Source organism: Malus domestica, chromosome 15, assembly GCF_042453785.1.
Source record: "Malus domestica chromosome 15, GDT2T_hap1".
NCBI lineage: Eukaryota > Viridiplantae > Streptophyta > Magnoliopsida > Rosales > Rosaceae > Malus > Malus domestica.
This window is the reverse complement of record NC_091675.1, coordinates 65,237-188,032: the sequence shown is the minus strand read 5'-3', so window position 1 is coordinate 188,032 and position 122,796 is coordinate 65,237. Positions and strand designations below refer to the sequence as shown.

Genomic DNA, 122,796 nt, shown 5'->3' with positions numbered 1-122,796 from the left:
TGCAGTAGCAAGATTTAATTCAGGGATCAACTGAGCTTTGGACAGTTTTAAAACTCTTTCTTTGGATATGTGACCTAACCTCTTGTGCCAAAGGAGGAAAGAATCATCACTGCAGTGCATCCTCTTAGTGCTTGTGTTTAAAACATGTTGATTTAGGGACTCCAAAGTACAATTCAGACACCACAGATTGTCACTCAAATATGCAGTTCCCAAAACACAATCTAGGTGGTTCTTCTAAAAAATTTTTAAACTTTCATCATCACCTAGAAAGGCAAAACCGTCTTTGACAATTCTTGAAGCAGAGATCAGATTTCTCCTCATTTTAGGCACATAAAGTACATCCTTTAGTTTTAGTATAAAACCAGAAGACAATTTTAAACACACCATACCTATAGCTTCTACCGTAACTTTAGTACCTTCTCCCACAAAGACATTATAATTTTTAAAACCAGTTTGTTTTGATTTCACAAAACCCTCCAAAGAATTTGAAATGTGAACTGAGCAACCGGTATCAAACCACCAAGAATTCACAGGGATTTCAATCAAATTAGACTCAACACAGACATTGACATTTTCTACACCCTTACTTTTAAGATAGTCCTGAAAAACTTGACAATCTTTTCTTAAGTGTCCTTTAGTTTTGCAGAAAAAACATCTGAGTTTGGCAATATTTTTAGTTTTGACCATAAGATTGCTAGATCCCTTAATAGAGTCCTTTACTTTGGCAGATGCAGTAGACTTAAAAGAGGTTACCTTGGTATTATTGTTCTTACCAGAGTTTCCAGAGAATGACTTGAATGATTTCTTCCCCTTGTCTGGTTGCACAAAATTCACCGTTTCAGTTTCTTTCCCTCTTTCTTGCTTTTGTCTAGCCTCTTCTTGAACGCACTGTGCTATTAGCTCATCAACATCCCAGTTCTTGTCTTGAGTGTTGTAAGACACCTTTAACTGACTATATTTGTTTGGAAGAGCTTGAAGGATCATGAAAACTAACTGTTTTTCACCAATATTAACATCTAAAGAATTTAATTTCTCAGCTGCATCAGTCATTTTCAAGATATGGTCTCTGATTGACCCTATGCCATCAATCTTGTATGTGGTCAGCATTGCCATATAGTGACTGATTTCTGCCTTCTGAGATTCTTTGAACTTTCTTTCAATTGCTTGTAAATACTCAATAGCTAGTTCATGCTTCTTGATTCCATCGCAAACAGTATCAGTCATGGCACTTTCAAGTATAGAAAGTGCCACTTTGTTCGCTCTGACCCATCTCTCTGCATCAGCTTTCTCAGCCCTTGTACTTTGATCAGTCAGAATCGGCTTGGGAGTTTCAAGGGCTATGTCAATGTCATTGAGTGTCAATAAGAGCCCAATCTCACGTCTCCACTTCTTGTAGTTGCTTCCCCCTGTGAGAACAGGAATGTTTGCCAAGTTCATAGTCCGGAACGATATTGCAGATGTTGAACCTGCAATGAAATCACAATTTGAACTTATTAGTTCCTGATTTCATCTCAACATCACTTTGCACATCATGACTATAATCACAAACCCATATATATAGTCTTAATCAACAATCTGTTGATAAGCATACATAGAGTGGAATGATTAAGCAAGAACTTGAAAAACGATCCGCTGATTTCTGCCATATATCCTTAGACACCAAATGGTTTAATGGTGTCTCATACATGTAAAAAGCATTTTGAAAGTGATCAAAGAATGCACCGAATGGTTAATTAAGGTCTGCATTTGTATTTTAAAAGATCAAAATACATCTGCATACGACTCATTATTGCAGTCGATGAACCGGGAAAGTAAACACATTCATCTATACATTTGCCCAAAGGATTCAAAGCAATTAACAACATACCTTTTAATCATTATAACTCAAATTCACGAATCGGGCAGCGGAAGCGATTTAGAATTTGAAAATAATAGAAGATTTGAGGGTTGGAAAGGAAAAACCCAGATCGATGTTTATAGAAGAAAGCATTGCTTTCTAAAATCTGGAAAACCTTCACTCGATAATAACCTAAGGGTTCCTTTGACGGTTTACATTACCGCTTCTTTTATTTCCTCCAGAACCAGACTTCGATTCTTCATAAGAGTATAAAAGAAAATTTTTTTATTTTTTTTTATTTTTTTTTTATTTTTTTTTATTTTTTTATTTTTTTATTTTTTTATAGTAACATACAAAATTTCTTCTTTACAAATTGAACTCATGTTGATATGTCTTGTGGCTCTGATACCACATGTAAGACCCTTAATCATAATCACCAAGACCAAAACATGAACTACAACTTAGAGAGAAATATTCAATTTATGTATATGAAAAAACACAGCAAGAAGAACATACCTGCACTTGTAGCAGAACCCGAAGCCATAGCAGCAAGCTTTCAGTGTACCTTCTCTTCTCTCGCAGGTTATCAAGAGCTCGACTTATAAATAGGATTAAGTCCAAAATAATGAGCATGTCCCTGTGAGAAGAGAGGCCACTATATATATACATATAATCTTTACCATAACTGATTAGGATTCCCTATCAAAATCCATATAGGAAACAAATTCTTGTTTCCTTGTTCTGATCTTCATGCTGTACAGAATCCCTCTACAAAAGGGATTAGCATTCCTTTTATTAACAAGACTTTTCTATCTTATTGAACACCTATAGCCGGTCCTAAAACTCCTCTATCTCATACTCACATTCTTACATATATATATATATATATATATAATATGTCAATCCAATTTCTGTTTATATTAATTGAGAAACCGTTATACTAATTTGTTGTCTAAAATGAAAACCCTAGCTAGCTAGATATCGCTACCAAAGAATCCATTGATCAAGTATTTTATATATATGCCTTCCATGCCCTTTATTCATGTTAATAATGTTGATGTTTTTCTATAATTTTACGTCCTCTTTATATATTCAATTCATTGTTGATTGAATGAATTGAATAAATATCAACTGACGGTAACAATGTGGGTGTGAGAAGTTAATTGATGTGTAGATAGCACTACCCAAAATATATTGGTCACAACTAGTTGATGAAAAGTTATACACTCCAGATAGTAATTTGGAGAGAGAAGCTAAAGTGAAGGGTATTGATTAAGAAATTTGTATGATAAATTAACTTTGTAACAACTGGTTCGCAAAGAATGCTCTGCAATTTTCTTTTCTTAAATAAGTTTGATCTCGCATTTAGCCAAGACAATACCATTTGTCCTCTCCTCCGTGGTTGGCGTAGCTCGTTTTGGTTCGGGCGTACCCAAAGCTTGGCACAGGCTCACGGAGCAACGTTTTTAAGTTGATTAAGACCTAGTTTGGGAGTGAGGTGCTTAAAAAAAAAGCACCTATGAAAAAAAGCTATGAGGGTTTTAGGTGTTTGGTAAACTGAAAAAAAAAAGGCTTATTTTGGAAGCTGCTGTGAGAATAAGCTGAAATCAAAGGAAAAAGCTGAATCTGCTATTTGCAGCTTTGGAAAACTGGTTTTTTTTCAAAGCACATGGAGCTATAGTGCTCTTTTAATGAAAAAACCCACTATCAGACTGCTTTTTTTTCCAAAAGCACTTTTACAAAAAAGTTTACCAAACGCTCTGCTGCTTTATTTCACAGCTGCTTATTCTCACAGCACAGCCGCTTATTCTCACAGCAGCTTTTTTTCAAAGCACAACAATACCAAACCAGCCCTAAATTGTAGCAATGATCCTTCAACCTTAATTAAATTGGAGCAATGGTCTCTTAACTAAATATCTATTATCGGTTCCTCAACTAAAAATTCATTGGTAGATATACTTTAAGATTGCTGCATTATTTCTTTCCTCAATCCTGTTTTTTAGTTATACGTTGTGCTAGACCTAAGATTTGGAAAACAGGATTGAGGACCTAATGCTTGTTGGTATATGGTCCAGCCCATGATCAATGTTCTAGATTATTCTAGTAAGCAAGAGATGAGGCTGGAGCTTGCTAGACAATTCTAGCATGTTATTAAGTTGATGGAAGAAGCTAGAGAGTACTAGCTTCCTTGGTTGCAAATGGAAAGATCTAGAAGCTACAAGTATGTGGCTAGTCTAGATTTTTCTATACTAGAGGTTTGAAGAAGGAACTAGAAACTAGTAGAATGCCAAGCCCTCACCTATAAATATGGGTGTGATGTAACCAATTGAGAACCAAGAGTGAGTAGCAAAGGATCAAGTCCAAAGCTAGAGTTCCACTCCAAGAGTGAGAGTGAGAGTGTTCCACTACACATTGTGTGAGTGAAGTTTAGAGTGATAGAAAGTGTGTGTTATACTTTCTTGTATCCATCAAGCCTTGTCTTTGGCTTGGTAAGACTACTCTTGTTGTATTCATCTTTTTCATATAGTGAAGATTGATCCTTGTTTGGTGGACGTAGGCATAAATTGCCGAACCACATAAATTCTTGGCGTCCATTTTCTACTTTACCTTGTGCATTCTCTATCTTGTAGTACCGACATTCCTAACAAGTGGTATCAGAGCCCGGTTGGCTCGTACTACGAGATGGAAGGAAGTGGCACTATGATCAAACTCACCAACTCCAATTGGGTAACATGGAAGCCAAGGATGGAGGACATTCTCTATTGCAAGGATTTGCATGAGCCAATTGAAGGAGATGCCGCTAAGCCCGAGAGCATGTCCGATGCCGAGTGGAAGAAGATGAATCGCAAGGCTATTGGCACAATTAGACAATGGGTGGATGATAGTGTTTTTCACCATGTGTCTAATGAAACCAATGCTCGCGAGTTTTGGACGAAGCTTGAGTCCTTGTTCGAGAAGAAGACCCCAGCCAAGAAAGCCTTCTTGATCAAAGAGCTCATCAATGTGAAGTACAAGGATGGTTTAAGTGTAGCAGAACACTTGAACAATTTCCAGAATATCATCAACCAGTTGGCTACTATGAAAATGATGATCGAGGACGAGCTACAAGCGCTCTTGTTACTTGGATCCTTGCCAGACAGTTGGGAGACCTTTGTGGTGAGTATAAGTAACTCTGCTTCTAATGGTGTTCTTACTCTTGATAATGTTAAAAATAGCATGCTCAATGAAGAAACAAGGAGAAAGACTTCTGGCACAGATAGCAGCCAAGTATTTGTCACAGAGAACCGCGGAAAAAGCAAGAGTAGAGGGCCTAGAGGTCATGGCAGGAGTCCTAGCCGATCCAAGTCAAAGTTCAGGGGTGCATGCCACCACTGTGGCAAAGAAGGCCATATGAAGAAAAATTGTCGAGTTTGGAAGAGAGAGCAAAGGGAAGGAAACAATCAGAAGAAAGATGATACTGGCAATACCACCGCTGTCATCTGTGGTGATGTACCAGAAATATTGTCTGTTGGTGAATGTCTGCATATGGGCAACTCTGACAGAGACATTGAATGGATCTTTGATAATGGAGCTTCCTTCCATGCTACGTCCAAACGGGAGTTCTTCAGTACATACAAAGAAGGTGACTTTGGCATAGTGAAGATGGGGAATGAAAGCTATTCCAAAATTCTTGGAATTGGTGATATCTGCTTAAGAACTAATCTCGGCTGCCAATTGATGTTGAAAGATGTGAGACATATTCCTGATATACGTCTCAATCTGATATCCATCGGTACCCTTGATCGACAAGGATATTATCACCATATTGGCGAAGGAAAATTGAAGCTTACTAAAGGCTTAATGGTGGTAGCAAAAGCACGACTTTGTTGTACGTTGTACCGGTCAAATGCACAGGTTTTGAAAGGTGAGTTGAATGCTGTGGAGGACTCATCTCTAGACTTATGGCATAAGAGGCTGGGCCACATAAGCGAGAAAGGCCTACAAGTTTTGGCAAAGAAGTCTCACATTCCCTTTACCGAAGGTACGTCGTTAAACTCTTGTGAGCATTGTTTATTCGGAAAACAAAGAAGAGTTAGTTTTTCTGTTCCATCTACAAAGAAAGGAAACTTGTTAGATCTTGTTTATTCAGATGTGTGTGGTCCCATGGAAGTCGAGTCACTTGGAAGAAATAAATATTTTGTTACTTATATTGATGATGCTTCACGAAGGGTGTGGGTGTATTTGTTGAAATCCAAAGACCAGGTGTTTCGGACATTCCAGGAGTTCCATGCCATGGTGGAGAGGGAAACTGGGAAACCTCTCAAGTGCCTTCGTAGCGACAACGGCGGCGAGTACACATCTCACCAGTTTAGAGAGTATTGTGTAAAACATGGCATACGTCATGAGAAGACAGTTCCTAGAACTCCACAACATAACGGTGTTGCTGAAAGAATGAACCGAACCATCATGGAGAAAGTCAGGTGTATGTTGAGGACTGCAAAGTTATCTAAGCAGTTCTGGGGTGAAGCTGTAAGGACAGCCTGCTATTTGATCAACCGATCTCCATCAGTACCATTAGGTCTTGATGTTCCAGAGAGAGTATGGACTGGTAATGATGTGTCTTACTCTCATCTGAAGGTGTTTGGTTGCAAAGCTTTTGTGCATGTGCCCAAAGAGCAGAGATCGAAGTTAGACTACAAAGCTACACCGTGCATCTTTCTTGGTTATGGCGGTGAAGATTTTGGTTACAGATTATGGGACCCATACCAGAAGAAGTTTATCCGAAGTAGAGACGTGGTCTTTTATGAAGAACAAACAATTGGGGATTCGGATAAAGAGGCACAACCAGATGGCGCAGTCAGAGGAGTTGATCCATTAGCTTCAGATGAAGAAAGTCACAATGACATCCCTGAAGCAACTGCCAATGAAGTGCCTGCAGAATCAGATAATGCTAATCAAGAGGAGCCTGATCAAGATGTGCCAAACCATGAGATTGCTGATCAGGGGGAGCCTAGTCAAGAAGAGCATATTCAAGGAGAACCCAATCAGGGGGAGCCTCCAGCCCTACAAGAGAATGAAGATCAGGTCAGAAGATCCATCAGAAGTCGAAGACCGTCTACCAAGTATTCTTCATCAGAGTATATCATGTTGACTAATTATGGAGAGCCCGAAACATATGAGGAGGCCAGAGCTCATAACGACAGTGACAAATGGATGAAGGCAATGGAGTCGGAGATGGATTCCTTATCAAAGAATGATACCTATGAGCTGGTGGAGCTTCCAAAGGGCAGGAAAGCATTGAAAAACAAGTGGGTGTTCAAATTGAAAAGAGACGACAACATGACAAGGTACAAGGCTCGTTTGGTTGTCAAAGGTTTTGGTCAAAAGAAAGGAGTTGACTTTGATGAGATTTTCTCACCGGTGGTGAAGATGACTTCCATTCGAGTTATCCTTGGTATGGCAGCAAGCATGGATCTTGAGCTCGAGCAGTTAGATGTTAAAACTGCATTTCTCCACGGCAATTTAGAAGAGGAGATATACATGGAGCAACCCAAAGGCTTTGAAGTCAAAGGTAAAGAAAATTTGGTGTGCAAGCTCAAGAAAAGTTTATATGGTCTTAAGCAGGCTCCGAGACAGTGGAATAAGAAGTTCAACTCATTCATGGTGAGTAATGGGTACAAGAGAACTCATGCTGACTCTTGTGTCTATATCAAACAATTTTCTGGAGGTACATTCATCATCTTATTGCTTTATGTTGATGACATGTTGATTGTCGGACAAGATGCTTCTATGATTAAAAAGCTCAAAGAAGAGTTATCTAAGTCCTTTGACATGAAGGACTTAGGGCCAGCCAAGCAGATTTTGGGCATGGAGATAATTCGTGACAGAAAATCCAAGAAGTTGTGGCTGTCACAAGAAAAGTATGTTGAACGGGTGCTTGAAAGGTTCAACATGAAAGCAGCCAAACCGGTAAGCTCACCTTTAGCCAATCATATCAAGTTAAGCAAAGAGTCGTGTCCAAAAACATATGAAGAAAAGGAGAAAATGGCAGTTGTTCCCTACTCTTCAGCAGTAGGAAGTATCATGTATGCAATGGTGTGCACACGACCAGATATTGCTCATGCAGTAGGTGTGGTGAGCAGGTTTCTCTCTAATCCAGGGAAGGACCACTGGGAAGTCGTTAAGTGGATTCTCAGATATTTGAAGGGGACTTCTAAGATGTGCTTGTGCTTTGGCGGTTCCAAACCAATCTTGGAAGGATTTACAGATGCTGACATGGGAGGTGACCTGGATGGTAGAAAATCTACATCTGGGTACTTGTTCACTTTTGCCGGGGGAGCCGTGTCTTGGCAATCCAAGTTGCAAAAGTGTGTTGCTTTGTCCACAACCGAGGCTGAATACATAGCCGCTACAGAAGCATGCAAGGAGTTGTTGTGGCTGAAGCAGTTTCTCCAAGAGTTGGGTTTGAAGCAAAGTGATTATGGCATTTATTGTGATAGTCAGAGTGCTCTGGACTTGAGCAAGAACACTACATATCATTCACGCACTAAGCACATTGATATTCGTTATCACTGGATTAGAGACGCTATCGAGAACAAGTTGCTACAGCTGAAGAAGATTCATACCGATAATAATTCTTCAGACATGTTGACAAAGGTAGTCACAAAATCAAAGTTGGAATTTTGCATTAAGGCTGCTGGGATGAACTCCAGGTAACTTGGAGTCATGATCGGAATTCCTCCCTCATGGACTGGAGGGGGAGATTGTTGGTATATGGTCCAGCCCATGATCAATGTTCTAGATTATTCTAGTAAGCAAGAGATGAGGCTGGAGCTTGCTAGACAATTCTAGCATGTTATTAAGTTGATGGAAGAAGCTAGAGAGTACTAGCTTCCTTGGTTGCAAATGGAAAGATCTAGAAGCTACAAGTATGTGGCTAGTCTAGATTTTTCTATACTAGAGGTTTGAAGAAGGAACTAGAAACTAGTAGAATGCCAAGCCCTCACCTATAAATATGGGTGTGATGTAACCAATTGAGAACCAAGAGTGAGTAGCAAAGGATCAAGTCCAAAGCTAGAGTTCCACTCCAAGAGTGAGAGTGAGAGTGTTCCACTACACATTGTGTGAGTGAAGTTTAGAGTGATAGAAAGTGTGTGTTATACTTTCTTGTATCCATCAAGCCTTGTCTTTGGCTTGGTAAGACTACTCTTGTTGTATTCATCTTTTTCATATAGTGAAGATTGATCCTTGTTTGGTGGACGTAGGCATAAATTGCCGAACCACATAAATTCTTGGCGTCCATTTTCTACTTTACCTTGTGCATTCTCTATCTTGTAGTACCGACATTCCTAACAATGCTCTCAGTTTTGGACCGGATAAAAAGCAATTTTTCAATCTTTAATTGTAACAGGTCTACCTTCTTTATGGCATCCCAGGCCTCTTAGACAAGGCTATATGGAGAGTCATGGAAGGCCACGGTGCATGTCCTCGTGAAGTCCGGACACGGCATTCATACAAAATTGTGAAGACTGTCATCCATACGTTGTTGTTATAGGCCGAAGTTATAGTATAGTTAGAGCTGTAAAGCCTGTGGGTTGTGTTGATTAATTTCCTTTTATAAAAAGACATTCTATATGATTAAATCAAGAGAATGTACGAATCCAAAATCACTCTCTTCCACACTATATTTCTTTCCCATATCGTTGTCGCTCTATATTTGTTTTTGTTCAGTGGCTACAAATCTGTTCTGCCGGGGGTGCGTCCCAGTTGGCAGTTCGCTTCTTCATTTGGTTGAAATCATGAATGCATTGCTCTGTCGTCATGCCTGCAACTCGCTTTCTCTCGGCAGCCAGTTTCTTCCCAGCAACTCGGTCAAATTTGATCTCCCAATCCTTTTCCCAAGCGTCATGGGCATCGCAGAGCTCAAGGGTGCCGTTTGCCCAGTGGGTCCAGCTCCACCCTTTGTAGAGAGACTGCATCACGTCGGCCACGCACGGGCCTTGGCATACGGGCGTGCAAGGCCTGCACTTGGCCCCGCTCAATGGCCCTGGGCTTGACAAGGACGCCACCGGCACTCCAAAGCGGTGTGGCGGGAACTCGTACTTGCGGTCTGTTACAATACAAAAGGGGAGTCGTTTAGTGACGTAAGGTACCCCTTGGATGGTGAGTTGGGCCTTGAAGGCGGTTTCGGAGTTTAGTTGGTGGAATCCGGCTGCGTCGAGCTGGGGAAGGAGGGAGAGGCGCGAGAGGGCGACAGTGGAGGTGTTGAGGTCGCCAACTCCAAAGCGGTCGTTGAGTCCGCCGTAGCTGGAGCCTGGTGGGACCAGGTACTGACCGGGCACGAAGTACTTGGGGTGGAGGGGGGCGTTCCAGTAACCGTCAACGCGGGTTCGGACAATCCAATCGTAGGTGAAGTTGTTCTGTTTTTGGTAAGCTCGGATCATAGTTAGGCAGCCTTCCACCAGGTTGAAATATTGCAAGAGACCCTGCATATTACATTTAATTCATTTTAAATTTTATGAAATTAACACCGAGTTCCACATTTTATTTATCCAACAAAATACAATACCAGAACAACATGACAAGTTTTTATTTATCCACCAAAATTTAAGTTCTTAGTACTACGGTGTAGTGATATTCATATTCACGTGTAAGTGAGAGGTCTAAGGTTGAATTATTGTCAAATGTGAGTTTGAACTATATTATTACTAGTCCATTATAAGACTAAGACTATCCCTCCCCATTAATGTATATAATAATGTTTGTTAAAAAGATTAAAAAGTTAATTCAAGAATATTACTCTACAAATGATTTATTATTTATTATTTATTATTATTATTATTATTATTATTATTATTATTATTCATATACTGGTGGATCAGCTCAGCTGGCTGAAAGAGCTCAAATAAAATCATCTCTAACCAAATGAGGGTCAAATGACTTCTGTTTGTACCATATTTGACCAATCCCGAAACTACTGAGCACCGGTCAACGTTATACCGTCAAGGATCCATAAAAGTTTCCCTCCAACCAGGAGGCCAATCACAGCGCGACACGTGTCAACATCAGAAGCCAATTATAGCGCGACACGTGTCAACATCAAAAGCCAATCACAACACGACACGTGTCAATGTCAGAACAAAGCTAGAAATTCTCTTATATAAAAAAAGATCATTCTCCCACAATATTTCCTAATGTCATTTGTACTAAATCATTCATTAGTACTCACTAAAGGAGAGCTTGAACCTATGTACTTGTGTAAGCCCTTCATAATTAATGAGAACTTCTCTATTCCGTGAACGTAGCCAATATAGGTGAACCACGTATATATTATGTTTGCTTCCCTGTCTCTATCCATTTACATATTTATCCACACTAGTGACCGGAGCAATCTAGCGAATGTCACAAACTTGACACTTTTTGTTGTACCAAACTCCTCATTGATTTTGTGCATCAACATTTGGCGCTGTTTGTGGGAACGACACTTATTCCCACTCTTTTCAGCTTTGTCAAGCTGGTTTCCACCATTCGTACACTCTCTTTTGATCAGGCATCCCTCTCCAATATGGGGAGCGAATGAAGCCACGACACACAGAATGACACCCATCTTGCACCTAGGATGAAGCAACGAAAGAAGGAAGGAAAGAAGCTGCTATTCAAGCTAAAGTCGAGGAGCTGGAGGCTCAGAACAATAAGATAGCAATAAAGAATGAGATCCTCCAAGAACAATATGAGAAGCTTTTCAAGACGTTCCACGAAACTAAGCGTACTTAAACACGCGAAGGTAACCTAACATGGAGGGTCACCTTCCTTCGACATGGGTATCCTTGATGAGGAGTGAGCTAATCATCAAAACATTGATCAACATGAGACTTCTCTCAACCCAGTTGCTTCGACCCAAAGCAGGAGAAGTGGAGGAAGACACCTCTTTGCAGAAGGGTTGGAAGGATTGAAAGCCGTTTATCGTGACTACCGAGACTTCCTAAAACAACGTCGAGAGAATCCTTTCTATATAAGCTCGAAGATCAATGACCCAAGGGTTTCTGAAAGACTTGGTCCCCTTCCACGACCTAGGCCAGCTGCCCATTTAAGGAAAGAACGACAGGTCCCAGAGGAACATGAAGGTACAGAGGACTCGGAGGTATTCCGACAGACTCACCCTAGAAGTCAGTACGGCGAGTCCAAGGAAAAATCACACGCTCCTACTCAAACTTTCTTACTTCTGAGAAACGATGGAGACTTACGGAAGAAAATTCCAGTGGTACATGACTCCACTCAGGACCCCATTGTCCTACAGCTCATTGAGGAAGTAAACAAGTTGAAGGTCGAACGTCAGGGCGAGATACTTGACTGGAACCAACTCAGGCATGGCCCTCTCACAAGGAGGATCATCGACACCCCATTCAGGTGAAGACAACAAAAACTTGGTTTACAACTCTATACTGGAAGAGATGACCTGATTGAACACCTTAACCTCTTTGAGTCCACCATGGCATATCAGATGCACACCGACGAAGAGCGATGTCTTCTCTTCTCTTCCACCCTCTCTGACGGAGCTCTAAACTGGTATTGTCGTCTTCCACCCGAGACAGTATACTCATTTGAAGAACTAAGGAAACTGTTTGTCACTCAACACATCTTCCAAACCTATCGAAAGCATGGATCCCTTCAAGCATAGCAAAACATTCATAAACATCACTCATGTCAGTCAACATAAACATCATACATTCCAACACATTCATACATAAACATCATACATCCCAACACATCCATACATAAACCAATTGTGCTTCGAAAGGGTTCAACATACTTTGTGTCATTCAACACTTGCTACAATGTGCCTCGGCACCTTGCCCTTATTCTTACCAACTAGGTGACAAAGGAACTCTGTGCCACCAACCAGGTGATGAAATGTACAACCCGTACTCTAATATTATTTGGCAACTTGCCGCTCTTATCACCAACCAGGTGAAGAAGGAAATTACTTTCGTGCCACCAACCAGGTGATGAATTGTACAACCAGTACTCTAATATTATTTGGCAACTTGCCAATCTTATCACCAACCAGGTGAAGAAGAAACTCATCTTTATGCCACCAACCAGGTGATAAAATGTACAACCCGTAATTTCCTTCATGCCACCAACCAGGTGATGAAATGTGTTACCCGTACTCTCTTTCGTACCACCAGCCAAGTGATGAAATCATCTCACCATTCGTTCCACCAACTAGAAGACGAATGGTACAACTTGTATATGTGAACTCCTAGAAATTAATATTTTAATAAACAGTGCTAGACCATATTTCTTATCATCTCAAACTGAGGGACCAAAAGATTTTAAGTCAAACATAACCTATGACAAAAAGTCATTTTCAACCGAGGAAGCCAAAGGACTATGACACGTGTCTGAGTTATTTGTACTGCCTCTTAGTCCTCCTACCTTGTATTTTACGAATGCATTTTGATTTTCTCTCTCCTAAAACAATTTAATTACTAATTAGTAGGTGTACGCACGTAGCTCATACCAAATTAATTGAAAATGACAAACACATAACAAAAATGGCAGCAGGAAGAACTAATTGTTGTAAACACGTTATTCTTCCCAAGGATTTTCCATTGACAGAAGGAGCAAGACGATACGATACAACGATTAGCCACGCTCCCTTTATCTTCTTCATTTATGGTTAACGAACCAAATTAATTCAATCCGACCATTCCATAATATCGTAAAACTGAAATATAATTAATATAATGTTTATTTAAAAAAATTAAAATAACAAAAAAATGAAAACAGAATCAGGAATTGAGAAAGAAAGAGGAACCTGGATGCCATTGGGCGAGTTGTTGGCGGTTAGCACTCGGTCTCGGGTATCCTTTTGGGGTGGAAGATTTTGACAGCGGCGATCCTTGGAGCCGACTTGAGGAGCGAGAACTTGAAGGCGTTGGGGTTAACAGGACTGTGCAAGAAAAGATCGGAATTGAGATATTTGTTGAGAATCTTGTCGAGGATGGACGGCCCCGTGAGCTCGAACTTTCGGGCCCCACCAACCAAGCAGATGGCGATTCTGGAGTGACCCAATTCATCATCCTCCTTCTTGTTCAATGACTGGGTCCGATTTTTATTTTAGGTCCCCGTTGCCGTTGGTGAAGAAGTAGGCGAAGCAATTGGAGTTGAATTGAAGTTGTTGGGTGGCACCAGGAACTGGAAGGCGCGACCGTCGCGAAAGAAGGATCGGATGAGAGCAAAAGGGATGTTGGTGGGAGAGAAAAAAGAAAGAAAGATGAGAATGACAGGAAGAGTATTAGAGAGATGGTAAGGATGAGTAAGAGAAGCATGCGCCAATTGAGATCGGAAAACCATCTGGCAAAATAAACGGTCATCCTGTTTTCGAGGAGGAGGATTCTCCACTTCACCATCTCATTTGATTAGATATCTGTTGCTGATGATGTTGGAGCTTGGATCCAAATCCAAATAGTGCCCTCAGCCTCAGGAAATTGAAATTGGGACGGGATGAGATGGGGTGGGTGGTGACTTTGCGTTTACTTCTTTTTTTCTTTCTCTCTCGTTTGATTTTGATAAATGGTTTCCTTTTCTTTTTCCGTTTCCTTTTCTAACTTTGTTTTTAGGTATGGTCCGCGGAGGAAGGAAGATGGCAAAGACTTTTAATGTGTGTGAGGACGTATTTAGGTTTAAAGGGCGAGTATTATTAATTAGATTAGGATTTAGGAGGAGGATTATTAAGCAAAACGGTTTGACAATTTGTATAGATTAGGATTTAGGAGGAGGATTATTAAGCAAAACGGTTTGACAATTTGTATTCAGTGTAGATGGTAGATGGAAGAAGCAAGCTTTTCCACTTGGGTTTTCTTTCAATATCTGCTCTGGTACCTGCAGGCTCTTGTTGACTTAGAGCAACACCAGCCCACTCTTTTAGGTTGGCCCAAAGTCTAAAAAAATAGGTTGGCACCTAAAAGGATCCCGCTTCTCTGCCCTCCCACTTCGCATGCATTCTCATCCCCTTCTATTTTGTGCGGTCACGATTAAGCCACATCAACATTTTATATTGATTTTTTTTATAGGGATAATAAGACAAAAAACAATAGTAATTTAAAATGTTGACGTGACTTAACCGTGACCGCACAAATAGGAATAGATGAGAGTGTATGGGAAGTGGGAGGGCAGAGAAGCCAGGTTTCACCTAAAAACCCACTCCACCCCCCCCCCCCAAATAGACCGGCCTAAAGTCCACTCTAGTCTCTAGGCCAACCCATAATGGACTAAGTGAGGATCCGGCCTATTTGATGTCAGCTACGGCTGAGTCTTTTTTTGCGGCTGGCGCATGGGCGCGCGTTCAAGCCTTTAATAAAAAAATGTCAGACTCTCACCGTGGGCCACGTGTCCACTTTTGGGATGTTGGATTTCAACATTTTTGAAATTCAACCGTCCAGATTAATTAATTTAGTAAAAAATTATAAAAATTGTTTAAAAACACAAAAAAAATAACAATTATATATATATATATACCTAACCATCTTCAAGAAAAAATGTACTTTCGAAAAATGACACGTGACGTGACAATATTGGTTAAAAATTCTATCCAAAATTAAAAAAAAAAATTATTTTTTATTATTTTATAATATAAAAAAATATTTTAATTCGATATACTAGACTCTGGGCCAGCTTATTTTTTAGGGGTGGAGATGCACTTGGTAAAATACTATTCATTGCAGTCAAGTACTATTCATTTGGATAGATTAATAGACATTGGGAGAGCTTATTTTTTAGGGGTGAAATTGCTCTTATTACTTGGTCGAGCCGTCTTGTGTAGGTTTGGTTCATGTTTTTCTTGTCTTGATCTTTGTTTGGTTGGTTAGTTGATCCTATTCGTCCCTTGTTTGGTTATGGGCTTTTGCCTCTGCTTTTTTCAGACCATCTCCAATTCATGAAATATAAGTTTTAGGGATATAGTCATTTTAAAAGATTTTAAAATCTCGGATGTAGTCAATTAGGATTTTAAAAGACTTTGAAATCATTGTGTAATCAAATTAGGATTTAAGAAGATTCTAAATAATACATCTAACTCCATGAGTAGTCGATTATAATTTTAAAAAAGTCCACACAAGTCTATCAATTAAATCACATTGCACCCCTTTATTAATACCAACACCATTGCGTAATGAGTCCCCTTTGCTCCAACAACTTCCGCACCATTGTTCTCAAAGCAAGTATTTGACACATTGCTCCCACTAAACAGCATGGCTTCGGATGATGATGAAATTCAAGTGACCTCTGAGATTATGCCACTCGGTAACAAGAAGGTCATTCACTCACCTATGACTAAGGAGTAAGGAACACCTCAATATTAAGAGGAGGAACACTAGAGTCACTAGCCCACGAATCACCTTTCTTTAGCACCAAACAGCCAGATACATAAGTCAAATGATTGATTATCATGTTTATACTGGTTTGGTAATGTTAACAAATCCTATCAAATTCATAGAAATCTATAATAAAAATTCATACAAATATGCAAAAATTTATATAGAATTGTAAAATCTATTAAAATACTCTGAAATCTGTTACTTCAAAAAGGTCTTTTAAAATCATCTGAAATCCAAATTGACCACACCCCTTTAAACCCCTCCAAACCATCTCCAACTGGTGGACTAAAATAAGCATGGGAAACAAAATATATTTTTAGGCTAGATTTCCCCCTCCCCCCTCCAGAAATTAAGCTTGACTTAAATTATTCTCGACCCACCAAAATGTCATATTTCAAATGTGATCCTATGAGATTAAATCTAACGGTAAAAAAAAAAAAGATTTGACGGCTCAAAATTAAATCATGCCTAAAATAATTTAAAAAAAATAATTTAAATCAAATTTCACTTAAAACTTTGTAAATGCCTATGTATTTGTATGATTTTTAATTATTTATCAAAATTTAATTAGGCTAAAATCATTATTTAATAATTTTTGGCTAAAATTAAGCCACAACCATTAGAGGAGAAAAACAATTTTTGGATTATGGCTTAAAATTTTATGGCTTAAATTTTTAAGTTTTATTCCCAGAGGTTGGAGATGATCTTAGTGCTAGACTTTTCCGGTTTTGAAAACTTTTACTTATAAGGGCATGTTTAGTTAACATAAATGAGAAAAATAAAAGTATCGGAATGGGATTAGCTTATAAAATTCCCATAGCTTAAAATATACAAGTAAGAAAATAGAATAAGATCAATTTATCATTATATTGGAGTTTATTCTTAATTTTTGGATATTTGATTATGGATCTCAATAAAAAATTTATATTGTAAATATACGTAGGAAAAAGTTGAGTGAGATACTTCTAATCAATGCAAGATTCTATTTCTTGTAAGCACATATGCCCTAATTTTAGAATATTTATACAGTATTCTAAGATAATCATATATTTTTATGTGTGAGAATTTATACATACGTGATTTGCTTGGGATGTTTTTATAACATCTTAGCATTTTAAGTTGTGTAAGTGTCTCTTGTGCCATGTAGTTCTCATTGTTCACTCTTGTGAGTGAAAATGATCCTCTTCAAGCTCTGGTAGTGAAAAATGTTGAGACTTGATTATAAATGCGAACGAGACTTTTGCATTAAATTTTTGTCTCGGTGCATTCTTCTCATTTTGTATTTATCATTTAAAAAATAAGAAATAAACAAAAGTGTGAAATTTGATTAGAGAAAAAACAATTATCATGTTAATAATTTTTTAGGAAAACTAATGAAAATAACTTGAAAACTTTGAGTTTTAATTGAAATGATAAAAATGTGTTGTAAGTGAATAGTATCAGAATCGACTTTTTAAAAGAAAATTTTTATTTTCGTTAAAAATAAACAGTACCAAAAATGTTTCGTTAAAATTTTATAATTTTTTTGATTGAAAGTTGGAACTACTCATGTTAATAATCTTTTTGTTTGGGATTTAATATTCTCAACATTTTTAAGTGGGCCTGTACGGCGCGTTTTACGACATTAACCCAGAAACGAAAATGGAATGAGAAAAAGAATCGAAGGTCGAGCGAGGTGAGGACGGGGGTTGTATGCAACAAGTGGTTGCAGTCCGCAAAGCAAAGATCGTAGTTTCAGTTTCAGGCAGTGGAGCAGTAAATCGCAATGCAAGGAGGATCGTCGGGCATCGGATATGGTCTGAAATACCAGGTGATTCGCATTTCCCTACTTTTACTCTATTTTCCCCCAAATTCACAAACCCTAATGATTCCGATTCCGATTCCCATTCGAACAATCGGCCAGGCTAGATGTATATCAGATGTTAAAGCTGACACAGATCATACTAGCTTCATCACTGGCACTCTCAGTCTCAAAGAAGAAAACGAGGTTTGCCTGCCTTCCTCCCCCTCGTCAAATTCTTTCAAATAAAACCAGTGGATCTGAATAATCGAATTGAAATGTTGAATTGAGTAGGTGCATTTGATTCGGCTCTCTTCCGATGGAACCGAACTCGTGTGCGAGGGTTTGTTTTCTCACCCCAACGAGATCTGGGATCTTGCTTCCTGTCCCTTCGACCAACGCATCTTCTCTACTGTTTACTCCACTGGTAATTGCTTTTCTATTTTCTTTTTCTGATTATTTCAAAATCCCCTGATATGATACCGTTGAACAATGCTTTGATCACATATTCTCACTGTTCATTGGATGCTTTTACTTTTTTATCTTTCCTAATTCTCTTTAAGTTTTAAGCTAATAATGGTAATTATACATTTCTTTTATTTTATCTTGCTTCTATATTTGTTTTTTTGCTTTCAATTCTCTGCAAGTCCAGTATGTCGCAGACATTCGTAGTGTTTTTATAAAGTTCAATGTGCTTGAAGGTGAGTCATACGGAGCAGCAATATGGCAGATCCCTGAGCTATACGGTGAATTGAATTCCCCTCAGTTGGAAAGAATTACCTCCCTTGACTCACAAGTTGGCAAGATCAAATGGTCAGTATGTTTACCCTGCTCTTTCTCTCGGCATCATTTAGTTGCCTAATTATGTTTTATAAATTTCGATTTATCTTTCGTCTTTCCAATCATTTTTTTCCTTTCTGCTGTTTTCTCTTTTGTTTGAATAAAATAGGAAGATTTATATCATAACAGGAAAAGAATTTAGAACTATAAATTATTACCTATAGTAATTAAATTTAAGGAATCATTATCTTATGCTTAGAAGGAAGTTGCTCGTCTAATGTTCCTGGCTCATGTAAGTTTGTGGAGGACTATTTGGTGTACTCTTGTGGTTATATTCTTGTAACAGGTGTTAATTTGCTATAAATTTCTTGTGGAATGTAACTCGAGTTTAATTTCGTGTTATTTGTTTTGATATGTGGTTTGGTATGAACTTTGTATTATATGTTGGACTCATTGTTTCTTCCCATGTTGTTCTTTGACTCTCCTATGTAATGTGAATACAATTGAACAGCATTCTTTGGTGGCCATCGGGAAGGCATGATAAGGTGATCAGCATTGATGAAGAAAATCTGTCCTTGTGGAGCTTAGATTTATCCAAAAAAGCTGCTCGGGTATTTTTTTTTTTGATGAAATTCCTTTAGAGATTTCTTGTCAATCATCCGCATATGTAGTACATGTTTATGGAAGTAACCAGAGTTCTATCTCTTTACAAGATTTAAATTATTATGGTTTCCTACTTCATCAAAATGTACTCATGCATGAACCAAAGAAAAAGAAAAGGTTATTGTCGGGGAGGAAGGAAAAGACAACGAAATTGTCTTCTCTCTCTTGCGTATTTTTTGTATTCAATCTTGTTACCATAATAAAACTATTGGCCTTTCAAGATCTTAAAAGGTTTAGAAGTCAATGGATTATCACTTTGAATTTCAGACTGTTCTTATTTAGGTCGTTTCGCCGAGTCCAGGTACAATCACAGGAGTCAGCTGGTGTGATGCACTACTTGTCTGGTGGTGCATGGGATCCGCATGATATGAATGCTGTTGCAGCGACTTGTGAATCATCCATCCAATTTTGGGATTTACGAACAATGAAGTATGTATTAACACTGGCATTGTTTTTATTTGTTAAACAGGGCCAACATAGATTTTCAAACTTAATTATTCAAATTCTCGTGTGAAGCATAGATTCAGGTTTGATAGTTCACATGAAGGGTTGCCTAGGGATGGCTACCAGGGTATTGCTGTACTACTATATGGACTGGCTTGTCATTTTGCAGATTATATTTATTATCAACCAAGAATGAACAGAACTATTTTAGGGACTGTTACTTGTTTGAGGTTTTTGTGGTCAGTATCCCTTCTTGATCAATAATAGTTTCCGTTTATCTGCAGGAAGACAAATTCTATCGAGCATGCTCATGTTCGCAATGTTGATTATAATCCCAAGAAGAAACATGTCCTTGTAAGAGTGTAGCTTTTTCCCCTCTGAGTGTGCTTGTTTCATTCATGTCTATATTTAATTCATTCTCTTCAATTATTATCTCAACCAATTCTAAATTTGAGAACTTGAAAGATGTTCACATAACTTGCATGTTTCAACACATGCACTGACACACAGACAAGGATTAGCCTATTGTTTTGCATAGAAATTGAGTAACACTATTCTCAACTCACAAGAAATCTGTCTACTTTCAAAATACATTAGAGCATTTCACTGGAAAAAAAGAAAAAGAAAACTAATGAAAAGGGCTTGAAAACTTTTGAGTTTTAATCAAAAGGACAAAATAGTGTTGTAAGTGAATAGTACGAGGAGTGACTTTTTAGAGTAAAAATGTCCTTGTGAACACTTTTACAGATAACTGCAGAAGATGAATCTGGTATACGCATATGGGATCTTAGGAAGCCAAAGGTGCCTATCCAGGAGCTTCCAGGACACACACACTGGTAAATTTTTTGTGTACCGTTACATTTCGGTCCCTTCAGCCATGTTTTGCCTGATGATCCTTTGTGTATTGGTGTATGTTTCAGCATTTTTGGGATGTTCATACTTGTGTCGAAGAAGTGTCAATAATTGCAGACTTTAATTGTCTGATTGTTACCTCTTGAAATATTTTCAGGACATGGGCTGTCCTGTATAACCCTGAGTACGATGGGCTGATTTTGGTTTGCGCTCTCTCTCTCTCTCTCTCTCTCTCCCTCTCCCACACACACACTACAAGGTTTTACATGTTTTAGTCAATTGAACACTTTCTGATAAAAGTATTCTATTGCAGAGTTCTGGCACAGACTCAGCTGTCAACCTGTGGTTTGCTTCTCCACCTAGCGATGATGAGTCTGGGCGGTAGTTTACTTGCCCTGACACTCCATAGATTATTTTTGGGGTGTGATATCCACACACCCCATTTTACTTCTCACACACCTTTTTAATTTTCGGCCGTCGGATCGGATGAATTGAAGAAGATCAACGGATAGAAATTATCAAGGGGTGTGTGAGAAGTAAAATGGGGTGTGTGGATAGCACACCCCTTATTTTTATGTTGACTAATTACATTCTTTGATTTTACTGATGGTTCTTATCATGTTTTGTCAGCCTGGTTGACTCATCTACAAGGCGGATTGATCCATTGCTCAATTCTTACAGTGATTATGAAGACAGTATTTATGGTAACTATGGCAACTCCTGAGGCATATAATTGATTTATTGTAATCTTAAACTAAATTATTATTACTTCAAACTATAGGCCTTGCTTGGAGCTCTCGTGAACCTTGGATCTTCGCATCATTATCCTATGATGGAAGGGTAAGAGCCACTAGGAACGATTAAATATATTTGTTCCAAATCATTCATTTATTTTTCAGTAAGAGCATGAATTTTATGATATGTTCTGTTAAATGATGCCAGTTTCATATGCCTTTGTAACTTGCTTCGGCTGCAATTTGCATATGCATCAAATGCCTCATCCTTTCGCAGGCATGTATTGTCTGTGTTTTGGAAGAAGTGTGCACACTAACCAATTCAACTCTGTCTAATAAATGCGAAATTCTTTCTTTTCCATGACAAACAGGTAGTTGTAGAATCAGTGAAGCCATTTCTCTCCAAGAAATAAGGTTTGACACACTGGTCCCTGTTATTATGATTGGTCTACTTGGTGTGTGATTTTGGATATCAGTGTTTGCGTGTGTTCTGAAAGATCACAAAAGAAGACCACAAAATACTCTTCTGAGAGATCAGGTCCTAGTTCAATTTTTTTGGGTGTACTATGATCTGTGAATACACAACTCAAGTGGCAAAATAGATTTAATTCCGATTCCAACATTAGCAGAAACTTGGGTGTTGCGAAAGCAGAAGCGCAGAACAGGCAAGGGTACTGTTGTGATATCGATGGACATTCATTCATGTGTTGAGTACAATTCATCTTTCTTTGGTTTCGTATTTGTTAAATAAGCTCATTGTATTTCCCCCCTTTCAAGTATGTGAATGTTAACTTGAATAATTGGCTGTTTAACATGTGCGACTGTTACTAATTTTGATTGATCATCTCTCGTTTGAAGGATGTGAAGGATGTGGACCTTTTTTTCCTTAAACAATGGAAATTCAAATTTTACATTTGTGCTGCTCTACTTGTATATTTATCCACTGCTTCCTTGCTTTCACACGGTTTTTCTTCTTTATCCGCTTCCTTTTGCCACACCACTGCATATACTCTATTATCAACCAGCGTCTTTTTTGTAAAAGATTGATCCACTAGTTCCTTTCCAAGTCGGATGGGGGGTTGGTGATCAATTTGCCCCACGTATTTTCTTAGATATGTACAATGGGGATGGCGGGGAGTATTTGCATCTCTCATTGCGTGACGTCTCATGCAATATGAGAGACACGAACACAAGGAAATGTCTTCTGTTACCCAATAAAATCCAAGACCCCTAAAGGTGGATTTTTGTTTTGGTTTTTTTTTTTGGGGGGGGGGGGGTGGTAGCGTTCAAAACTTCAAATGTCAAAAGTAGTTTTGGCATGATAATTGACAAAGATGGATTTGTAGGCGCCTCAATTTCCTGATCGAGTGACGACATTAAAGGTTGATTTGGTATTGCTGTGCTTTGAAAAAAAGTTGCTGTAAGAATAAGAGGCTGTGCTGTGAGAATAAGTGGCTATGAAATAAATCAGCAGAGTGTTTGGTAAACTTTTTTGTAAAAGTGATTTTAGGAAAAAAAAGTCTGATAGTGAGTCTTTTCATTAAATGAGCACTGTAGCTACCTGTGCTTTGAAAAAAAACCAGTTTTTCAAAGCTGCAAATAGCAGTTTCAGCTTTTTCCTTTGATTTCAGCTTATTTTTACAGCAGCTTTCAAAATAAACCTTTTTTTTTCAGTTTATCAAACACCTAAAATCCTCACAGCTTTTTTTCATGAGTGTTTTTTTTTTAAGCACCTCCCTCTTAAACCATCCCAGCTTATCCAATCCAGACACCAAAAAGAAATGTGTTTGGTTTCCTCGTCGTCCAACAGCAGCGAAGAGACCAAATTTTCCCACTTGTTGTAACAGCGAGACACGTGGGGATCGTTACACCGTGGCTCTCCTGCCACGTCCTGCTTTACACGTAAGATACGTTATCCTTCTTTTCGTCAAATGCATGATCGTTTATCCGCAAGCTTAAGCTAGCACTTCAATTGAGAAGCTCATGGTCAACAAGTGCCTCGGCCATGTCATCATGCCGCAAAGTACTGACACGTGGCGGAACCAGGAGAGACGCTGCCATTTGCCTTGTGGTTGTGTCAAGCAACCAGATGACGGACATGAAATTGGGAATAGCAGATCATGCCCTCTGCCTAGGCAAGTGGAGAGAGACTAGGAGTAGCCGAGCAGGTACTACTCCCACCCTAGTGCTTTTTCTTTTCGGGTTTGAAACTGTATCATATAGTACCGGGCAATCTCCTCTAATTGGCCTGACGTCAAAACTCATCCGGAAAAACGATTAAGCATAATTAAAAAAAAAAAAAAGATTCTAAGTGTGCATATTGATTAAGAAAAACTAATAAAAAGTGTTTGAAAATTTTGAGTTTTAATGATAATGACAAAATAAAAGGTAAAGTGAATAGTATCAGGTTTGACTAGAGTAAAAATGTGGTTTTTCATTAAAATGAACAGTACCGTGTGCTTTTCGTTAAAACTCCATTTTTGATTATTGACTGAAAATATGAAAATGAAAGTAACTAGATTTTTTTTTATTTTTTTTAAACCAATTCCTTAACAAAATCTATAAATAATTGACCTGAAATAATGCACTTATTTATTAGTATCGATTTCAACACTTTTACCTTAATCTTGATCGTTGATTTTAGAGTAATCAGTCAGTCTAACGACTACAAAATTAGAGGGGTTTGTATGAGGTTAGAAATAATGTGTTAAATTAATTTTCTTTTTGAAACAGTTATTGTGGGAGAAGATTGATCATGTTTTTGAACCACATTCTTTTGAATAAACTAACTTATAATTGCATATATCTTTTATTTGATTACTTGCAACAAACAAAATGTCAACTCTTTTGTGAACTTTAGTTGTAAAATAGTAACAAACTTGCCCCCAAAAGGATGAGTTTCGAATTCACCAAGCATGTGACAAATGTGTTGGACATTCAAAGTCCTGTAAATGGTGTCCATTCGGAACAAGCTTTGACCGTTGTGTTGTTAGAAATTTTATTTTAACAATGAGGAAGGAACATAGGGTTTTGGATCAGCTTTCTCAATTGAAGCAGTGGATTGGAAGTAGCATAGCTGGTTAATTTCGAAGGACCGAAGACATGTGGAAGAGAACGAAGCGACGGCTCAGTCTGCAACACGTGGCAGCGGTAGAGAGAGCCATGGTGGAGAGAAACACAAAACAGAGGAAAAGAATGGAAGTGGGGTCCAGTCCAGTCCAGTTACGTGCAACGGTGGTATGATAAAATCTGGGGATTGGATACGGAAGGCATGCCCGATTGCGTCGCACTTGCATCCAACCAACCACCGACGCACCGATCTCACTCACTTCCACCCGAATAATCTCAACTTGCCAAATTTCTCCAATTTTCAGAGTTTATCCTCAATTTCTCGTGTTACAAACTCACACCCACCACATCATTACTCCACCGTCTTTCTATCTCTCTCACGTCAACAAGGGAGAGGGAGAAGGAGAAGGCGGGGGAAGGTTGATTCACAGAAAAGAGAAGAGAATAGAAAGTGGCGAGGCCTTCCGATTCCCTCCTCCTTCCTTGTTTGTTCTTCTGCCTCATTCAATCAGTCAACTTTCAAATGTCGCTAAACAAAGATTCGCCCGAAATTCTCTCTGTTGCTCTCATGGGCCCCCCTCTCTCCCCCTCCCTTCTTCCCTTCCCTTCCCTTCCCTTATTTCTTTCTTTACATATTAACCAGTAAAGTAACCCATCACTACTCCCACCCTCATTAATTAATTAATTTAATTAAACCAAAACCCAAACCCATAGAGAGAGAGAAAGACTAGTCTCTCAGTCTCCGTCTCCGTCTCCTCCGCTTGGGATTCATTCGGATGGCATTTTTGTAAGCGCAATGGCGGCCACTTCCAGAGGCTTCGCTTCTCCGCCTGATTTCAAGCTCACCCGCCTCCGCCTCGCTTTCGATCCCCACCCCCTCCCTTCTACTGCTACTAATGCCGCCCGCCTGCGGGATATCAGAAAGCGGAGGAGAAGACTTAGCCTTCCCATGGCTGACCCACCCGCAGTCACTCGAATCACTTGCTGCTGCTCCGACTCCGTCGTTCCGATCCGCTCTGGAAAGAGCCTCGACAAGGCGGAAGAGTGGCGCTTCGATTCCAAGAAAAGGGCTCAGAGAGCTGCTGGAGTCCCAGTCTCCGCCGCATTGCCCTTCTTTGCTTCGTCTTCCTCTTCTTCTCCTGCTCAGTACGTTGCATTAGAATTTGCAATTTACCAAGGAATATTTCAATTCCATTCTCTTGTTTGTCTGGTATTGTTTTAGGGTTTAAACTAGTTGGCTTTTGGTGTTTATAATTATTTGGCTCTTTTGTATTTTACTGCAGATCTCGCTTCCTGTCCAAACAAGAGAAATACTACCCTCGCTGTACCCCAAGAAACTCTGGTCCACAATCTCGCGACAGTCCTCCGAAAAGAGGTTATTCTATCAATCATTCTACTTACTTTAAGATGGTAATATACCATCATTGGCTTCATGGATGGTATTGGTAGGTAATTAGTAACATATTTGATTTATCATTGAGAATTATTGTGGTGTTTGGTATTTTTGATAGATACTGGCATTGCCAATGAGAAGGAGTGGGGCATCAGCTTGTTAAACGAAAATGTAAATGAGTCTGGCACCAATGAAGATGGCACTACTTGGTACCGCGAAAGTGGCGAGGACCTTGGCAACAATGGCTACAGATGTAGGTGGACAAGGATGGGTGGTACCTCCCACGACGCTTCTTCACAATGGAAAGAAACGGTATATATCAGAATTTATCATAATTATTTTGCATTTTTAACTCTGCCATGTATGACTTGACTATCCTTCTTCACTGTCATTTTGTTTACTTTAGTGATAATTATCACTGAATTCTAGGATTGTACTACCAAGGCGCCTTATATTTCATACTCAAAAGCCTTAAACAAGTAGAGGGGGACTTGGACATCCTTCTACCCGTAAATTAGCCTCATATTCTAAGTCCCTTGCTGCATTGACTTGTCTTTATAACCCCGTTGAGTATCATCCCAGGTGGATGCATTTAATTGGATTTGTTGATCTCATTGACAGTGGTGGGAGAAAAGTGACTGGACTGGATACAAAGAGCTAGGTATACTTCTTCCTTCTCTTCATCTTCAACTGCTGGATATCACTAACCATGCCCGTCACTATGTAATTTCAATGAATTAGATATCTTAGATTCTTCATTTTCCTGAATAAAACCACAATCCTCAGAGTAACTCGACGTAAACAAAGCAACACATTCATTTTTATAGATGGAAAATAAGGTTTTTGCTGTGATATAAAACCTTTAAGGTCTTCTAATAAGTAAACTTGTCGGCACAAGTCTTTGTAGGTTCAGTATTCATCCTTGTTCCTAGAAATTTTTTAACTCAACACTTCCCACTGCTGTGGCAAACTTGCACAAATATCAAAGGGCATTGAGCGGCAATCATTCACTACATACTGGATTAATTAATCAATATCTGTTTTTAAAGACAGTGTTCTGTCCTGTATACTTTTACAGTCACTAGTCTTTCAACTAATTTCACTACTGTATCATGGGTATGGGTACGGATAGGGATGCATAATTCGCATCTATTATCTTTTCATAGGTGTGGAGAAATCTGGTAGAAATGCTGAAGGGGATTCGTGGTGGGAAACATGGCAAGAAGTTATTCATCAAGATGAATGGAGGTCTTTATTTTATCTCTATTTGATTAAGTTTTAGAGAATTACTTTTAACCCTTACTAAGTATGCGGTAGTTATAGAACTTTTTAAAATTTGTAGTTCTTGACCTTCTCCTTGCTTCATTGTTTTCCCAATATAAATTAATGCTGCAACTTTGTAAGCACAGTAATTTAGCAAGGATTGAGAGAAGTGCACAGAAACAAGCAAAATCAGGCTCGGAAAATGCTGGATGGTATGAGAAATGGTAAGCTAAAGTACGGTTTGTTGTTAATTCAATTTTTATTCACATTATAATGCACGAAATAACTGATGAAATAGATAAAATGCATTGACAGTTTTTACCTATAATTTGGATGCAGGTGGGAGAAATATGATGCTAAAGGCTGGACCGAGAAAGGAGCACACAAATATGGTAGACTTAATGAGCAGTCTTGGTGGGAGAAGTGGGGAGAGCATTATGATGGAAGGGGATCTGTTCTCAAATGGTTTTTTCTAACTGACTTGATTTACTTCTTCATCTGTTCATATTAAAACAAAAAAAAAAGTCTTCATTGTTTCACCTTCCTCTTAAATTCAGAAATTCGTTTGTCATCTGGTATCATCATTTTGGCCATTTACAGTTAAAAGCATGAGGAACAATACAGCAGCTAAAAAGTATCTAGTTGTTGATATACGCTGGACGTATAATTTTCAGGACTGATAAATGGGCTGAGACTGAACTTGGAACCAAATGGGGAGACAAGTGGGAAGAGAAGTTCTTTGCTGGAATAGGTTCGCGACAAGGGGAGACATGGCATGTATCTCCAAGTGGTGAACGTATGTGCAAGCACCTTGAACTATGATTAACACAAAATTTGTTTGCCTTTAGTTGTTTCCTTGGGTAACTAGTATACCATGCGGCAAACATATACAATGTCTTGAATATGTTCCAATTATTCAGATCTCCATGTTCATTCAACTTTTCAATAGTTTAATCTGATGTAACTCTGTTTTTGTTCTCTCATGTCTAGGTTGGTCAAGGACATGGGGAGAAGAGCACTTTGGAAATGGGTACGGAAGGAAATAAATTTGCCGAACTGCATTGTCATCTATTGTTCTGGTTTTTCTTTGACAAGTTAACTTGCCCTCTCTTTGCAGTAAGGTGCACAAATATGGGAAAAGCACGACAGGGGAAAGCTGGGATATTGTTGTGGATGAGGAGACCTATTACGAGTAAGAGTCTGGACTTGGTTCTGGTTCTGTCTGCATATAGTATGTTGAAGCAGTCAAAAAGGATTTCAGGGGAACCAAATTTAAATAATTTAGATTACATCTTCTGGTATTGCTCGTACTGTAAAAGTAATTTTGATCTTTCACTTTTTGATGAAGGGCTGAGCCGCATTACGGGTGGGCAGATGTCGTTGGTGACTCTAGCCAATTGCTGTCAATTAAACCTCGAGAAAGGCCACCTGGCGTCTACCCTGCCCTTGATTTTGGATCATCGTCACCTTCAGTTGATGAACCACCAGAAGAATTTTCTCCACAATGAAAGGTGACCAAAATTAGGTGGTCTAGTTTAGAATATTGATCGAAGTCCAATTATATTGGCTGAAACCGGTCGTTTGTAACGGACATTTTAGTCTTCATTTGATTCATTCTTTCAGTTGCCACTAGTTTGAGTTTTGAGATTTGAGTTTAGGTGACTGCTGCTACTTTTTTCGCACTATTGATTTGGGGAGCTGCATCGTACTTCATCCATACCAGTCCCGACGTAGATTTCTAGTATTTAAAGTGTTCTTGCCTCAAGTGATTCGATAGTCTTTGAAAAGTCCCAACTATAAATTTTACAAGTTGAGGGAGTACAAAAATGATATGAAATTGAATAATAGATAGAAATTTTGCAAGTTGACCTTCACAAGTATTTTTTATGAATTTTCTAAGTCCCAAAATTGAATAATAGATAGAAATTGAATTCTTAATGGAGATTTTGAATATAAAATCGTGACATTTGCATGCGAATTAAGGGCAATATGAATTTCTAGGTTGCAAAATGGAATCACATATATAGAAAATGCTAGCAAGTCCCGGAAGTTAATTCGGAATTTTTGATTGGTCAAGTCTAAATTTTATTTACAGCTGCCGTCCGTCTCTCAATTTGGTAAAAACATCCGTATAAGAATGAACCCACCCCATCCCCGCACCTCTGTGACATCTCAGGTGACTTGAAGGGAGGAGAAGCTAAACATTTAACCTCTTGTGAGTCGCTCAAAAATCCCTAGTATGAATAAGTCTCAAGGCTCAAGCCATCCATGGTTACGACACCCATTCTCTGCTTCAGCCCACATAACCCGTTTCCGACTCGTTGCTTTCTGAAAATCCATCATCCACTCAGGTCACTTATGGATGCCAGCCATCGCATTGCCCAGAGTGTTTCACAAGTCGAAAATCAGTTTGCTGCCCTCCAATGAACCTTGTGCCGGTGTTCATACATGTGGGATGCACATTATCTATCCTCTTAGTTTTATATACAGTAGATATCGGAGGAATTGTATCCAAAACTTTCGTCTAGAGCTTGAAAAATTTGAGGGGGGAAATATGAAGAAATTGCGTATAAGAATCAGTTAAATGCAGTTGACAGCTATTAGCAAGGGTCAAGATAGAACCGTCTAGTCTGAAAGCATCTCCTCCAATTCAGGTTCCTCGGAGTTGACAGCATCATAATCCACGCCTCTTCTGTTAAACAAATCATTGTCCAAGGGGGCACTTTGATACTCATCCTCATCAGTATCAGGCCCTTCTGGATCATCTTCCACGTTTTGGGCATCAAAATCTACTTCGTCTTTTCCTGTTATGTTACTACTCCTACCATATTTTCTAGGTCCTACATCCCTCTTGGCCTTGGCCTGAGAATCTTCACATATGCAGGTATATGGGTTCTCATGAAAACCACCCCTGCCTGGCCTCACTTCATTCGGCTCACCCATAAAGCCTCTCTGATAAGTACGAACATTAGAAGCAAAAGCTCCCCAGGTCATGTTCTCTTTGCTTAGGAACAACCGGTAGAGTTTTTTAGCATTTGGACGAATAGTGGGCTTATGTCCAAAATATCTCCTGCAACAAATAAAAGATGTGAAAACTAAGCAGGCAGGGGGGGAAGAATAAGATGAGAAGAGAAATGAAGATAGGAAAGAAAGACAGCACACCTTCGTCCGGCTAATATTTTGGCCATATTGCCATTGTTGTTGGTGACAAAGACATCACTCTCATCACAAACTATGAAGTCAAGTGCTGCCATGCGAGAAGAAAATGAATAAAATGGTTCCAATTCCTCCTTGGTTGCTATTGTCTCTTTCGAATAAAAGTTGGGGAATAGTGCCTTAAGGGGTGCCAATGTTTCTTCTCCTCCATAGACTTCCCCTGATGCCACATAGATGTGAACATCGCTGCCATAACCCAGTGCTCTCAACATAAGACCAACTTCTTCTGGAGTAAGTGGACACCTCCCATGCCTCCTTGGCTTATCAGGATTGCTAATCTGCAACTCCATCCAAAATACATCTTATAGATACAGAGCAATGGGATATAAATAGACTCGATACACACCTCATACTTGATAAGAGACTAAAGTCTCAATACACACCTTATACTTGATATACACCTCCTTGGCTTTACTAAATAAACATAAGTGCACACACAACTTGCGCTTGCACATTTATTAAAATAAAAAAACAAAGGTCGGGTTTTAATCAATGTACTCTCAGTAGTTGATTCAGGGGACATAAGATGACATAAAGCCAAAAGAACATCACTTAATCCTTACATGTAAAGTCTTCCACCTCTTTTGTATGGCACCCAATTCTTTCCTTTCCTTGTCTCCTCCACCATAATAACATCCTGAGAATGCAAGCATATCAGGTTCATACCTGTAACAGTAAACATTTAATTGCATCAAGAAACAACTTGACAAGTAAGCCTTCGAATTTGCAGAATCTTGTTTCTAATATGGGCGCAACCTATTAGTTGCCCGTGCGAAGGAATCTGGGGGGTTGTGTTAGTCTACTCATGAACACGCACTTGTATGCGTGTTTCTGTAAATGTATCAACTAGATATGGAAAGCAGGTATACTAATGTACACAGATATATGATGATTACGATCATTGGAACAAGGTTCTACCTGCAATTTTATGGCTCAGTCTAAATACGCAAGAAAGACAGGGCAATAACGCTAGTTAAATGGTTGTTCTAAACATAAAAAGTAAAAAAAGATGGATAAAATTACCTCAGGTGCAATGCAATATAATGCTTGCTTCTCATCCTCATTTGATGAACCAACTTTTTGGCCATTTTCTGTATTGGGTCAGTAAACTTTAAAGCATGGTAGTTGACTCTACATCTTAATTTTTGCAGATCTGTATTCAACCTGTTTGAAAGTCTGTAATCAAACTTGTTGAGCTGAATAGCCTGTCACAGAATGAAAACTAATAAGTGCCTTTTCCATAAATTATGTATACTTGTAGAAAGATAATTCAAGAAGACGTATCTAGGGATGCAAACAAGCAGTGCCATCCATTAAGGGATCAAATCATTCACTAGAGCCATGATCAAAGCTAAACTTATACATATTTAGTAAACGAGTCCAAACCTGGGGCTTGGCTCATGTGCTTGCGAGCCTGAATATATTGTTTTTATTTCAAATGCAATAAAATTCTTAGCGAAACAAAATGTCTGACCACGAGATTTTCAGACAAGAACCATTTGGTCCACAAGATTGGGCACTGGATAAAATGTAAGTGCATGAAATATGGAAATATCATGTATTTCAAAATTAACAGTTGGCAAACAAACTGCAGGATACAAAAGTAAGCAAAGGAGAAGGCAGTACTGATGCAACTTACAAAGGAAAAGAAGTTTCTACATTCTACAAGAATTAGAAGCTTAAGAGAACTGAAAACTTACATGCCTTTTCAAAAGAACAGGTAATACACGATTTTGATAACATCTTTCACTACACTTCCTTGGAACACGCATAGTGGATGGCGTCCACATGTTAACTCCCTTCCTTGGAAGCTGTTTTATGATTTTAACATCTTTTGACAGAAATGATATAAACCAATCAACATCAAAAATCTCTGAAAAGTTACTGCAAAAGAAAACAATTGATTGAGACATGTCCATGCGATTACAAAATCTGGATTGCATGTAAATATGGCAGCATAGATATGATTCAAGGACTGACCTTGCATCCTTCCAGAAAGATTTCTGGTCCAACTTTGGAACAACAAGACTAGCATTCAGTATACGAGCTGCTACAACAGCATCTGTTATCTACCAAAGTTATAGGTAGAGTAAGTTCCCCACTAAAAGCGAAAAATACTATACAAATACTATATAATCAAGAAGCACAAATGCGACCAAGAGGCCGCCCCTAACGATTTCTTAGATTGGGCCTTCGAGCAGTTCCTCGACGAGTTCTCCACCTCGGCTGCCACTCCTCTGCAATCAATCGCCGGGCAATTTCCCGTCTCATCCGGCGGAAAGCACACAGAGGAACAAGGAAGAGAGTGAGAGAGAGATGAGTGGAGAACGGCGGCCAAACGGCACGTTCCACAGGGTTGTACAGAGAAGAGGGGCAGAGGAAGCTGAGGAATCTGCCATCTCAAAAGCCGAGTACAACCCTGTATTCCTGTCCGCCTTCGAAGGAAGTCACGCAGGGACAACATCGTGGTTGTTGGGCATTGTCGATCCAGCGTATTTGGCTGATATCTGGAGGCACCACTTGGCTCTTCCCCTCCTTCTCCAAATCGGATTCCGTCAATGCCCTTCCCCAGCCCAATGCCCAAAATCACAGTCAGCCCCAATTTTCTCTCCGATGAGTATTCTTGGTTTGTTGAAATAAAAAACGAAGTCCTCTGTGTGCATTTCCTCTCCAAAAAAATTGAGGAATAATAGAAAACAAAGTCCTCTGAATTTTCTTGGTTTGTGGCTTTTTTTTTTTTTCTCCCCTTTTTCATTTCAACAACGATTATATGGTGAAATTTTTTTAGAAAATTATTATAGTTCAACAAATTATCCGACGCACAGATTAATCCGACACAGTACCAAGTGCCCGACTAATCCGAACTGTACAGTCCGAGCTGCCAAATGAGGCTTTAGTCTATATTTTAACCCCTTTATGTTTTTACCCTGGTTATGCATCAGTTGAACTGTCAGAGTTAGGGTGGAATCAAGTATCCTCTCAGACATCCTCAAGGAAACATCAATGCAGTAACTATGACTATAATGCTGCAGAAGATAAACAAAAGTAAAATCGTAAGTTACCCCAGTTCTTTGTTGATTCAAGCCTCCACTGGTTGCAATCGCCAAGTACCTATTAGGACGCGTAATTTCATCAACATCTGCAAATATGAACAATACAGCTATTCAGGATGAAATTCTAAACACCAATGTCATTGTGAACACAAACGGAAGTGTCATTTTACGAAAACCATATGAAACAAACATATAACAGAAACCACAAGTAGGCAGCAACAATGCATAATTTTGGTCAATCAATTACGAAATCTTATAGAGTGGGGTATACTAAATGAAATGCAAACTGGAAAAGGAAACAGACTTGGAAATTTCTTGGTGCCATTGCTGCATCCATAGTAGAATTTGGAATTCCTGGAGCTCCAAATATCACGATCCAATCTCCCTCCACCGCTCTGATTTTGAACAAGTAAAGTGAAGCCGTAAAGATCCAAACAAAACCTAACATTACATTAAGGTTGACATCCGAAATTGAGAAGGAAAGAGAAAAGCCCCTAACTGGAACACGAAAGACAGTAAGCCGTGCAGAAACGGCATCGTCGTCCACGGCAACATCGAACTAGAAGGAAAAGAGGAAATTAGGATACGAATCCAATCATACGAATTGTTAATTGTGAATAAGAAGAAAATGCGGGAGGGAGAGTGTACCGTAGAAGAATGACGCGGTTGATGGAGGTTATTGACATCGAGAGGGGAAGGAGCAAGAACCAAGAGAAGAGCGAAGAGGACGAGAAGGGCTCCGGATATGGCCGAAATGAGGGGAAGAAGAAAGCGAAAGCGGTGGTAGTAGTGGAGGCGGCGGCGCTGGAAATGAAAAGCCATTGGTACAGTACAAGTGGCACGGCGGGTCTCTTTGACTCAAACACTCTCCTCTCTGTTTTATTTGATTTTGCTTTGTGTGGGTTTTGGGGTTGGAATCTGGAAGAATGAATTACGAAACAGGTCGACCACCGCGCACCACCGCCCTCCCACCGCCCTCCCACCGCCAGCAGAGGCTGAGACTTGAGGTCGTGCAATGGCTTGGGGTGTGGGGGTTGGCAGTCTGGCACCTGGCACTACGATAGAGTAGACTACTGTCTCTCCAACGGCGGAGCCTGAAATTATGGTCTCCCTTCCGTCAACATTTTATACTTTTATTATTTTTTATCTTATTATTTTTATTAAAAATTTAATAAAAAAATTTAAAATAGCTTAACCGTGATTCAAGGGAATAAGAATGGCACCATAACAGGGGTAGACAATCTGCCTCCGAAATTATTGGGTAGGTGGGTTACCACGAAAGCAATGCTCAATTTTTTTATTTTTGGTGCTTGCACAAAATTATATAATAGTATGCTTAATTTAATTTTGACTAAATTATAACAATAGTTCCTCAATTTTAATCAAATTGAAGTAATGATCCATCAACTTTAATCCAATTGGAGCAATAGTTCTTCAACTAAAAATTAATTACCATTGGTCCCTCAACTCATAAAAAATGTGTAGCTATGGTCGTTTTCGTCAACTTTGTCAGAATTTTGTCAAAATGAGTTATGTTGGAAGAATCATTACTACAATTTGAGTCCCTCAACTCATCAATTAAACTATTCATTTTTTTAGCGTTGGTTAAAGTGATTAATTTTTAGCATTTAAAATTAGAGGTGGAAGTCTTAGATTCGATTATTTTTAAAAGCGAGCCCATTGTGAGGCTAGGTTCGCTCCCCTCTCTCTTAGTGTAGATAATATCGTTGTTCGAAAAGAAAAATAAGAATTTAGGGGTGAAATATATTGCCAAATTTCCATGTCAATCGTTCCATACTGATTTTATGCCAATTGGTAATGATATGGTATTGTACCGAATCAAACATTTTTGATACATCATTAGTATTCGATACTATTACCGATGGTATTACCGTGCCGTACCAACAAATAAAAAAAAAATATATATATATATATATAATTATACAATATTTAGAAAAAAAAAAAAACCCTTCATTGCCTCTCTCATTCCACACTTTCCCTCTTTGACACTCTCTCCCACTCTCTAAAGGAATTGGTGTTGGTGTGCTTGCCTGTGCTTGTTGCCTGTGGTTTCTCACTGCAAGGATTCTATTTTGGTTTCCACTTTAGGCCACCGTATACAGTGGCGGATCCAGGAAATAATGTTTGTGGGGTCATAGCGCGCGCAGCGCGAAATTTTTTTTTAGCCTCGTTTGGTACTTCGGACTGTACTGACTATTTCAGTCGGATAGAATAAATAGTCGTCGGATAGTACTAACTACATTAGTCGGGCGTTTGGTGCAGTGTCGAATTAATCTGTGCATGGAACAATACTAAATTTTTTTAATAATTTTTAACAAAATAATTGGTGTTAAAATGAAAAAACTCACAATATAAACAAATCATCAATATAATCAAAATAAATATGAATTGAATTTCAATTAAATTAAATATATTATACATATACAAAATATTCAAAATAAATACTCACAATATAAACAAACCATCAACATAATCAAAATAAATATGAATTGGATTTCAATTAAATTAAATATCTCATCTTGCATTCTACATATAAAAAATAATGAAAATAAAAACTCACAATATAAACAAATCATCAATATAATCAAAATAAATATGAATTGAATTTCAATTAAATTAAATATATTCTACATATACAAAATATTCAAAATAAATACTCACAATATAAACAAACCACCAACATAATTAAAATAAATATGAATTAGGGTTGGAGGAGGAGGAGAAAACAAAAGAAATTTGGGGGTTTTAGAAAGAAGGGATTCGGATCTGTGCAAAATAGGGCTGATAGGACACATTGGGTATTTTTTTTTTGTTCAGACCTGCCCAGGACACGCTGGGCATTTGTTTTTTGTTCAGACCTGGGCCAAAACGACGCCGTTTTGCCCGTATGTTTTGAAAAAAAAGAAGCGCGCAGCTTCTTCTTCCTCTTCCTGCAGTGCCGAGCTTCGTTCAGGATTTTTGTCGAACACTTGGCGTGCGACTCCGACCCCGACGACCCCGACGACCCCAGCTCCAAGAGGTCGCGTATGGGAGCTTCAAGGTTGTTTCCATGGTTTCCAAGGGGTCGTGCGACCCCGACGACCCCACTGTGGATCCGCCCCTGACCGTATATGTAAAGCCATAAAAAAAGAAAAAGCAAATGTTCAAGCCTTGAATTCGGTTGAAAAAGTCAAATTTTAGCCCAAAATAAGTAGTCCAAATCAAAGTGATAATTACCATTACCATACTATATCATCCGAATTTTTTAACATATCAAAATTTTGGTATGGTAATGATAATAAATTTGTCATTCCAAAAGTTTGGTATGAGAGTTTTGGTACAGTAACCCTACCAAAACACTCCTATTTAAAATACTTTTACCGTTTTATATTCTTTAAAAGCAAACTTAGGACGTAAACTTAAAGAAATGTTAAGGTGACTCTTTCAAAGTGGATTCTTTATGAACTCTATGTCATCTCATATTTTTAGCAAATGTTTTATAATGTTAGCATAATAATTGATATTAAACTGTGAGGTGACAGATAGTCTATGAAAAATTACACTTTTAAGAAAGTTTTCTTAGCTTTTCTTTTCAAGTTTTTCATTAGTTAAATGGATTAGGATAATAAAAAGGTGATACAGTAGCCCAACTAATTAGTATTTTTAATGTTAAAAAACTCAAACACTTCTTATGCTATAGCCCACCATTCGAGACGAGACGAAACAGTTTTGTTGCTGACACTCTGCTTCGTGCCACATCTGAAATAAATATTTAAGACGCGTTCGTTTGATCTTGTTAGGTTTTTGAAGCTAGTCAAGTGTGGTCTCGTTTGTCTGATGCACCAAATGCACACTTAGAATTGTGGTAATAATCAGTTTACATGATTTTTCTCGCAAAATATTTTCTCATTATGCTGAATTGATGATGATGCTCACCAATGTAGATACGTTTAAATTTTAAAATCTATAGAATAAATAAACAACAACAACAACAACAACAAAGCCTTTTCCCACTAAGTGGGGTCGGCTATATGAATCCTAGAACGCCATTGCGCTCGGTTTTGTGTCATGTCCTCCGTTAGATCCAAGTACTCTAAGCCTTTTCTTAGAGTCTCTTCCAAAGTTTTCCTAGGTCTTCCTCTACCCCTTCGGCCCTGAACCTCTGTCCCGTAGTCACATCTTCGAACCGGAGCGTCAGTCGGCCTTCTTTGCACATGTCCAAATCACCGGAACCGATTTTCTCTCATCTTTCCTTCAATTTCGGCTACTCCTACTTTACCTCGGATATCCTCATTCTCAATCTTATCCTTTCTCGTGTGCCCACACATCCCACGAAGCATCCTCATCTCTGCTACACCCATTTTGTGTACATGTTGATGTTTCACCGCCCAACATTCTGTGCCATACAACATCGCTGGCCTTATTGCCGTCTTATAAAATTTTCCCTTGAGCTTCAGTGGCCTACGACGGTCACACAACAATGCTGGATGCACTCTTACACTTCATCCATCCAGCTCGTATTCTATGGTTGAGATCTCCATCTAATTCTCCGTTCTCTTGTAAGATAGATCCTAGGTAGCGAAAACGGTCGCTTTTTGTGATCTTCGCTAAATTGCTCCGGTCATTAGTGTGGATAAGTATATAAATGGATAGAGATAGGAAAGCAAACACAAGATGTACGTGGTTCACCCAGATTGGCTACGTCCACGGAATAGAAGAGTTCTCATTAATTGTGAAGGGTTTACACAAGTACATAGGTTCAAGCTCTCCTTTAGTGAGTACAAGTGAATGATTTAGTACAAATGACATTAGAGTACAAATGACATTAGGAAATATTGTGGGAGAATGATCTCGTAATCACGAAACTTCTAAGTATCGGAGTGTGGTATCATCTTGACTTGCCTTATCTGTCTCATAGGTAGATGTGGCAGCTTCTCTGGAAGTACTCTTCCTCCATCCAGGGGTGGTATCTTTAACTGGTGGAGATGCACAAGGTAATGTATCAATTTCACTTGAAGCTTACTTGTAGTTTCAGGCTTGGTCAAGCGCGATACAAACCATGTAGTAGAAGTCCCCCAAGTCGCCGAGCTAGGGGATTTGCTGAAAGAGGTGACAGACAAGGTAAGCAATCAGAGCTCCGGTTGATTGTTCACCTTCTCCCCATCTTGCAGCAGCATGAAGGATAAAGAGAAGAAAAATGAGAAAAGATGATATGGGATACTTTTGCTTTTGAAGAAGTAACTTTCCACAGGCTTATTCTTGAACTGAGCTGGAGGGTTTTCTGGTTTCCTCCAGAGTATAAGGCCGACTGAAGAATTTGAGGGTCAAAACAAGTCCATCAAATCTAGAGTACGTTCGACCCTGCTGATATGGGATACTTTTGCTTTTGACAGAGTAATGGATGGATCGGCACGTGTGCTGTTACGCTTGTCTCCACATGCTTCCTTGTATCCTTCGCACTTGCCCTATCTGTTCCTCAAGCAGATGCGGTATCTTCCCTGGCAACATAAGATGTTGAAGATGAGTACTCGAGAGCAATGCCAGGTAAGTAATCAGGTAAGGGGTTCCAGGCTGTCAGTTCCTGGCTGAGAGCTTGATTTCAAGTGCTGACTGATTGCTCTCTTTCTCCTTGTCTTGCAGGTAAAAACAAGGCCAAAGGAAAAGACAGGGAAAAAGCATGATATGGGATACTCTTGCTTTTAACCCTGATGATATGAGATATTCTTGCTCTAGTATAGCTTGTTTGCAAAGGTATTATCGGGGGGAAAGAAAGCTGAATATTTCGAAAGGCGTCGTTGGGAGTGCCCTCTCAGATATGAGGAAGGGTTGAGCATTTTTGCAGGTCTGCCTGTCCGTTGGGGATGGAGGTCGACATATATAGGAGTCTCCCTAACAACAAGTAGTAATGCTATTCCTTTACCCTGCTTGGTCATAGCACGGTAGTGGGAGCTGCCAGCTTCACATGTTTTAACTCTGTCAGAGCACTTTGAAAAAATGGTATGTGGTATCTGGCTCTCGAGATTCGGAGAGCGATGCTTCTTCGATTTTTGAGAAATCAATCATGGTGGGGGTCTGGCTCTCGAGATTCGGGGAGCAGTGTCTCTTCGATTTTTGAGAAAGTAATCATGTTGGGAGTCTGGCTCTCGAGATTCGAAAGGCGGTGCCTCTTCGATTTTGGAGTAAGCAATCTTGTTGGGAGTGTTTTCTCGGATGTGAGTAAAGGTTGGGCATGTTTGCTAGTCTACCTTGCCACGAAGCACGGAGGTTGACACACATGGACTTTCCAATTATCCAGCAGTGGTACTGTTCCTTTACCCTTGTGGGTAATAATATGGTAGCTAGACCTTCAAAATTTATGTGTCTAAACTTTGTTAGTGCTGTTTCTTTGCTATTCTTTTACCTTTCTTGGTCAGAGCGATGTAGTGGGAGCTGCAAGCTTCACGTGCTCAACTTTGACAGAGACTTTGACAAAGTTATCTGTGGTACCCATGAGCTATTGTTGCGTGTGGGAAGTGGGTGATTGAACAGTAAGATTCATGTGCTTTCTACTTCACCAGAAGTATTCGACAAAATGCCCATAATTTCCGCAAAGCTAAGTGTGCGTGTGACAGGTGCTGACAAGGCTAGAAAAGAAGGTGCCTCTTCGATTTCTGAGATCGGCCCTCGTGGTCTCTGAGCAGCCCAGCTTTTGAGAAAGCGAGCGCCTCTTCGATTGATTCGGAGAACGATGCCTCTTCGATTTTTGAGAAAGCAATCATGCTGGGGGTCTGGCTCTCGAGATTCGGGGAGCAGTGTCTCTTCGATTTTTTAGAAAGTAATCATGTTGGGAGTCTGGCTCTCAAGATTCGGAGGGCGGTGCCTCTTCGATTTTGGAGCAAGCAATCTTGTTAGGAGTGTTTTCTCGAATGTGAGTAAAGGTTGGGCATGTTTGCTAATCTACCTTGCCACGAAGCACAGAGGTTGACACACAGGGACTTTCCAATTATCCAGCAATGGTACTGTTCCTTTACCCTCTCTTCGATTTTTGAGAAAGTAGTCATGTTGGGAGTCTGGCTCTCGAGATTCGGAGGACGGTGCCTCTTCGATTTTGGAGCAAGCAATCTTATTGGGAGTGTTTTCTCGAATGTGAGTAAAGGTTGGGCATGTTTGCTAGTCTACCTTGCCACGAGGCACAGAGGTTGACACACAGGGAATTTCCAATTATCCAACAGTGGTACTGTTCCTTTACCCTTGTGGGTAATAATATGGTAGCTAGACCTTCAAAATTTATGGGTCTAAACTTTGTTAGTGCTGTTTCTTTGCTATTCTTTTACCCTTCTTGGTTAGAGCAATGTAGTGGGAGCTGCAAGCTTCACATGCTCAACTTTGGCAGAGAACTTTGGCAAAGTTATCTGTGGTACCCATGAGCTATTGCTGCGTGTGGGAAGTGGGTGATTGGACAGTAAGATTCATGTGTTTTCTACTTCCCCAGAAGTCTTCGACAGAATACCCATAATTTCCGCAAAGCTGAGTATGCGTGTGACAGGTGCTGACAAGGCTGGAAAAGTAGGTGCCTCTTCGATTTCTGAGATTGGCCCTCGTGGTCTCTGAGGAGCCCAGCTTTTGAGGAAGCGAGCGCCTCTTCGATTTCTGAGATCGGCTTTCGTGGTCTTTGAGCAGCCTAACTTTTGAGAAAGCAAACACCTCTTCGATTTATGAGATCAACCCTCGTGGTCTCTAAGCAGCCCAGCTTTTGAGAAAGCAAACGCCTCTTCGATTTCTGAGCAGGCGCCTCTTCGATGTCTGAAGCTCCGTCGAGTGCAGCTTTTTATAGGGGCTGGCATTAAGTTCCAAAGCACACTTGAATCTCCACCAGTAGAAGCTCCATTCTTGCACTTCTAAGATCTTGATTTGTCCGACCTCTTCTCTCTTCAATACCTTTGAAAATGTCTGGCCCCTCCGACCGTCGTTTTGACTTGAACCTTGTTGAAGAGGCAGCCTCGCCTTCTCCAGACAACATATGGCGCCCATCCTTCGTCTCCCCTACTGGTCCTCTTACCGTTGGGGATTCCGTGATGAAGAATGATATGACCGCTGCGGTGGTGGCCAGGAACCTTCTCACTCCCAAAGATAACAGACTACTTTCCAAACGGTCTGATGAGTTAGCTGTTAAGGATTCACTGGCTCTCAGTGTTCAGTGTGCAGGTTCTGTGTCTAATATGGCCCAACGCCTATTTGCTCGAACCCGCCAAGTTGAATCATTGGAGGCCGAAGTGATGAGTCTCAAACAGGAGATTAGAGGGCTCAAGCATGAGAATAAACAGTTGCACCGGCTCGCACATGACTATGCTACAAACATGAAGAGGAAGCTTGACCAGATGAAGGAAACTGATGGTCAGGTTTTACTTGATCATCAGAGATTTGTGGGTTTGTTCCAAAGGCATTTATTGCCTTCGTCTTCTGGGGCTGTACCGCGTAATGAAGCTCCAAATGATCAACCTCTGATGCCTCCTCCTTCTAGGGTTCTGTCCAGTACTGAGGCTCCGAATGATCCCCCTCCGATGCCTTCTCTTTCTGGGGCTCTACCGACTGCTGAAACTTCTCCTAAGCAACCTTTGTGAAGGCTCCATCTTGTTTGTTTATTTTGACTCATGTATATGTACATATTTGTAGCTTATCGGGGATATCAATAAATAAGTTTTCCTTCATTTCAACGTATTGTGTTAAATACACCAAAGCCTTCTTCGCTAAGTTCTTTGAATTTTCTTTTGTTGAAGCTTGTATGTTGAAGCTTTCTGAGTGGAGCATGTAGGTTGGGGTAGTGTTCCCTTAATTTTTCGAGTGAGGAAAACTTCTCGGTTGGAGACTTGGGAAATCCAAGTCACTGAGTGGGATCGGCTATATGAATCTTAGAACGCCATTGTGCTCGGTCCTGTGTCATGTCCTTCGTTAGATCCAAGTACTCTAAGTCTTTTCTTAGAGTCTCTTCCAAAGTTTTCCTAGGTCTTCCTCTACCCCTTCGGCCCTGAACCTCTGTCCCATAGTCGCATCTTCTAATCGGAGCGTCAGTAGGCCTTCTTTGCACATGTCCAAACCACCGTAACCGATTTTCTCTCATCTTTCCTTCAATTTCGACTACTCCTACTTTATCCCGGATATCCTCATTCCTAATCTTATCCTTTCTCGTGTGCCCACACATCCAACGAAGCATCCTCATCTCCGCTACACCCATTTTGTGTACGTGTTGATGCTTCACCGCCCAACATTCTGTGCCATACAGCATCGCCGGCCTTATTGCCGTCCTATAAAATTTTCCCTTGAGCTTTAGTGGCATACGACGATCACACAACACGCCAGATGCACTCTTCCACTTCATCCATCCAGCTTGTATTCTATGGTTGAGATCTCCATCTAATTCTCCGTTCTTTTGCAAGATAGATCCTAGGTAACGAAAACGGAATATCAAAATTTAAATTCATTAAATAATAATAAATATGGTAGTAACATTACCAACGGTGGATGATGATGGTGAGCAAACATGCGTTATTTTTTGTGTTTTTTGTTCGGGTTAATACGAAGTTAACTAAATATTAAGGAAAATTAATAAAAATAGCTTGAAAATTTTGAATTTTAACCAAAATGACAAAAAAATATTGTAAATAGATAGTATCAAAAGTGATTTTATAGAGTAAAAAAAGTGAAGGAGTAACCAATAGTGTAGCCGCCGCATGGTACTTTCAATGGAGTATATTATACGCACGTTTAAAGCACACGTGCAAAGGCCTCGGCTCCTCATCCCAGCGGGGCACTGTGAAGTCTCAAGTCTCACCCACTGGTCGTGTCTGCTGGTGTCGATGGTAAGAACAGTGCTAGAGTAGAGGTACAGGTGCACCAGCAGCAGGGATATTAGGGGATTTCGACTTAATTGAATTCTAACTTTTTGGAGTTTTAGGAGGAAAAGGGCAGGCTAACCAAATCATGTTTTCGTTGACGGTCAAGCCCTCTTTCATCTTACCCAAATTTTCTCTGCCGTCGTCGTCGTCGTCGTCTTCTTCTTCCTCCTCTTCTGCCGCACAGTGTCGGGCTGGGCCGTGTTCTTCCTCCTCGGTCAGCTTCCCACGAAAAACAGAGGCCTCAAAGAGCGACACTCCCAAGGCCTCTGCCGATTCCAACCCTCGCAACGCCACCACTCTGGTACCATCTCAATTTTACTCTCCTTTGTTAATGTTATGCTAGTCTAGTTGTCGTTTACTAGCCAGTTATAAATCGTAATTATAGTGTATTTGAGTGTTGTATGTTACTGGAACAAATGATATGGATTATGGATGATGATATTGCTCAGATGGTAACAATACCCGCAAACTAGAGCTTTGAATCAACGCGTCGTGCTTCATTTCGCCAAATATTTAGTTGAAACACATATATGATTGTTTTACTAGCTAGCTCATATCATTGACTGAACTACTTGCTGGATACTTTCTTCAACTCGACAGCCAAAGAGCAGGAGAGAAATTCTGTTGGAGTATGTAAAAAATGTGCAGCCAGAATTCATGGAGCTGTTTGTAAAAAGGGCACCCCAGCAGGTATTTTATATGTTGCCATTAGTGCATACCATCTTAATGTCAATGAGGGTTTATTACTACTACTTATGCAATTTCCATGCCTTCTCACTGAATTGACAACACTTTTCACGCTTACTCAAGTAGGTTGTTGGTGCAATGCGCCAAGCAGTGACAAATATGATTGGAACATTACCCCCACAATTTTTTGCAGTGACACTCACCACCGTAAGTCTATAACTATTATTCTTTCTTTTCGTCACCATAGCAGCTTGAGTATAGTAACATCTTATCTGATGGGTTCCTTATGTTGGAATTTGGGTGGCTGACTGATTTAAACTGATGCAAATTTCATGTGCATGTTTTCTTAGTTGTTGCATTTAAGGAATTTATGTACTTAGTGGGATTGGTTGACTTCCATCTCAGGTCGCAGAAAATCTTGCACAACTCTTGTACAGTATCATGATGACTGGATTTATGTTTCAGAATGCACAGTACAGGTTGGAACTTCAGCAAGGTTTAGAGCATTCAGCTGCTCTTCCTGAAGTGCAAGACAAGAAGGTAATATTTTTCTCATTTTTTTTTCAAGTTCTATCTATGAACCATACTCATCCTTTTGGCCATTGAGGAAACCGTTTACTACATTACCATTTACCGAAGAAAAACCATAACTTGTTTTTGAAGGCTTTGGCTTACCATTTATTTGTTATTGTGTTTTTCTGATGGCACTGAGATTAGGCCCTGATGGCAAGTTCAATCATCTGACCCCTGCGTTATTAACATGCAAACTCCTGCTTCTCCTTAGTAATATGCAGAGTTTGTGACATTCACTATTCAGATGTTTCTGATACATTTTTCATAGTCGTTTAAAGGACTTTTTTCAATCTTTCTATTTTAGTTTTTGAGAGGTTCCGCTGTACAAACTTTAAATGGGCCCAGTGACTGTTACAGGATGCACCAGATTATGCACCTGGTACACAGAAGAACGTGGCAGGTGAAGTTATTAGGTGGAATAATGTTTCTGGCCCTGAGAGAATAGATGCTAAGAAGTACATTGAGTTACTTGAAGCAGAGATTGAGGAACTAAATAACCAAGTTGGTAGGAAATCCTCGGGCGGACAAAATGAATTGTTGGAATATCTCAAGTCTCTTGAACCCCAAAATTTAAAGGTCAACAACATCCCCTCTGCTTATCCCAACTACTTTCGGTTGGCTAAATGTTTAGGTTCGTGGCTGGCAGCTGAGCATGGTAGGCTTGTGACTAAATTCTAAGTGCTTTTTGTTAGAACATCTCAAGACCCACACTACTATTATTAATTTATAACTGTTATTGTCTGAGGTAAATTTTTAGGTTGAAAAGATCTTACTAGTTGGCTGCGCCATCATCCACAACATATTGTAGCTATCTAATGTGAATTGTACTACTGTGATTTTTTCAAACGAGAAAAACAATCATAGTTAGTCATTATTGCTTCTGAAATTAGTAGATTTATTTATAAAGGTCCATAAATCTCTCTGTGACTCTTGGTTAAATGTCTTCAAATTTGAAGGAACTGACCAGCAGTGCTGGAGACGATGTTGTGGTTGCGATGAATACATTCATCAAGCGGCTTTTGGCTGTTTCTGATCCTCGCCAAATGAAGGTTTGCCTCTGGAATGAGCTGTCTTTAACTTGCGGTTTAAGTTTCGGGCAATCCTTCCTGTAATGGAAGTATTTTCCAAAAAAATAAAAATAAAAATAAAAATAAAAATAAATGGATCTATAAGTTGAAGTGGAGCCATCTCATATCAATATCACTCTTAAATTTAGGGATAGCAATCTCACATGTTCTTATCAAGTTCACAAACTGGAAGTAACCGTGTTAAACAACTGGTATGTGTTGGTACAGACAAGTGTAACAGAGACAACTGCACCGGAATTTGCGAAGCTGCTGTATGGCTGATGGTTGTTGGATACAGCATTTGCAATATCGAAGTTCGTTTTGATATGGAACGAGTACTTGGGACTCCTCCGAAGCTCGCTGAATTGCCTCCAGGAGAAAATGTTTAATTACTCCGGAAAGAATTACAAAATAGGCGTGAAAGTTAATGAGAGGGGATCTAGAATGCTGGTGGTCCTAGTTGAGCTAATGGTATGTGTTCCTTAGAATGTGGACGAAACTGAGGGTTCCAATGAGATGCGAGCAGGAATGGAAGGAGAGAAAAAAAAAATTAGATAGATGAATTAGGAGGCGGCCCGGGATCTTTTACTTTTAGCATGAAACTCCAAATAACGATTCTTTTTTAGAAAAACTAACGAAAAATGTTTGAAAACTTTGAGTTTTAATGAAAATGACAAAAAGATGTTGTAAGTGAATAGTATTATAAGTGATTTTTTAGATTAAAAATATGATTTTTCTTTAAAATAAACAGTACCATGAGTGTTTCGTTAAAACTCTCTTCTTTTTTTTCTAGCAACAAAGAGTCTCAACTGCGAACCGAGTGATCCAATCCAAATGGCCCGATAAAGAAGCCCAAGCCTGCGCTCTCTCTTTTTTTTCTTTTCTTTGACGTACTATTTCTTTTATCATTTTTTTAGAGAGTTTTAACGAAAAATTTCTGGTACTGTTTACTTTAATGATAAAATCATATTTTTATACTAAAAAGTCGATCTTGGTATTATTCATTTTACCATTTATTTTGTCATTATCGTTAAAACTCAAAATTTTCAAGTTCTTTTCATTAGTTTTTCTTTTCCCAAATTCTTTCGGTCTCTATTCTTTTGATCGTCATTTGTTAGTCAATAATTTTTATCTTATGTCTCCGAAGGGACCGTGAAATCCTTTTCCTTTTTTGGAATGGGTATCATTTCCGGTTCCTCTTTGTGAGGATTCTGAGAATCTTCAAATCATGTACGTTTATCGTACATCGTACGGTTAGAAATTATTTTAAATATTTTGATTTAAAATTAAATATAACTAAAACTAACCGTATGATGTACGATAAACGGACATGATTTAAGGATCTCCAAGATTCTCACAAAGAGGATCCTCATTCCTTTTTTTGTTACAGTAGTCATGTAATCTTTTTTTTTTTTTTTAGCAAAGTGATTTGTTACTTTTGTTGGTTAAGGACATGAAAATCTTAATAATTAATTAATAGACTTAGCACATCTTAGTAGAGGAAATTGGAAATCCTAGCACAGAATCCGGATTAATCATAAAATCGTTAGCAATCAATAGAATATTAAAGTCGAGCACAACACATCCTAGTCCTAGTAGAGAAAATCCTAAAAGAGGATCCAAACGGATGATGAAATCTGATGTTGAAATCCTTAACCATTAATAGAAGAAATCACTAGCTCAGCTGGCTAGCTAGTGTTACGTATATAATATCATCAGTCATCAGGAACTGAATCATCTATCACCTACCTAGCTAATTGAGTTAATCAAGATGTCGACGTCCAAGATGCAAGTCAAGATAATTTCCGATGAGTGCATCAAACCCTCTTCCCCAACACCCCAACACCTGAGAACCCACAAGCTCTCCCTTTTAGACCAGTTCATTCCCTCCATCTATGTACCCATGATCCTCTTCTTTAACCCCTCGTCCTCCATTCACCCCATTAATATTAATATTACTACTCCAATGAGGTCCCAACTGCTAAAGCAATCCCTCTCAGAAACCTTGACTCACTTTCACCCACTTGCCGGTAGAATTAGAGATAGTCTTTCTATTGATTGCAATGACGAGCGGGCTCGTTACATAGAGGCCGAAGTTGACTCCAATCTCTCCCAGTTTCTCAACCATCCTGATCTCTCATTCATCAGTCAGTTCCTTCCCGGTGAGGCTAGTTGGCACGAAGCAGCTCCCGGAGCTCATGTAGCTATGATGCAAATCACCAACTTTGCATGCGGCGGTTTCGTTCTGGGTGCCTTTGTCTCACATATGGTTGTTGATGGAACCGCTTTGAGCGCCTTCTTCAAAGCTTGGGCCGCTGCAACATTTCGCTACATAGCGACTCCTAACACTCCTCATTATATTTATACCAAGGGTAAGTTTGATGCACCATCTTTGTTTCCCCAAAATGATGCATACCCAAGAGAAGCGACTATGATGGCTTTGTACTACCGCTTCCTGAAAGTGGGAAACTGTGTTACAAGGAGAATTGTATTTGATGCTCCTGCTCTGGCCACACTCAAGAGAAAAGCAGCCAGCTCAACGGTGCCAAATCCAACGCGTGTGGAGGTTGTCACGGCACTCATCTGGAAGCACATTATGGCTGCCTTTAACTTGAAGACCGAACGTAATATTGTTCAGAACCGAAGCACAACTCTGATAACACACGCTGTGAATTTGCGTCGAAGAGCTGTGCCACCATTTTCCGAATACACTATGGGAAATTTTCTGTCCATGGCAGCCGCACTGTCACAATGCAGTACTGAAGATAATTATCAAAAGGAGGACAACTTAGCTCATGTTGATGATGATCGTGATCATGAGTTGGGTAGGTTGGCGAAGCATGTGAGGGAAGCAATAAGCAAACTTGATGGTGATTTTGTACAAAGCCTACAAGGAGATGGGACTAGAGGGCTCACCAAATTCTGTGAGCCTTTCAAGGAGATAAGAGAGACTTTGTCTCGCACAAGTGCAGATGCAGCTGATGGACAGAGCCTGGATTGTATAGGGTTTAGCAGCTGGTGCAATTTTGGTCTTTATGAAGTTGATTTTGGGTGGGGAAAGCCGTCGTGGGTGTCATGTGTTGGAGGAAAGAGGGGTGCAGATGAGCCTGTGTACATGAATATGGTGGTTTTAATGGATACAAGGTCGGGGGATGGGGTTGAAGCCTGGATTTATCTAGATGAGCAAGACATTGCTATATTAGAGCATGATCCTCACTTCCTTGCTTTTGTTTCTTTAAACCCTAGTCCTCTTTCTGTTGCCATCAAAACACCATAGACAGGTGCTGTAGGCAGAAGGCAACTCTGTTCCTCATCCGGGTCCCTGACATTGATTAGTGAAACAAAGATCCGTCAAATCTATGCCATTAATGTATGTGCTAAACCAAAATCAATATTAAAGAAATTAGAGTTTCATTGACTTACTAGAGTTTCATTTCAAAGAAATTAGAAATGTTAATCCTGTTAGACAGACTAGAGACAACAGTAAACTTGTTAGTTGTGAAGATCAATTACCATCTCCATCGTTGCTGCGTTGAATTCAAGCTGCTGGAGCTCCCTTGGGCCTCGGCAATGGAGTCATTGCGCTCCCATTGGCAGTCCTATTCCTACGTTTATCTCAAAAACCAAAGAAATATATATACATAGGCTAATCGGATGATAGCTCCCATAATGAAAAATTTTGGATTTAAAATCTCGTGGTAAACTGTGTTAGGATTCAGGTCTAAATTGAAACACCCCAACCCTATTTTTATTTAAAAATGGTTTTATTCCTTAATTGGTGAGCCCATGGGACCCACCTTGGTTTATTTTTGTGTTTTCCGGTCTCCCACTTTCCTCTCTCAGTTCTCTCTTCTACCTCACCTCTACCGTAACTCTCTCTTCCTCTCACCCGAGCTCTCTCCCCCTCGTCTCTCTCCTTCTCGTCCTCCCATGAGCACACACCCACACTAACGCACTCACATACCCACCACCATAACCACCTAGCTATGACACCACCATCACCTCTGGAACTTTCTTCTCTCTCTCCCCCGTCTCGGCGAAGCTCCGGAACACCCATAGAACACCCAAGTCTCCCCCGACGACTCCGGCGACTTTCGAGACAATTTCCGGCCAAACCACGGCGAGTTGGCCGACGTGCAAGGTATTAATCTCTTTGTCTCACTGAGAACTACAACTTTCTTTTTTTGTTTCACTCAATTTCGTTGAATATTGAAGAAGTTATACTCATTTGAATCTTACCCAGTTTCCGACGACCTCAGTGGCTTTCGAGGCGTTTTCCGGCCAAACCACAGCGAGTTAGATGTCGTGTGAGGTACCATTCTCTTCGTCGCTTCGAGGGCTATAATTTCCGTTTGTGAATCACTTGATTTTGTTAAATATTGACAAAGTTATGAGCGTTTAAAGTTAGGGAAGTTTCGGCCGAATTCCGGCCTTCTTCTCCGGCAAGACCAAGAAACCAAGGCCTTCGGGCCTAAACCCATTCGAACCAGGCCCTTTGGGCCGTGCTTAAACCCAACCCAACCCCTTTTATTTTATTTTGTTTCTATTTATTTATTTTAAACCCAAAATTATTGGGCTGGGCTTTCAAGCCCAATACCTTTCAAACCCTTTTTGTTTAATTTATTTTGTTTTTATTTTAAAACCCTTAGGCTTAAGGCCTTTTTAGTTAAATCCCCTAATTTCATCTTGGGTCTCCTTGTAAAGGATTGCACGTAATCTTTGTTTGGGGTTTGATTGTGTTGTACCGCCAAGTATGGGTCTGTTTTGGCCTCTACCTTTGATGAACACTATCGACTTATCTATAATAAAAACAACAAAATGAAGCTGAATAGAGAGAGAGGAGGAGGCAAGCCGGAAGTCTGGAGAGAAAAATGAGAGAGAGAGATGGGATGCAGAGAAGCAGGCGGGCAGAGGTAGAACCCAAGTGGGTGATAAGCTATCTAGAAAAAAGCCACGGTGGGAGGGGTGGGAATGTTTACGGAGAAGAGTACAGAAATGTTAAATTTTAGACTTGAATCATAACGGTTTTTATCACAAAGAGTTTAAATCGGAATTTTTTACTACGGGAGCTATCCTCCGATTACTTTATCATCACGAAGATCATTAATCCAATTTAGCCTATATATATTACAACTACACAACAGTTGCATAGCCATTTGGAAAAGTTTCCACAAAAGAAAGAAAATTATCCTCAAGTTTTGTGGAGGGAGGTGATGCTGCTTAGTTCGGAGGAAGTGATGCTCGTGAACCCCCCATGGGGATTGTTGCAGCGGAGAAACCGTAGTCGGTGCCGGTGTCGGTGGCTAGCAAGGAAGGAAGTCTCAACCCTTAAAAGTATTCCTCTTGTCTTACCTTAAATGCTAGCATATTTAAGTATTATTTTATTATTTTTAAACTAACAATAACTCAACTTTTATTAATTTTGTTTAAAAAAATGTAATTAAAACAATAAATTTTGACACATCGAGTAAAAAAAAATATTAATAATATATTAAACTGCCAATCAACTATCATATTGAAATTTGACATCTTTAAATTTCTTTAAGGATCCTCTTAGCTTCCAATCAGGTGGTTCTACATTCGATCTGAAAAGGTTACGTGGTAGCTCTAAGGTTTATGTGGATGGTACGTCATGTCCCGCAACACCCAAGATAGGCCCTCGGATTGGCCTTTCCCTCCACCAAAACTATCCCCAGAAACAAATCAAACCGATAAAATACTCAATAGAATACCAGTAATTATACCCAGTTGAGCAATTAGTTGCGTGGGGTTGTCGCCGCTTAACAGCCATCCGTAACTGCAACACCACCAACTGCTCTGGTGGAGGAGAGGAGGAGGAGGAGCCGCCGGAGGAGGTAGATGCTCAACTCAGCTCTCTCACTTGTAAGTTGAATCAATCAAATTCAAAGGTATTGTAAAGATGATGCTTCTGCCAGTGCCACTGCCAGGTTCGACTTGCTTCCCTTCCATTCAATTTACTTCGTCCATACTCATCCGCCACCACCACCATGTCTGGCCTCTGTCCGCCACCGCAGCCGCTGCCGTTACCAATTCATCCGAACCCCATCTGCCCCCAAATCCATCTTCCTCAACTACGATTCATTCAACCCCAACCTCAACCTCAACCTCGACACGACGCCTTGGAGACGACCAAGCTGCGGCTTCCGCCCACGACTTCGGTCCCCTCCTCACCTTCCTCGCCAACTCCATGTCATCCGATGATGATTCTGCCTCCTCCTCCTCCTCCTCCCCAACCTCACTCGACCCGACGGAGTTCCAGCTGGCCCAGTCCTACGGCGCTGTCCCCGCCCCACTCTGGCACTCTCTCCTCAAATCCCTCTGCGCCTCCTCCTCCTCCTCCTCCATTGGACTTGCCTACGCCGTCGTTTCGTGGCTCCAAAAGCACAACCTCTGCTTCTCCTATGAACTCTTCTACTCCATCCTCATCCACGCCCTCGGCCGCTCCGAGAAGCTCTTCGAGGCCTTCTTGCTCTCCCAGCGCCAATCCCTCACTCCCCTCGCCTACAATGCCCTCATCGGCGCCTGTGCTCGCAACGGCGACCTCGAGAAGGCCCTCCATTTGATGTCCCGCATGCACCAGGACGGTTACGGCTCCGACTTTGTCTACTACAGCTTGATCATTCAGTCCCTCACCCGCTCCAACAAGATTGATTCTCCAATCATGCTCAAGCTCTACAGGGAGATCGAGTCCGAGAGCATTGAGATTGATGACCAGCTCTTCAACGACATCATTGCTGGTTTTGCTAAAGCCGGCGAGCCCTCCCAGGCTATGCACCTTCTGGCCATGGTCCAGGCCACTGGCTTGAACCCCAAAACCGCCACTCTGGTTGCTGTCATCTCATCCTTAGGGAATTCCGGCAGGGTAGTAGAAGCCGAAGCTATCTTCGAGGAAATGAGAGAAGGAGGACTGCAACCCAGGACCAGGGCCTACAATGCCCTCCTCAAAGGCTATGTAAAGGCAGGTCAACTGAAAGATGCCGAATCCATCGTGTCCCAGATGGAGAAGAGCGGCATTTCCCCCGATGAGCACACTTACAGCCTGCTCATCGATGCCTATGCAAATGCTGGCAGGTGGGAAAGCGCAAGAATTGTGTTGAAAGAGATGGAAGCTGGCAATGTGCAGACCAATTCTTATGTTTTCAGCAGGATTTTAGCCAGCTACCGCGATAGAGGGGAGTGGCAAAAGTCGTTCCAAGTTTTGAGGGAGATGAAGAGCAGTGGAGTAAGACCCGATAGGCATTTTTACAATGTCATGATTGACACTTGTGGAAAGTCCAATTGTCTTGATAATGCTATGGCTACCTTTGAAAGGATGCTATCTGAGGGAATCGACCCGGACACCGTCACCTGGAATACGCTTATAGATTGTTATTGCAAGTCAAGCCACCATGTAAGGGCGGAGGAGCTGTTTGAGGAAATGCAGCAAAGTGGGTGTGCCCCTTGCGCCACCACCTATAACATCATGATCAATTCCTTTGGGGAGCAGCAAAGGTGGGATGATGTGAAAGGCTTGTTGGGGAAGATGCAGGCTCAGGGTTTACTGCCCAACATAGTTACGTATACCACATTGGTTGACATTTATGGAAAGTCGGGTAGATTTACTGATGCAATAGAGTGTTTGGAGGTTATGAAGTCTGCAGGCATGAAACCATCCCCGACAATGTACAATGCCTTAATTAATGCCTATGCACAAAGAGTAAGTTGTCTTATCAACACTAATGTTAATGTGTGTGTGTGTATTTATTTCCGATTGCTGAAGCTTTAGATAGCTATCAACCAGAAGGCTATTCTTCTTACTTCAGACTACCAGTTTTATCTTTGTGTTTGGATCCTTGATAGTGAATTGGATAAGATTCTTACCGTGAGTGTGATGGTTGAGCATCCATTTGATCTTCCATATGAATGTTTGACAGGGTTTGTCGGAGTAAGCACTGAACGTGTTTAAGGTAATGAGAGCAGATGGATTAAAACCCAGTCCCTTGGCTTTCAATTCGTTAATCAATGCATTTGGTGAAGATAGAAGGGATACTGAGGCCTTTTCTGTGTTGCAGTACATGAAGGAAAATGTAAGTTATTTCTAATGTTGTCATAATTACTGTTACTGCACAGATTGGTACAACAATTGATCTTGTTTCTTTGTAACTGCAGGACCTGAAACCAGATGTAGTTACGTATACTACACTTATGAAAACCCTTATCCGTGTTGATAAATTTTATAAGGTATGAATTTCATATATTATCATAGATAACCCTTGCATCGTCATTGCATGCATAACAGCCAGGCCTTCAGCTTAAAAGTTTCATTCGAATGTACAAGTTGCATGTTTTTCGTTTCAGGTTCCAGCAGTGTATGAAGAAATGATTATGTCTGGTTGCACTCCAGATAGGAAAGCTAGGGCTATGTTACGGTCTGCGCTGAAATACATGAAACAAACACTCAGATCCTAAATGACATGATTTGAGTCATCCAGCCACAGTTAAATGTGTTCACCTGCTATGTTTGGTCAAGTGAGGTATGATATGAAGATTAAGGCCAAACCGGTTGATCTTTATGCTAGTCATAAGTTTCACACATGCCAGGATCTCCAGACTCCAATGGCTGTAAATCACCATCTTCGACAGTCTGATCATTTTGCAGGAACGATGATTCGCACTGACCATCGTGCAAGAGTATCCAACATCAAGGGCAATTGTGTTCCAGAGTTTGGGAACAATGACAGCGAGCACAGCACACCCTAGTGACAAACACAAGAACAGCTGAAGAAATACACCCCCATCACCATCACCTCACTCAAATTTTAGGTTGTAATTGTTTTCCACAAGCACCGCTGCACCAGATAAAATGTGATTCATTTCTTGTATCTTGTAAAAATTTGTCCGATTGTTTTTCATCATAAAGTAAATGTAATTATAAAACTAAATTGTATGTGTTTTTGTTCATATTTCAAAAGCAAGTATGCAAACGAATATGCATATGTTAGGCGTTAGACCGGTGGTGACATCAACTCTTGGTTATTCAAAGGTTTGATCAAGAACAACGATTAATTGTTCAGAGATTCGAGTAAAATGCAAGCATACATTCAATCCAAGCAAATAAATGATCACTTAAATTAAAAGAATATTTTGAGTATTACAGATAAACAATTACACTCCATGGGCTTAACAATTGTTCGTATCGTGTGTAAAAAATTAAAAATTTTAACTTAAAGAGACATCCTTTCTAAAAAATTTGGCATGCACCCCCCACCCCCCTATGATATTTCTTATTTTTGCTTCTCCTTTTTCCCATGACAACTAGGAACTTGAAATAAAAAAATCAACTTCAAATTATGGACCTCAACTTCTTGCTGCTCATGGTGTTTCACAATCGGTATTGAAAATCAATGGAGAAGTGGAGGAAATGTGCGGAACAACATGTCGATCAATACAGTGCAGCACGAAGCCTCTAACACGGACTTGTTTCTCAATATCAGATTGCAATAGCAGAAACAATTGGTCTAGCACACTTGCTTTTTGAAATTCTGGAACAGAACATGAACATTAACAGAACAGACGATAACAAGAAGAGCCTGAAATATGTTCTTATCTCCTGCATTCCTAGTTCAAGCACCTCCATCTTCTTTCCATATCTACTACTCCTCTCGACTAAATAACCTTCAAGATACTCATCTATGGATACCCACTTGTCTAATAAGGTGGGCACAGAAGCCTTTGAATAATTTTCACCAAGCTGGTCTGGCCCCAATTTAAAAATTGTGAAAAATGCAGCAGACCATTCATTGAGAACTCTCTGAAAGGAAAAAGATTTACACTGTTTTCATTGACTGTTGCCTCTATACATGCTGAAACTTAAAAGATGACCAAAAAACTGACATACATTGAAGGTAACGAAGTCAGTGGGATTGAACATTTTGAAGCAATCTCTTGATGAGGCTGCTCCATCTCCATATATCTGAGTCACAACAAAAACGATGCAAATTTGTATAGGTCCAAGTTGCTTTTTGATCAGAAATTTGAATTGGAAAAAATGAAAAATAACTTGACAAACCTCAAAGGTGAAAGCCATTGGCACCCTTACAATGTCGAACATAAAATCAGTTGCTGTCCCATGTGCCAGGTACCTAGAAATAAAACTTGATGAAAAAACATATAATAACCATTTTAAAAGGGTAAGCATCGAAACCTACAAACTTTGGCTCACAATTTGAGGAGAGATATGGGGGGAGGGGTGGTGGTAAAGTTTATTGATCCAAATAAACCACTTAAAATTTCAGACCCAGCAGGGGCTTAGCCTTGCAGTCCAGCTACCACCACAAAAGATGGTTACAAAAGTATAGAGGCTGATCTTAAAATTTCAGATAACAATAGTAACAATCAACTGAACAATACAATAACGACTGCGAGTAATACTAACCCAACAGAACCTCCACCAGACCCAACCATGCAACGCTTTTGGCAGTGCAGTTGGTTGAGTTCTTCAAGCAATGACTTCATCTGGTGGGAGGAAACTCCATCTGGGGTTGTGTTCTTATGGTCGTACGGCATAAATAGAGCCTGAACAAACCCGAATCTGTAAGAAATGTGTCATATGCAGAGTACACAACCACCCTAAGTTGAAATGAAACGTAAAATTGAGAATCTCTGTGACACTTCAATGGTAATTGGAAAAAAAAGAAGATAAAACAGTATAAAGTGGCGAATCATAGGGTGATATTGCATTTGGTAAAATAGAATTGCATTAATCGTTAACTTCAAAAATGGTTGATATGACTTCGGAGTCAACATGAGGGAATACTAATTGAAAGTTTATGTGACCTACCTCCATCCCAGAGTGTATATTAATCCAGATGTGTGGATCAAATGACACGGCAACTTTCCGTATTATCTGAGTTTCAGGCTCGCTGAAAGGAGCAGTTCCAGGATTTTCCTCATATGGATCATAATCCTGGGATAGAAAAACCAAATAAAAGCAAAAGAATAGTCTTAAGCACAAAAAAGAAGAAATGGAATGACAGTTGAATACTGAAGTTGAGGAGAGGAAGCAGGAAACAATAACTGAAACTACATCATCTAACGGTGGGTTATATATTAAGTGCAGTGCTTTATAATCTTAAAGAACATCCATCTGAAGAAGACATCTTAATCAATACAATTAAAAGATAATGCAGTAAAGTATGATTAACCTTCTCTTTTTTGCCCCAATCTACGCTCCAATTACGGTTGAGATCAACTCCCCTCCCTGTCCAGTATGCAAATTTAAGCATTTAGCAATCCTTATAAGATGTGATAAATAAATCAAGGATTCATGCACACATACAGACATAAAATCTTGAAGAATTACCACACACACTGGGGCATTTTACTATTGCCATGCTATCCATGAAAATATCTCTTATTAGTGTTCTTTCCTAGTTGAAATAGGAAAGTGCTTACATGAAGAAGGATTCCTAATCGACGAAGGATTCCTAGTTAAAGATGGATTCCTAGAAGAATGAAGATTCCTACTCAAACAAGGTTTCCTACTTGAAGTAGGAAAGTTAAACCTAATTGGCCTTGAGTTTCAGCAACAAAGAAGTATTCCAAGTCAAAGAAGGAAAAGGAATCCAAAAAGAAGAAGGATTGATCAAGACAAGTTTCCCTATTCCTAATGTGCAAAGGTTTCAGCTACAAAGAGGAGTCCTAAACACTTTAGGACACCTTAGCCTTATCCTAGAGGAGTGCCGCACCAATTTCAGCAAGAAGATCTATTTTCCTTGCCTTGCAAGGCTTTCTAGAAGCCTTATCCATTGTTTCCCTTTGCTGCCGCAACTATTGGACCTTTTCCCCTTTTAATTCTGATTTCTAAGCCTTTTTCCTTGTGGATTTGGGTTATCCAAGTCCATATCTGATTACCCTAGGGTTTTAAGTGCCTATATATACTCTCATTCACCCCTTGGCTAGGGGGGGATTCGAAATCATGTTTATGCTTGCTATATGATTTGATTACTTCTAATTGCGTTTCATAAGTTGTGAATTCAATTTACTTATCTATATGAATTAAAATTGATTTGTGTGTGTTGGTTGAGAGTGCACGCTTAATTTTCATGCATAAGTTTGATGCTAGGATATAAGGGAATTTCACCTAATCGTTACGAACTTATATTCAAAAGTAGTAAAGATTGTTGATCACAATCGTGTTAAGTAAATTCTTGGCATAAGTTTCATGCAATTCATAGTAACAAGTGACTCGCCAATGCTTATGATTTTCATAAAACTTAATGATCTTTGCTTGTATCTTTGTTATGCAATTCATGCAGGGAACTTGTGAGGAATGCTTTGGGTTGTCGTATGCAATTCATCCAATTCGATAACTTTAGGAAAATCTGAGGGTTAATTAGTGCAATTCACGGTTAATCTGGAGCGTTGGGAATTCATGGTTTATTGAGAAGCAATTGGAAATCGTTTTGTATGCAAGTGTGACATGTGTGGAGAAGAACCCCTTAGCTAGCTTTCCATCCATTCACTTTAACCAAATTCGTTTTAAAATTTGTTTAGTTTACAAAGTTTCTGTTTGTTTTCAATTTTCGTCAAAACCAATTCCCCATTTATTTTAAAGTGTTAAAGTAGCTAGAAATCAATTTAGTTTGTGTTTTTAAGTGTCTTGAGTCAAGTTATAACCTATTTTCGTTCAAATTGTGTTTTGTGTTCAAAACTGCCCAGAAAGTGTTTTTAAGGCAGTTTTGAGTGTTTCTGGGCTGTTTTGAGTCTTTTGGTTTGTTTTAGTGTTTTAGAGTTTAGTTTTGCATTCTTTGAGTCTAGTTTAGTGTTTTAAACTTTGTTTTTACGTTTTGAGTCAGTTTTCAAGTGATTTAGCAATCCCTCCTAATCCCCGGCCTAGAACGATCCCTACTTACATTCTTTGCTACAATTGATAAAAAGAGGGTTTAATTTGTGTGCTTATATATTTCGCATCAAATTTTTGGGGCCGTTGCCAGGGATTAGCGTTGCTAATCCCTTGGATTGTTTTATTTCACTTGGTGCGATGGCAAATGCCTTCGCCCATGAGTGGTAGGTCTCGGGTTCGAGACTTGGGAGCAGCCTCTCCATAAATGGGGGTAAGGCTAGCCGACATTCACCTCTCCCAGACCCTGCTTAAAGCGGAAGCCTTGTGCATTGGGTACGACCTTTTTTAGTGTTCTTTCATATAAAAGGGGAGCATTTGATTGACAGAGAATTCAATTTATAATGTTGTCTGTGTGTGCGTGCATGCATGTGTGGGTGCGTATATATTTTAGATCCCAGAAAACCAATTGCTTTACCATTTCTCCTCTCACAGAGGTCTCCTGCTTCAACAAGTTTACGGCCATTTAAGTTTTCCATTGGAACCACCTAATATAAAATTAGATATCAGAACACAAAAAATACCAACTTCATAAAGTATCTCCAAAGAAATAGCTAAGAATTGCAGCACATTACAAAGATGTCACCTTTATCAAGAGCTTGTCAAGGGTACTGTCTAAGGAGGCTGGGTCAAGGTTGGGTAGAAACTGTTCTTTACTCAAGATTGATAGGATTCGCAATGCAAGCTCGGATGTAATAAGCTCCCTTCCATGCTGCCCAAAACTCTGGAAGACAAGGAATCATCTGTCAAAAACACCAGCCATTACCAATCTGAGATTATCTATGACTATAAACAGCCAGCCCGCTATGCAAAATATAGTCAGAACAAATCAAGCTTATAAAAATACATGAAAAAAACCTTACAAGAAGGATTCGAAATTTTGGCTGGTCATCAGTCTCTTGCCTTCTCTGACTATAGGTAACTATTGCGATCTCAGCAGAGTAGCCCTTGTTTTGAGATTTAATTGTATCCAACTGTCATTCGCATCAAAGTATTAGAACATGAAATGAATTTCAAGGGGAAAAAAATGATAGAAGGCAAAGGAAACCTACAGTGAGCTCGTCTGGGTGCCGAAAGACGAGAGCTTTAATTTCTTCCATCAAATCCTCACTGCAGACCAATAAAAAGGAAAACTTTGATGTTATACATTAATTGTAGATGATGTTTTCGCGGTTAAAATTAAATTGCCTGAGGAATTCATAACAAGTTCACATCATCGAGTAAGGCAAATAATTGAAAGGTGAGGGAGGGAATAGCCAAGATTCGCTACAATTTCTGACCAACCTAACCAACCATAGAGTCGGGAAACAAGAAATTACAGAAAGAAACAGAAAGCCCATCACAAGATTTAAACAAAAATAAATGAATCAGTAACTATCAATTCAGCAGAAGTCCGTAGAAGCCTGATGAGATTAATCAGGCAAAATACAAGGTTAGTGCAAAACGATTGGAAAACAGTAAAGAAATAAATGTTTGATAAAAAAAGTAGAGGTTACCTGGAGTGATAGAGATCGCTGTTGATGGGGGTGAGAGTAGAAGGGTGGGTGAGATTACTATTGCCATGGACGACCAAGAAAGCTTGTAACCACGCAAAGAAGCAGAGAGTGATGGATAAGGGAGAGGAGAGAGGAAGGAGATGAGCCATGGCATTGGTAGTTGACGATCTCTTTTTTCTCTTTTTCTTGTTTTCTTTTCTATGGTTTGGGTTTTCATTATTATTTCTTTCTTTTCTTTCTTTTATTTCGAGCTGTGTCTGTGTGCGCGTGGTGTGGCAAAATGGGAAGAAAATGGCAAAAAAAATGGCAAAAGAAGGAAAGAAACAAGGGAAAGACAAGGGTTGTCTTGTCTTTTGGTCTGTTTGTCCTGTTTTTCCTAAACGTTCGACGGTTGGGTGGGTGATATTGCCTTTTTTTTTTTTTTTTTTTTTTTTGGTAAATCCATTCCGAAGAAGCAAAAGTAATTTACAAGACCAACGCCGAACCGATCTTGATCAGAAATTGATAGAACCTCGTGGGGTTACCACGAACAACACCATCATTAAAGGCAGACAGAGGAAAGGAGGTAGTGTTGTAAACAACCGAGCTGACATGACCACCAGAACTCTACACATACTCTCGAAAGAACGCATCAACATTTGGTTCCATCATCTTTTTGGTTCTATCCTCTTATACACGTGTTGCTCACCGTTTCCCTTTTAAGGCTGCACGCGTCGATCATCGTTGAAGGCTCTGCTTCGATTTCTTCCGTGTTTCTTTCTCTCTCCCATAGCATTTTGCTTCGTTTCGAACCTGGCTTTCTTCCTCTCTCGCACTGCCCCTTTTGTTGCTGTCTAATGTTTCCGTCTTTGTCTCGGCGCGATCATCCACCGCCGTTTTTGTTGCTGGAATGGTCTTCTGCTCCTGCGAATTTCTTTGGTTCAAAAGCCTTAGGTGGCTACAAGTTTTTGCCGTTTCGATTCCATCGAAATTCATTCTTTTCCTCGCGTGATCTAGCGTTTTCGGGTGAGTTTTAGGTCTTTTTCAGTGTGCCTAATTTAATTTCTTTTTTGTGGTTTTCGATTTGCAGGTGGAGGTTGTGTTTGGATTTTTTTTCCTGTGATTTCGGGGTTATCTCTGTGTGCTTTGATCTTGCGTGTGGTTGTCTAATTTGATTCGATTTTTTCTTTCAAGAAACACTGGTCATAAAATTTTAGAGCTTTTGTGTGCAGCGTTGGTAGCCCTTTGTGCTGAGTGTATACAATTTTTGTTTTTCCTTTTTGAGTCTTTTGTTTAAGAATTTTTTTTTTTTTTTGGGTGGCCTTTGGTCTGCAGATTCAACTTCTGTTTAAATTTTGGTTTTTTTTTTTTTCTATTTTTTTTCAAATTTTGGTTGTTTTGTTTATGTGTTCAGATGCCTGATTTTCTGACAAGGCGATTCTGGCCGATGACCAGAGAACTAGACCTCGCTACTATCGGTAAACGATGCCTCTTACTCCCCTGACAAATATTTAGGTATTGCATATTGGATTTCAATTCAGTTTTTAGAAAACAGACATGTAGTTCTTTGATTCTGCAGGTGAAGATAATACACATGGTAACATAGTACTCTTGCACCTCTGAATAACGGGTCAACAACCCAACTCCAAACTAGCAAGCAACATACCATCCATAACCCTCATAAAGTCGCATGGGCCACCACCAGGAAGGCCCCTCCAAACCCTCAGCATCAGCATCTTGGTAAATCTCACTCATGCTCTACTTCACAAGTTCATTGTTATTTTTAGTAATATATTCTGATTTCTAGAACTGTAAATTTGTATGTGGAAATGAATTTTCTGTGCAAATTTGGATATTTGGATGTTGGTTAAAATTAGCGGAATGGCTCCGATTTTGTTAGTCAATTAATTTAATTTTTTGTTTATCTCAAGCTTCTAAATGATTTCCTGCATCATTGCTTAGTTTTACTTACTGAAATTTGAGGGGTGAATTTTTTTACCTTATGAGCTCATTTGTGATTACCAAGTGCATAATTTTCTTTTGATCAGATTTCCTTTGAAGTGAATGCCAAACTGCGGTGTGATGTTCAAACTTTGTGGCCTTTTGAAATAGTTGGGAGCATAATTCATTCTACTACAGATTGTTCCCCTTTCCATTTCCATGAGGTAAAAGCTCAAATCTCTGTATTTTTGTGTTGGAGAAGTTGGTGGAACAAATTGTGCATTACTCTACATATGACCAATGTCTATGATTTTACCTATTTTGATAATGCTTGAATTATGCTTCTTGGTTTTTAATTGGGTTTTTGTGTAGTGAGTTGGATAGATAGTTCATAGCATAGGTTTGGTTGCATATCTATTGGAAAAAGAAAAACACGGAGAGCCACAACACACTGAGGATAAACTTTTTGTCTTCAGGTTAGCACTACTGCTTTTTCCTACCAGTCATAGGTGTGCTAATAGTGTTGAGAACAATGCCTAATTTCGTTTAACTTTTCTCATTTTGATAATTACCTTTTCCACTGCCTTCTTGAACTTGGAATTAGTTTGATAGCATTTTGGTTTTAAGCGTTTATAAAAGTATTTCATTCCAATGAACAAGTCATTGATCTATTAACTCTTATTTTGTTGAAGATTTAGTGCTAAAAGCTAGGAGTTACAAGTATTACATTCCATTCACCAAGTCATTGATATATTAGCTCTTATTCGCTAGAGGATTGAGATTTTAACTCTTCTCATCTTTGTTGCAGCCAATAACAAGAATAAACATTCTCCATTGCTTCGCCTGCTTCTATCAACAAATTGAAACCTAAACATTAAAATTTCATCACTACGATTTCACCCATTTATCATAAAATTGGTAGACATAACTTCATACCATCTCAGAGCAGAAATAAAGGTTTTAATTTTCTTTTACTCTGTTATTGCTCACTCTCTGTTTACTTTTCCTCAATTTAAGTCTCCAAACAAGCTACCGTTTGCTATCAATCTTCAATTTTTATTTTTCTTGCTTTGATTTCAGTTTTTTACTACTAATTTTAATCATTTGTGTCCACTACTGATATCTTGGTATGTTAGTTTGAAAACGTGTCCCTTTGAATTGTAAAATCTGGCAAATTATTTGAAGCAATTCTGATTTCAGCTTTTTGGTCTTTACAAATAGGAAGATGAGGAGACAAAAAGAAGTACAAAGGGATGGATTTAGCTTCCACTTTTGAGGTTCCAGGCACCCAAAAACTGCCGATTGGTGAGCTCAAAAAAAATAAAAAATAAAATTCTCAATTTGATATAAAGTTTGGATTTTCAAGTCGGGATTGGATTTAATTGTACATTTAATTTGATGGGTTCAATTTATATGCAAGGACTTTGCTTTTATTAATGCATAAAATACTAATTAAATTTTAATTAAGATGCTAACTTTGTAGGTACCCTGGAATTAACAATGTAGCTGGAGTTCTCTACTGGCTTAAGCACAGTAGAGAACTCAAGTACAGGTCTCTCTATCTGTTTCTCAATCCTGGAACCTCTGGCCTCCGCAAGAAGGTTTGTCTCTCTCTCTCTCTCACTTTTATTTTTTTAATTCGTAATCGAATTTCCTTTGCATAAATGCTAGATCTGTTGCAATGGGGCCGCAAATCCTACCCTCTGTTTGTTACTTTGTTCCAATTCTTGCAATCAATTTTTCATCGTTTATTTGGTCAATTCTTGCATTGTTTTATTTGGTGAATTCTCGATCAACGACTGGTTCTTCTTGCTTGGTCTAATTGGGTAACTTAAGAATTTCATCTGTTGATTAAATTTCATGTGAGAATTTTTTTGTCCTGATGGATCCTTTTTTTTACCATTATTCTTTTTTTTTTTAATTATGTAGCCGAATGAGTTCGATATTCCTTTGGAGTCTCTGCAAGTTTAAAGTAATCTATGTTGTTGTTTTGATTGTGCATTTTGGGACTTACGCTATTTTAATAAGAATGTTTTCAATTTAGTGTAATCTCAATCTCAATGGGTTTTTATGATACGCCTTATCGGTGAATTTATTTACATTTTTCAATGTTGGTCTCGACGATTGTGATCACTGCACTATGTGGATTTTGTTTGAATTCCCAAATTTTGTCGAACATTTGACAAATGCTTCTTGAATAAATTTCGAGTAAAGAACATCTAAATATGACAATTTTAGGGTTTCAAATTCATTGGAAAATATGAAATAATATTGCATAGTTTTTTATTAATGTGAAAAATTGGTACTTTTGTAGTGATATATGCTTTTGGAGAAAGTTGTAAAGTTTGATACTTTCCAGCTTTAATCTATTTTTTTCGTTGTCTTAAGGTATAGATCCCCGCATTTAATTCACTTTTTTTTTCAGGAGCAGTTTGAAGGATTAAAATGTTGTCATTTGGAATAGATGATCTTGGTTTAGCAAATTGATAGTGAGATGGAACACCCCTAACTGCGTTGTAAGTTCGACTCACTCATCCTATAAGAGTTGCTTCATAATTGTAATATTCAAAACCAGATGACTTTTTCAGTTATGGTTCGATTATTATTTTCCTTCAGTTGTTATTCTTCATTTTTGATGTGGTTGCTGTTTGTGATTTCCATTCCATGTGATCCATACTCTCAGTTTTCTTTTCAGAATTCCTCTCTTTGCCTTTTCCCAATGTTAATATTTTTCTCCATGATAGAAATTTTAGGGTCTATGTTAATATTTTATTTTATTTTTTAAATTTAGATCCTACAAGTTCAAGGCATTGATGATGGAATTAAATTCAATGCTGCTCATTGTTCCTTATTGTAGATAAGGTTATACAGGAGCAAGACGTAGCACTGCATCGCGCGGGCAGTCTTGCTAGTATATACTAAACGCCTAACTTTGTGGTTAATTCCCTTTGTGTCCTTTTTACTGTTCATTCGCCGGTGTTCTTCCGTTTTTTCCCCTTCTTTGTTTCTGTGATCACTGTTTATTATACAGTGTGATTCCGTCTTTAGCCCTGCTTTAGTCTTTGGTATTTTACTTCATTTCTGGATTCTTCCTTCCCACACCGTTTCAGTCTCTCGACTCTCCTTTTCTGTGGATGCTTCCCACCGTTTCAGACTATCGACCCATCTCCCTCCTAGCCTCATCTCCCAATCTCCCAACTTATTTTCGGTTTAAACTTAAATCTCATATGAATCTCCTTGGTCTCAAAGGTCTTCTCTCCTCTGAACCCAAAAAAGCTTTAACCTTCCGACAACACTGGCAGCCATAATCTAAGCGGTTCAGCAGCTAATAGGTATGCCTAATTTCGCATTTCAGTATTGTTGGGTAGAATTCAAAGGAACCCAGATGGAGAGTTTTAATTTTTATTTGAATTGCATGTTATCCAGATGAAAATTTGAATTTGCGATCTAGGGTTTTTTGATTTTTTTAATTTGGGATTTCAATTTTATTGCTTTTTCGCATATATGATAATGGTTATGGTTTTTCTAGCGAATTTTGATTATTTTACGATCTGGGTTTAATGATTATAGATGGGGATCAAGTATAATATGTGTGTAGAGATTCTTCTTTTAATTACTATGTGTGTAACAGCTTTGTTCAGTTAGCTATCTAATTGTTGATTATCAGTTAGGGTTTTGAGGATCCAAATACAATTCTTTGTAGGTTTAATTTGTCAAGAGTTTTGCTTTCTTTTTAATGAAAGAATAAGAATTTCTTTGTTTTGATGCTTCCTGTGTTTATTGCTTAGTTTGCAGTTATTTTTTCTTTGGTTTTCATCTACTTATTGTTTTAGGGATTGGGGATTGGGCTAGCACTCTTCTCCACAGGTAGTTTTTAACTTTTTGTATGTTTAAGTTTTTTTAATATAAATTTTGAGTGATGTTTCATTCTTAAGCCGTTGTTTTCTTTGCTTTGCAGTTTCAAGTTTCTATTTGCACAAAGAACTTTCATACAGGGTATAAGTTCTTCAGGTGTGTGCTCTGATGTTTCTCGAATTTAGATTTCTCAAATCGCTATTGTTTATTAGATTTTCTTTCGATCTGATTCCAATTGAGTTCGATTTCGAACTTTAATTTATATTCGATTTTGATTTGCATATGTCCTAATTTCTTTGAAGAAATTTAGAGATGAATGTATTCAAGTTGGAGACTTTGAGTTCAGATTTCTTCAAATTCAGTAGACCCATTTGTTGCCCTTCTCTCTCCTCTCTTTCTCTCTCTTAAATTCAATATTATTTATTAGTTGAAGTTGACGCATCTTTTGCACCTCTCGAATGCTGAGGTTCAGATTAATTCCGTAAAGATTCCAATCTGGCAAAAGTCTAAACTACCTTTTATATTTTGATAGCAAGATCCCTTTGCTTATCAGCATTGTCAAACATGTTTATGATCCTTTCATTTATGTCTTAGACATATTTCTATACCATGAGTGCGTCTGCGGTTGATGAGCCAAATAAAAAAATTAGTACTAGAGTGTGACATAGTTGTATTAATGGATCCCTAATTCTAATAAATTAAAGATTCTCAACTCCAATATGATTTAGGTGCTGTTTCAGATTTTGTGTATCTCATTTTGGAAGTGATTAATATGTGCTCTGTAATTTTGGAAGTGATTAATAGGTGTTCTGTAAAGGTTAGTCTTATACATCTCTAAATGTAACCTATCTACTCCTTCCAAACCTCCTTAACTTAGAACTTTCCTGTTAGGTAGGTCAATTTCCCAAGGAAACATTTGATGCCTCTGGAGTTAGGTTGGTTCTCTTTTCCAACCTTCAAATTTTAGTAATCATATCAAAAAATTGAGTTAGTTTTAAATAACTATAGTTAGGCTGTTTGCGTTTTACTATGCGTACATACATACATATAGAGAAGTTTTGAAAACCAAAAATGAACCAACAGAACTGAAAAGGCTTGATCCAATTAATTTCAAATATCCCAAGAATCCACATATCATTGCAAAACCAAATTCATCACTTTTCAAAAAAGCATGGCAAAGGGAGTTTGTAGGATTATCATCTTAATATAGGCCAATGAGATTTGAAGTTGGAATAATTTTGTGGATACACATAATATGTTGATTCCTATTGGTTCTTCATTATGACCTGTGAGACATATATGCTTTAGAAATTTTAATTTTCCTGTTTTATTTTATCTTTGTTACATCAATATTTTTTGTTGGATTTGATGGTTAAGGTGAATTGAGTAATTAATGTATAATATCTCTTTTGATTTTGTTGATGCACAAAACCGGAGGTCTTGGAACAACGTAAATCCAACTATAAATCTGCAAGAAAGTAAATAACACAAGATGTATCGTGGTTCACCCTAATGTTTGGGCTACGTCCACACTGATTATTGTATTTCTGAGAGGATTGTGAGGGAGAGAGTGTGAGAACCTCTGTAATGAGAGTGAGGTTCTGAGAGAGGTGAGAAGGCTTAAGAAATGGCATCCCCTAATTGTCAGGGTGAGGAATCCTTTTATAGAATAAGGGTTCCTCACTTATTACATATTTGCCCATTCCTTTATTACATAATTACATTTAAGTCCCCTGAGTATTTGTACAAGATCTAACTACGGAGACCCTAAGAATGGTATAAACAGTAGTCCCCTAAGTCTTCAGTCAAGAGAGTCTTTTGGCTGGAGACTTGAAATTCAATCCATGTGTGGGTCGAAGTAACTAGGTGTTGTCTTGAACTAATGCTCGATATGAGGCGGTGCTCAATCTGAAATGATGCTCAACTAGAAGTAGCACATGCTGCGAGGCTGCTAGGCTTGTGGCTTATGTTGCCTTGGTTGGCTCGGCTTGTGGCGTTGAAGGTGAGGGAGTCCCTTTTATAGAATAAGGGCTCACTCCTCAATACATGAATGATGGGTTCGAGTTGATGCTCTTTAATGATGGTGAGGTAGTTCCTTTTATAAAATATGGGCTCGCTTCTCAATACATAAATGATGGGCTAGAGTCCCCCAAATATTTTTCATGAATGCTATCTAATGAAAGTGATGGAGTCACTTTTATAAAAATAAGGGCTCGCTCCTCAATACATAAGTGATGGGCTAGGTCCCCCAAGTATTTTATATTTTTCATAAGGCCCAGTTGAGGCCCAATATATGGTACATAATGTAGTCCCCCAAGTTTTCGGTTAATAAAGTCTGTTGGCTGGAGACTTCAGATTGAATCCATGTATGGGCCGAAGTGGCGGTTGTTTGGAGGCGATATTTGTATACCCTGCACTGAAGCTTTGTAGGTGAAGCTTTGTAAGTGAAGTTTTGAAGCTGGAGTTTTTGTAAATGAAGCTTTTGAAGCTAGAGCTCTATAAATGAAGCTTTTAAAGCTAGAGCTTTTGTAAATGAAGCTTTTGAAGCTAGAGCTCTGTAAATGAAGCTTTTGAAGTTAGAGCTCTGTAAATGAAGCTTTTGAAGCTAGAGCTTTTGTAAATGAAGTTTTTGAAGCTAGAGCTCTGTAAATGAAGCTTTTGAAGCTGATTGACATGAGTAATGCTCATGAATGTTTATGTTGATTAACATGAGTGATGCTCATGGATGTTGACATGAGTGATGCTCATGAATGTTTACATATGTGATGCTCATGAATGTTTATGTACGATTGACATGAGTAATGCTCATGAATGTTTATGTATGATTGACATGAGTAATGCTCATGTATAATTTGAAGTACTGGGCGTACTTTTGATCACCTAGTGGGTGATAATAGCAGCAGGTTGCCGAATAATTTTGGAGTTCTGGGCGTACTTTTGATCACCTGGTTGATGGTAATAGCGGCAGGCTGCCGAATAATTTTGGAGCCATAGGGCTTGGCTCTTTTAGGCATATGGGCCTTCGCTCTCCACATAACATTACAGCCCATTATTTTAGGTTTGACGTTTTTTTTTTAATTATTACCCTCTGATGGAGTTTATACAGATGTCTCCGAAAGATAAGAAAAATAAATTACATCATTAAAAAATAAATCTGACTCTTTGCTCAATGGTCACGCACATAATTCTCTTTTCTGCATGCCTTCACCACCGCAATTATCTCTGCTTCTCTGATGAGCATCACAGCTGTCATTGTCTTCCTTTATTGTTGTCACTTCGGCCCTACTTTTTCTTCTTTTTGACGAAATAAAGGTAATTCATTTCTCTTCCATTTTATCAAAAGCTGAAAGAGCACTACTTGTATTGACGTTTCCCACCATCTCACTCACTTTAGTTGCAGTCTTCGCGGACTGAGCATGTGCTTTAAGGGTATCTTGCCTCCTGTATCTTGATTTCTAAAAGCCGTGTATTAGACACAAGATTATCAACAACAGCTTTCCGTTGGTCAAGTTGAGATTTCAAAGTATTAGAATTATCTTGCTTTCCAGTGGCTTCTTAAAAAAAAGTGGGAGCATGTGCAGCATGGTCAAGATATATCCTTCTCATTTTTCTTTTTCTTACTTTTGCTTTTCTTTCTTTTTCCCAAAAGGACCCATAACACATGATTATCATTCCCCTGTTCAAATATGGAGACCGAAGACTTGCACGACTAAGCTCGATCTATGAAGAGCAGTGAATATGTGGTGGCGGATCTGACCATGGCGATAGAGATTCAATGCATGTTTCTAGTAATTCAAGATCCCCATAAACCAGAAGTCAAAATCATCCATAGTAAACTTTTACGATGGCTTCTTCCTGTTCTCTCTCTGGTTGATCGTCTTGATCTTCTTCACTGGGATCACCACCTTGTAGTGGACTCTGCTGACCAACTGTTGTCTGAATCTGACGATGGAAGTTTGATCGATCTCTTACTACAAAACGCAATCTCGTCGGTCGAGATGAAGATGAGGTCTGCCATAGGACCGACCGTGGTCGACAGATAACACTGGGATGCCTTGAGCAGCTTCTCTCCTGCGTTAGCGCTGAATGCGTGCTTGAACACCTCCAACGTCCCTCCTGCTTTTACAATCTTAGCCCCTAACCTCAGCTTCCCCTTCACTGTCTCTATGATCTTGGGCCCTAGTTTCACTGCACAATTGAATCAAATAATAATTTATTATGTGACTCAACTTCTCATGTTCTTTGACTCCATGGGCAAAACTGTCAGCCTTGTTGGTAAGCTTGTTCATCCTGTTAAGCATTGAATGCACCGAATGCAATCTACTGAACCTTCACCCGTTACTTGGATGTGCAAGCTCTGTGGGGTTACACCGTCGAGGCGGTTGTTATCGAGGAAAAGCTCATCGAGGTTCGAAAGGGATCCAATTGAGTCAGGAATAGCGCCGGAGAACGAGTTGCCGGAGAGACTGAGTCGACTCAGCAGTGTTAACTTGGAGAGCGAGTCCGGGGTCGATCCGAAGAAGTCAGCTTGGTCAAGGGTGAGCTCGGTGAGCCGGCTGGTGGACGATGAGTTGTCGACCGGGTCACAGCGGAAGCCACAAGTGAACAAAACCGTTGAAGAGGTTGTCGCAGGGGTCGAGGGTGAAGTCCTAGGAGCTGACGCACCAGCCGGGACTCACTGAGTCAGGGTTGAGTGAGTTCTTGAACTCCTTGAGAGCTTCAATGTCGGCCCAGAAAGTCTTGGGTTCTACTAAAAGTTGTAGATTTGCAAAGCATCTTCCATGGTTGAACGTCACCCTTGCATGGAGGATGACCCATATCGAAGTCTATCATTCTCACCATCTTTTAAGACCTTATCAGTTTTTAGAGCGCTGAGATATATTCCCATATCCAGTAATTGGTTTGCTCAACTTTTGCAGAATCGTTGACCATCTGATCCGACAAGAAACCCATCAATTCGGATTTCCAATCATACAAAAATCGAACGAATTGCGATGCATGCAAAGCATCTGAAAGCTTTTGTTTTGGGGCGAAAGGGATCAGAGATCTCCAGGAGATTGAATCAGGGCTGTGGACGGTGGATCTGATGATTGATTCTCTTTTTTTTGGAGCTTTTGGTTTTGTGTTTTTGCAGATTTTGCAGATTTTGCGGTAGAGGTGAAAAAATGAAAAAGAACCGACATAGTTTTTTGTGTTGATTCCCACAGACGGCGCCAAATGTTGATGCACAAAATCGGAGGTCTTGGAACAACGTAAATCCGACTGTGAATCTGCAAGAAAGTAAATAACACAAGATGTATCGTGGTTCACCCCAATATTTGGGCTACGTCCACACTGATTATTGTATTTCTGAGAGGATTGTGAGGGAGAGAGTGTGAGAACCTTTGTAATGAGAGTGAGGTTCTGAGAAGGCTTAAGAAATGGCCTCCCCTAATTGTGAGGGTGATGAGTCCTTTTATAGAATAATGGCTCCTCACTTATTACATATTTGCCCCTTCCTTTATTACATAATTACATTTAAGTCCCCCGAGTATTTGTACGAGATCTAAATATGGAAGCCCTAAGTATGGTATAAACAGATTTAATGGTTGTGAAAATATGATGATTTGGTAGTTATTATGATGGAAATGCATGTTAAAAAATTATGAATTTAACATGACTGAATTCCAACTTTCTTCAATTGATTGAATTATGTACTCTTAATGTCAAAATTTCTTAACATCAGGTGATCAATATGAATGGATTTGATATGGGAAAGTTAGCCTCTAAACTAAATCCCATTTCCAAGTGATGTTAGGTGACATAATTTATACCGCACTATGTCTTTAAAGGAAATGTTCATTATTTTATACTCATAACTGCTGTAATTACAGGTTAGTTTTATACTTTTTTTTAAGAACTATGCATAGTAGTTGTTAAATATTATGACATTTGAAAATCCTTAATTCTATGATTGGGATATGATTACTGTGCGTTCACTTTATTTAATTACAATTTCCAAGTGATGGAAAATTTAAAATTAATTTATGCCACAATTGTTAGGCACTATGTTTCACTAAAATTCAAGACGAAGGTGAAGTCGATATCTGTATCCTTCTACACATGCATTTTGCAAAGTTTGATGATTCGCCTATATTTCGCCAACTGGTATGTTCATTCTAAATTTTTATTCAAAAAAGAGAGAGGTAATGCAGCAACTTGGTGTTCTAATTATATTGGAACCCATGTCGTTAGAATTACTTGGAATTCCTTTGTACCAGAAAAGAAATTACTTGGGATGAAGAAAGTGACTACTTTTCTCTGCTTTTTGTTGTTTATTCGTTTTTTTTATATTCGTTAGTTTTCATGAAGTTTTGATGTTTGCTTATTGATGTTTGCTATTTTGTATACAGATACAAGGCTTGGAAGGAAGTGTAGAGTCGACTACCCAAATGAGGAGACTAAGGGTTGGTTTGGTATTGTTGTGCTTTGAAAAAAAACTGTTGTGAGAATAAACGGTTGTGCTGTGAAAATAAGCGGCTGTGAAATAAATCAGCAGAGTGTTTGGTAAACTTTTTTGTAAAAGTGCTTTTGGAAAAAAAAGCAGTCTGATAGTGGGTCTTTTCATTAAATGAGCACTGTAGCTCCGTGTGCTTTGAAAAAAAAGTCAGTTTTCCAAAGCTGCAGCTTTTTCCTTTGATTTCAGCTTATTCTCACAACAGCTTCCAAAATAAGACCTTTTTTTTCAGTTTACCAAACACCTAAAAACCTCACAGCTTTTTTTCATGGGTACTTTTCTTTTAAGCACCTCACTCCCAAACCACCCCTAAGAAATGAGTTTTCGCTCTCTTTTGCTTGGAATGGTCAGTACTTTCAATTCTTCTTCGTTTTTTTTTTTTCTTTTTGGAAAGCATGAGTGTAAAGTTTGATCACTGAGTTTGACAAACAAATATATTGAAATATAAAAATTGAAATGAAATTTGTCGACTAGATTATCTTTTTCTTAACTTTATGGGTTGCTTTGTTATATAGTTTCAAATACATAGGATTAGTTTCATAACTTTATGGATTGCTTTGTTATTGTTTTTGGTTGCAGATTTAACCCCGTGAACTTGAATTGGATCACTCTTTGGTCAAATGCTTATTAAGTCTTTGTTCCGCATGTGGACCGTCATAGAAGAGTTCCTACCGTCAAATTATAACTAAGACTGCAACAGCTATTGCTCCACCATCATTTCTAAAAAAATAGGTAAAAATCTCTCATCTCTACAAATCTTTTTAACAATGAACCAATGAATGCACAAAAAAGTTTAGTACGATCTTATTTTTATGTCTTTCGCTCATTATCTCATTGAACAAATCAATTCCAGAAGCCATTTTAAGTATGCTAAATACTTTAGATTTGACATTTTGTGTGTTGAATATCAAGATAGAGAAACTTTTCTCTAGAACACCATCTGACCATTTATGCATTCGTTTTTCAAAGTTAACAATTCTGCAAAATGAGGGTTTATATTTCACTTTTTAAACAGTTTAAATTTTTTTTTTTCACTTTTTAAACACTTTAGACCAAATTTGTTTAAGCATAATTCAATTGATTGGTTTGAATACGAATAATTTGTAAAACTTTTAAGGCCATAGCTCAAACCACACATATGTTTTGTTATCTCATATCATTATCATACATAGTTCAAAACACACATAATATAAAATTTGACATAAACTTTACATGTTTAGGTAATAATGCCTAATGTTTTCGTCTATGCAGGACCTGGTCTGCCAACAGTTTTAACTGCGTAAGTCATTTTATTTAACTTTCGGTAAGTCCTTTTATTGTTCTGATCTTTAGCAAGAGGATCCTTTAACAAATCCAACTATTTTAACAAATCCAACTGTCATTTGTTCATATTAACTTCTATTTTTCCAATTTCTAACAGATAAATGAAAACACGTACTACCAGAAGAAAGGAGGAACAAAGTGAAGAAACAAACCCATTAGATTAAATAAGTTCAACACTATTCATTGTTTCTTATTCTAGATAGGGTTGTAAATAGATTTATATAAGCACTATGACTTATAATTTATATTTACAACTTTCTACATGTTTTATACAATTTCAAAACCCGCAGCACCGCGCGGACACTCTTGCTAGTCTATATCTAAAAGGTGATTAAAAAGTGAGCAATAGAGGTGGTCCGAATATATAACATGTCTTTCTTACATGGATCATAGTGTAGAGTGTAAACCAAATATACTATTTTAAATTCATTGGGATTCAAGAACTAATCACTCTTTCAAACATCGGCAAGATTAGCGACAAGATTTACGTGCACCTAGTTCGACCACACGTAATTCCTCCATGATTAGAAGCACATATGCCACATAAACACATACCGCATTGGCCAAAATATCCATACTCACAGACTAAATTGGCCAAATTAAAAACACAATAATTATAGTTAATTAACAAGGGGTGTGCTATCTACATACCCCAAATTACTTCACACACATCCTTTGTTAATTTTTATCCTTTGATATTCTTCAATTCATCTGATCTGACGACCGAAAATTAAAAAAATATGTAAGAAATAAAATGAAATATGTGGATATCACATCCCATTAACAATGATGAGCATATCCACGGGAACACAACAAGTATCAAAGGAGTAGTAAAGGAGTGGGGTCCAACGAAACGAATTTTCGGAGTTGGGGATTGCATTGGAGTATAGCCATGTGATGTTGGTCCAGAGTGACCCATGCTTCTATTCCATCTCCCAACTTGGTGTCAACCAAAATTATAAAATTCAAGAAGACGGAATTCCCAGTCGAACCAACGCTGCTGACCCAAACAGGTTTTCCCCACCCGAAATCACCACCTTCGTAGAACCCAAAATTACACCAACTGCTAAACCCATAATAATCTGATTCTGATGACGGCGACGATCTTAATTCCTCCAGAGACTCCAGCATGTGATACTTCCCCTCCTCCTCCTCACCTGCAGATCGCATTTTGTTAACAAAATCACCATCAATCTTTGACACTGCATTCCTCAACTCCTCCACCAGCCCATGCAATTGCAATCCATCAGCTGCCGCATCATTATCATCTAGCGTAAATATTGGTGTCTGGCATCGAGCAGCCGCAATCCAAAGGAGGTTTCCAATTGAGTACTCCAAATCTAAATCCAACAGAGATGTGATCCTTGAGCGGAGGTTGACTGCGTGGGTGAGGAGTGAAGGCCTTCCGAAACCATGTATTTGTTTGGAGGCAGCCATGGCACATTGCCATATGAAAGCCGAAACAACCTCAACACGCGTCGGCCGCTTCACCTTATAATTATTATTCACTGCTGCCACCATGCCCTTGAGGGCCGCTATAGCTGACCCCTCAAACACAAGTCTTCTTGTGACGCACGAGGACTTGCCGTCGTTTATGAACAAGGAACCCCACATCCGAAGTGATGAATCTCTGAGCCATAATTCATCGCTTGTGGGGAACAGACAGGTTGCAGCTGATAAATTGGGTTTGGTGGGGTGAATTATTCTCGAAGCTGCTCTTGGTGTTTGATTATCATCTGAATCTGATGATGATGACAATGTAACTGAATCCGAGGATGTCAACGAGGACGATGAGGATGATAATGAAGATGATCTTGAATACAATGCAGAGCGGGGGAGGCTGCTGCGCAAACGAGCAGTGGCAGTCCAGGCCTTGATAAAGGTGCACAAACCAGCACCATCAAGGATCTTGTGGGAGATGCATAGGCCGATGGCCATGCCGCCACATTTAAACACATTTACTTGAATATTAGTTACACTTGCACCTGTATTACTATTTGTAAGATCACAAGGGAGGAATCGATGCAGTAGCAAAATTAAGTCATCAGGTCGGTTGAGAAATTCACGCAGAGTAGAGTGCTTCACTCGGGCTTCCACGTAATGAGCTCCTTGGTCGTTGCAGTCGATGGACAGGTCATCTTTGATCTGCCCAGCAAGTGGGTAGAACCCAGTCAAGGTCTCTGACAAAGATGTCTTCAGCACATGTAGCCTTTTCATGATTGTGGCCTTGTCTTCGTTGTCGTCGTCATCATCATCATCAAGGTGAGTGGTAGTAGTGCAGGGTTTTATGAGGTTAGGAGTATTATAACTAGGATCAGAATTGTCATAATACAGGATAATAGGAGCAAAGGGAGCAGGTATGAGCTGATCCAAAAGGGAAAGCTTAAAAATTCGGAGGTGAGAGGGCGTTGGGGAGGATGGTATAATTCTATCTTTGGAAACAATTTTTACTTCCATTTTCATCATGAAAGTATGTGGTGTATGTTTTGTTTGACAATTTCTTAGTCCCAACTCAGGTTGGTTTCGTTAACTAGCTAGTTTATATATATATTGGTTCTCCCATTTCCATTTCAATCAAGACTTGGATTCAGACTTTGAACCCTAATAAAAAAATCATTAACTGATGTTTTTTTTTTTTTTCAGATTTGGATTCAGACTTGGATTCAAACTGCGTACAACTAGGCTTTCTTCCTTCTTTAATTTTAGTTTTAATTTTACAGATTTTATGTTTTTTTTTCAGTTTTATATTATCTTTAATATTAGTTAAAATTCATATAAGCATCTATGTCATTTAATAAATAAATAAGAATCATTGGATGTCATGTAATCAAAAAGCTTAAAAAGAGTTTGTCCCTTGAACCTATCCCATATATATATATATCTTCCTGTCAACAACTAGCGAGGCTAGTGCCCATTCTGACATGACTTTGACATGCCAAATTGCACAGTAGGCATGTCGAAACGCATTGAAAATCTTCAAACAATGTCAAGTCCCATTTTTATTCATAATTTTCGTGCACAATCTGCATCCCACAGTTATTATATGATTTTTAGAAGGTCCTCCAACTTATGGATTCGAAAAATCTCGCACCGATTTTATGTCTCGATCGGCAGCAAAAGGCATCTTCCTGCATGAGGTCCGACTCCAGCTTTTTTTGTCATATTAGGGATACCTATACATGCATCGGTCATTTTCTCGCTAGGCATCCGGTTGCCCACTCTACTTTTAATTTACTCTTTGTGATGTTTATCAGACTGAAGCGTGCATACATTCATACATATTATTGATAATGACCATCACTTTACTAACAAATAACAATAGCTCTCTCTATATACAGACAAACATTTTGACAAATATTTTTACACTTTTTTTTAATCATTAGATTTTATAACATTTAATGGTTAAAAAAATGTAATGTGCATGTTTTTAAACATTAGATGACATCGATTATAACTACTAATTAAAAAAAATAATGTTGGCAAGTGACCCTCTACCACAGTGGTGAGGATGAGTGTTGCCCTTGTATCGCGGCATGAGTTCGAAACATGTCGACTCCATTCAACGACTTCAATATATTCTGTTTTGATTCGACTTACACACAATTTCGAAGCACGTATGACATATTAAGCTATCACTCGATCTCTTAAATCCTTTGTTAGGTACCGTAAACAAAACGAAATCCTAAATCTTCACTCTTGGTATCTTTGGGTGATAAATTAGGTTGTAGAAAACTTTGATTACGTAAATTTTACATGAAAATGGGGAGGAGGAAGGAAGGCATATATGCGGGTGTGATTGTTCATGGAAGCCTATTAGAATCGTTAGAATTTAAGTAATCTAATGGCCAAAGAGGAGTGTAAAAGTATTTGTCAAAATGTTTGTTTATTGATCCTAACCTTATATTGGGATACACTCATTTTCTACTACATATTTTGTAACGCTTATTATGTAACTTTTTTTCAAGGAACCAAACCATCTATATTTCAGTTCATCATTTATATATAGATAATCTTTTCAAAAAGTTATACAAATCCAAAATCATTAATACATATATTTGTGGTGAAGAAAATGAACGAGTACTGTTTTGTAATGACTATCATTTAATTAACTGAATGGTCATATGATTTCTTTTTTGGGTGATTTTTGGTAGACATAATCTTTGAGGAAAAACCTAAAAAATAGACGATTAGATCGTTAAAATACATTAAGAAGTGAGCCTTACAAAATATATTCCTCCCTTCCTAATCCTGTAAATATATATGGAAAATTATACATTGAAGCTAAGGGTTGACATAATCAAGGAAGCATGAGACAAACCTTTTCAGTTAAGAATCTAGCTAATCTAGCCAGCTGCTAATTAGTTATTACTTAGGACTGTGATGTTGTGTACAACACGTATTATATATGATAATGATAGTGATATTACTTACTAAAATCATTATATTTTAGCTAGGTACGTGTACTCACTCTAACCTAGTTGGTTAATTTCATTATATTTTTGCTGTATAAATATTATAGCTCTTGAATCATGATATAGAAACTTTCGCATCATGCATGCCTATTATTGTTTCATGTGCATGGCTACAGTAGTAGGTAGGGTCGTCCTCTCCTCAATCGCATAGCTCGCACAATAAAGAATTGAAGAATTAAAGAATCCAATAAAGCTTAATAAGCTCCGCCAATAGTACTGTGTGATGTGTGTAATTGTGTATATGGAATAACGCATCTATTTTTTATTTTTTATTTTGAGTTCGAATACCGCATCTGTTAGCGGAGCTTATTGGATTCTTGTTTGTCCTAAACCCTGAATAAGTTTAAACAGCCGGCTTGCAATATTGCAGCTTATTGTTTGTCCTAGCCCCCAAATAACTACTCCTAACCTTCAACAACGTTGCTCTCCTAACAAACAAAAAATATTCACTTTGCTAATTACGAAGAACTATACAAAATGTGGTGGATGTTAATGCAACAACAGTCGCAACATCAGTTACACAAAACGCAACAAAATTCAATATTCTGATTTCTCTTCCTAATTGCACCATAAGGAAGTCAACCCTGAGATCTTGGGGGCTTTAGGCGTTTAGGCGAGCCTCTAAGAGAGGCTCTTGAGATTCTAAGTCATCCGATGTGTCACATATTTATATAAATAAAAGTGAAAAAACGTCTAGGATATCTAGTACAATAGGAGTCCTGAGTTAAATTAAACGGTTGGACTTGGATGAGCACAGGTTAGCCATAACAAAAAATCAAAAACACCAAACAAAACATATAATAAGCACAGAAACCTATCATTACCTCAAAACATCACACAATCAAGTTTCCTTCTTGCCCTTTTCAATAGATAACATAACTAAGTTACTCAATCTCTATCGAAGACAGTACACTACTCGATCAACTTCAAATTAAAAAAAAAATCGTAGTATGAAGATTAATTACCTCAAATCAATCTTCTAAACTGTATGAGATAGTTAATTTGCAAATCTATTGAAATAGTGATATGGAGATGGAGTTCTAGGGAAATGCTCAAAGAAATACAAAACCCTAGGCCTTGGATCGACTAAACGGACTGAAAACAAAAAAATTGAAAAGAAAAAAAAAATGTGTTTGGTGAGATCGAACTCATGCCCAACAAACAACGGAGTTTCTAATTCACAAATACGGTAACAATCCAATTTTAACAAAATGCTTAATTTTTTGTTATTACAAACCTAACACATAAGATAAAAGAAATTTTGGGGACCCTCTCAGGAGGGACAAAAACTTGTGTGGAGCTTAGCTTATTACTAGATTTTGCTGAGTGGTACTACAATCCTCTCAAAACTCGCCACGTCGCAAATCTTAAATATAATTTTTTTCATTCTCTTATATTTAGCATTCTAATAATTATATTTTTTTACTAATTCATTATACACCATGAGATCAAATCTAATGGTTCATTTTTTTTCTTCTTTTTCTCTCTCTCTCATTTTTCTTCCCATTTTTTCTCTGCCGTCTTCTTCCCACAAGTTCTCTGCCACCTTCTTCCCTCTCCTCTCTCTAAATACAAACGTGCAGACTATTATCAAGTTGATTTTTTCACAATCTATTTGTACACTTAACTCTTTGAGTGGATTTCATATTTTTACAAAGAACCTATCTAAACTAAAAGCAGGACATCACTTAAGGTTATTTAGCTTATTACGCCATATAATAAGCTTAGAAAACCACTCAGCATAAACCTATCATTTGAAACAAAATCAAAGGTTAGACTAATATATTAATAAAATACTCATAATAAAGAAGGTAGATGTCACATCCCGATCCAGGGTCCACCACATCTCAAACTCGACTCTGCCGTAGCACTATATTGTCCGCTTTGGGTCCTGACCACGCCCTCACAGTTTGAGTGGATTTCATATTTTCACAAAGAACCTATCTAAACTAAAAGCAGGACATCACTTAAGGTTATTTAGCTTATTACGCCATATAATAAGCTTAGAAAACCACTCAGCATAAACCTATCATTTGAAACAAAATCAAAGGTTAGACTAATATATTAATAAAATACTCATAATAAAGAAGGTAGATGTCACATCCCGATCCAGGGTCCACCACATCCCAAGCTCGACTCTGCCGTAGCACTATATTGTCCGCTTTGGGTCCTGACCACGCCCTCACGGTTTTGTTTCTGGGAACTCAGACGATAACTTCTCAGTGGGTCACCCATCCTGGATTGCTCTCGTTGCCATCTCACTTAACTTTGGAGTTCCTAAGAAATCTGAAACTAGTGAGCTCCTAAAAGACATCGTGCTATATGGAGGTGAGCATGTACATATAAGGCATAGAGGATCCACTCTCCTGGACGATGTGGGATCTAACAATAAATGTGTCAGGATACCCTAATTTTTATTATGAAATATAAAGAAACCAAATACCCTCACTTGAACCCATAAACCCCCAATTATAAGAAAGAAAGAAAGAATTAACTCTAATATGCGATCAAATAAAATATTGATAAAGAATTAAAAAAAAAAGACCTTAGAATTTTTTGTTGCTTCCCATGATAAGAGTTGGATAAGGTATTTTTTTGGGGTGCATAATTTTAATTTTTTTTTTCGAATAAAAGCAAGAAACAGAAGTGGGAAGGAGAAGAAAGTGAAGAGAGTTCTACGGCAAAATATAAAGGAAAATTTGGGAAGAAAAAAAATGCACTATTAGATTGATCTATTTATATTAATTAGTAGAAAAATAATTATGAGAATGTTAAATATAAAAGAATGGTAAAATATTATATCTAAGACTTGCTACGTGGTGAGTTTTGAGTGGATTGTAGTGCCACTTAGCAAAATCCAATGGCAAGCCAAGTTCCCGCACTTCGAGCAGTTTACGTGTCTCCTCATTTCAATGATTATGTACCAACTGTCTATTATGGCAATCCGTTTCCCAATGTACTTCGTTATGACCACCTAGCTCGGATTTTCTTATTTGCTCTTCTCTTTCACATAAGTTCCCGGCGAGAGGCTGTTAGCAGTCTTTCTTTTGTTTTGGCTGCTCGTAGGGTAGTTCAGTTGCTTATGAGATATCTTAAAAGACTTCTCGGCCAAAACGGATAACGGCGGCTACCCTCAAAGCTGGTCTCGGAGCATACAATGCCCTAAATGAAACCTAAAGCCCGTCCAAAATGAATGCTCATTTTGGCAAACCCAGTAATATTTTTTTTCTAGTAGAGCGATAGCCTTAATGGGGTGGATGGGGAGAGGAATCGGTGGGAATTGAATGCACCAGGATACATAAACATGATTGCTTTTTGCCTTTACAATAAAGCGCCATCGATAATTTTTAAGCAATGCATAAGTGAACTTCCTAAACTACAAGTCTCTTTGCAATCCAATATTTTTAAATTCTAAAATGTTTTTGAATGCTCTTGTGAGAATTGTTAATGTCAGTTCAGTATTTCAGCTTGTATTCCCTGGCACCCCCTACAGTTGACCGTCGCACATCGATCCTGGACGTATGTCGGGATCAGAGTGTGACATGGTGCCCACAAATAGCCTTCCAAAAAAAAAAAAAAGCCTGTTGGGGCACCTTTTTTGTGTTTTGGGCAATTAAGCAGCCCTTGCTTTTGCCGGTGGACTTGCTCTAATGTGCATGTTGGTTGGTTGGTGCCTATTCTATTAATGTATTTGGACATTCTCACTTATCAAATTCCATGTCATTTTGTACTAAAAAAAATACTTTTTAATGCTTTTGGCTAGAGATTAAAGATGGAAAGCAAAAAAATAATTTCAAAGGCATTCAATGTCTTGTATTTTGTGCAAAAAAAGTAACACATGACAAAGTGAGATCGTCCAAATGTAAAGGTTAGCACAAAATTGCTAACATTTCTCTAGATATCTATCCTTGGATTGGAGCCCATTGGTCAAGTGACGATTTTTCAATTTTAGAGGGCAAAGTGAGACCCGAGTTTTGTTGCGGGGGCAATTGACACAATTAAGCTTAGGCTATGGGGCAAGACTGTAAATGAAGACCTTATCTTTATACAACTAATTGATCCTCGGAATAAAAATAGAATAATAAACAAAAGATAGAGATACAGAGCAGTGAGTCAGTGACTGTATTTTGAGATCAGATTCAGGTTGAAAGGGAAGAATGGAGAAGCTTATATCAAGAAGGTACAAAGAAAGACCTATGCCTGAGGGTTACATATTCCCACCCGATGTAAGACCCGGAAAGCTTGCTGTCGTTCCTCTATGCAACAACACCATTCCAGTCATTGATTTGGGTTTGGATGGTGGAGGAGCAGCACAAGCTTGTGATATAGTTGGCCAAATACTTGAGGCCAGCCAAGAATTTGGATTTTTTCAGGTCATTCAAATTCTTCCATCTGTAATTCTGTATGTAGCTTGTAAGTTATTAGTACTAGTGTATATCAAATTCTAAATGAATAATTTTTCATTTTGTATATGAAGAAGAGCAGGTAATTAAACATGGGATATCAGAAAATTTGTTGAAGGAGACAGTGGGATTGTTGAAAGAGTTGTTCCAAGAGTTGCCTGATGAGGACATTGCAAGCCTCTACTCCGACGACCCCAACAAAAGCTGCAGGCTCTTCACCAGCACCAGCGGTGGAAATTTTGATGCGGAACCTGTTCATTTTTGGCGTGACAGCCTCAAACACCCTTGTCATCCTCTTTCACAGGAATGCAACCAACTTTGGCCTGAAAAACCAACCAGATATCGGTAAGTCCAAGCTTAGATAATGTACATATGATGTATTTTCAGACAGACAGCTAGTATTTAGTCAAAAGGGTTTATTGATGAGATTTGAATTCAGAGATGTTGTCGGGGAATGTTCGACACAAGTGAGGGAACTGGCTTGGAAGATCTTGGAGCTAATGAGTCAAGGACTTGGGCTGGGACCTGGGTATTTCAGGGGTGAAGTAAGCCAAGAAATGTTACTGTCAGCAAATTATTACCCACCTTGCCCGGAACCAAGTTTAACACTAGGATTACCTAAACACGGTGATCCAAACCTTATAACCATTTTACTCCAAGGGGATGATCATGTCAGTGGTCTGCAAGTTCTCAAGGATGGGGAATGGATTTCTGTTGTTCCTTTTCCACATGCGCTTGTGGTTAATGTCGGTTATCAATTACAGGTACAGCTTCCCTCTCTACCATTATCTTCCTCACCGATCGCCTTCTTTTGGTTTGCCATGCGTGACCATTGACAAATTATACACGGTTGCAAAATTGTTGCGGGGATATTGTAGGTTATCAGCAATGGCAAGTTGAAAAGTGCTGAACACCGGGTAGTGACGAATTCAAGTGCTGCTCGGATTTCAGCTGGGTTTTTCGTGATGCCTTCCCATGATTGCCTTATAGAACCTGCTGCAACTCTTATCAATGCAAGCAATCCCCAACTTTACAAAGGCTTCCCATACAAAGACTTCTTTCTCAACTTTGGTAAAACGCTGGGAAAAACCGAACAAGTACTGGATCGCTTTAAGCTTCAGGGTTAGCTAGCTCAATGCAACTTGAAACGGGATATTCAAAAGTTTCGCTTTAAGCACTGCTCATTTGATCAAATGTCATTTTTGCTCTCTGACGAGGCTAAAACTTACAAAGGTCTCCGACTACAGTTGGAGTTTATTTTGGGTCATTTTATTGATAAGTGCCATCTCTGTGAAGAACTGAGAATCGAGTTCGAGTGAAATTTGCATAGTTGTGCGAATCATGTGTATCCAATTAATCTCGAATACATATGTGATGAGTACCGCAATATATGGAAATTTGTTTATTTTCATGTATATACGCATTCTAGTCTGCAACTTCATCTGCATCTGCAAGTCGTACAAACTTCTACGGAGCGTTTAACACTGATACAAAGAAATGCGATTATTAATATTTATTCACAGGCACAGGCACAGACACAGGCCACATATTATATGTACAGAGAGCAAAAAATGTCAGTCTTCCGACGACCCTTGGTCACACTCTCTTGTGCTCTTGACCAACAGCATTGTCACTCATGATTCACGGAACCCAGTTCGTTCTTCAAAGTTCTCCTGCCCAACCACAACTTGCTCTAATGTTCATGTCTGCCTCCTCACCGTCATCTCCTCGATGATAAACCTTATAATTTTGCAAAGAAACAATTAAGCCATATTCCATTACTCAAGTTTTAATTTAAACAGGATTTGACAAAACCAAGTCACCACACAACGTTTAGAATCAAGTGTCTATTTGCACAGAAATCAGAAATCAAACACTATAATAAAGTGTTCATCAAAACCATAAAACAATAACATCATATGGTGCTGAATAAATGGTACCTTTCTGAATTCTGATGATAGTGGATCCTAGTAGACACCATCATAATTCATATGGTGCTGCGAACCTTGCTGGGTCCACGGTGGCAGGCATATTGAATCCAAGCAGGGATGCGATCAACCCAAACTCCATCTCCATGCTTGCATTGTGAGGAATGGCTGAACTGGAGATCCCATCCATTAAAGCTCATTCACGGTATACAATGTCCACCTTCTTCTCTGTTAAATCCAAATTTCAAATAACCTAGAGATGAAGCAAACAGGTGTTAAGGGAAAACAGATTCCAACGCTTTCCATGTCTCCTCGGTGTCTGTTGTTATTAAAAGTATGCTCCGCCTGAGAAAGAAAGAGCGGATTTTAACTAGTTTATTAGTGAAAGTCGATAGTAGTGGGGAAATAGAATGAAATGAAGAAAAATGTGAAATCACGGTTAACATCCCCTTCCCCAGTTCCCCTTGTTGGAACGTGAAACTAGTATTCAAGCAAGATGAAGCAAGGCAGAGCATAGTAACAAAGTATTACATGCCGAAGGCAGAAGCCAGCAGCAGGCAGCCCATATTCATTTGTAATGCTTCTGTTAATGCCTCCTAATTCGATCGGTGAAACCCTAAAACCCTCAACCTGTTGAAACATTTGGAAAAATAGCCTAAATTTAAATCAGAAATAGAATTTTAGCCAACTATTACAAATTGTTATAGTTCTAACCAAAACTTGATATGAAAATACTACAATATTATTTATTAACTAAAATATTTTCAAACCTATATCTTTTCTATCTATTCATGGCTTTAGTTCAGATCAGTTATAGACGGGCGGTTAGATTGGGGAAATTTGAAAAAATAGCCAAAATTTAGATCAGAAATAGAATTCTAGCCAACTATCACAAACTATTATAAATCTAACCAAAATTTAATATGAAAATACTACAATACCCTTTCTTAACTAAAATATTTGCAAACCTATATCTTTTCAATCTATTCATGGCTTTAGTCCAAAATAGTAGATGACCAAAACACAGTTATAGGCTTAAGGCGGCTCACATCATCGTAGACGATTGAAGATTTTATTCATCGAGATCCATACGAATGCACCTACCCATTGGCGGTAAAGGAAAAGCCAAACAATTGCTCTCCAAAGTACTCAACCATATCGTCCGTCTGATAGAATTAACACATGTAGTCATAACGGACTGGATAATTATTCTCTTTCTAATCTCAGCATAAGCTGATTAAGGTAGGCATATTATTTCCAAAAATCCATTTATATTTCGGCAAATCCAACTCAGAGCATCTGTGCAGTGAAGATGGACTTCTTGACAATTAATATGCCCCTTTAATGGAGATGGTCGACCCTATTAAATGGAAAATGCATTCTTTATGCATAAGAGACTCCCTCAGCTTAAAAGGAGAACATAATTTTTAATCGACATGTAATATAATTAGGACATCAATGTCGAGCTCTTCCTCAAGTTTAACAACCTTGTTAATTTCCTCCATGATGGCTTTGACATATTCCTCCTCATAAATCCTGTGAAAAAAAAAGAAGGGAATTTTGATACATAGTCAAAATTTGGACCGTGAATGGATGGAGATGATATATTTTTGCAATTAATTTAGTTTAAAAGGGTATTGTAGTACTTTCATGTCAAATTTTAGTTAGAATTATAAAAAAAAAAATAATGGTTGGTTAAAATTCAATTCATAGTCAAAATTTTGGCTATTTTTCTAAATTTCCCCAACATTTTAGTGTCATTCCAAATTAATCTCAACATTTCTAAACATTCTAAATAAGTATCAAACTTATTAAAAATGTCATATCCATTAAGCCCAATTAATTTTTCAAACATAGATTAAACTTGTATAATATGAAACCCAGTAATCAAACATGTATTGAATTGAATAAAAAATGGACCTAAATTGAAATTACATCAGGAGGGCAATCTCTTAACAAAAAAAAAAGGGTTAAAAATTCAGATAGGGCTTCAAGGAGTTTGTTTATGTTCATGTGATTCCTTATTTGTTGATACTTGACTCGTAACGCGTCCAGTTATTTTTTGTGGGTGGTGAAGATGATGGTGATCGTATCATGGCAGTTCATACCATTGTCAATAACCTCCATGACCTTCTTCTTGATGTTGGCCACTTGAGTTGCAGGGTGAAATTGGTGGTTTTGCGTAGGGTTTGGAGGTGATAGCATGAATGGGGTTGGTGGTAATCGTTAGTTGGTGGATGGTATGCTTTTATGACTTATGTTGATAAGCGTAGTTAATTTAATAGATTTTTAACTGAGGCTTAATAGATGTGACATTTTCAATATGTTAGGTACTTATTTGGAATGTTTAAAAAGATTCATACCAATTTGGAATGACACTAAAAGGTTAAGGGGGTTTAGGTACTTAAATCATTTTCTTTTCTTCTGAAAAAAGAGTAATGGGCCTATGGCCCAATAACATCCTCAGCAGTCAGGCCCAAAAACAAATAAAAGTGAACACAAGCTCCCCGTAGTCCTTTATTATAAGTTTTACACTAACGACATGTCGTGTGCAACCGACGCAGTGTGTGCGAGTGCGCAACTATAAATTAGGGGAAGAGAGGGAGGGGAGACGGTTCGTTTTAGGGTTTTGCGGAGCAGAACAGAGCGAAAAGAAGAAGACCAACAGTCAGTAAGTGAATCATGAGCAGAAGTTTGGGAATTCCGGTGAAGCTTCTTCACGAGGCGTCAGGGCACGTGGTGACGGTGGAGCTCAAGAGCGGTGAGCTTTACAGAGGAAGCATGGTCGAGTGCGAGGACAACTGGAACTGTCAGCTCGAGAACATCACCTACACCGCCAAGGTACTCCAGCCTCTCTCATCTATCGTTTCTTCTTCGTATATAGTTTCTTCAATGTGCTGTTATTTTTGCTTTCTTTGAACGCCTGCGATCTCCGCTGCCATCTTTTGAATTAAAACCCTAGATTTCATGCGCTTGCACTGACACTGCACCTCTCTCTTACTGAATCTGATGAACCAATTACAAGACAATGTTCCCAAAAAAAAAAAACCCTGAGCTTTAAGAAGTAGAGTAGGCTTAAAAGCCGATGAAAAAGTTGGATTGAAAGGTAAAGGAATTGGAATTCTGCACTCTATTAGGCATATTTCCCTAGATGGAGCTGAGTGATTATTTCCATATTTTAGGATCGGAAAAGGGGGAGAGGGAGAGGGTGAAGAGTCTTAGGCAATTATTGCGTTTCTTTTTTCCTTGCTAAAAAATTGCCAACTTAATCTTATACGTCCTGAACCTGATGGTCAATTTTGAAAAGAAGAGAAACGGAAATTAGTTTAGAAATATCCGATGTTGGATGTTACTTAGTCGCTCTTATTTTCAAAGCTTGAACAATTACTTTATCTTTGTTTCATTTAGTTTCTGACATTGGTACACTCATCTACAGGACGGAAAAGTTTCACAGCTTGAGCACGTATTCATCCGAGGGAGCAAAGTAAGGTATATAATGACGGATCCTTTTTGTATGACAGCGCCCATACATATAATTTGGTCAAGTTGTGTTTCTTTGCTACTCCCAATGATTGTTCCACTGATATTGATTTGAAATTTTAATAGGTTTATGGTCATACCTGACATGCTGAAGAATGCTCCAATGTTCAAGCGCCTGGATGCTAGAATCAAGGTATCATTCCATGTCTAAATGATCGTTGAGTTATCGATAGTGATGAATTTTGTTTTTTACTGACATTTTGATTTCTGAATCTGGAAGGGCAAGGGTGCTTCACTAGGAGTTGGCAGAGGTAGAGCTGTTTCAATGCGGGCTAAGGTAAGCTCTTCTAATTTGTACTGAATCTTAATAATTGAAAGCTTGATGCCTTCCATTTGAACATTCATGTGTGAGAAAAATGTGGAGACAGCACAGAAGACTGCATTGTGAGAAATAGAGGGTTCCTTGATTTAGTCTTCTCTTCTAGCACCTTAGCTTAGGCATAGGGATACAAAACTCTGAAAATATGGCTTGAACACCTCTTTTATAGAAAGAGAAAAGGAGAAATGGATTCAGCTTTGAATAAATATATTTTCCTGTGCAGGCTCAAGCGGCTGGCCGTGGGACAGCTGGTAGGGGTGTTGTACCACCTGTTCGGAGGTAATCAGTCGGACGTAATCAGCCCTTTGTGCGACCCTTCAGCATCCTCGTTGTAAAAGAATAGACTTTGTTTGGGAGATGAGGAGAAATCAGAAATTGCGTATCTTGACAGGCTGTTCTCGTTTTGTATGCATGTTATGTTTTGGATGCTGCATCTTTTGACCTTACATGTACTCGATTTTCTTGTAGTTGATATTGTTGATGTAATAGCTTCGTTTCAATCTAAATCTGCAGACTTAGTAGCCTTCGTTCTGTTTATTTTCTCATAAGTTATAAAGGAGAGAAGGAAAACCCTGTGGCATGTTTTTTCATCATCCAACCTTCCCGTGAGCCTGTGGTAATAGTCGTCGCTGCTAGAATGACAGGCTCAAAACCTGATGAACATGAGACCAACTCCAATGGTGGGTTAAAAGTCAAATTACCCTCCAAAATTTTCTCCCAAACCCAATCCAAGGGGAAAATTTGGGCTAAATGCTAAATGCTAAATCAAGGCTAAATTCCCTTCAAAATTTAGCCTAGAAATTGGAATTTAAATTTTTCAATATTTATCGGAATTTAAAATTTTTTTATATTAAAATGTTTATAAAATTAATTTACGATAGTCTACATATTTTTTTTTTAAATTTAATTTAACAAAAAAAAATAGCCTAAGTTTATTATTTAATAATCCCGGGCTAAAATTTTAAGCTAGAACGATTGAAGTAGAAAAGCTGTTTTTGGGTTAAAAGCTAAATTTTTCGAGCTAAAATATTTGGCTCTTAGCCCAACCATTGGAGATGGTCTGATAAGTACCCTCATCATGGTGAACCACAATCAACTGAAAGAATTAAGGGCTTTTCCTCCCTTTGTTGTGCCTTGGCCCGTTTGTCAGTGTGGAAACGAGATTCAGATTACAACCTCACCAAAATCACACTCAGTTGAACAGAATAAAATACAAGAAATAAAGACACCGAGAAATTTACGAGGTTCGGCAAAAACCTGCCTACGTCCCCGGAGAGATATTGCTCTTCACTATGAGAATAACAGTACAAGTACACATGAGTTAAATCAACATAACCCAATCCCAAATCCCTTGCACACCCACTCATAGAATTTTCCCAAGAGCCTCACTCTACCCCAAGAGTTCTTTCACTAGAATACTTTTCACTCTAGCTCTCTTGATTTTCTCTCACCCGTGCCCATGCTTTCCCATGGGAGAGCCGAATGCTCTCACCCTTTGGATGCTCTCTGATGTTTTCTTAGGAGAGAGCCAAATCTCTCATTCTCTCCCTTCGGTTCTTAGCAAAATAAATAGCAAAAGAAAAAGGAATCAACTTTCCATTTTTCCACAAACATCATCATTAAAGTAAAAGCAAGCATCATCATTATGGTTTTACTCATGATGATGTCCACCAAACTTTTGCTTTTACTTTGTCTGCAATTTTCATGCAACCCACACCATGTGATATTTCCACCGAAAGCAAACACAGGTCACTTCATTGTTGTTAACACATGACTCATAATTACTCACAAATGTATGAGCCAAACACAACACCCTTACTATTTATATTTCAACAGTTCAACTAACACACATATGGATAATGGATATACATGAAACAAATTAAATTTCGACGAAGAAGTTTATAGAAATTGAGGAAAAGCCAACACATAATGTAAACAAATTAGTGGAAGTTCTAGAAAGCAAATGCAGAAATTCCAAGGGTTGGAAGCATCTGTTGTAGAACTAGAACCTGTCAGAACCACCCTAAAGAATCGGAACGGTAGAAGAGCGTTCTGTCCAGTTACGGGCCATGACGCAAATTGCCCAGGCTTGCATATAGTTTGGTCATTCTCGTGCGCTCTCAGATTTGTCCACGTCTTCCCATCCAGAGATCCATATGAGAACAGTAACATATTCAACAACAGGATTACTTCATTCTCTTTCCTCGGTGTCCCACGATACTCGTAAACACCCCCAAAAGATTGCATTGAGAACCTTTTCTTCAGAAGTCAGTCAAATCTGGATGCTGCAAGCCAGAGATATTATAAGTTGTCAAGTTGTATTTGAATCAATAATTCTCATTACAAGTACAATTAACATTTTCTTGTATTAAATATAATTCTGCTTTATATTTTGTCCCCTTCGAAGTTAAAATTGCAGCCACACCCTTGCCACAAGGTAAAACTCACTGGTCTCACTAAGGTGGTAAGCTTACTCCCTCCCACAGGACGCCTTTCCAACTTCAACCTCACTGGTCTCTTACGTTAGTCCTTTTGTATACATGACCTCATGTATTAATCCGGAGCCTTAATTTATCCGTTAATACTGATACTAGTGACTTGAACAGTAAGATCCTACCTGAATGATATTGCTAAAGGTTGTCTCATCTAACAAAACAAAGTCAATGCTTGCGGTTGTACAGTAGTCAAAGTGTATCGAAAAGTACGTCTAGCAAGTTTCCTGAATAAGTGTGCATGATGGAATCAATGAAACCACTTGAAGGAGGGGGGGGGTTAAAACTTATATTTTAAGCTTTATTCCAAGAGTTGGAGATAGTCTTAAAAGTAATGTTATACTTATCATATTTTTCATACAACACTTGTACTATTTCTTTAATAGGCCTCGTTTGGCAGCTCGGACTGTACTGACTATTTCTGTCGGATAGGATAAATAGCCACCGGATAGTACTGACTAAATTAATCGGACGTTTGGTGCAGTATCGGACTAATGATCGTATTATTTATACTGTGTTTGGTTATACCGGATAGGAGGAATCAAACTTAAAATAAAATTAAACTTAAAAAAAAAAAAAAAAAAAACTGAAATCAGCTTTTTGTTCCCAGATGTCTCCGCACCCCCAAACACCCTCCCTCTCCCTCCCTTCTTCTTCTTCCCCGACTGCATAATCCCAAATAATTTTTCCAGTCTCTGCGAGCAGATATCGCCCTCTTTGTGAGTAATGCTTTAGAATGTCACAAAAAAGTTGACCTTTTTTCCCGACTGCATAATCAAAACTGCATAATCAAAACTTAAAATAAATATAAAAAAAAAAAACTGAAACCATCACTTTTTTCCCAGATCTCTCCGCCGCACACCCCAAATTCCCTCCCTCTCTCTCCCTTATTCTTCCTCGACTGCAGAAGAATCCCAAATTGAAATTATCTTTCCACCGCACCATGTTTCTTTGCAAGACCCAGTTGCAGGGGAGGACGGCGAGTGGATGAAAGGACGATGACGATGCCGAGAGGACGACGACGCCGAGAGAACGACGACGAGGGAGGCGACGGGGAAGGCGAGAGGAAGACGACGACGCCGAGAGAACGACGATGAGGAAGGCGACGAGGAAGGCGGCGGGGAAGGCGACGAGGAAGGCGACGGGGAAGGTGACGAGGAAGGCCACAAGAAGAGGACGACGAGGAAGGCGACGGGGAGGACGACGACGATGCCGAGAGAATGCGAGAGAGAGAGGGCCGAGTTCGCGAGAGGACCGACTAATAATCCGAGCCTTTTGGTTGGGTTTATTAATCCGACATATACCCTCTTAGATAAGCAGACCGGTTAAATTAATCTGGCGCTTATTTAGTACGATTGAGCGCCAAACACCCGCGTCCGTATAACTAGTCCTATCCGATCCTTTATCTGATCTGTCAAACAGGAAGTCCACCAACATAAATGAATTCCATCTCTATTAAAAAGGTGGTACAGATGTGATAAAAGTAACATTTTTTTGTTTCCTAATTGTAACTTGTGTGTGTGTGCGCGTGTGTGTTAGAGACAGGGAGACAGAGAGAAAGAGAGAGGTTAATACTAATGCTAATGCTATGTGAGTACTGAGTAGTCATAGTAATACTAGTGGATCGTGGCAATTGGCAATTTACCGCAAAGGGAACCCAAAAGTAGGTTGGTTAGAAACTAACCAAACTTTCAATTAGCGTTCTATTTTAGGCTCCATGTATTTTCCAATTTAAAAAGCCACGGACCCGGAAAGCCCGCGAAAAGCTTCTGACAGGCACCAAGAACGAACACACAGAGCACCTGCAAATGGAATCCATGGAAATTAAGGTTAGGGTTTCGTTATCTTCAACCCGGATTCCAGCGGCGAATTATGCATTCATGAACCCTAGGGCAATGCTATTGCTAGTTCGTTTACTCGTGATTTGAAGTCAGAATTACTCTAAGAAACTAGGCTTTTGTTTTTTGATTCATCTAGAATACATATATGTATAAAGGTGGAGGCCCATGGTGATCGATGGAGAGATCAGAGACGAAGGTGAAGGTGGAGGTGGCGGAGGCAGCGGAGGAGGAGGAGAGATCAGAGATGAAACTGCGGAGGGTGTGATTGAATATGTTGCTCAATTCGGAGATTACCGAAGGACGCAGAGGAAAGAATGCTACAACCTGGTGCGGCGTATGAAGCTCTTGCTGCCGCTTTTTCAGGAGACGCGGGAGCTCGATGGGCCAATTCCGGAGAGGGGTGCTGCTTGGTTGGCAAATTTGAAGAAGGTGCTTCTCATGGCAAAGAAATTGTTGAAAACTTGTAATGAGGGGAGCAAAATTTATCTGGTTAGGCTTTTTCCCTTTGAAAATTAATAGATGTTCAAATTCGGAACCGTGAATTATTAATTTATTTGTTGTTGCGGTAATTTAGGCACTTGAAAGCGAGGCAGTCATGGTTAGATTTCATGCGGTTCATGAAAGACTCGGTCAGGCTTTAGAAGGTTTGCCTGATGAACTTTGCCTATCAGATGAAGTTGAGGAACAGGTATATACATATTTGTCCCTTTTCCCGTTTTCAAGCTAATGCTTCCCATGTGTTATTTCAATTTTTTTCACACATACAGATCTTTTATCAATTCAAACTATTCTCGCTTTGCTGCACACGTTTGATATAAGTTTGTGTATCAAAAACTTGTTCCTGATTGTCCCGGGGTGGGGGGTGGCGTTAATCAGGAGATTGGTAATTTCTTAGACGAATTAATTAGCACTCCAATCCAGTCTGGTTTTGTTTCTGATATAACTTTTTTCGCTTTGTTTCAGGTTGAACTGATGATCATGCAACTTAGACGAGCGAGGAAGCGAACAGATACACAGGACATAGAGCTCGCAATGGATATTATGGTGGTTTTGTCCAAAAAAGAAGATAGAAATGCTGATAGTGCCATTATAGAGAGGCTCGCCCAAAAGCTAGACCTGCAAAAATCCGAGGACCTTAAGATAGAAACAATAGCTGTGAGGAATCTGGTTAAGGATAAAGAGAGAGGAGGGCCAAGTGCAGAGACTACGCAGCAAATCATCGATCTTCTTAACAAATTCAGACAAATCGCAGGAATGGAAGCGACCGATGTACTTGACGGCCCTGTCATGCCTAAAATGCTCGAGAAGTGCCCGTCTTTGATGATCCCTCATGAGTTCCTCTGTCCAATCACACTAGAAATAATGACGGATCCTGTTATTGTTGCAAGTGGACAGGTGAGTTGCTTACATGAAACATGCACTGGCTAGGTTTCCCTAGTTTATATTTTTCTTCCTTCTACTCATGTCGTGTGTATTGGAGCATAACTCTTGTAGAGTAAAAGTAAACTTTGCGCTCAGTTTACGTTTACAATTGTTATATTAACAGAACGGGAACTGATTCATCTTTTTTTTTTCCTCGGGTTTGGATATTTCATTAAAGACGTATAACAGAGAAAGCATACAAAAGTGGCTCGACACCAATCATAGGACATGTCCCAAGACCAGGCAGACTCTGGCTCACCTGTCACTTGCACCGAATTATGCTCTAAAAAATCTAATCATGCAGTGGTGTGAGAAGAACAAATTCCAGCTCCCGAAAAAAGAAACTTCCACGGGCCAGGAAAGCTCCTCCACCGAACACAAAGAGGAGATCTCATCATTGGTTGACCAACTGTCCTCAAGTCACTTAGAAGTGCAAAGGAATGCGGTCATGAAGATTCGTTTGATCTCTAAAGAGAACCCAGAGAACAGAATTTTGGTTGCCAAAGGTGGAGGAATCCCGCCACTGGTGCAACTTCTTTCCTACCCAGATTCTAAAGTTCAACAGCATGCAGTAACGGCTCTTTTGAACTTATCGATTGATGAAACAAACAAGAAATTGATAACCAGAGAAGAAGCCATTCCAGCTATTATAGAAGTTTTGCAGAATGGAAGCACAGAAGCTAGAGAGAACTCTGCAGCAGCTTTATTTAGCTTGTCGATGATTGATGAGAACAAAGTAATTGTGGGAGAATCAAATGGCATTCCGCCATTAGTAGACTTGTTGCAGGACGGGACTATTAGAGGTAGAAAAGACGCTGCCACGGCACTGTTTAACTTATCTCTGAACCAAGCAAACAAGGGGAGGGCCATTAGTGCTGGCATTGTACCACCACTACTCCAGCTACTCAAGGACAGAAACTTGGGCATGGTCGACGAAGCGCTCTCCATCTTCTTACTTCTTGCATCACATCCAGATGGACGACAAGAGATTGGACAGCTCTCATTCATTGAAATTCTGGTGGAATTTATCCGGGAAGGAACACCCAAGAACAAGGAATGTGCAACGTCAGTTCTTCTCGAGTTGGGGTCAAGCAATTCCTCTTTCTTACTTGCCGCACTGCAGTTTGGAGTGTACGAGCATTTGGTAGAGATCACAAGGAGTGGAACCAACAGAGCTCAAAGGAAGGCAAATGCACTTCTGCAACTCATAAGCAAGAGTGAACAAATTCCTTGAACGAGTAATAATTAATCTGTGTGTAGAATAATATTAATATTTTCTCAATTTTGTTGCTTTTATTTGATTTGATTTGATTCTATCCTTCTAGGGTGAATGAAATCACATGTGTATGTATATATAACAACGTCCACAAAAATGCTACGACTCAATATACAACTTTCAGTTACTTCCTTTTATCCTATTTTGGCTTATAACAATCGAGAGCGGTCTAGCAAAGAAACACCTGCTCAAGATCTACTCTCGCTCAAGACCAATCCCTAACCAAACCCCTCCCTCGCTCTACCCCCAAATCCTAGACCTTAAACCACCTTTGCCTCACAAAACCACCCATGGCCATCTTTCTCTCTCTAGCATTACCCTTAGTTATGGAAGGAAGAGTTATGTGAGTGAATTAATCCTCAAGAGGTGTTAGAATAATGTTTCAAAGGTGCAGAGTTTTTGTGAAAACATGAACCTCAAAGGGTATTAGTATAATTTAACCTAGAAAAATATTAACATACGAAACCCGGACCAGTTAGCTTGTCCGGCCCACACACATCACCCGGTCTCATTTGTTTCCCTCCCCATTCTCAGACCACACCCAAGACTCACGCAAGAACCTCTCCATATCATTAGGGGTGGATTTTTTTGCCAAATTGCCATACCAACCGAATTGCCAACCGTGTCATACCGATTTTGTGCCAAATTTTTTGTGCCAATGGTAATGGTACGGTATTGTACCGTACCGAAAGTTCGTGGTACGGTATTGGTAATGGATATCATTACCACGGTATTACCATACTGTACCGAAAATATAATATAATATATAATTTATATAAATTATATAATATATAATTATAATATAACACATATTTATAAATTATAATATATTTTCTTTGTTTGTTAAATGGTTTTCAACTTTAATTCTTCTTACTACTAATATGTTTTCTTCGTTTGTAATATAGGCTTGACACAAACTCAATCTTCTACAAGTTCAATGCCTCCTCCAAAAGTTTCGACATCTTAAACTTGAAGAATTGATCAATGAATTTTACCTTTTGAAGTTTAGTTTCAATTTTCCTTTGGTTTGAAACTTTAACTTCTATTTGGATTGTTAACTTCTATTTGTTTTGGTTTGTAACTTCTATTTGGATTGTAAGCTTAATTTTCATTTTGATGCATAATTTGAATTATTGTGTGTGTGAATTATGAATGATGAATAATAGATGAATTTAGGCTACAATTTAAATTACTGCTTTATGTTTCCATTCTTTGTTTTAGGCTTATAATTTTCAAGTAATTCATCAACATTTCATGCGGCTGTAAATCCATTTGAATGTGGAAATCCAAAATCCATTTGGGCACTTGTTATGAGAATTTTCTTCCGTCTATGCATTTGGTTTATATATCTTTGTCTTATTACAGAGGCACAAAATATGAAATGTTGAACAAAGCAAAAACAAATTTTGTCTCAAAATAAAGTGGCAATTACCATTGCCATACCATGCCAACCGAACATTTGGCAATACCGAACTTCGGTATACCGAAAGTTTGGTATGGTAATGGTAATAGATTTTACCAAACCGAAAATTTGGTACGGTAATTGGTACGAGAATTTTGGTACGGTAACCGTACCGAACCCACCCCTACATATCATAGGTTCTCGTGCAAATTTCAATCACTTGCTTTTTCTTTTCCCATATTTTTGGCTTATTGGCTATCTCCTTTCGTTAGAGACTGTCACATTCCATTCCATTCCATTCCATTACAAAGAAGACTCAACTACCACTCCAGCTTCATTTCGCCTTTCCATTCGCTTACACCCCAAGCTAAAAGTGCGGTAAACAAAGAATCATTTGGTAAATAATTGGTTGAGTTTGTGACAGCGTCAGTTTTCTCAACAGTCGACACTAAACAAAGAACTGTAGAATTCTGTCTTCAGCATATCAAACGCCCATTAGAATTCTTTTCCCTGAGCATTAAAACCTTTCCACACTTTTACAAGAATAAGCCCAGGCATCTACAGAACAAATTTGTAATGTAAAAAACAAAATTTACCACGAGAGATGAAATCACTGTTACATAAACCCAGAAAGCACAACAGTTAAACATCCTTTCCTCAAACTGCAATCGCTGATACTATGAGTGACCATTAATTGTACATCTAGATTGCTTCGCCCAATGAGACTAATTTACCAAAACTGCATGAGTGCAAGCACACTATCTATAGGGCAAGGGCATGACTTACTCAAGTACCTAACAACATGGGAGGGCCTGGAAAACTCATTCTCTCTGGTAAACAAAGGACCTCCGATCATTTGTCAGAATGTCATGACTTCAGCTGTGATTCCATTATTAAGGTCATATGAACGCCCTCCAAATCTGGCCAAAACGCAAATTGGAACACCTTGTAATATCAAAATGGCAACAAAAACATGAAATAAACGGAATAAGAATGAAACATACCATCAAGGCCTTATCAATCATCCAGGTAATAGTAGGACCCAGCAGCTTTTTGTTCCCTATCCTTAGTTGACTCCAATTTGTTGATTCTTGGGCGATAGTTAGTGGGGTCACGTCTAAATGTGATATCAAGATGCTGCATGATTTAAAAAAACAAAGAAACAAAATAAATGGAAGTTGCTTGTGCACAGCGAGGGAGAGAGAGCGAGAGCAATTCCAATGAGATTCATTGCAACATTTACCGATAAGAACAGATTCATCCCAGTCAACAATGACTGGGGACAATTTGCAGTACAATCAATTGACGGCTTCCCCTCATAGACTATAACTCTATCAGCCAAGTAGGTAGCCATAATAAAATCATGTTCAACCACGAAAGCAGTTTTCTTAGCATGAAGGATAAACCTCTTTATGACCTTAGAAGCAACAATACGCTGCTCAGAATCAAGATAAGCACTTGGTTCATCTATCAGATAAATATCTGCTGGCTGCATTGAGTAAATAGAGGCGGACATTAGAATGTACTCATCAAAACTGATCTGCATGCACTTCAACTAGTTAGAATAATGCAACTGTAAGGCAGAACCTTACCGGAATCAAACAATAAAAAAAGAACAAAAGTGAATGTAATCACTATATTTACATTGTTTACTTTACAGGCAGAGCACAGCAAGATTGCCACGAGAAACCAACTTTACATATTGGTAGATATATGAATTGTATACTGAGAACTGACACATTCTTATTCCTCAATTATTTGGATTCACACCTAGCATGTTTCCTATCTCAGAAGAAAAACTTATATCTTAAATAGTGGCTAAAGAAAAACTTATAACTCCCCAACTTCCACCCACTCAGACGCAGCCAAGTAGAAAGACTGCAACAAAGTGTTCAAATGAATTCATCCCGAGATTCAAAGTGTCCTACACAAAGTAAAAAATAAATTTACCTTCCCGAGGCATAGGCATAATGCAACCCTCTGCAACTCACCGCCAGAGAGATTCACAACTTCTTGATCCATTAATTGTTCAATTAGAAGAGGCTTCATCACATCCGACATAAATTGTGGATGAGTATATGAATCACGGATTTTTGAATGTAACAAGTGTCTGACAGTGGATTGAAACTTTGGACTGATTTTCTGAGGCTTGTAAGAAACATTGAATTCAGGTATCTCCACATCTGAATTTTCTACAATATCAGGTTTCAATAGACCCGCCTGAAAATCGGATGAATATATGTTAACTCAACATCTGAAACAGATAAGCTATAGTTAATGAAGAAAAAGAAAATGGAAAAAGAAACTAAAAATACCAGCATACGAATAAATGTAGTCTTCCCTGTTCCGTTCTCACCCAGCATCACAATAATTTGAGAATCTGTAAATTCACCCTCAACCACACGAAGCCTGAAATTTCCCTGAGTTTTACTCATTGATGGGTATCTATATCGTGCATATGTCTCAATTTCCTCAGCACTTTCCTGTGGTGTCTCAGCAACCTAATACAGGCAACAAAGTAAATCAAAAAGTACTGATAAGTCAGAAGACCAATTCATGGACAAAATTTATAATCTTGCCTTAAATGTCAGAGATTCATCTCGGAACCTAAGATTTTCTGTAGGAACAAATCCGGCCAGGAAGATGTTGATTCCTTCTCTAACTGAGAATGGAAGAGTCACAACTCCATATGCACCAGGTTTCCCATATAAACAGCAAATGAAGTCTGACAAGTAATCCAAGACACTAAGATCATGCTCCACAACAATTACATAGCTGAAAACACAAGGGAACATACCGATCAGCTAAACATGAAAGAAGACAATCAAGAAAAAGAATCCAACAAATACATGCAATGAAAATTTGAGAGTAGAGAAATATACGAAAAAAAGACCTATTAGGCCTGAGTAAAGATCGGACAACTTGGGCAGCTTTAAGCCTTTGTTTCACATCAAGATAACTTGAAGGTTCGTCAAACATATATATCTCTGCATTCTGTATGGCGACGACAGCAATGGCAAATCTTTGAAGCTCCCCACCTGATAAATCCCCTACATTACGTTCTATAACCTGGTTCAGCTCAAGGTCAGCACACAGTTCTTCCTTCATATCCCTCTCATCTTTCTGGTTGAGCACCTCCCCAACATTTCCTTGAACTGCTTTTGGAATGTGATCAACATACTGGGGCTTTATAATGGCCTGTTAATGAAAAGAAAATTATAATTATGCAATCAGCACGAAGCAAAAAATTTATTACATAAAAACAAACAAAATCGAAATGCATGCATTTTGTTTCCACAGACTGGGCCAGAAGAAAAACTAAACTTGGAATTCATCAGAATACATTGAAGACGGTAAAAAGGTATCTTGACCATCCAATTTATGACAATAAGAGCACCCACCTAGTACCAGAATCGGCATATGAAGGCTCTGCTTGGATAGCAAGCACTAGGTCCGAAAACTAACCTAACTATAAGAAAATACCTTGGAAATACACTTATAAAAGTTATGAGCATAAAAGGCACCTTCAAATTATCTTCCAGAATACGGGTAAAATAATTCTGCAGCTCAGATCCCCGGAAGTAGGTCAAGATTTCCTGCCAATCTGGAGGATTCTGAAAAGAAAAAAAAACTTCAAGATAAGTTAATCAAAGAATACAGCAAAAAGAGTTTGAATAATATTTTATACTTATCAGAGAAGGTGAATTTTGTAAGGAGTATTACCTTGAAACGGCCTAAATTTGGTTTCAACTTTCCAGCCAAAACTTTGAGGGCAGTCGACTTCCCAATGCCATTAGTTCCAACCAAACCTAGAACTTGACCTGGCCTTGGGACTGGTAACCTGAAATTTTGAATTTCTGTTAGCCACATAAGTGCTAGCATGATCAGTGATCACTTCCCAATAATGTGGTAAGGAGCTAACCTGTGTAGTTTGAAAGTGTTAGGACCATAACGATGGGTCGTATCTTTGTTTAAATCCTTCGGTAAGTTGATGATTTGAATTGCTTCAAATGGGCATTTCTGCATCATGAGATGGAACAGAGTCCAAAGAATGTCTTTAGAACCAACTAAGATAGGGAACAAAAAAAGAACAGTAACCACAATGTTTACAGACCTTAACACAGATACCGCACCCAATGCACAATTCTTCCGAGATAAAAGCAATCTTGGCTGCAGGGGTAACCTCAATACATAGTTTACCTGTAGATTGATTAGTTAGGTAAAGGCGGTGTATATTTGTAGCACTCTAGGACAACGGTATATTAATAAAATCGGGTTCAAGGCAAGAAAATCAGCTTTGTACAAAGAAGAAACCTAGCCTAATGCATTACAGGAATTCTGCCAATACTGAAATATTAAATAATTATTTGGAACCTCCACACTATATACGAGAGCTCATGCCTTTATTTTTAGTAGAATCTTTCCTTGCTTTTATATACCATGTATTTAGAGCTTAGTAAAGTTTATGGGTAAATCTACTTGCAAGAGGCAATCCATTTCCTTAATTTCCTTGTAATTATCAAATAATTGAACACAAACAATAAGTTTCATGAGAAATAACAGTTCACGTGCTACACAATCAGCTACTGAATCTAAGTAATCAAGAATTGTGCATCCCAATACCCTCACGAAACATAAAGCAAGCTCATAATTCAAGAAACAGGAAAATATTTGCACGTTTTGTGAAAACAAAAGAAACCATTATCTTGAGTGATTCGACCAATCCTGATATGCTATTTCCTTTACTAACAGAAACAATGAAAATGATAAAATTAAGAAGGGATACTATAATATACCAGTCTTGACAACAGGGCAGCTCTTCTTGCATTCCTGGCGGCACTTCTTTGGCTTGCATCTGTCGGAGCTCACGATTGCAATACGGGTCAACCGGTCTGCCATCTCCTCTCCTAATCTTATTCTATCCACAATAAATCAACAAAATCAGATTATGCCGCACACAAACACAGAGAGAGGTTAGAGACATATGGCCACCTTCTTTGTCTATATTTGGTTAAACATACTGTGCGCATGATCAAACAAAGGATTGGATTGAAATATACATCTGTAAACATTTGATGTAGGCGGAGGACTTGGTCAATTTCATTAAAAGGCTTCAAGAGAAGAGTCATTAGCTAAAACTGTATCCAAATCGCCCAACACACCAGCTAATTACTTTGTCAAATTTCAATTAGTACTAACAATCAGAGAAAAATAATATGCTTATTGATTTTCAAATAATAATCAAACAATTCTCGCTTAATCTTTGTTATCCGGCACCCAGATATACAGGAAGAAAATACACTAAATACTTACGAAGAAAACGAAGCAGATGACGGCGGTGGCGACGGAAGGCAGACTGACTGCTAAGTATAGGGAGGGTCGGGGAGGTGGTGTGGCGTGTGGCGTACCAGGGGAGGGGAGAGCTGTCTCTTTGTCCTCTCTCTGTGATAAATGTTAGGGTTTTCAAAATTTGGAAAACTAACCAAATTTTTTACCTTAAATAGAATTCTAGCTACCTTTTTAAATTTATCATAATTATAACCAAATATTAATATGAAAACACTAATACACCCTTCAAATAAAGTTTTTTCAAAAAAACCAAAAAAAAAAATGTCACCCATGGAAATCAAACAAAACAAGATTCAATTAAGATAAGAAGATTCGAAGTAGAATTGAATAAGTTCAAAGCCACCCGTAATCCTTGAAGTTCCTTAACCAACCCAAAACCCCAATTCAATCATAGAAGAAAACAAAATCCAAAGTTCAACCTTTGGAGAAAATGAGAGAAAAGGAGATAGGGACCCTTGCATTTTGGGCTTTTCACCAACGATTTGGTTCTAGAGCTGATCCTAGAAGTGGAGGTTCCAATTGAGGGGTTGAGATGTTGAGGAAGAGTAGCGGACACTGAAGTGAGCGAAGGCCTCATTGTAAGCTTGGTGGTGCAAGTGCTCGAATTCAAGGATTACATCGTCGTAGTTGAAAATCAGAAATTGGAAAGCAGAGGAGGAAGCTGACCGAGACTGAGAGTGAGAGTCATCTTCATGTGAAGGAGGTCGAAAAAATTTTAGGGGTTCGAAAATAAACGAAGGTTGTGTGTGAGAGTATAAAAGAGGAAGAGGAGGAGGAAGAGAGAGGGATCGTGCTGCACACCATGGTTGGCTGTGCTTGGGTTGAGATGTGATGAGTTGGGTTTCTGTGGTTTTGAAATATAATCTATACTATAGAAAGGACATAGATGACGGTAAAAGACAGCCAAGCCTTTTGGTTTGTAGTTTTCTTTTCTAGAAAACTTTATTTTAAAGGTGTATTAGTATTTTCCTATCAACTTTTAGTTATAATTATTATAACTTTAAAATGGTGGTTATAATTCTATTTAGGATTTGAAATTTGGTTATTTTTTCCAAATTTCTCGGGTTGTATGGGCAGAAGCTGCGCGTTACAGTAGTATTATTGCAACAATCCCTAAACCCTACGTAAAAAATCGTTGGAAGTAAAAGTAAGGCTTCTATTTTAGCCAAGTCCATGTAACTCTATTTTAATTTCATTTTGTCTCAATGTAACTCAAAAGTCATAATTTTATTCTTTGAAACTCACAATTCAACTTGTGGGTTCACAATCCAAAGTTAGGTCATCTCGAACCGAAGAGGCTATGTTTATCTCCCGTCCAAATTATAGCCATGCAAGAAATTATTTTTTTTAATGAACAGTGTTAGACCATATTTATATATCATCTCCAAGTGAATTAGGGCTATTTTTTAAACCCCTCAATAGTTTATTATTATAAGTTTGTTCTTTAATTTTATTGGTTAATTGAATTAAACTATCATATTAAAATAAGATTTTCGGACATATTTTGAGTGTCACTTGTCGCTAAATGAATAAACATTTAGATTTCTTATCATTTGGTTGAAGATGTGGCTATTTGAAAAAAAATTGAAAATTTTAAATTTAGATTATTGGAAGAGGTGAGGGAGTGGTGTTTATGAAAAGGATGTGAGCCTAGCAAAAAAAAAAATTGAAAAGATGTGAGAAATGATATAGAAATGATTTAGGTATTTATACGGACACAATTAGAAAATTTTAATTTTCTTTTTTAAATTTCGGCCTAAAAATAAAAAATCCCCTCAAACGGGCTATCTAGCTGGCTAAGAATGGCCAACCCTATGGCCAAAGGGCTGAAACTTGGTCTGGTGGGTCCCCTATTTTTTTTGGCCTAGCCCTCCATTGGAGTTGGGTTTTGGATCATTTCGGGCTAGATTTTGGTTTGAAAAGGATCCTGATCCTTATCCTGGGGTTCCTAGGGATCCCATGATCATGACTGTTCATTGTACATCGTACGGTCATAAATTATTTCAAAATTTAAAATTTAAAATTAAATATAAATAGTACCTAACCATTTTTGACCGCACGATGTATGATGAACGGTCACGATCACGGAACCCCTAAGATCCTTTTCCATTTTGACCTATAGCACTATAGCCATCTCCATTGGAGATGACCTTATAGGTTGCTTCCTCAAACATATGTGGGACCCAACATCTGATAAGATTATGTCACATATGCAATAAATTTAATTGTATATTTTCATTATGCTCAGGTGGCAAGTGAAACGAATTTTGAGGTTCAAGAAGTAAAGTGACAACTTTTGAGTTACAGAGAATAAGATGAAATTAAATCGAGTTACAAATACTTAGTAAAAAATAAACCTAAAAGCAAAAGGTTGGTGATTATTATATAGATATAGACACTTCCTATATGTTTTTTTATTAGGAAATTTATTTTTATTTTTTAAAACAAAACCCTTTTGCAAGGAAAGGATGATAAAGATGTTATTACAACAATTTACCAACTAGTACAGTGGTTTGGTATAAGTTTGAAATTCGACATATGAAAATGAAGTACATTTCAATCAAGTGCTCAACAAATTCAATCCTTTATACAAACAGATTAAATTCAATTTTGATCATCTTTGCATAATTTGGGTAACTTGGATTGCATTTAAAAAAAATCGACATGATTGAATCCAATGACTGATTTGCTTGTGACAATTCAATCTAGTTGGTTTTATCCATTTTTTCTTACAAGTTGGGGATTAATTGGGAAGTTTATGGACAGCTGACTACCATGTAAAGTAGATGGCGTTTGGATTGAGAAGGGTGAACTCGAAAAACTCTTGACTATTTTCATGGATCTGGAATTGCCGATGAGGAAATGTCTACTACATTATAGAACCAAATTAATCATTCATTTTTTAGGCTTAAAGTGAGGGCTGATTAACCAACAAGGATTTGATGATAATTTCTTCATGATTCAATATATTAGTAAAAATGCCCATGTTTTAGTAAAAATGATAATTGCATAAAGAGGAAAGAGGAAATATCTGCCCATCAGATAAGACGGAAGTCCAAAGGAATTGGATTCCCTCCCTCCCATTATCATTTCATCAAAATGATTCTTGCTCTGGTGGTGTATGTCAGTGTGTACGGAATGGAATCACACCCCAAAAGAAAAGAAAAGCAAAGCAAAGCATAGCAAAGCAAAGCAAATTTAGCTGCAATTCCCTAATAGACAGCAACATCAACCACTCTGTATCTCTATCTGTATTTAATAATAATAAAATAATAATACAACAACAGTATACCTAATGTAATATGCATACACAAAGTTGAGGATTAAGCTCTTTTTTTTTTTTTTTTTTTGATACATGAGAATTAAGACAACCCACCTAGGATTACGAGGTGCGGCTGGCTTCCCACTCAGCCAAGTGACTCCAGTCTTGGGGTGGGCGGGGCCAAATGCAAGGGGCCTGCTCGTTTTTTCTGTGTGCGCCAGCCGCATGAGTGACGTGTACCTGACCCGAGAATTTCACTCCCACCTAGATGAACCTGTGGTATTCTGTTCAGACAAATCTCAAAGCATCCTCTAGCTCCTTCTCATCAACACAATTATATCCCATCATATAAGCTCTTGCTGCATCAAAAACGGAAAAATAAGGTCGCACATAATTAACTTACACTTCTCTAAAACCAAAACAAAAAACAAAAACAAAAAGGCAACTTAATTACCAAAGCGCCCAGATCCCATGAATGGTTCTGCCTCGTCTGTCACAGCTCCTTGCTGCTGCTCCTGAATTAAAGGAAATGACCAAGCATTAGCAACCATACAAAACAATTGAGACAAATTGTTCTCTACATGGCTAACAACTAACCAAATCAAATAAGGCGTTTGAAAAATTTACAAGAAATGAGAAAACGGAATTGAGACACTTAGTTGATGTTTGAGGGGTTAAGTAGCACATTTTCAGAATAAGGTGGCAAAGTGAGACTAAAAGTGAGTTTCAAGGGGCATATCAAATTATCAATAATTAAGCCTGACACAAATAAATTTCGACTATTTATATCAACCAGAAAATATCTCATGAGGAAGAATGAGGGGCAACTTGATGACATATTGTTGTATAATGACAACAAATTGCAAGGCAGGGGAGATGTTCACTCACAGCATCTGACTCCGTTTCTTCTGGTGATAGGAGCCTATCGAAACAGTGCCCAGATATTGTGCAGACCCAAAGCTCATTGGTCGGATCCATAACAACTTCTCTGCAATTATCATCACATACTGCAGAAGGAAACATGAAAAATAATTGGATGAGACTTAAGTCCTGCATAAGATTCACGCACTAACACACAAAGTACATGAAACTCATTGATACCTACCATGAACCTGGCCAGTGTTCTCACAGACAAATACATCTCCAATTTGGTAGTAAGTGCACTTTTCACCTGAACAAGCATGATCAGCTTCCGCCTTATCAGTTAGGCCTCTACTACTTTTCCATATAGACACTTGATCAGCTACTGTTGTGTCAAGAATTATCCCGTCATCATTCACCTTCACATTCAAATATGAAAGTTCAACCGATAAAGGTATAATTGTGTGTGTGTACATACATACTTATATACATATATATATATATATATATATATGTAAGTAGAGGAAGAGGGAGAGGGAGAGGGAGAGGGAGAGGGAGAGTCCCACATGTTACAACTAAATGTAAAGGTTAAAAGAAGGTTGAGTGTGACATATTCAGGACTAGAAAACTACTGAGAAAATAATAAGAAAGATCTTGAAGTTATCCCAAGAGAAAGCAAAACGCAGAATATTTTAAGACCCAATGTCTCATATAGTAAGTCTCCCATGAAGGATCACAAGTTAACACAAGAGAAAACAATTATGCATAAGGTTTCAAGAAGCATAGCGGTCAAGGCACCACACAGGTCAAGGCATAAGAGCAAGCTCTTCGTATAATCTCACACAAAACGACACCACACAGGTTAAGGCAAAGGTAGCATCAGTTACCTGTGAAGGAAGAGGTGCTTGGCTTCTTTTCGCAGCTTGCATTTGAATAAAATATTCCTTGAACTCAAGTGTGCAATTCCTAACAAGTTCTACCGTATCCTCCTCATCACGCTGGGAAAGAGAAAGAATTTGTTTAGGCTAATATCACTTATCTAGGTTGCTGCTGCAAAGCAGCTTCAGGTTTCATGTAAGCGCATACAATATGAAAAATTCAGTTTTTCAAGTCCAAACTACAAATTAAGTACTTTTTGTGAATGCCCATGATGACTGCAGCAGCAACTACTACAAATTAAAATCGAAAATAAAAAGCCACTATCACTGAGGTTTGGTGGTATTCCTCCAGACGTGTAAGTGGGAGGTATCATGTTCCACTCACAGGGATGGCTAGTTTGAGACCTAATTATTATGGCTGACTAAAATAATAGTAAATAAAAAGATAGATAGAAGTACCTGAATATAAAGTTTTTTCCATGGACATTCACGCAGCTTTCTACTAGGGGGCAAATGACCCCATCGCATACAGTACCTGCACATAGCCGCACAAACACATTACTCGAAAGAGGATGAAGTAAACACAGTGCATTTATCATCATTAAAGAATCAACAAATCCATACTAGGGAGGGAATTTGTTAAATAGGAGTTACATAAAGCTCTTAAAATTGCGAACAGGTGTTGCCAATAGATCAGACATTTATTGCATTCCGGTAAATTAATTGATTTGGGAAGATAACATAGGAAAATAAAAAAGCTTTGGCGTCAGAAAGACTGAAAATTGCACAACTAGTTATACAAAGACTTGTAAGAGTTACTTACAGGCGGCGCCATAAGGATTCATCGGATGCGACATGACTTAGAAATCTACAGACGAGAGAGCAAGCAAATAGATCTTCAGAAGAGAGGAACTTGAGGATGTGAGGGAAGAGTTCAGGAGGGATTTTGCTGAAAATGCCAGTTTCAATCCTCACGGGCGTGTTCCCGCTATTGCTACTGCAGCCGATGGCGCTTTTTGACTGAACAAACCCGGAAGAAGATGCGCTTTTCTGAAATTGAGGGTCTTTCTCAGCCGTATCCTCCACTAGTCGCATTTTCTTTGCTTTGGGGGCCTCTGTTACCTCATCCTCCTCCTCCTCCTCCTCCTACCATGCAATCAAACGCCCAACAACAATATCAGTCACTTATTCGTTCATGCCAGTGTACTTACTATATGATATGATTATAGAACAAACTACCCCCTTTCCCAAAAAAAAAAAAAAAAAAAACCTAATTCCGCAAAATTGAAAGTAAGCCTCATCAAGCAGAGATCAAATTTTGAAATGAGGGAAAGCTTTGTCATATTAATAAAACTGTTTAAAGACAGAAATGGATCAAACCGAATCGGAAGAAAGACAGAAATGGATCAAACCGAATCGGAAGAAAGACAGAAATGGATCAAACCGAAACGGAAGAAAGACAGAAGAATAAGACAAACCTTGTCTTCTGAAACCTCGGAGAGCACCTCCGATTCAAGGAAATGAGCCAAACTCTCGTCCTCATCCTCTGATATAGTCATGTTGCCGGCGGAAGGAGACCAGGGAAGGGGGCAATTTCAACGGACAATTTCTGGCGGAAGCAGAAAAATCGGCTTTGAGAGATTGAAAGCTTGCAGATTATCAAACGTTTTTTGGTTGCTGGTTGTGGCTGAGATAAGGTGTGCGGTTCGAGATGATCCTCGATGCTAGGCTATCGCTAATTTGCTAGTGTCCGATGGAGGAGAAGGTTAGAGGTGGGATGCGAGGGGAGAAAGAAGGAAGGGGATCACGGAGAAAAAGGGGTAAGTTTTTTAGTAAATTGCAGTAATGTTCCTCAACTTTAATTAAATTGAATTAATGATCATCAGCTAAAAATTCATTATTATTGATCATTCAACTCATTAAAATGTGTAGTTATAGATTTTCGTCAACTTCATGAGAATTTTATCAAAATAAGTTATGTTGAAATAACCATTACTACAATTGAGATCTCTCAACTCATTAAAACGTGTAGCTATGGTCATTTTCGTTAACTTTGTCAGAATTTTGTCAAAATGAGTTATGTTGGAAAGATCATTGCTACAATTGGGTTACAGTTGAGGAACCATTGCTCCAATTAGATTAGAGTTAAGGAACTATTTCTCCATTTAGATTAAAGTTGAGGGACCAATGGTAATGAATTTTTAGTTGAGAAATCATAGCTGAACGTTTTGATGAGTTGATGGACCAATAGTAATGAATTTTTAGTTGAGAAATCATTGCTCTAGTTGAATTAAAATTAAAGGTCCATTGCTACAATGTACTCTAACTTTTTTTTTCTTTCACCTTTGCCTTTTTTTTCTTCCCCTTGTTACCTCGTTGTTGCAACTCTTTCGTTAGTTGGAAACCAAATGCTTGTTAAAAAAAAAAAAAAAAAGAAACCAAATGCTAAGGCCATAACGTAATTTTCCGTAGACTCTTGTCTTAGTCGTTTTTTAATTTAAAATTAATTTTTGTGTTAGTATTATAAAATATTGTACAAAAATATAAATGGCATTGAGATTTTTCTTAAAGCAAAAATAAATTACAAAGAGAAAAGCATATTCGTTTGTGGATGTGTTTTGCTTCGATTTCGACTCCGAGAAAAAAAAACAAAAAAAGGTGGAGATAGCATTCAATCTTTAAACTTTGGTTCAATTCCAGTTTGCCACTTAGTATTAGTAATATTCATCTTCATATATAAGTGAAATATTTTAAATTTGATTTTCATTAAAGATAAATTACAAAGGCTAATCCCCTCCCTTTTAGATCATCTTCAACCAAAAAGATTAAATATAACGTCATTCAGAATTATAACCCTGTTATGTCATATTCATATGTCATGAGAGGATAAATATAACTCTTTAGTAATTTATTATTATTAAATTCATTACTAACTTAATTCACCAACTCGGTAAATTTATCAACTATTCAGCTATCATCGTCAAATGGGTTCAACGAAATCAAGTCATTCTCACAAAGCCCCATCCATAAAAATCCTAATCCTAATTAAAAATAAAAACAAGTGATTCACTTCCATAATTTACCCATGTGGCAAGTACCACACCCTCGGGGCTAACTCGAAATGTCGTCATCATGAAGTTGTGGGTCCTTCCCGATCAAATCCTCATCGGCATCATCCCCCTGCCCAGTACCCACACCATCTCCAATCTAAATGATGAGTTAGATTGTGCCATGGAGGATGGTGGTGGAGATTTGAGCTCGAACACGGTAGGAAGAGTGGATGGGCGACTATGGGTTTGTGTTTGATGTGGAAAGGAAGGAGGAGAGAGAGAGAGAGAGAGAGAGAGAGAGAGAGGATGGGCGACTATGGGTTTGTGTTTGATGTGGAAATAAGATTTGAGCTCGAACACGGTAGGAAGAGTGGATGGGCGACTATGGGTTTGTGTTTGATGTGGAAAGGAAGGAGGAGAGAGAGAGAGAGAGAGAGAGAGGATGGGCGACTATGGGTTTGTGTTTGATGTGGAAAGGAAGGAGGAGAGAGAGATATATATATATATATATATATACAGGGAGCTTAAGGGGGAGGGATCCCTATTTTTTCAAAAAAAATGGGGACACGCTCCCCACCGTTAGATTGACTTTAATGAAATTGTGTGGTTGAGATTAAAACACAGGCCATAGAATCTCAACCACATGATTTCATTTAATTCAAATCCAACGGTGGGGAGCGTGTCTCCATTTTTTTGAAAAAATGGGGATCCCTCCCCTTAAGCAATTCCTATATATATATATACACACACACACACCTGACTAGTTGTATAGAAAGATGAGACCATCTCCAACCGAACGAGAGTTATAGGCTTCTAGATACCTGACTAGTTGTATAGAAAGATGAGACAATCTCCAACCGAACGAGGGCCAGATGGCTCGTTTTAGCCATCTGGCACTCGAAGATATTAATATTTTAATGAACAGTACATTGCCATATTTGCCTCAATCTCCAACCGAGGGCCATATGGCTCGTTTTTGCCTTGCCACAAAAAATTGTCTCCAACCGAGGGTCAAACATAATTTATTATTTAGATTTAAAAACTACAACAACTTAAATTTAAAAACTACAAACTTATGTTTAAAAACTATAACTTAAATTTAAAAACTACAACAACTTAAATTTGTAGGAAAAAAATGAGAATTTTTTAACATTTTTTTACAAATTTTGGCCTAAAAAAATTCAAATTCAAATCCAACAGCTAGTTGATGTTAGCTAACCGTTGGATTTGAATTTTTTTTTGCTATAAATAGGTTGGATATTGGGCTATAATTGACACACCTTTGAATTCAATCTATTGGTGTTCTATAAGCACGGTGGAAGATCATCAAAGAACCGGCAAAAGGGTGGAGTCGAGAAAATTTGGACTCCATCATGATGTCTTACATCATATTACACAACATGATTGTAGAGGATGAGCGAGATGGGTATATTGATGGAGAGTCCGATGACTACCAAAAGGATCCAAATAGGTCAAGAAGGGCTCGTGCAAAAATATATGATGGACCTAATTTGCCTTTCAATCTAAGAACTAGTAGTATCTCTATAAATGAGTACACGAGGCACTATAGGGTGATACGTTCCAGTGCCACAAACAAGTACCTACAACATGATCTTGTTGCACATCTTTGGTCCAAAAGGAGCATGGAGTAGGCGTTTAAGTTTTATGTTGTTAAAAGTTTTTAAAAATGTTGTTAAATTTTTTTTTATGTTGTATAATTTTTATGTTGGTTAATGTTATTTAATGTTGTTTCATATTGTTTAATATTGTTTCATGTTACTTAATTTAATTTAATGTTGTATAATGACTTAGGAAGTTATAGGAAAAAAAATAAAATTTAAAAAAAAATATGAAACAAATGTTGTGAAATATAAATTATAGAAAAAAATAGAATTAAAAAAATGAAGTTATAGGAAAAAAATTTGTAAAAAAAAAAAACATAAAAAAAAAACAATAAAATAAAAAATAACGGCTAGCTAACGTCAACTAGTCGTTGCATTTGAATTTTGGCCTAGAATTCCTGTTGGATATAAATATATTCCTGTCGGTTATATCCGACAAAATTGGTGAGTTTTCTGGCACAGCCCATGGCTGGTTGGCTCATTTGGGCTAGCCTTTTGGCCCTTTGGCCATTTCAGATTCTGTGGGGTCCACGAGCCCTCTCGCCTAGTCTTTGGTTAGAGATGGTTTTTGGATGTTTTTCGGCCCTTTAGACCATTCGGTTGGAGATAGTTTGAAGGTGATGAAGTTGGAGATGGCGTAAAAGAAAGGAAAAAGCGGCGGTGAGAGGCAGAGGATTGTAGTAGAGAAGAAGACCCATTTCTTTCTCTCTCAGGCTAAAGAGCAAACGGACTCACCAAACGGGCTGGGCATCAGGCTAAGATTGGCTAGCCCGGTAGCCCTTTGGTCATATTTTGGCCGGATGGGTCCCAATAAGACCATCTCCAACCAAAGGGTTCAGATGGTCGAAAATAGACCAAAAACTGTCTTCAACCGAGGGCTCGTGGGCTCCACGAAATTTGAAAGGGTCAAATGGCCAATTGGTTGGCCCAATCCAGCCAGCCAGCCCCAGGCTGGGCTAGAAATTCTAGCATTCATGTCGGATATAACCGACATGAATATATTTGACGTTAGTTAGCCGTTATTTTTTTTTTACAGTTTTATTTATTTATTTTTTACACATTTTTTTTCAAATAACTTCTATTTTTTTCTATAACTTTCTAATAACTTATATTTTACAAAATTTATTTTCTATTTTTCTAAATTATATTTTTTTTCCTATAACTTCTATTTTACAAAATTTGTTTTTTATATTTTTTTAAATTCTATTTTTTTCCTATAACTTCTATTTTACAAAATTTGTTTTTTATATTTTTTAAATTATATTTTTTCCTATAACTTCCTAAGCCATTATACAACATTAAATTAAATTAAGTAACATGAAACAACATTAAACAATATGAAACAACATTAAATAACATTAACCAACATAAAACCTAAGCGCCTACTCCATGCTATTTTGGGGTTGAAGTAGTTGTTCATCAGGTTGGCATGCGTCATCGCTCTGTTTCGTGGTTTGTAAGAGTGACCAGCAACAGAGCCACCCTATTGAGGTTGTTCCTCAGTTAGCTGACACAACATGGCTGCTACTCTATTTTGTTTGTTGTGCCTTACTTGAACTTCTTTATCAGACTCCTCATCTTCTCGTCTCATTTGCGCCCATTTTTCTTCCAATTTGGAATTGGATGAGGACCCCCATTTGGAATCCGAAGAGGATCCAAAGTTGGAATTCATTGCAAACTTGAATTGAAAGAGATTGAATTGAAATAGATTGAATTCAAAGTTGTTTGAATTATAGCCCAATATCCACCCTATTTATAGCAAAAAAAAAAATTCAAATCCAACGGCTAGCTGACGTCACTTAGCCGTTGGATTTGAATTTAAGTTGTAGTTTTTAAATAATAAATTATGTTTGGCCCTATAACCCTTTGGCCCTTGGTTGGAGGCGATTTTTTGTGACAGGGCTAAAATGAGCCCTATGGCCCTTTGGCTCTCGGTTGGAGATGGAGGCAAATATGGCCCTGTACTGTTCATTAAAATATTAATTTCTTGGAGGGTCAAAGAGCTAAAATGAACATTCTGGCCAGCCTTTGTTTGGAGATGGCCTAATTTTTAGTCTGGACTTCGGCTGGAGATGAGTTTTGTCCAAATCAGACCATATTTTGGCCCTTTGACCCTTTAACCCTCTTCATTGAAGATGACTCATCTCCAACCGAAAGGGGACCAAAGAGCCATGTTTAACCCTAAAAGAAATTAATTTTTAATGAATAGTATCATACCATATTTATACCCTCTCCAACTGAGAGGGCCAAAGGACCATAAGCCAAAATATTGCACGTTTGACAAAAAAACCTATCTCCAACATAAGGGGGCCTAATTTTTAGCCTCCTTAACAATTTATTATTTTAATTGAATTAATATGGTTAATTGAATTAAACTACCATATTAAAATAAGATTTTCGATCATATTTTGAGTGCCACTTGTCACTAAATGATAAGCCTTTGGATTTCTTATCTTTATTCAATGAAAATGATGTGAAAAATTGGTGAAGAATTGAAATAAAATGAGGTAAGATAGTATAGAATGGTGAAAATGAGATGAGAAATGGTGTAGAAATGGCTTAGGTATTTATAGGAAAAAAATTAGAATTTTTATTTTAAAAAAATTTGACTAAAAAAAATAAAAAAATTCAAATCCAAACAGTAACCTGACGTCAACTAGCATGAGTTTGGACTGGTGCAAACGAGTTGGTTGGCTGGCTCCTTTTGGCTAGCCCATTGGCCTGGTGGATGAATTATGGCCCGGAAGGACCCACAAGCCCTTCGGCCTAACTCTCGGTTGGATATGATTTTCGTGTCAAAACGGACTATATTTTGACCTATGACCCTTCGGCCAAGTCGATTAGAGATGATCTTAGTGTAGATAATATTGTTTGTTAAAAAAAAAAAAAACAATGTCAAAACTTTTTATTTGAATGAAAAAATGTCAAAACGGCGACCTTCTTCTGGTCTCATGGACAGCAGCATCGTTCCTCAAGGAGAGCTGAAAATATTTCAAGTAAGCAGTCCCCTGCGCATTTTGATTTGTCGGGAACCGCCACCTGCTCAGCAGCCGCTGGTTTTATCATTAGAAATCAGGATGGGCTTTTTACTGGAAGCCGAAGCTGCCGCGCTCAAGTGGGGTTGTCCCATGCCAAGCGTGCAGGTTTTCAGGAGATTTTGGTGGAGGGTGATTTCTCTCCTCTTTATCAATGTAGCCAATTCCCTTCATGTATTCTATTTTAATCATATTGTGAGGAGGGCTAATTTTGCTGCGGTTGCCTTTAGTTAATTTGGATCATCAAAAGACCTCAGGTTGCATTTGGTTAAACTCTCTCCCTGCATGTGCCCAGCAAGTTCTACAACCGGATCGTACTTGTATTGGGGAAAAAAACTTCACTTTTCCTCATTTTCATGTGATCTTTTCTTCAATAATTCAATCGTTTAGTAAACATGAATGACCGGAGCAAGGATCACTTTTCCTCCATTTATATACTTATCCACACTAATGACCGGAGCAATCTAGCGAAGATCACAAAAAGTGACCGTTTTCGCTACCTAGGATCTATCTTGCAAGAGAACGGAGAATTAGATGGAGATCTCAACCATAGAATACAAGCTGGATGGATGAGGTGTAAGAGTGCATCCGGCGTGTTGTGTGACCGTCGTAGGCCACTGAAGCTCAAGGGAAAATTTTATAGGACGGCAATAAAGCCATCGATGTTGTATGGCACAGAATGTTGGGCGGTGAAGCATCAACACGTACACAAAATGGGTGTAGCGGAGATGAGGATGCTTCGTGGGATGTATGGGCCCACGAGAAAGGATAAGATTGGGAATGAGGATATCCGAGGTAAAGTAGGAGTAGCCAAAATTGAAGGAAATATGAGAGAAAATCGGTTCCGGTGGTTCGGACATGTGCAAAGAAGGCCTACTGACGTTCCGGTTCGAAAATGTGACTACGGGACAGAGGTTCAGGGCCGAAGGGGTAGAGGAAGACCTAGGAAAACTTTGGAAGAGACCCTAAGAAAAGACTTGAGTACTTGGATCTAACGGAGGACATGACACAAAACCGAGCGCAATGGCGTTCTAGGATTCATATAGCCGACCCCACTTAGTGGGAAAAGGCTTTGTTGTTGTTGTTGTTGTTGTAGTAAACATGAACATCATCTAAAGAGAATTAAAAAACTGTCGTAACATCTTACATAAAACTGAAGGTAGACAATAGAAGTATAAAACCTTAATCCAAGAGATACATGACACAATCAAGAAAGATTAATCATTGAATCTCACTTAAATAATATTGCATTCAGACGAATTAGGGATAGAAAAGGAAAAACGAACTCTTTGACGGATGCAAGTAAGTTGAATTGGTCATGAAATTCGAGCTTTCAAGTAAAATGCATGGTCTTAAAACTAAACATGGATTGTCTCTTTGTCTTAAGAAAACATAGTGACATTTATTCCAAGTGAAGGAAAAAGTTGAGTGGATGTGCCAAATCTGTTTAAGGAGGGAGGGAATCGATAAACAGAGGTAGAACCTGAAGAATCAAAAGTACTTGGAATACGCTGCAATAGACGAGCAATGTAGAATCTTGTTATTACTTGTTTTTGGAGGCCTTGCCTTTGGTCTTCTTGGATTTATTGGAATCTTGTAGTTTCTGGTCAGCCAGATGCGTGGGGGCGGCAGCGGATGTGGCAGTGCTTTTAATGCGAGAATAGGTGAATTCTTGGGAGAGCAATCGAGTGATTTCAGCGACCCCAACCCTCGATTTTCCATGTAATAACGTCTTCAAGTTCTCCTCCCAATTACAGTCCTTTATACCGGGACTCTGCACCATTCAGCGTCAACATCCAAAATCAAATTCAATCACCCATTCGGAAGCATATGACTGAAGTGGAGATTATCAAAGTTGAAAATGAAGAACAAAGGAAAATCATCGATGCCTAGGGTTTAGAAACCCATATAACATATACATTAGGGGTACTGGTACTCGTGGTGCAAGTGAAATAACAACACTTAAAAATCGGACAAACAAACAAACAATTGTATTATGATAATGCTATGATTGCAATATATATAAAGGAATATCGCACAAACAAAAATAAATAGGGGAAAAAACCAAAACCAAATGAACCCTAAAAATATAAATCGATAGAGAATTCCATTTTATAGGATAAATAAAAACGGGGAATCGAAATGAAATCACTAGTAAGCCCTAGCCTAACCTGAATACCTGGTGGTTGTAAAGGCCAATGAACTTAGAAATTAAGAGTGCGGTGGGAGAGCGAGAGCGTTCTGGGATCCCGAGAAACTTACACAAATCTGACTTTGAAGTTTTCGTCTTCACCTTCGCCGCTATTACTTTCGCCTCTGAGAAACCGCCACCCGCCATCAGTGACCGGCTTGCCCTAGCGGCACCGCTACCACCCGCCATCTAAACTCACTCTATCGATCTGAAGTTCCAAACCGCTGCTGCTCCTGCTTTTTCAAACTACTACTAGGTTGTAATTTTTGAGAAAATGGGGGATTGACGAGGATAATAATTGGGTATGACTACTCAGACTCAATTTTTTGTTCGGCCCAATTAAAAAATGTTAGAGTAAATTACAAAAAATCGCATCAACTATTAGTGTCACGACACTTACATACTTTATCTTTTAAAATTGACAATGTCACTCATCTTATGAATTTTTGCCAATGTCACACCTCTGTCAGTTTTCAGTTAAGTTTGATCGTTAAGTTATGAGCTGGCAGGTGTGGGAACCACATCCTTACCTAACTAAATTAAAAAAAATTAAATAAATACTAATAAATATATTTCAACAAAAAAACTAATAAATATAGAAAATCATTTAAAAAAATTATTAAGAAAATGTGGGACCCACCCTCATCCCTCACCTTTTCCCGTCTCTTACCTTTGTCCCTTCGAAGATCTTCAACCCAAACAAAGGCCTAAGACCTATCCTTCTTCGACACCCTATCCAAACCCCCACCCACTCCTCTTCCGATCCTCGCCAATCCCAAGACTTCGACCACTGTCGCTCCCCGCCATCCTCAACCGCATCCCACCTCTGACGCCGACGTCATCCACTTCCTCAGCTATTCTAACTGGTTCTTACCGGACCACATCCACCACTGTGAGGTCAATTCCTCCCCGAGTTCTTCGATTCTTGATCCCATTCGAAAAACCTTAGCCTCTACAACTATTACCGTAACACCATCGTCGCCGAATCCAGGGTCGTCAAAACTTCTCGGAAGCTCACCTTCATGGAGGCCCGCAAGTCTCTAGTTGGCAACATCGGGCCCGTTTAGAGGGTTTTTGATTTCCTCGATGCGTGAGAGGACAACAGCAAGGCCGCCGATGCTTATTCTAATGGAGGCGGTCAATCCCCTGCTAGCGGTGCCAAGGAGAGCCTTAAGAAGAGGACCTGCAATGGCTGCAAGTCTGTTTGCAACATTGCCTCAACTATGGAGATTTGAAATTGCCCCAAGAAGAGGACCTGGAATTGAGGTTTTCTGTTTGAAATTGGCATGGAGATTTGAAATTTAGGGTTAGGGTTTGGGGGGGAATTTAGGGTTTTCTGTTTGAAATGGTCCCTTATCCCATGGCTCAAAAATCTCTCATCTGCATCATTTTCGGCCTCCTCTTCCAAACTACCGAACCTCTACATCCATGGCGGCTCTATTAGTGCCCATGTTACCCCTCCATTAAGCTCCCCAACTACCAGGACATCGAGAATGAGAATTGACTGGGATGACCAGTGTGTTCCGCCAAACTGGGCTAGGCAGCAATTCCTCACCAGTGTGCTCAGTCATGGCAACTCTATCACTTTTTCAAGAAGAGCGTTGTCGACGAGTTTATCGCCAGAGGAATGTGGGAGGAAGCCATTCACGAAGGTGGTGGGGGTATCTGTTCTCGTGGATGAGGTGCCTAGTCGTATCTGTTTCGGTTCACCCAAAAACAATTATAGCGGACAAAAATCTTCAGGTTCGGGCACCCAGATTCTGTCGTTAAAGGGGATTTGAGGCACATAGACACAGAACAACCCCACCACCACCACTGAATACTCTGATGGTTCTCCAAAGTATATAAGATGCTAAGTTGGTGTTGGAGGTACTGATGAGGAGGAGGGGGCGCTGTCGACCACCCACATGCAAAAGCAGAAAAAAAAAAGTAAAAGCAAAGCAAAACAAAAGCAAATATGCTTTTGCTATTCCACAGGCTCACAAAGCATCCTTGGTTTAGTTTTCGGAGAAGCGCAAAGAAAGGGAAAAAAGAAAGCAAAAGAAGAAAGCAAAAGCAAAAGCAAAGCAGAAAATAAAAACAAAAGCAAAAGCAATGCACCAACGACTGCTTTATTTATTTTTGAATGATGTAATTTATTCTTCTTATATTTCGGAGATATCTGTATAACCCCATGTATAACCTCATCAGAAGGTAAAAAAAAAAAAAAAAAAGGCAAAGCCCAAAATAATGGGCTGCAATGTTGTGTGGAGAGCGAAGACCCATAAGCCCAAAATAGCACCAACCAGGTGATCAAAAGTACGTCCAGTACTACAAAACATTATTCGGCACCCCGCCTCTATTATCACCAACCAGGTGCTCAAAAGTACGCCCAGTACTTCCAAATTTATTCGGCAGCCTACTGCTATTACCACCAACCATGTGATCAAAAGTACGTCCAGTACTCCAAAATTATTCGGCAGCCTGCCGTTATTATCACCCACTAGGTGATAAAAAATATGCCCAGTACTCCAAAATTATACATGAGCATCACTTATGTCATTCATACATAAACATTCATGAGCATCACTCATGACAATCATACATAAACATTCATGAACATCATTTATGTCAACATTCATGAGCATCACTCATGTCAACATTCATGAGCATCACTCATGTCAACATTCATGAGCATCACTCATGTCAACATCCATGAGCATCACTCATGTCAATCAACATAAACATCCATGAGCATCACTCACGCCAATTAGCTTCAAAAGCTTCATTTACAGAGCTCTAGCTTCAAAAGCTTCATTTACAAAAGCTCTAGCTTCAAAAGCTTCATTTACAGAGCTCTAGCTTCAAAAGCTTCATTTACAAAAGCTCCAGCTTCGAAAGCTTCATTTACAGAGCTTTAGCTTCAAAAGCTTCATTTACAGAGCTTTAGCTTCAAAAGCTTCACTTGCAAAACTTCACCTACAAAGCTTCAGTGCAAGGTATAGAAATACCGCCTCCGAACAACCACCACTTCGGCCCATACATGGATTCAATTTGAAGTCTCCAGCCAACAGACTCTATTGACCGAAGACTTAGGGGACTACATTATGTACTCTATATTGGGCCTCAACTGGGCCTCATGAAAAATACTTGGGGGATTTACCCTATTATTTATGTAATAAGTGAAGAGCCCTTATTCTATAAAAGGGAATCCCTCACCATCATTAGAGAGCATCAACTCTAGCCCATTATTTATGTACTGAGGAGTAATCCCTTATTCTATAAAAGAGACTCCCTCACTTTCATTAGAAAGCACCCATCACTTATGTATTGAGGAGCGAGCCATTATTCTATAAAAGGGACTCTTTCACCTTCATTAGACAGCATCGCCGCCAGCTGAGCAACCGCCTTGCCGCGAGCATCACTCCTAACCCATTATTCATGTACTGAGGAGCGATCCCTTATTTTATAAAAGGAACTCCCTCACCATCATTAAAGAGCATCAACTCTAGCCTATCATTCATGTATTGAGGAGCGAACCCTTATTTTATAAAAGGGACTCCCTCACCTTCAATGCCACAAGCCGAGCCAACCGAGGCAACATAAGCCACGAGCCAAGCAGCCTCGCAGCATGTGCTACTTCTAGTATATCATCATTTCAAATTGAGCACCGCCTCCTATCGAGTATCAGTTCAAGACAACATCTAGTTACTTGGACTGAATTCCAAGTCTCCAGCCAAAAGACTCTCTTGACTAAAGACTTAGGGGACTACTGTTTATACCATATTTAGGGCCTCCGTATTTAGATCTCGTACAAATACTCGGGGGATTTAAATGTAATTATGTAATAAAGGAAGGGGCAAATATGTAATAAGTGAGGAGCCCTTATTCTATAAAAGGACTCCTCACCCTCACAATTGGGAGATGCCATTTCTTAAGCCTTCTCACCCCTCTCACATCCCTTCTCATATTCAGAGGTTCTCTCCCTCACCTCTCAGATAAATACAATATCAATGTGGATGTAGCCAAAACCTTGGGGTGAACTGATGCGATGAAAGTTAAGCACTCAAATTAAACCCTCTTTTGACAATTGTAGTATATGTATAATTAGGGATCGTTCTGGACCGGGGATTAGGAGGGATTGCTAATCTAAACTAAACTGACTTATAAAAAGAAACTTAAAAACACTTAACTAGACTCTATAGACTCAAAACACTTAAAAACACAAACTAAAATAGATTCTAACTAATTAGACACACTAAAGTAAAGGGGGATTGGGTTTTGGACGAAAATAAAGTAAAACAAAACAGAAACTAGAACTAAACAGATTTGCACGAAATTGGTTGTTTTAGATGGATGATGGGCTAGCTAGAAGGTCTTTCTCCACACATGACACACTTGCATACAAATCAATCTCCAATTGCTTTTCAATAAACTATGATGCTCAACACCCCAGATTAACCGTGATGCATAAATTAACCCTCAGATTTTCCTTTACTCATTGAATTGGATGAATGCATGCGACAACCCAAATCATTCTCTAAAAGTCCCCTATATGAATGCATAATAGAGATACAATTAAAGATCATTACGTTCCATGAAAATCATAAGTGTTGACGAGGCAATTGTAACTATGAATGCATGATACGTTTGCCAAGAATTCAATTAACGCAATTGTGACAAGCAACCTTCACTACTCATGAATATAAACTTGTAACGATTAGGTGAAACTTATTTATATCCTAGCATCAAATTCATGCATGAAAACTAAGTATGCATCCTTAATAAACATACATAAATCCGTTATGAATAAAATAGATAATTGAATTGCAATCACAACTTATCAAATCACAATTGGAAGAAATCAATTCATATTGCAAATATATTCATGGTTTCGAATTCTCCTCTAGCCAAAAGAGGTTTAGTTCCTCATACTTGCAATTAAACAGAAACAATTGAAATTAAACATTGAAAACCAAAGTAGAATACACCTAGAATGCTCCAGCAATCCAAATTGAATGACTAGCACAACTCCAAGCAATCCTCCTTTCTTGCAAATATGTGGCACCAAGGTGTGAGTGGTGAATGGATGATCTCTTGTGGTGGTGGATGGATATAGGTGAGTTATGGTGAAGGGTGGAGAATTGTGTAGATGATGTGGTGTCTTTGGATGATGGCCTCTCAATTATGGTGAAGGGTGGATGTATTTATAGGCTAGGGAGATGAGTGTATGGAGTTGTAATGAGTGGATGTAATGGGTGTAGTGGGTGAGTGTTGTGGTAATGAGTGGATGTAATGCGTGTAGTGGGTGGATGTTTGGTAATGAGTGGATGTAATGGGTGTAGTGGATGAATGTTTGGTAATGAGTGGATGTAATAGGTGTAGTGGATGAGTGTTTGGTAATGAGTGGATGTAATGGGTGTAGTGGGTGGATGTTTGGTAATGAGTGGATGTAATGGGTGTAGTGGATGGATGTTTGGAGTTGTAGGTCAACACACTTGCACACACACATGTTGATTTCTAGCCCTTAAATCTTAAAAAACGTCAATCCTCATGTCTCCATGCTTGCACTATCCAATCTTGGCTCAAAAATGCTCAAAAATGCTCCAAAATGCATTTTCTTGCCAACTTTGTTATTATGACCTATAAACAGACGAAAATAGCTTAAAATACATAATTAACTAAGAAATAACAACACAAATGCACAAGAACAAGCTAACTAAGTCGCATAGATATACTCCTATCATGAACCACGATACATCTTGTGTTATTTACATTTCTTGCAGATTTACGGTCGAATTTACGTTGTTCTAAGACCTCTGGTTTTGTGCATCGACAAA

At 38.7% G+C, this 122,796-nt stretch overlaps 13 protein-coding genes, 2 long non-coding RNA genes and 2 pseudogenes across 21 annotated transcripts; 9 read left to right on the top strand and 8 right to left on the bottom strand.

Moving 5' to 3' along the window:
• Positions 1-9,389: 9,389 nt before the first annotated feature.
• On the bottom strand, positions 9,390-14,392 carry LOC103410441 (uncharacterized; annotated as a pseudogene).
• Positions 14,393-17,794: 3,402 nt separating this feature from the next.
• Positions 17,795-22,363, top strand: LOC103420849 (WD repeat-containing protein DWA2-like). 2 transcript variants are annotated; one of them, XM_008358891.4, is made up of 13 exons: positions 17,795-18,007; positions 18,101-18,184; positions 18,272-18,404; positions 18,679-18,790; positions 19,269-19,368; positions 19,722-19,849; positions 20,149-20,218; positions 20,612-20,700; positions 20,874-20,919; positions 21,030-21,097; positions 21,347-21,420; positions 21,498-21,556; positions 21,822-22,363. In XM_008358891.4, exons 1-13 carry the CDS (start codon positions 17,963-17,965, stop codon positions 21,861-21,863), a joined length of 1,050 nt encoding a protein of 349 aa, XP_008357113.1. In that variant the 5' UTR covers positions 17,795-17,962; the 3' UTR covers positions 21,864-22,363. The 2 variants fall into 2 exon arrangements, with proteins under 2 accessions (XP_008357113.1, XP_070670256.1); XM_070814155.1 differs by having other exon boundaries at positions 17,796-18,007; positions 21,659-22,049.
• A 2,307-nt stretch (positions 22,364-24,670) lies between these two features.
• Positions 24,671-28,807, top strand: LOC103428582 (protein EARLY STARVATION 1, chloroplastic-like). Its single transcript, XM_008366697.4, has 11 exons — positions 24,671-25,665; positions 25,803-25,894; positions 26,031-26,224; positions 26,534-26,573; positions 27,079-27,160; positions 27,322-27,399; positions 27,515-27,640; positions 27,850-27,971; positions 28,166-28,205; positions 28,293-28,367; positions 28,524-28,807. The coding sequence occupies exons 1-11, from the start codon at positions 25,316-25,318 to the stop codon at positions 28,681-28,683; spliced, it is 1,359 nt and encodes a 452-aa protein (XP_008364919.1). The 5' UTR covers positions 24,671-25,315; the 3' UTR covers positions 28,684-28,807.
• A 414-nt stretch (positions 28,808-29,221) lies between these two features.
• Positions 29,222-34,566, bottom strand: LOC103428581 (O-fucosyltransferase 16-like). Its single transcript, XM_008366695.4, has 10 exons — positions 34,093-34,566; positions 33,944-34,003; positions 33,749-33,839; positions 33,454-33,530; positions 32,372-32,460; positions 32,092-32,275; positions 31,415-31,596; positions 30,955-31,057; positions 30,338-30,669; positions 29,222-30,245 (listed from the first exon to the last, which is right to left on the bottom strand). The coding sequence occupies exons 1-10, from the start codon at positions 34,264-34,266 to the stop codon at positions 29,801-29,803; spliced, it is 1,737 nt and encodes a 578-aa protein (XP_008364917.1). The 5' UTR covers positions 34,267-34,566; the 3' UTR covers positions 29,222-29,800.
• An 8,634-nt stretch (positions 34,567-43,200) lies between these two features.
• On the top strand, positions 43,201-46,416 carry LOC103440195 (uncharacterized; annotated as a pseudogene). Its single transcript, XR_011576335.1, has 7 exons — positions 43,201-43,617; positions 43,917-44,006; positions 44,130-44,210; positions 44,409-44,543; positions 44,934-45,152; positions 45,533-45,625; positions 45,872-46,416. The product of XR_011576335.1 is annotated as an uncharacterized protein (transcript).
• A 998-nt stretch (positions 46,417-47,414) lies between these two features.
• Positions 47,415-48,920, top strand: LOC103440312 (limonoid 7-O-acetyltransferse-like). The gene has a single exon (XM_008378989.2). The coding sequence runs from the start codon at positions 47,415-47,417 to the stop codon at positions 48,918-48,920; it is 1,506 nt and encodes a 501-aa protein (XP_008377211.1).
• A 2,245-nt stretch (positions 48,921-51,165) lies between these two features.
• On the top strand, positions 51,166-54,585 carry LOC103440197 (pentatricopeptide repeat-containing protein At5g42310, chloroplastic-like). 2 transcript variants are annotated; one of them, XM_070814154.1, is made up of 5 exons: positions 51,166-53,360; positions 53,578-53,730; positions 53,813-53,884; positions 54,002-54,177; positions 54,287-54,585. In XM_070814154.1, the coding sequence occupies exons 1-2, from the start codon at positions 51,564-51,566 to the stop codon at positions 53,590-53,592; spliced, it is 1,812 nt and encodes a 603-aa protein (XP_070670255.1). In that variant the 5' UTR covers positions 51,166-51,563; the 3' UTR covers positions 53,593-53,730; positions 53,813-53,884; positions 54,002-54,177; positions 54,287-54,585. The 2 variants fall into 2 exon arrangements, with proteins under 2 accessions (XP_070670255.1, XP_017189410.1); XM_017333921.3 differs by having other exon boundaries at positions 54,002-54,585.
• On the bottom strand, positions 53,775-60,223 carry LOC103440198 (uncharacterized). Its single transcript, XM_008378864.4, has 11 exons — positions 60,041-60,223; positions 59,597-59,654; positions 59,408-59,518; positions 59,131-59,268; positions 58,963-59,032; positions 56,848-56,903; positions 56,484-56,609; positions 56,079-56,218; positions 55,713-55,785; positions 55,542-55,616; positions 53,775-55,454 (listed from the first exon to the last, which is right to left on the bottom strand). Exons 1-11 carry the CDS (start codon positions 60,187-60,189, stop codon positions 55,134-55,136), a joined length of 1,317 nt encoding a protein of 438 aa, XP_008377086.1. The 5' UTR covers positions 60,190-60,223; the 3' UTR covers positions 53,775-55,133.
• A 539-nt stretch (positions 60,224-60,762) lies between these two features.
• LOC108173916 (uncharacterized) lies at positions 60,763-73,895 on the top strand. The gene is made up of 15 exons (XR_003768814.2): positions 60,763-61,045; positions 61,434-61,497; positions 61,599-61,759; positions 62,068-62,184; positions 62,333-62,436; positions 63,182-63,265; positions 63,444-63,561; positions 64,386-65,292; positions 65,794-65,827; positions 65,919-65,971; positions 71,858-71,962; positions 72,208-72,657; positions 72,891-73,043; positions 73,563-73,614; positions 73,732-73,895. It is a non-coding gene; the product is annotated as an uncharacterized lncRNA (long non-coding RNA).
• Positions 73,896-74,453: 558 nt separating this feature from the next.
• Positions 74,454-76,091, bottom strand: LOC103420883 (limonoid 7-O-acetyltransferse-like). Its single transcript, XM_008358923.3, has one exon. It carries the CDS (start codon positions 76,089-76,091, stop codon positions 74,454-74,456), a length of 1,638 nt encoding a protein of 545 aa, XP_008357145.3.
• Positions 76,092-82,097: 6,006 nt separating this feature from the next.
• Positions 82,098-83,924, top strand: LOC103450317 (flavanone 3-dioxygenase 2-like). Its single transcript, XM_008389646.4, has 4 exons — positions 82,098-82,479; positions 82,592-82,854; positions 82,949-83,273; positions 83,388-83,924. The coding sequence occupies exons 1-4, from the start codon at positions 82,264-82,266 to the stop codon at positions 83,634-83,636; spliced, it is 1,053 nt and encodes a 350-aa protein (XP_008387868.1). The 5' UTR covers positions 82,098-82,263; the 3' UTR covers positions 83,637-83,924.
• On the bottom strand, positions 83,899-85,075 carry LOC103450316 (uncharacterized). Of its 2 annotated transcripts, XR_003769421.2 has the most exons (3): positions 84,969-85,075; positions 84,450-84,782; positions 83,899-84,249 (listed from the first exon to the last, which is right to left on the bottom strand). It is a non-coding gene; the product is annotated as an uncharacterized lncRNA (long non-coding RNA). The 2 variants fall into 2 exon arrangements; XR_003769420.2 differs by lacking the exon at positions 84,969-85,075 and having other exon boundaries at positions 84,450-84,926.
• A 1,932-nt stretch (positions 85,076-87,007) lies between these two features.
• Positions 87,008-88,820, top strand: LOC103450318 (small nuclear ribonucleoprotein SmD3b). Its single transcript, XM_008389648.4, has 5 exons — positions 87,008-87,278; positions 87,874-87,926; positions 88,044-88,110; positions 88,198-88,254; positions 88,520-88,820. The coding sequence occupies exons 1-5, from the start codon at positions 87,120-87,122 to the stop codon at positions 88,577-88,579; spliced, it is 396 nt and encodes a 131-aa protein (XP_008387870.1). The 5' UTR covers positions 87,008-87,119; the 3' UTR covers positions 88,580-88,820.
• A 3,560-nt stretch (positions 88,821-92,380) lies between these two features.
• Positions 92,381-95,464, top strand: LOC103450319 (U-box domain-containing protein 15). Of its 2 annotated transcripts, XM_008389650.4 has the most exons (5): positions 92,381-92,617; positions 92,766-93,118; positions 93,204-93,317; positions 93,593-94,024; positions 94,230-95,464. In XM_008389650.4, the coding sequence occupies exons 2-5, from the start codon at positions 92,795-92,797 to the stop codon at positions 95,283-95,285; spliced, it is 1,926 nt and encodes a 641-aa protein (XP_008387872.1). In that variant the 5' UTR covers positions 92,381-92,617; positions 92,766-92,794; the 3' UTR covers positions 95,286-95,464. The 2 variants fall into 2 exon arrangements, with proteins under 2 accessions (XP_008387872.1, XP_028951009.1); XM_029095176.2 differs by having other exon boundaries at positions 92,617-93,118.
• Positions 95,465-97,190: 1,726 nt separating this feature from the next.
• On the bottom strand, positions 97,191-102,183 carry LOC103450320 (ABC transporter E family member 2). Of its 2 annotated transcripts, none has more exons than XM_008389651.4 (13): positions 102,043-102,183; positions 101,526-101,647; positions 100,844-100,929; positions 100,652-100,749; positions 100,453-100,570; positions 100,254-100,343; positions 99,623-99,927; positions 99,309-99,504; positions 99,045-99,230; positions 98,680-98,949; positions 97,973-98,269; positions 97,734-97,866; positions 97,191-97,649 (listed from the first exon to the last, which is right to left on the bottom strand). In XM_008389651.4, the coding sequence occupies exons 2-12, from the start codon at positions 101,626-101,628 to the stop codon at positions 97,747-97,749; spliced, it is 1,869 nt and encodes a 622-aa protein (XP_008387873.1). In that variant the 5' UTR covers positions 101,629-101,647; positions 102,043-102,183; the 3' UTR covers positions 97,191-97,649; positions 97,734-97,746. The 2 variants fall into 2 exon arrangements, with proteins under 2 accessions (XP_008387873.1, XP_028949938.1); XM_029094105.2 differs by having other exon boundaries at positions 97,973-98,218.
• A 3,111-nt stretch (positions 102,184-105,294) lies between these two features.
• Positions 105,295-108,913, bottom strand: LOC103450321 (F-box protein SKIP31). Its single transcript, XM_008389653.4, has 8 exons — positions 108,558-108,913; positions 107,903-108,225; positions 107,539-107,614; positions 107,089-107,199; positions 106,446-106,620; positions 106,229-106,347; positions 105,795-105,855; positions 105,295-105,699 (listed from the first exon to the last, which is right to left on the bottom strand). The coding sequence occupies exons 1-8, from the start codon at positions 108,636-108,638 to the stop codon at positions 105,629-105,631; spliced, it is 1,017 nt and encodes a 338-aa protein (XP_008387875.1). The 5' UTR covers positions 108,639-108,913; the 3' UTR covers positions 105,295-105,628.
• A 7,176-nt stretch (positions 108,914-116,089) lies between these two features.
• LOC103450315 (uncharacterized) lies at positions 116,090-117,319 on the bottom strand. The gene is made up of 2 exons (XM_008389645.4): positions 116,966-117,319; positions 116,090-116,560 (listed from the first exon to the last, which is right to left on the bottom strand). The coding sequence occupies exons 1-2, from the start codon at positions 117,164-117,166 to the stop codon at positions 116,330-116,332; spliced, it is 432 nt and encodes a 143-aa protein (XP_008387867.1). The 5' UTR covers positions 117,167-117,319; the 3' UTR covers positions 116,090-116,329.
• Positions 117,320-122,796: the final 5,477 nt, after the last annotated feature.

Bases quoted from the DNA above. Each gene is read 5' to 3' on its own strand.
- LOC103420849 (XM_008358891.4), top strand. From the start codon at position 17,963: ATGCAAGGAGGATCGTCGGGCATCGGATATGGTCTGAAATACCAG. The intron at 19,369-19,721 runs GTATTTTTTTTT...CGCCGAGTCCAG, and splicing joins TATCCAAAAAAGCTGCTCGG to GTACAATCACAGGAGTCAGC. The intron at 21,421-21,497 runs GTAACTATGGCA...TTCAAACTATAG, and splicing joins TTATGAAGACAGTATTTATG to GCCTTGCTTGGAGCTCTCGT.
- LOC103428582 (XM_008366697.4), top strand. From the start codon at position 25,316: ATGGCGGCCACTTCCAGAGGCTTCGCTTCTCCGCCTGATTTCAAGCTC. The intron at 28,206-28,292 runs GTACGGAAGGAA...CTCTCTTTGCAG, and splicing joins GAAGAGCACTTTGGAAATGG to TAAGGTGCACAAATATGGGA. The intron at 28,368-28,523 runs GTAAGAGTCTGG...TTTTTGATGAAG, and splicing joins GATGAGGAGACCTATTACGA to GGCTGAGCCGCATTACGGGT.
- LOC103428581 (XM_008366695.4), bottom strand. From the start codon at position 34,266: ATGGCTTTTCATTTCCAGCGCCGCCGCCTCCACTACTACCACCGCTTT. The intron at 33,531-33,748 runs GTCTGTTTCCTT...TCATATTTGCAG, and splicing joins TGGCACCAAGAAATTTCCAA to ATGTTGATGAAATTACGCGT. The intron at 32,461-33,453 runs GTAACTTACGAT...TAACTTTGGTAG, and splicing joins TGAATCAACAAAGAACTGGG to ATAACAGATGCTGTTGTAGC.
- LOC103440312 (XM_008378989.2), top strand. From the start codon at position 47,415: ATGTCGACGTCCAAGATGCAAGTCAAGATAATTTCCGATGAGTGCATC.
- LOC103440197 (XM_070814154.1), top strand. From the start codon at position 51,564: ATGATGCTTCTGCCAGTGCCACTGCCAGGTTCGACTTGCTTCCCTTCC.
- LOC103440198 (XM_008378864.4), bottom strand. From the start codon at position 60,189: ATGGCTCATCTCCTTCCTCTCTCCTCTCCCTTATCCATCACTCTCTGC. The intron at 59,033-59,130 runs GTGACATCTTTG...ATTTTATATTAG, and splicing joins TTGACAAGCTCTTGATAAAG to GTGGTTCCAATGGAAAACTT. The intron at 55,455-55,541 runs GTATGTCAGTTT...TTTTCCTTTCAG, and splicing joins CTGACTTCGTTACCTTCAAT to AGAGTTCTCAATGAATGGTC.
- LOC103420883 (XM_008358923.3), bottom strand. From the start codon at position 76,091: ATGGAAGTAAAAATTGTTTCCAAAGATAGAATTATACCATCCTCCCCA.
- LOC103450317 (XM_008389646.4), top strand. From the start codon at position 82,264: ATGGAGAAGCTTATATCAAGAAGGTACAAAGAAAGACCTATGCCTGAG. The intron at 82,855-82,948 runs GTAAGTCCAAGC...ATTTGAATTCAG, and splicing joins GAAAAACCAACCAGATATCG to AGATGTTGTCGGGGAATGTT. The intron at 83,274-83,387 runs GTACAGCTTCCC...GGGATATTGTAG, and splicing joins ATGTCGGTTATCAATTACAG to GTTATCAGCAATGGCAAGTT.
- LOC103450318 (XM_008389648.4), top strand. From the start codon at position 87,120: ATGAGCAGAAGTTTGGGAATTCCGGTGAAGCTTCTTCACGAGGCGTCA. The intron at 88,111-88,197 runs GTATCATTCCAT...TGAATCTGGAAG, and splicing joins GCCTGGATGCTAGAATCAAG to GGCAAGGGTGCTTCACTAGG. The intron at 88,255-88,519 runs GTAAGCTCTTCT...TTTCCTGTGCAG, and splicing joins CTGTTTCAATGCGGGCTAAG to GCTCAAGCGGCTGGCCGTGG.
- LOC103450319 (XM_008389650.4), top strand. From the start codon at position 92,795: ATGGTGATCGATGGAGAGATCAGAGACGAAGGTGAAGGTGGAGGTGGC. The intron at 93,119-93,203 runs GTTAGGCTTTTT...GCGGTAATTTAG, and splicing joins AGGGGAGCAAAATTTATCTG to GCACTTGAAAGCGAGGCAGT. The intron at 94,025-94,229 runs GTGAGTTGCTTA...ATTTCATTAAAG, and splicing joins TTATTGTTGCAAGTGGACAG to ACGTATAACAGAGAAAGCAT.
- LOC103450320 (XM_008389651.4), bottom strand. From the start codon at position 101,628: ATGGCAGACCGGTTGACCCGTATTGCAATCGTGAGCTCCGACAGATGC. The intron at 100,930-101,525 runs GTATATTATAGT...ATCAATCTACAG, and splicing joins CTGCCCTGTTGTCAAGACTG to GTAAACTATGTATTGAGGTT. The intron at 100,750-100,843 runs GTCTGTAAACAT...CTCATGATGCAG, and splicing joins GGTGCGGTATCTGTGTTAAG to AAATGCCCATTTGAAGCAAT.
- LOC103450321 (XM_008389653.4), bottom strand. From the start codon at position 108,638: ATGACTATATCAGAGGATGAGGACGAGAGTTTGGCTCATTTCCTTGAA. The intron at 106,348-106,445 runs GTAGGTATCAAT...TTCCTTCTGCAG, and splicing joins GAACACTGGCCAGGTTCATG to TATGTGATGATAATTGCAGA. The intron at 105,856-106,228 runs GTGAGTGAACAT...CCTTTAATTCAG, and splicing joins AAGAAACGGAGTCAGATGCT to GAGCAGCAGCAAGGAGCTGT.
- LOC103450315 (XM_008389645.4), bottom strand. From the start codon at position 117,166: ATGGCGGGTGGTAGCGGTGCCGCTAGGGCAAGCCGGTCACTGATGGCG. The intron at 116,561-116,965 runs GTATTCAGGTTA...TGAATGGTGCAG, and splicing joins TTGGCCTTTACAACCACCAG to AGTCCCGGTATAAAGGACTG.